At 37.3% G+C, this 144,179-nt stretch overlaps 1 long non-coding RNA gene across 1 annotated transcript; it reads right to left on the reverse strand.

Annotated features, from left to right (window-relative positions):
- Positions 1-40,804: 40,804 nt before the first annotated feature.
- On the reverse strand, positions 40,805-103,849 carry LOC140595139 (uncharacterized). The gene is made up of 5 exons (XR_011996523.1): positions 103,774-103,849; positions 56,795-56,893; positions 45,676-45,764; positions 44,572-44,629; positions 40,805-43,701 (listed from the first exon to the last, which is right to left on the reverse strand). It is a non-coding gene; the product is annotated as an uncharacterized lncRNA (long non-coding RNA).
- Between the last annotated feature and the right edge of the window lie 40,330 nt (positions 103,850-144,179).

Below are 144,179 nucleotides of genomic sequence, written 5' to 3' on the forward strand. Positions count from 1 at the left end.
TGTGAACGGGCTTAATGACCCCATCAAAAGGCGCAGGGTTTCAGACTGGATAAAAAAGCAGGACCCATCTATTTGCTGTCTACAAGAGACTCATTTTAGACAGAAGGACACCTACAACCTGAAAATAAAAGGTTGGAGAACCATTTACCATTCAAATGGTCCTCAAAAGAAAGCAGGGGTTGCCATCCTTATATCAGATAAATTAAAATTTACCCCGAAGACTATAGTGAGAGATGAAGAGGGACACTATCTCATACTCAAAGGATCTATCCAACAAGAGGACTTAACACTCCTCAATATATATGCCCCGAATGTGGGAGCTGCCAAATATTTAAACCAATTAATAACCAAACTCAAGAAATACCTTGATAATAATACACTTATACTTGGTGACTTCAATATAGCTCTTTCTACCCTGGATAGGTCTTCTAAGCACAACATCTCCAAAGAAACGAGAGCTTTAAATGATACACTGGACCAGATGGATTTCACAGATATCTACAGAACTTTACATCCAAACTCAACTGAATACACATTCTTCTCAAGTGCACATGGAACTTTCTCCAGAATAGACCACATACTGGGTCACAAATCGGGTCTGAACCGATACCAAAAGATCGGGATAGTCCCCTGTATATTCTCAGACCATAATGCCTTGAAATTAGAACTTAATCACAACAAGAAGTATGGAAGGACCACAAACACGTGGAGGTTAAGGACCATCCTGCTAAAAGATGGAAAGGTCAACCAGGAAATTAAGGAAGAATTAAAAAGATTCATGGAAACTAATGAGAATGAAGATACAACCGTTCAAAATCTTTGGGATGCAGCAAAAGCAGTCCTGAGGGGGAAATACATTGCAATACAAGCATCCATTCAAAAACTGGAAAGATCTCAAATTCAAAAGCTCACCTTACACATAAAGGAACTAGAGAAAAAGCAACAAATAGACCCCACCCCCAGCAGAAGAAGAGAGTTAATTAAAATTCGAGCAGAACTCAATGATATCGAGACCAAAAGAACTGTGGAACAGATCAACAGAACCAGGAGTTGGTTCTTTGAAAGAATTAATAAGATAGATAAACCATTAGCCAACCTTATTAAAAAGAAGAGAGAGAAGACTCAAATTAATAAAATCATGAATGAGAAAGGGGACATCACTACCAACACCAAGGAAATACAAACGATTTTAAAAACATATTATGAACAGCTGTACGCCAATAAATTAGGAAATCTAGAAGAAATGGACGCATTCCTGGAAAGCCACAAACTACCAAAACTGGAGCAGGAAGAAATAGAAAACCTGAACAGGCCAATAACCAGGGAGGAAATTGAAGCAGTCATCAAAAACCTCCCAAGACACAAGAGTCCAGGGCCAGATGGCTTCCCAGGGGAATTCTATCAAACGTTTAAAGAAGAAATCATACCTATTCTACTAAAGCTGTTTGGAAAGATAGAAAGAGATGGAGTACTTCCAAATTCGTTCTATGAGGCCAGCATCACCTTAATTCCGAAACCAGACAAAGACCCCACCAAAAAGGAGAATTACAGACCAATATCCCTGATGAACATGGATGCAAAAATTCTCAACAAGATACTAGCCAATAGGATCCAACAACACATTAAGAAAATTATTCACCATGACCAAGTAGGATTTATCCCTGGGACACAAGGCTGGTTCAACACTCGTAAAACCATCAATGTGATTCATCATATCAGCAAGAGAAAAACCAAGAACCATATGATACTCTCATTAGATGCAGAGAAAGCATTTGACAAAATACAGCATCCATTTCTGATCAAAACCCTTCAGAGTGTTGGGATAGAGGGAACTTTCCTCGACATCTTAAAAGCCATCTACGAAAAGCCCACAGCAAATATCATTCTCAATGGGGAAGCACTGGGAGCCTTTCCCCTAAGATCAGGAACAAGACAGGGATGTCCACTCTCACCACTGCTGTTCAACATAGTTCTGGAAGTCCTCGCCTCAGCAATCAGACAACAAAAAGACATTAAAGGCATTCAAATTGGCAAAGAAGAAGTCAAACTCTCCCTCTTCGCCGATGACATGATACTCTACATAGAAAACCCAAAAGCCTCCACCCCAAGATTGCTAGAACTCATACAGAAATTTGGTAGCGTGGCAGGATACAAAATCAATGCCCAGAAATCAATGGCATTTCTATACACTAACAATGAGACTGAAGAAAGAGAAATTAAGGAGTCAATCCCATTTACAATTGCACCCAAAAGCATAAGATACCTAGGAATAAACCTAACCAAAGAGGTAAAAGATCTATACCCTAAAAACTATAGAACACTTCTGAAAGAAATTGAGGAAGACACAAAGAGATGGAAAAATATTCCATGCTCATGGATTGGCAGAATTAATATTGTAAAAATGTCAATGTTACCCAGGGCAATTTATACGTTTAATGCAATCCCTATCAAAATACCATGGACTTTCTTCAGAGAGTTAGAACAAATTATTTTAAGATTTGTGTGGAATCAGAAAAGACCCCGAATAGCCAGGGGAATTTTAAAAAAGAAAACCATAGCTGGGGGCATCACAATGCCAGATTTCAGGTTGTACTACAAAGCTGTGGTCATCAAGACAGTGTGGTACTGGCACAAAAACAGACACATAGATCAATGGAACAGAATAGAGAACCCAGAAGTGGACCCTGAAATGTACGGTCATCTAATATTCGATAAAGGAGGAAAGACTATCCATTGGAAGAAAGACAGTCTCTTCAATAAATGGTGCTGGGAAAATTGGACATCCACATGCAGAAGAATGAAACTGGACCACTCTCTTTCACCATACACAAAGATAAACTCAAAATGGATGAGAGATCTAAATGTGAGAAAAGATTCCATCAAAATCCTAGAGGAGAACACAGGCCACACCCTTTTTGAACTCGGCCACAGTAACTTCTTGCAAGATACATCCACAAAGGCAAAAGAAACAAAAGCAAAAATGAACTATTGGGACTTCATCAAGATAAGAAGCTTTTGCACAGCAAAGGATACAGTCAACAAAACTAAAAGACAACCTACAGAATGGGAGAAGATATTTGCAAATGACATATCAGATAAAGGGCTAGTTTCCAAAATCTATAAAGAACTTATTAAACTCAACACCAAAGAAACAAACAATCCAATCATGAAATGGGCAAAAGACATGAAGAGAAATCTCACAGAGGAAGACATGGACATGGCCAACAAGCACATGAGAAAATGCTCTGCATCACTTGCCATCAGGGAAATACAAATCAAAACCACAATGAGATACCACCTCACACCAGTGAGAATGGGGAAAATTAACAAGGCAGGAAACCACAAATGTTGGAGAGGATGCGGAGAAAAGGGAACCCTCTTACACTGTTGGTGGGAATGTGAACTGGTGCAGCCACTCTGGAAAACTGTGTGGAGGTTCCTCAAAGAGTTAAAAATAGACCTGCCCTACGACCCAGCAATTGCACTGTTGGGGATCTACCCCAAAGATTCAGATGCAATGAAACGTCGGGACACCTGCACCCCGATGTTTCTATCAGCAATGGCCACAATAGCCAAACTGTGGAAGGAGCCTCGGTGTCCATCGAAAGATGAATGGATAAAGAAGATGTGGTTTATGTATACAATGGAATATTACTCAGCAATTAGAAACGACAAATACCCACCATTTGCTTCAACGTGGATGGAACTGGAGGGTATTATGCTGAGTGAAATAAGTCAATCGGAGAAGGACAAACAGTGTATGTTCTCATTCATTTGGGGAATATGAATAATAGTGAAAGGGAATATAAAGGAAGGGAAAAGAAATGTTGGGAAATATCAGGAAGGGAGACGGAACATAAAGACTCCTAACTCGGGGAAACGAACTAGGGGTGGTGGAAGGGGAGGAGGGCGGGTGTTGGAGGGGAATGGGTGACGGGCACTGAGGTGGACACTTGACGGGATGAGCACTGGGTGTTTTTCTGTATGTTGGTAAATTGAACACCAATAAAAGTTAATTAAAAAAAAATAAATTATCAAAATGAATTATATTTAATATTGAATTACAAGTGTTAATTTAAGAACCCTGAAAAGTTTATCTCCATTTATTTCTCCATCCTTCATGCTCTTGTATTCATATATATTACTTTACATATAAAATAAATCAAACAAAATCGTGCATATGTTTTTTGCTCTATGCAATTAAAAATTAAAAGAAACTAAGAATATGTATTCATAGATATAGATATAAAAGTAATTAATACTAGTATAGAATTCTAAATTGATAGCATTTTTTTCAGCACTGAATTGAATATTTCATTGGATTTTTTCCTGATATTTTTTTTCTGATAATTATTTTCTCTTGTTTTTTTTCAGGATTGTCCAATTATATTTGGCTTTAAGTCATTTTGACAATGATATAAAAAATAGTATATATGTATAGACACACACACACACTTCCATTTCTCTGTTCACAAGAGGAATTATGAACAAAAGTCTTTAGCACTAAATATTTTCTTTAAAAAAATAAATAAATATTTTCTTTGATTCACAATGATGTATCATAGGCTAGAGATCCCTTTTTTAGCAAAAATTAAGTTTTTGTATGTAAGAACCATTCAAACATATTTTTAGAGTAGCACAATATTTCTAGTTCATGACACTTCCTCATAGTTGTACAATTTCTAAATATTTACCTATTCCTTTAATGGAATGTTGAGATCTAGTATTTTCAAATGGAAAGAGATATGAGGATTTCTGATGAACAAAATGAATAGGCAATTCTTAAAGTAATATGGAGTGTTAAAGAACTCTTGAAAGAGTAGCAATCAGAGATCACCCAATGATGTACTGGTAAAGATTTAAAAAACAATTCTCCAGGAAAAAAAATAGCAAACAAACGAAACAAACCAAAAAATGAAGGAACCTCACTTATAGCATGTGCTAATTTCTGTAGTCTAAATAGTCTCACTGATTTCAAGCTACCAACATGATGTCATTGAACGTGGAATTGGAAAGCGATGCATAGTAGCACAGTATTATAAGATATTTCTAGTAGGTATAGTACTCATAAGTAAACTCGAGCACAGATGATAGTGATATATAGTAAAAATAAGCAGCAAGTGATGAATTTTGATTGTTTATTGTCTTTGTTTTTTAGATTACTTGATTGTAAGCTTATACCTAGCATAATCTAACTTTTCCTACATTTCCTTACTGGCTTGCAAGATTTCTGAAAATTTAACAATTGGTTCTTGCAAGCTGGTATGAGCCAGTTTCAGCTCTCTACTAAAAATATAATAAATGTCATTGCATCTATACCAATTGATGTCATAGTACAGAGAGGTGTTTGCACACCAAAGTTGTTGAAAACAGATGTGAAGTTTTGGGGAACAATTGTGAACATAGTGGGAGTTTTCTCAGAAGTTTTCTGGAATATACTGTAAATGACATATTGATGCTACAAGTTTTAGGCTTAACCAGCCATAGTTTTATTTTTCTTCACTATAACCCTTCAGATCTAATCCCTGTCACTGTTCAGAATATCAGGAAAATGTAATTAATTTGGGGCACTTTGTGTTATTATAACAATTCCATTTTATGTCTTAAAAAAAGAATATATTACTATTAAACTGTGACCTAGTCATTATTTATTTTTTTCCCTTTCTCCCTCTTGTTATTCTTACCCCTATGCCTCTGGCCCCCAACTTTATTTCCAGTATGTGTCTGAGCCAACCTCAGTTACTTGCTGTGGAAATACAGGATGTGATTAGTTTCTTTCCTGGTCTTTTATACTCTCCACACTCCATTTCCCTGGTCTCCTAAGTCTGGAGCAGGAGAAAGAAAGAAGACATGAAAAGATAAAATGACATTTTACTTATATGATGCTATTTGTATTTCCCAGCTGTTGAATAACTTCTGTCAAGCCAACATCCAAATACTAGTAGAGTCTCTTTGATAAGTTTCTAATACTTTTCTTTTTCCCTTTCAAATCACTAGTCCAGAATACACAACTAGCACTTGGTAGCTCCATTTTGTCCTTTTCCATATCATCCTCTCTACCTCATTGCTCCTTTAACAGGTTGAATGTTACATAAACAACTTTTAAAATCAAACTCATGCTCTTCAGCTTCTCTACAAGTTAAAATTCCTGGAACACTTAACAAAATATATAAGAAAGAGAGTCAGGAGGAAAAAAAAAAAGAAAGAGAGAGTCAGGGCTTCTAAAATGCTTTGGTTCCAATTTGTTATTTTTGTCTTCACATGCATATCTATTTGGACAGTGCATTACTGGCTGTCCTTTCAGAGTTAAACATATAATCCTAATGTGTCTGTACAACATCCAACATCTGGTTGGAAAGTAAGAGTCGATCTAGCATGTCTAGAAAACACCAAAGCAACAAGATGTTTTACCAACATTTCAAAAAAATTACTCCTGATTGGAATGCTCTCAACTGAATTAAACAAAATTAATTGAGTTCCTAAAATATGCCATGTACTGAGTGAGGGACTCTCATATGTGAATTAACTTTTACAATAATAGAACTCATAATGTTTCCACCCAATTGGCCATGATTATCCCAGGTTGGCCATAAAAGAAATGAAAGCTGAATGGTAAAATATTTTACCCAAATGTAACTAGTAAACGATAGAATTGGGATTCAAACTCCTGCCACATTTTGAATTCTGGTATTTAGCAAAATAGCCTCCACTTGTCCACAAAGCACACTGTGTTATCTCTAGAATTCTTAGTCAGCCTGGCTGGTAAAGCTTTCCCAATGCAATATGACTACATGTTGCTAGTATTGTCATTTTTTTAAAACATGTGACCATTTAATTTTTGAGTTGCTCATCCATATTGGGGTCTTTCTCATCCTCAAGGGCTCCCTTCATTCTAATTAAGCTTAGACCCAACATGGTTCCAGTTTATTGCATCTTTGTTTTTGGTGTTTGTGGAAAGAACATTTGATGTTACTAGTTTCATTTCCACTCATCTCCCCCATAGCCACAATAAAGGACACATGAAGTGAAGGAGGATGAGTTGTATAACAGGACATTGGCATGGGCCTGATACAGTATTTTTCTAGGGTCTTTAGGTTGTTAAATATAATGGGTAGAATGATGCTCTATGATTATCAGATAAAAAACATATTATTTTTTCCTTATCAAAATGAATCTTTCTCAAGTTTGGCAGGAAATTATAGTTCATTGGGGATCCAAATGCTGTGATTCACAGCAAAACACATAAATGCTGGAGCTTATGCAATGTAGAACATTTGGAGGGAAAGAGCCTATAGTTTTCTATCTATTCTAATCATACAGAAATGGTGTTGTCAAAGCTTATGTAGTCTCCTTGAGGATTAGTGTACAACTTCTATGCTACCCATGGAAACCACTTTCTCCATGCCCCTTGTCCACCACGACTTTCCCTGAAGTTTCCAAGGCCCAGTTTCTAACTGTTCAGTACCCAGGTAGACTTGTGCTACATGATCTGAGTTAATGTCTTCTGTGGAGTCACGGATCTTTTTCATTTGGGGGATATGGCACTCCTATCTCCTTTAAGTTAAGTGAATCAGTGTATATCCATGGCCCAGACATTCTCCTCTCAGATGATACAGTTCACAATGAATTCCAGCATTCACATATTGTACCAAACTCTCTTACTCTATCTTTGGGCCAACAAATCTCACACTCCAGAGAAGAAGGGTTTATTATTCTTATTGGGAAAATGGGGTGAGCTGTTAAATCTCTGACAGCAATAAAAACAAAGTGGAAATGTATTTCTTTATAAATCACACTCCTGCATTTGCAAGGCTTTAAATTTGAAAAAAATAAAAAAGAAAACACATTTCATATTTAGGACAGATTCATGAAAACAGACAGCATTTTTTGAAAACTTACCAGTGCTAAGTATTATTCAGAAATCTTACATATAGTAGCTAGTTGTACAACCAGATTATTTGAAAGAAGAATGTTCTGTACTATATTTCTTTTACCAATGATGAAAGTAAGGCCTATAATTTGAGGCTTCAGGGGAAAATCTTGAGGTTGTATGTGCAGGAGCCAGTCTAGTGCTGGGGTGGCTGGAAATCGGTGTCTGTGAGAACTAATCTCAAGGCTGTGACCATAGGGTTCACCTGGTAGTGAAGTAGATGGGATCCCAGGTCTATGGGACCTAGTGTGAAATCTAGGTCCATGGGGGTGAGCCTGGCACTGGAATGCATTAAAAACCTGTATACATGGTATTTGGCCTAGTAGTGGGTCTGACTGGGAGCCTGGGTTGGTGGGGAGCTTGTCATCACAGAAGCTATCCTGGGCCTGGGGCCCAACTAACACTAAGATGGCTAGTACTCTGGTGGAGCCTCATGCCATGACCAGCCTCCCAGGGCCACTGGAGGTAGCCAGTGCCCTGGTGGGTTACGGGCTTGTGTTTATGAGGGTCTTCTGGAAGCCTGGAACTGAGGAAGTCACTTGGAACCATGGTATCCTCCTGGGACCACTTGAGTTGACAGTCACTGCTGGAGGGCCTGCTGGGAGCTTGGTGCCACAGAAGGTATTTGGGATGATAGAGTTGCCTGGGGCCACTGGAGACAGCAGGAGCTAGGGTAAACTAGGGGCCTGGGTTTGCAGGAGCCACTGGAAGTGTGGTAGCAAGGATGATGCCTGGGGTCCCAGGAGCTGCCTGGCACTACTGGGGCCAGCAAACACTGGGTGTTGGGAGTCTGATTTTGCAGGAGCCTACAGGGAGACAATAGGGCTGCAGGAGTCAGCCTGGTGCTGGACAGGCTGGCTCTGGGATCCATGGTGAAATAAAGGGTTCACGCCACTTTCCTTTTCCCACTAGAAGGGAGTATCTCCCTATACTGGGCTGCCTGGACTTCGAGGAGGGGTGATGGAACTAGTGAGAATCTATCCTTCCTACCTTCCTCTGTGTTTCACTCAAGTGCTATAATCTCTTATTTGGGCTTCTTGGCTTTCCTGAAGGTATTTTCATAGGAAGATAGTTGTTTAAAATGATGTTTCTGGGAAGATAAGTGCTAGAAATTCCTATGCCATAATTTCATCCTTCCATATTTCAAGGGGGAATGGTGGCACCTTCTTTATCTTCCCATGTCTAATGTACTTTGATGGCTCACCTGTAGAGTTATTCAATGAGTATATGTTGAATCCAACACATGTAAATGTCTGTAAATACAAATTCCATTTGTAAAACATTGAGAAGAGCATTACATCTAGCCCAGAGCTGTATAATGTAGGATGTTCATGAACAATCTGGGCATGACTCAGAGAAAAGATAAAACATTGTAAGTAGAATCTATGGATACAAATGAAAAGAACTTAAAGTTATTTATCTTTGTACTCCCAGTGCTTTTCATGTGGCATGATAGATAACAGAAAGTCAGGAAGTCTATGAGTGAACTAGATTTAAGGACATGAAGAAGCTTTTATATAATAAAATATAGACAACAGGGAATATGGATCTTATAAGATTTATATCTTAGAGTAGTTCTAGACCTCTCTTATATAAGAAGTACTCACAAAATGTTGAAAGGAATAAAGATTTTATATTATCTGTCATAAATGAAGATAGAAACAGCAAAAATAAGTGTACTTAATTTGGGCCATAATGAATTGTGAGATAAAGTATGAGAACTCTATATGACGTCCCCTAGAAAACAGGGCAGGTTGCAATCTCTTTCACTTACATGTTTGTTTGCTTCAGCCAAATCAGATTACTTAAACCTCCTCACTTGGGTCATGTGATCTCTGGTCTCTAAACCATTACACATGGGTTCAGGCCATGCCCACCCTTCTAACTTCAGTTAGCCAATGCCAACATTTTCCCCAGTGCTTTGCCAACAGGACCCTATGTAATTTAGAGTGTTTTCTACTGCGGTTATTTGAAATATTATGAAGTTTCATACCATAATTTTTATTATCCTGTACTTTTGTTAGTTTAAAATGTATATTAGTTTGATACACCATTTGTCTGGCTTTGCTTTTGTTGTTTGTACATTTGGTGTCTTATCCAAGAAACCATTGCCAAATCCAATGTCCTAAAACTTTCCCCTGTTTTCTTCTAGGGGTTTTTATAGTTTTAGGTCTTATATTTAGGGTTTTAATCCATTTTTGGTTAATTTTTGTGTATGGTATAAAGTATAGATCCAACTTCATTCTTCTGCATGTAAATATCCAGTTTTCTCAATACCATTTGTTCCAGAGACTGTGCTTTCACCATTGTATACTCTTGTCACGCTGTCGAAAATCTTTTGGCCATATATGTAAGAGTTTACTTATGGATGCTCTATTATGTTCCATTGGTTTATATATCTGTCTTTATGCCAAAACCACACTATCTTGATTACTGTATAATATGTTTTGAAATCAGGAAGTGTGAGGCCTTCAACTTTGTTCTTTTTCAAGATTGTTTGGCTTATTCAGGGTCCCTTGACATTCCATATGAATTTTAGGATAATTTTTTTTCTATTTCTGCAAAGAATGCCATTGAGATTTTGATACATTGAATCTACAGATTACATTGAATCTACGGATAACTTTGGGTAGTATAAATACTTTAACAATGTCAAACTTAAAAATGTCTGTGTCTCAAAGGAAACAATCAATAGAGTGTAAAGCCAACCTATGGAATGAGACAAGATATTTAAAAATCTTATATTTGATAATGAATTAATATCTCAAAAGGTATAAGGACTTTATACAACTCAATAGCAAAAATGAACAAAAAAATCCCACAAAAGCAAAAACAAAAACAAAAAAAGCCTAAAACAAACAAAACCCCATAAAAACAAAAACCAAATAACTCAATTTAAAAAATGAGCAAAAGCCTTAAATAGACAATTCTCCAAAGAAGATATACAAATGACCAAGCATACGAACAGATGCTCAACATTGCTAATCACAAAAGAAATACAAATCAAAACCAAAATGAGATATCACCTTATATCCATTAGGATGGCCACTATGAAAAGAATAGATAATAACAAGTGTTGGCAAGGATGTGAGGAAACTGGCACCCTTTTGCACGGTTAGTGAGAATATGAAGTGGTGTAGCTTTTATGGGAAGCATCATGGAGATTTCTCACAAAATTAAAAATAGACTTGATTAGCATATGATCCAATAATCCTACTTCTGAGTTTGTATTCAAATGAACTAAAAGCAGGATCTCAAAGAGGTCTTTGCATACCCATGTTCACTGCAGCATTTTTCCAAAAGCCAAGAGATAGAAGCAAACCAAAGATTCATTAACAGATGAATATAGAAAGGCAGAAGGTACAGACAGTGCTATGTTATGTTGCTTTAAGAATGAAGGAAATCTTATCATATGTTACAGTCTGGATGGACCTTGAGGACGTTATGCTAAACAAAATAAGCTAGTCATAAGTGAGCAAATGCTCTATGATTTCATACATATTAAGTCTCTAAAATAGTCAGAATCTTAGGAACAGGGCTGTAGGAGAGGAAAAGGAAACTAGTTAATATACCATCTCAGTTTTGCAAGATGTAAAAGTTATAGAGATCTGCTGCACAACAATGTGACTATACGTAACACTACTGAATTGTACTCTTTAAAAAAATGGCTAAGATGATGTATTTAATATTATGTGTCTTTTGCCACACACTCACACACAAATGATTAAACACCTTCCTATGTTCTGGCTAAGAGAATGGTCTTTGTAATTGAGAAGTCAAAGGCCACAGTTCTGGGTTTTGTTATAAACTGTATTTCTCAGGCATTCATTTCAGTGAAAACATGGAGTAGCTTAACACTTGTCCTTATCCCCTGGTATTTTCTGCATATACGATTACATGGGCATTATAACAAGTAGTCAAGGTTCTCTCAAATGAAATGGAATCAAAAATAAATTGAAGCATGCGACAGATGTGTTCAAATGTCTCTAAAATATTTATTGAAATATTAATATTACACTGTCAAATGTACGCAATTTTGTTTCAAATTTAAATATTGTTTTCACACATTGTAAATAGTTTGCAATAGTGAGGCCCTTTCTCATTTACCAAACTTTTCACACATGTTTTCATTAAGTCATCACACCTACCTTATTAGATAGACAAAGAGTATATTACAATCCTTTTTTCAGAGATAAAATACGAGAATTGAAACTCAAAGAGGTAGAATTGAAACTCAAAGTCACATTTGGAAATAGAGCTATTCCCCCATCTATGGTTTTCTGGGTCCCAGTGACACATTTCTTTTCCATTACCCCCATTACCCCATTGATGTCTTTCCTGTCATCTTTTGGGAGGTAGGGATTCAAGAGGTCAATTGAAGAGTAGTCAGTAGGGCTAGCATGCAGGAGCCAGGGAAGGTGGCAAGCTGTGTGGTGAAGTTCAATTGGACTGTCTGAAAATTCTTCTCTTAAGTTACCAAACACACAGCTATTGTTTATTTGAACAACAGTGGAATCTGTGCTCTAAGGTAAGTTTTTCAGCATGATTTACTGAATGTTGGGATTTACTAAAAACCATCTGCCAAGATCAATCTAACATAAATATAAAAATGTATTAAAAATCTAGTTTCATGTGGATAAGCGTGACAAATACCACTGCAATGGGTTCTTGGATGTGAAGGGAATGTGCGTTTCATTGCTTACACAGTCCCTATTCCAGTCCCTTAAAACAAAGCTTTGTGAATCATATAAAAGTACAGTTTGCCCTGGTAGCCACTGGAATTTGCTCACACATTAAAGCTTTCTTTAAAATGCTGAGTGTGGTTCTAAAGGTTCTTGGCATTTGTGTTTCTACCCTCCTAAGACAACACTTCAATTTTTTTCCCCTTTGGCACTATCCTTCTCATTTCTCTGACATATCATTATTTCATCAAATGTATGTACTCAATATGATTCCAATTTTGTTTTGTTTGTTGGGCCAGTGAACCTGGGTAACCCAAGGCACAGGGCCAAACATCTGGTAACAATAAAATCAACACTACAGTAAAAAGTAGAAGAAGATCAAGAATCCTGTAACCATAAGGTAATGTGGAGTACATTTGGGTAGCTATGAAGAGCACATAATAATATGTTTTCTTCTATGATAGTTGCTTTCTCTGAATTGACAGAAATAGGTCAAAGATCCCCAACAGCATACTTCGAATACATTAGGCCAAGAGAAAACTGTACTTGTCCTTTGCATCTGGTCCAGATATTAGTTTTGATTTATCAATTCTTCTGAGATCCTTAGAATCACAGAACCCTAAAAACTGCAAATAAAATATATCCCAGGGATCCCTGGGTGGCGCAGCGGTTTGGCGCCTGCCTTTGGCCCAGGGCGCGATCCTGGAGACCTGGGATGGAATCCCACGTCAGGCTCCCGGTGCATGGAGCCTGCTTCTCCCTCTGCCTATGTCTCTGCCTCTCTCTCTCTCTCTCTCTCTCTCTCTCTGTATGACTACATAAATAAATAATAAAAAAAAAATTAAAAAAAAATAAAATAAAATATATCCCAAAGATCACCAATTTAAAGGAGAAGGGCAGACTGCCTTTATACAGCACATCTTCTTGTGTTCATCAGATTTTGTTTTCACTGTTGGGGTCCTGGGTAGATGTGAAAGAGTTTATGAAAGCTTACTTTCTCTTAGATATTAATTCTAAATGTTGCTTTCCTTCATTTTGGCACACTTTTTTTTTCTAAAACCTAGGGCAGTTTTAAGTAGTGGGTGCCAATATATATTTGGTGAGTGAATAAATAATTATCTATTCTCAGTTTTCTCTCTTTACCCTACTATTGTAAGCCACACTTTTTTTTTTATGTTTGTATAGCCTCTTATTTATAAATCGTGTAATTTCTACATACTATTTGTTAAACACTTTCTGTTTCAGTTCTTATTATATCAGGAGGAGAAACTCACTATTCTTTTCCAGATTGCTTATACAAGTTTCTTATTTGATTACTTTAAGAAATTTTTCCCACCACTTAAGTACTTCAGAGTTCAAGGTTTATACTTAAGTTCACTTTTCCCATTTTCATTTCCATACAAATTATTTTCTTTAGCTTGGAGTAAGCCTTTATGATGAGCACCTGTTGGGTGACCAGAGAAGAATACATTTTCCATTTTGAAACTTATAAACTAAAGCTTATAGTTTTGGTGTCTGCTGTTCTTAAAACATTTCTTAAGAAAGTCAATTCATTTTTCTCTTTCATACTAGGATGGTAATAAGCATAAACAAAACTTCAGAAAAGCCACTTAACAAGTCTTTAATTACATCTTCAGAGAGAAAAAATATTAAGCTTTATATCTGTTAGAGTTCTGTGCTGCCTTCCCATTGACAAGTCTATGATCCAGAAGAAAGATACAAATATTTCTCTTCAAGAAATGCTGGATTGACATATAAGGAAAACAGAAGATTTATATTCTCTTTGCATAAGTCATGCAAAAAATTGGTTTGGCCTGAATTTATGGGCCAAATATTGTCTCCTGTGTTGTCATTCTGCATTGCACATGAACACAGATTTGGCCTCTCTGAACATTGCTGCTTCAAACAGCAACACAGAGGACTACTCAAAAGGAAATTGTTAGCTCATTTCCTAATTAGACACCCTGCGCATTGAAGAACCACACCATTCTCAACTCTCAGGGAAAGAATCAGAAATATAGGGACCTTGAAAAAGATGCCTCATTTTACCATGAATTTTCACTATCTGGATACCTTTGCAGCAATAATAGCTTCCTTACAATTGTTTATGTCTCTGTTAAAAAAAAGGGAGGGGAGGAGGAGGAGCAGGAGGGAAATGACATTTGTTTTCTTTGGCAAACTAGTAAGACCTGAAATCCATGTCCTGCTTCTCATTACTCATTCTTTCTTTAAGTGTCCATTCAACCTTAGGTTTCTGTGGGCTATAAAACTACTATGATAAACCTTCGGATTTTTGTCTTAGTCTCAACTGGAGACAAGATGACTTCTCTCTGAGAGCCATGACCACTTCTTTCCAGAATTAGTCATGACTCAGAGCACTAAGTGAAACAGAATGAGTTTCCCTAGCATGAAGTCACAAATAAATTTTTCTTTTATTATACGGTTTATTTCTTTGTTGATGAGATCTTTTCTGAGCACATATTTTATCTGAAAGGTTGAATTTACATTTTTTTACTACAGGTGTTATCAAGTTCTGGCATCATCCATCACAACTACCAAAGTGTAGGATATTGAATAAGTACTTTTCTATGTATCATTTGGCTAGACACAATGTGAATCAGAGTAATAGTTAAAAAACTAATAATACCAATCAGAGTAATAATTACAGATATAATAATAGTGGCAATGAGGACCACTTAAGAGGATCTGCTACATGCCAGATACTGTGTTTTAGAGATGCCATGGATGTCATGGGTGAGTCCTCAGATCCTACCAATCTTTATTTAGAAATAAGGTGGCAATTTTGTTTTATATCTACCTAAATTTCTGTAAATATAAACCCTTATCCTTCCTGGTTATACCAGGCTCCTCTCCTGGAGCCATGTCTGATATTTCCCCTCGAAATCATGTATTGCTCTGCAACTTTTTCCTTATTTCACTTGTCTCTCCAGTTGATACCTTTAGACTAATTGCTACTAGTTTAAAGAGATCATATTTTGAAAAAATCTTAGGGTGAATGCTTCAAAGCGTAGATGATTCTATTACTATGTAAGTATACATTATATATATATATATGTATATATATATATATACCTATATAGTTCTCTACTTTCATACATATTTAAAACAGACTAATAATTAGTAGAACATTTTGCTATTACAAATAAATATTCTTAAGAAATAAAGACCAAATTCATCCTCACATTTGCTTTTCAACCTCTGCTGCTTCTGTGAGCTGGAGGTAAGCTAATTCCCAGTAATAAGAACCACTTTTTATTTCTATTCCTTGGGGTCCAGATTCAATTTCCTCTTAGTCCCAAATATGGGAGAACTTCCTTTCACAAACTCAGGAACAACTGAGTTCTGTTCCCTGGATGGAGGTAGATGACAGCATCTATTTACTCAAGGTGTATACTCTCTGATAGATATTCACTCATTTGAAATTATGTCATCTATTTATCATCCAACAGATATGATAATTTCCAGTACCAGGCATTGTGCTAGATAGCAGGCACTCCGTGACTACAAACAAGAACAATATGAAACAAGCACAAACATATTCTTTGTACTTATAGATCTTGCAGTTGATTGAGGAAGCCACCATTACACATCTCGAAGAATGGGCAATTTGATCTTAAATATGTGTGAGACCTAAGAGTCTGGTTCCTGGAGCCCTCTGACACTCATTTTCATTTTCATTTTTTTAGGATTTTATTTATTTATTCATGAGAGACACACAGAGAGAGAGAGGCAGAGATACAAGCAGAGGGTGAAGCAGGCTCCATACAAGAAGCCTGACATGGGACTCGAGCCTGGGTCTCCAGGATCACCCTGGGCTGAAGGCAGCGCTAAACCGCTGAGCTACCCAGGCGGCCCTAACATTCATTTTTATATGCTTTTCTCTACCATGAAGGAAAGACCAGTCCTGAGTTTGTCTCTTACCCAAACACAGACACACACCTCCCAAAAGCAAACAAAAACAAGTATTTGATAATAAAGAAAATAAAATTTAGGAAAAAACTGTAACTCTGCCTGGTTCTACTTATATTAATGAACCAGATTATATTCCTGAAGAGAGTATTTAACATTTCACTTTGAAGCACCTGACTGTAGATTACTTTTGCTGCTTGAGGGCTTCCTCAGGAATAAAGAATGTATATTTGCTTCATGTTTTCGTAATTACCTGGCTCATTCTTGTGATTTTTCCATTCCAAAATAGCTGTTGCCAAGGATGACTTCAACTATGGAGAACAATAATTATCATTATTACTCTTCCTATTATTGCTATACTATTACTATAATAATACTAGTTACTATTGTTATTACTAATAATATAATTACGCTTTTTTAAACTTCAAAGAAAATTGAACTTCCACATACCTCTTTTCTAATAGTTTTTCACGAATCCTTAAATAATTACCTTCAATTTAGTTGTCAAACTTATTTTAATATTAAATTACAAATTTACAAACAGTAACTTATCCAAGGTAGCACAATAAAATTGTGATTGTGGAATTGTGATATTGACCCAGAGTTTCTCAAGTTTCGCTTTTTTCCTCTATGCTGTGGGGTGGGTGGGTACTTGTTTTCTTTAGGCGATTGATGACTCTCTTGCCCAATGCAACTTTCATCCAGTACAACTTGCTAGTATGGTGGGAGAGAGATATAGAATAAAGAAATAAACCATCCATGCCAAGGCAAGTGACAGAGGAATGCCTTTATAGTGACATAGAGGAAGAGCTACCAGAAATTTGTATATATTTGATTTTCAGGCTTATTAACCTACAGTGGTTTTAATAGACTACTTAGTAATTCTTAATCTTCATTATGAAAATACTTTTTTATTCATATACCAAATATACAATATTTACCTTATGTAATTTTTCAAATAAGAAATAATCCCGTTCTTACGTGTATACTGTATTGATAGGTCAGGCTCTTTACCATTGCCTCTTGTCTCCTGTAGCTTGGAGATCACACACCTGGACTTAACTTTCCATCCTCCACAACTCCCAATACAAACTCACATAACGCTAAGCTATTATATGTGTATTATCTCATTGAATTCCAGTCTATTACAATTAGAAGAAAATCTGCCATTCACATGTTTTTTACCAGTTACCTGAACCACTGAAAAACATGAAAGGAGCTAACAGATGTGTTCCCTACCAGCCAGATAAGTAGAAACCAAATAACTAAATCTAAAATTTTCACTCTATGGACTAATAGTATAAATCCAGCAAAATGTGGTGCTTCTCTCTCACTGTATGGTTCAGAAGGCTCTATTTAAAATTTAAAAAGTAATTTAAAAAAACTGAAATTTGGGAGAAAATGTGCATAATTCAGCAAAACTTTTAACTGATAGGAAAATTGCAAAACATTTAGTGACTGACTGGATTTCACACTTTTAAAATGGCTTTATATATGTGGGCCAAGCCTCTGTTAAAATTCCTAAAAATACAGCTATCTTTTCCTATTTTATTCCTACCATAAGCAAGAATATTATCAAAGATCCAACTCTCCACCTACCACTCAAAAAATATTTTTTTTCTAATACAATACCTAAAAAATATACAGATGATGATTATACCTTTTACCTTTTTGAGGGAGGCAGGACTATTATAAACCCAACATAAATGAATTTCCTTTCTAAATTCAGTAGAATACTCTTTTGTGTACATCCTGAAAGATGTGCTATTGAAAACTGAATATGGTTCAAAATATTAAAGTGTTCCAATTAAACACTGACTAGACTAACACTTCTAATTTTGTCATTTATGAAAACAATACCATGTCCCAAGTTGGTAAATCAATTTGGAATACCATTCAAAATGCCACAGCATCTGCTCAGCCTAGCCTCCTGGATCTCTCATTTGTGCCTTTCCATTTTTCTTTAATATTCCCTATCTATCCAGCCTGTAATGCTTCCTGTAAGACCTTGTAATTTATCCTTCTAAAACACTTGTTTTTATAAAAATGCTTACTGTAATATCGGCCCTCTTAACAGAGTTTTAAGTGTACAAGTGTACAGTACAGATTTGTTGTCTATAGGCACAGCTTTGTATATCAGTGGAATAGCATGCAGCCTTAAAAATGGAAAGAGGGGCACCTGGGTGGCTCAGTTGGTTAATTGTGTGCCTTTGGCTTGGGTCATGATCCCAGGGTCATGGTATCAAGCCCCATGTCAGGCACCCCGCTCAGCAGGAAGTCTGCTTCTCCTTCTTCCTCTGCCCCTCCCATCTCCACCTTGCTTGTGCTCTCTCTCAAATAAAATATTAAAAAAGAAAGAAAGAAATTTTTAAAAAAAAGAAAGAAAGAAAGAAAGAAAGAAAGAAAGAAAGAAAGAAAGAAAGAAAGAAATCCTGTAACATGACAACATGGATGAATTTAGAGGGTGTTGTGCTATGTAAAAAAAAAAAAACTGTCACAAAAAAAGACAAATACTGTGTGAGTTAACTTATATGACATATCTAGGACAGTTGAACTCCTATAAGTAAAAAATAGAATGTTGTAGCAGGGACTGGGAAGAGCAGGAAATGAGGCATTGCTAGGCTTTTGTAATTTTGACATATTTTAACACCCTTCTCCATATTTTAATCCTTGGCAACCCCTATGGATACAATTTTGTTCTCACTTTTTAGCTACAGTCACTGTAACTCTCTACATGAGGCTTTCTGAAAACCAACCCTGAGTTGGATGATCTATATTGATGGGATCTACTGGCCTGGGCTTCTACAAACAGAAAGAGGAAGGAGGTTATACATAAGGGTTTTTTAATCCTGTCTACATATTTTTTTAAAAAAATATTGTATTTATTTATTGAAAGAGAAAGAGAGCACAAACAGGGTGAGGGGCAGAGGGAGAGAGAAAGAGATAATGTCAAGCAGACTCTACACTGAACACAAAGCCTGACTTGGGGCTTGATCTCAGGACCTTGAGATTATGATCTGAGTTGAAACCAGGAGTCAGGTTCCCAACTGACTAAGCCACATAGAGACCACCATCACCCTTCTTTTATTTTCTGATTCCTTTCCTTCTCAACCACACTCTGCATTCCCATAAAAGGAAGTCAACCTTATTATCTACATACCTTCAGTTTTAGAAACAAGGACTTAGTGGTGCACTTTCTTACTTCTTATTCTAAGATGATGAAAGAGAGACCCAGGCAAGCTGTACGACGTGTGCAGAATAAGACAAACAGCTAGAGCTACAACCAAGGCTTTGCCACAAATTTCTTGATTCCCCATTCTTCTTTTAAGCCATTTCATATTCTCTTTTGGTCCATTGTTCAAGCTGATACAACTGGAAAATATTTTAAATCTTCTATGAAGAGATCTAAATAGTTATGGGAGATTATAGTATCTAAGTTTGCAACTTTTTAATTTCATATAGAAAAGTTGTCTCAGAGAAGTTGTACATATATAATAGGTGAAAGTACTTTGTCAATTGGGCAATGTTCTATAAACTTGTAGGAGCTGGTATTCACACCTTTAGATTCTGCTCCAGTTGTTGCTTTTGTGAAACCAAAACAGAAAAGGCTCAGACATAAACAACCTGGTCCAGTTGAAGAATTTGTAATCCCCCTTTCCTCAAGTATCAGTTAGGGGATTGGCCCATCCCACACCTGTGAAAATTAGTTCAGAACATTTCTCTGGCTACAGGGATGATATAAGTGCAAGACCTGAGAGAAGCTCTCTCTTCTCTGAGATTATACAATTTGTGGATATAAATGTGATATAGATGTGAAACTTCTGCAATTTTACTAACATGAAGGAAATTGGCTGAAATTGAAGCCATGTACATAAGAAGATATAGCCAAGAAAGTCACTGACTGGTGTTGGCATAAACTGTGTTACATTGTGCCCTGCCTTTTCAGATATATGTTCCAATAAAATTCTTTATGATTTTAAGCCAACTGATTTGGAATTTCTGTTTTTTGAAATCCAAAACATTCTAACTTATAGAAAATGGAAAAATTAATTTGGTTTATTGATATTCATTTCTTTCCATTCAAATACCAGACCAGGAGAATCCGGATGGAATGCTTACCTTTTCACCAGGAGGTGATGTGGAATACCAATAAGTCAGGTACTCATCAAATGAAGCCCCTACAAATTTTTTAAATTTTATATTATTTTAGTTTTGAAGATGTATTAATTTATTTTTAAAGAGATAAAGAGAGATATAGAAGGGCAGAGGGAAAGAGAGAATCTCAAGCAGACTCTGCTCAGAGCTCAGAGCCAATCTTGGGGCTTGATCCCAACCCTGAGATCATGGCCTAAACTGAAATTAAGAGTCAGAGGCTCAACTGGCTGAGCCACTCAGGTGCCCTGAGCCCTTACAAATTTTAAACCAGAAATTTTAACTTTTGCCAGAGCTCTTCCTCTCTCTGAAGAGATGGAGATATCACCTTTTGCTATCTGAAATAAACATAGCAGAAAGGCTCTGGCCAAGGAAAACTTAAAAGATCAGTAGACTCTTACTGCTTTTTCCTTCTACCGCAAGGGGACATTGGAATGGAAGTGGGCATTTGTGAGATATGACTGATGGGAAATTGGGTTGGGTATAGTAGAATAGAATTATGTGATTTTTGAAACATGACTTGCAGGTATATTTGTTGCTAGCTGTCCCATATGGGATTGGCTCATATGACACAGATGTTGCAGAACCAGAAGTTGGACTGCTAATAGTTAATCTGTTAGTTAGGTAATGTTACTGTAGATAATGTTTATGTACTAGTATAAACATATGTTAATATGTCCCATGGTGCCTGGCACCAGAAGTAGGTTAGGAATGGGAGAAGAAACCAGGCTTGAAATGTCCTGATCCAGAAACTATCCTGTGGAAAATTCTTTAAATCATCAGGGGTATAAAATTATAGGGAGAGGATTTAGTTAATTATTAACTAATCACACTGAAGCTCTCCATTGTTTCTTCTTTTTCTTTCTTTTTCAGTGTTCATCATAATAAGATTTTTTTTAATATTTTATTTATTTATTCATGACAGACAGAGAGAGAGGCAGAGACAGAGGCAGAGGGAGAAGCAGGCTCCATGCACCAGGAGCCCGATGTGGGATTCGATCCCGGGTCTCCAAGATCACGCCCTGGGCCAAAGGCAGGTGCCAAACTGCTGCGCCACCCAGGGATCCCCATAATAAGATTTTTTAATATGTACAGTACAATCTATAATAAAAGGTGAGAAGAGAATACATTTTGTGAGAGCTTACATAACTGATGCATTCTGAATTTACATTTGAAAAATCAATCTTTCATGCCAGAGGCAAGGCTAAATTATCTTTCTCATTTTCTTTATAGAAATTATTTTACAAAGTTTTTTATTTATGCCAAAGTATTCATAACCACGTAGGCAAAATGTGGAGGAAATTATTATAGAAGGAATTGATCCGTTTGCTTCTAAAAATATTGTTACTTTTCTGGAGTTTGTGATGTTTGGAGAATTTGTTAGCTTGTAAAAATTTTTTAATTTACTGTATTTTCCCCTAGTACAAATAAGCATTTACATTCATATCTAATTTTCTAATTGTAATTATTTTTTTCCTAAAGAGAGTCTTTCAAAGTGTATATGTATCAAATTTCACAAAATGTGTTTGCCCCAAGGTGTACACTGAGAATTCTGGAGCAAAATGATGAATTACTCAATTATACGAGGGGGTTAGAAAGCTCCTATAAAAGTTTTGTTGAGGGGACGCCTGGGTGGCTCAGTGGTTGAGCATCTGCTTTTGGTTCAGGTCATGATCCCAGGGTCCTGGAATTGAGTCCCTCATCAGGCTCCCCACAGGGAGCCTGCTTCTCCCTCTGCCTATGTCTCTTCCTCTCTCTATGTGTCTGTCATGAATGAATAAATAAAATCTTAAGGAAAAAGAAACAAGTTTTGTTGAAGAATGAGTGGAGAAATTGCGACGAAACAGAGGAAAAGAACATTGGGTTGGTAAATTGAACACCAATAAAAATTAATTTATTAAAAAAATAAAAATAAATAAATTAATTAATTTTTAAAAAAGGAAGAGAACATTGATCCTCAGTTCAAGTTATGGAGATGCCTTTGCTGAACACCCTATCTTAAATTTTACCCCACCCCATCCCACCTAATGACTTTTTCTACCATTGCTCTATCTGAATGGAATGTACATTGTTTTCATTTCTGTATCTTCACTAAAATATAAGCTTCATGAAGGCAAGAATTTGTTCCACCTTTTTCATTACTAATCACCCCTACAGCCTAGAACAGTGCCTTTCACATAGCATGTAGTAAGTATTCAATAAATATTTGTTGAATGAATGGATGAATGCCCTAAAGTTCTCTATATCAATGTGAGCTTCTTTGATTCTAGTAATTCATCAGAAGAGAATAGCTTGGCACCCTTCCAAATCTCTAGCTAAGTTTTGTTTCTGTGTGCTCATCTTTCAGAGTTGTATGGCAGCATGGTTTTATTTTCGGCCATCAGATACACGCATACACATACACAACACACACAGGAATTTGGCAGAGTAAAAACCCAGATTTTTATCCTTTTTCAGAAAGGCAAAAAAAATAATGAGTACAATCAGACTAAAATGATACATCTGGCTACCATATTAAAAGGGCAACATCTTGACAACTGTTAATTTAATTGAAAGTTTTGCAGGAATTTTCTCACAAAGCCCATGAATCCTAGAAGTAATGTGATAATCTTTCTAAAAACCTAGAAGTTATCCTGGTACTTCTTGTTTTAGGTTACATCTTTTAATCATGCAATTTGTGTTGGTAGAAGTTATATTTTGTAATCATAAATGGGAAGATCCAAAGGTCTCTTCTCAGTTACAGGCAACCCTCCAAATAGTCACAAGAACTGGACAAAGATTTCCTAATACCAGCTTGACAATTCCACTGAACTTTATCTATCCTAACTCTCTATCACACTATCTTAACATTCCCTTTTTCAGCTAGAGGTGACCATGTTACATATTTATGGTTACTGATATGTAAGACAAAGCCTAATAAGTCTTTATTTTTTAAAAATTGTGTATTCCTAATGTAAAAAGCCAGCACAGCTGGCAGCACTGTTTGTCTTTTCCTGCTGCTACCTTGGGAGTACACCCAATGTCTGGAACTAATGCTGCCATTGTATGACCATGAGGTGAAAAGCAAACAGCTAAGAGTAGGTGTAGCAGAGCACAAATCTGGAAGAAGCCTTAGTCTATGAGAATGTCATGGAATCATTATCCCTATGTTGGATTGCTCATGTCCAGACCATTTATTACGTAAAAAAAGAAATCTATTTTTGTTCAACTTTCTATTAGTTCAGTTTCTCCTACTGGCACTCAGAGTATTCCTGCTGTAGTCATTCATTCTAATGTCTTTACTTTATAAGAGAAGAAAACCAAGTCTCAATGAGAACAAACAATTTGGCCAGAGCCATAGACACAATTCAAGAGCCACTGTCTCTTCCGGGACACTCACATGCATACCTTACGGCCACTGAGTAAGAGGATGGTTTTGCTTCACCTGCCTATTCAGGGCAAGGAAACAATGAAGCAAAATTCTCGTAGTGGGAAATGTCGGAACTGTTGACAATTATAAGGATGAGTGCTAAGCTATAAAAGTATATATTTGATGTATACAATAGTAACCTTTTTGATGCTTTTTTATGTAACATGTTGAAGCCAAATTACTATCATCTGCAATAAAATATTTGTTTATTATTGGGTCAGAACATCCGGATGACAAGTCAAAAATTCCACCATTCATCAAGTTATTCTTTATCCTCATCTCTAATTAGAGATTAGTAACCAGCAATCTGGATACTTTGGCATCATGTAGATTCACTTAAGTTATGCATTGAATTAGGAAGCAGTTGTCTCCTGAATTTGAGCAATGTGCTTTTGGTAGTTCAGATTTTCAATCTTTATTTTCTCTCATGCTTTTTTTTTTTTTTTTTTGGTCTTAATAACGGTTCCCAGAAGATTCTAGATTGACTTTCTATCATCTGTGCTTTGTTTCAGTCTTTGGTTATTAATTTATGCTAAATTGAGTGAAAGTTTTCAATTGCTCATATACCTCCTTACAAAGGAAGTGTTTCTCTCACTTATTAGTGCTAAATCCCAGTTCCAGGCATTGCTTTCCCTTTGTCACATTTCCATGCATATTACTCACAAACAAATAAATCCTCTCTGTAAAGTATTTGGCATCTTTATCTTCCTTCATGAAAATGCAGTTCTGAGATTTCCAATTACACATATGGACCAGATGTGAAACATGACTTAAATGAACAGGGAATTCAGTATGGTTTTGCAATCACGAGACATATATTGTATCCCTCTTATGCTAATGTTTCCTTTATAATTCCCTGTTGTGGGACAGCTGCTGCAAGCGCCTGAGTGGCCCCTCTTGGCATATTCTTTCTCTTCGTGTGCTTTTCCGCTTTCCCCAATCCAAAGAAAAATCAAAAAAATGGAGGGAGAATGGAAATATGACTTTTTGCCTCATCCTACTATGTTAACACAAACATATGGCACATAGGTCACCTCTCCTTTTTCTCTGTGCCCATAGTTGACATATACTGTCAGTCAGGACACCCTTTCTAACTCAAATTTGGCTTGGAATTCTTCTCAACACATTATAATTCAGTCAGCTCAACTACGGGTGCCCAGTCTACCTGCAGTCACTGTACCCTTCTGAGTTTACAAGTTTTCACATTTATGTTTCCATTAGCAGGTGTTCCTATGGACTAAAAATATTAAGTAATTTTTTTATCACAGATAGTCATGAAAAGAAAAAAAAAGTTCTGTGGTGTGTGTGTGTGTCTGTGTATGTGTGTATGATTTCAAACTGGAGGAGATAATAGCTCGATGGGAGAAACAAATTCCAGAACACATCACAAATTTCATCCTGGTTTCTTTAAGTCAAAATGTAATTACCATTTCTCCTACCAGAAATACTATGACAATCTCAAATTTGTCTTATATTCGCCATACCTCTGTGCATTCATTATTTCACACAGTAGGGTAAGGAGCTTCCAGTCATGCAGATCATTGGTGTCACTCTCACCATTAAGATCCTCAGTGAAACTCATCACACTTGTACCTAACATAAAAACTAACAAAATTTACAAAATAGGGCATGATTTGGTCCCTGCATTTATTTTATCCTCACCATCAAATACTTTTTTGCCTTATTCACTTCATTTCACCTACAAGGATCTTCTGTCTCTCAAAGTGCTACACTCATTTCTGCTCAGTGTCTTCTCTTCCATCCACGCATTTATTTAATTTTATTTATTAAGTGCTTCTTTAATATATAAGCAGTCCACTTCCTATTTACCTGGTTGTTTCCTACTTAGATTCATATTGCAGCATGAAAATCACTCCCAGAAGAAGACCTCATCTGACTGTGACAGGAACTTCTATGTGTTCAGTAAAATCTATTCATTCTTCTTTCTGGCCATGGTTCTACAATTCTTGGTCTATTCTTACACCTCTGGGTGGCATGTGACTAGTATCACCTATTGAATGTAAATGGAACTGTGATATGTCATTGCCAGGCCAAAGTGTTAAGAAGTAAGAGTGGGCTAAAAGATCCCAAATTTTCTCGCAGTTAGGGGCTGCCTATATCCATTGGCTTCTGTCTTCATATCACTCTAACTTCTATTTCCCATGGTAAATCTTCTCTGACCCTGATTCTGCTGCCTCATTCTTATAACTGTGATTCCACTGGGCTCATCTGGGCAATCCAGGACAATTTTTCCATTCCAAGGTCTTAATTTGATCATATATGCAAAGTCCCTTTTGCTATATCACATAAGATATTTATAGATTCTGAGACATAGACATCTTTGGGGAGGAGGGAACATTTTTCCATCTACCACATCAAGTGACCAGATACAAACCTATAAAAGGGTTAGAACAAAAGGGTCTCATTAACATTCAAATCTGAGACAAAGAAAAGCTTGAAGATGTGGCTTTTCTACCAAAGCATATTATTTCAGGGAACTTCAAAATAGCCATCATTAAATTTGGAAGAGAATCATAAGGAAAAGGAAGAAAAGATAGCAGATTCAAGAACAAATAAAATAATAAATGAAAAAGATAAAAGAACATAAGTGTGGTTGCTAACACATGACTTTGTCTGTAAACAAATAGAAACTTACTATAAACTCTCATAGGAATTATACTGCCACTGAGAAAGAGCGTAGGGTAAAAATAAACATAAATAAAAAATAAACATTGGAATGTCTCCAAATCAGCTTTCAAGCTCTACACTTGCACCAGTTGGAAATTGACTTTGGAAGTGGTATACTCCTCAATTAGGATGTGATCCCAACACTTTCTCCGATGCCATCATGGAGGATAATGGACAGGTAAGAACCTCCCAGAGGGCATAACCAAGGGCCAGGGAGAACACTGAACATCAGAGTTACTTCCAAAGGGCAGAATGAAGAATGAAGATTAAGTTAAGACTTGAGTTTGCCAAATCCATCTGTAGTAATTCAATTTCTTTTTCAATCAATTGGTTTTGAGTCCAAAAACAGCCTCAGTTCCAAAAACTGGGCAAAGGGCCTCAATTTTTTTATTAGAGCCATTGCCTTTATTCTGATCATCCCTCCCTGTTTTCTTACAATAGTACATGTTGAATAGTAACCTTGTTAGCCACTCATTTATGGTAGAGATGCCATGTTCTATTAACTATCTTTCTAACTCTTCATAGTCAGACATCCCTATCATCCATCTAATAATGTCTACCTGGTTTCTGACAGATAAACAAAACTATCTGGCCTCTATTGTTGTGGGTTCTATCAACTCCCCTGTACTAAAGAACCCAGTTTTAAAACAGCATCACCTTGTCAATCCAGGTTACCATTGAACTTCTAATTTATTTTCGTGCCCCACTTACCAGTGTATTTTTGTTGTAAGAGGTGTGTCCTCTTTGTCTTCCGATGGGACATAGTCCTCTGATGGGTTCTCTAGCTTCACATGGAATATCCACTTCAGCACATCCTCCTCTTTGAGACTATGAATACCATCTTCCCTCATATACCATAGCAATTCTGGCCGTAGTTCTCTCCCTTCCAAGAGTCAACAGGAGACATGTCCTGATATTTTTGCTGTGATGTTAAATTCTACATATCAGGAGTGTGTTCTCAAATTGATAAACTCTCTCTTATTCAGTCTTATGTTCCCATTCTTTGATTAAACATCCTCAGAATCTACTCCTATCATTCTCTCCCAGATCCTGCCCATGTATGCTGCCTGGGTTCTGCAACTCTTTTGATACAGAATCCCCTTCCTCCCTTAACAGGACCAGTACACCCCCTGCTGCCTTACATTGTGACTTAATTTTGATCCTGGCCCAGTATTGAGAATGTATAATTGTTTTCAAATATATGACTTTGGAAAGGCTTTCTTACTTAGAAAGTTTCCTGAAGATTGTTATGTTGTGGGAGAAGACAATCCCTATCTAGCAGTTATAGAGATGTGGAGAATGGAGTGTGTATGTGAATGTATGTGAGAGGGTATGTGAGGGGAGTGGGTGTAGGAGAGACAGAGACAGAGAGAGAGAAAGAGAGAGAATACCTCCATATAAGCATTTCATGTTTTAGGCAACTCATATCCTACCTGAACTACTAGAGAAATAAAGTCAATGGATTCTGATTCTGTTTATTATTATTATTATTATTATTATTATTATTATTATTATTAGTGAGATGTAATCAACAAAGACTGATGGTTGGTAATCCAAAAATTATGATATATTCCAATCTGAATAATTTAAAAAATAAGATTAATGCAATATATTTACACTGTAGTTTGTGTTTGTTTCCACAAGCACGGGTACCTAAACAGACACCCTATTATAAACAGTTTTTTTATTTTTATTTTTTTTAAATTTTTATTTATTTATGATAGTCACAGAGAGAGAGAGAGAGAGAGAGAGAGAGAGAGGCAGAGACATAGGCAGAGGGAGAAGCAGGCTCCATGCACCGGGAACCTGAGGTGGGATTCGATCCCGAATCTCTAGGATCGTGCCCTGGGCCAAAGGCAGGCGCCAAACCACTGCGCCACCCAGGGATCCCTAAACAGTTTTTTTTTTTATTTAATTTAATATTTCAGGGGTGCCTGGGTGGCTCAGTCAGTTAAGTGCTCGACTCTTGATTTCTGCTCAGATCATGATCTCAGGGTTGTGAGATTGAGCCCCGTGTTGGGCTCTGTGCTGGGCACAGAGGCTGCTTAAAATTCTCTCCCTGTCCCTCTGCTCCTCCTCCTCCTCAAAAAAGAGAAAGAATATTTCTTTGTATGTGTTTCTATGTAATATTTCATAATGTGCTTTGAAATTAGTAGAAAAATACTGATAATGTTCCTGTGAAGCCTGAAGACATTCAAGAATAATTTTTGAATAAATATGATCAGAGATAAAAGTTTTCAGGTCTGATTCCAACAGGCAAGTAGACCACACAATAAGCCACAACACAATAAGCAATTGACATGCTGATGCTCTCAGAGGATTAGTTACCTAAACTTCAGTGTGATGGGAGATAGGAAAACTCTCCTCACAAACAAAATTCCCATAGGTTTGTAAAACTTATTATATTTTTTTCTAAATGAAAGCACATATTCATTATCTTGCTTTATATTCCTTCCTTACCCTTCAACACACAAGCCCCATTGTGAGTTTGCCTATTATTTCTTGATTCCAAGACTCTTTATACAGTCTGAGCAATTACAGAATCCTGCATCAAATCGTCATATGTTGTGAATGAGAATTTCAATGAACATGTACTTGGGAAATGAAAGACAGATGGTCTTTCAGCCTGTATCTCCTTTATCTCTTTTGTCAACCCAGAATTGACTTCACATGTCTTCTCCATTTTATTTGTATCAGTATGCTTACATGGATCTCATAAATTTTTTTTCAGTTCACTTGAGTGTTTTCACCAATTCTAATTCTCTGAATGTCTTCTCCATTGAAATCCTCCTCTATTGCTTCCCTCTCTTACTACTATACTTCATTTTTCAATTGGGTCATCTCACATTTATTCTACAGACTTTTCTAAATAAAAAGCCATATTAATGAGGTCTTTCTTTATAATAAGTCAATCTAACAAACTATCCCATATTGCAGTCTTCACTGACATCTGAATCTTTGGCATCTGCCACACAGAAGGCACTGAATAGCTAAGGGAAAACAAAACCAATCCATTCCTTTCATCTATTTTCACTTTCCCAAACCTGGAGAATCCAGAAGGATCTCTGAGGTTGAAGGAGGACAGGAAGAACAAAAGAGTTGAGGGGCAGGAGAAGAAGCACTGACCAGACTCGCTTTTTCCACTGTCCAACTGTGGAAGTGGAAGGTCAATCTGAACTGGAAGATGGAAAAATTCTGAACTTCAGAGTTTCATCTGAAACTGAAGATAAGGTTAGCCAGCTGTGACTGCCTGAGATCCCATTAAAGGCAGAGAGGGGAAACTGACACAGCAGGTGTGAATGCAGTGATTGAAAAAAAAAAAAAAGTATTTTATGAAATTAAAACAGGAAAAAATGCAGAAACCTCAAATGTGCTACTTACTACTGGTATGATATTAGACCAATAAAATATAGCTTCTCTGAGTATGAAGACCTTCATTTTAAAAAATAAGAATAAGGGATCCCTGGGTGGCGCAGCAGTTTGGCGCCTGCCTTTGGCCCAGGGCGTGATCCTGGAGACCCGGGATCGAATCCCACATCGGGCTCCCGGTGCTTGGAGCCTGCTTCTCCCTCCGCCTGTGTCTCTGCCTCTCTCTCTCTCTCTGTGACTATCATAAATAAATAAAAATTAAAAATTTAAAAAAATAAAAAAATAAAAAATAAGAATAAAAGGATCACACTGCATTGTTGTGAGGTTTCAGTAAAGAATAATGCATCAAAACATCTAGCACAATACCTGGAACATGGGAAGCCCTCAATTCATTCTAGTTTACTTCCCTGAGAATTTTCTGATTTTGTATATTTTTTTGAGGTGTCACTGCATATCTAGGACCTCTACTAGACAAGTGTGAGATGAAGTTCTTTCTCTGAATCGTAGAAACCATCAAAGGACCAAAAGGTGATACAAATAAAATAAATAAGCTCAAGATTATCATCAAATTGTGGTTTAAACTGTAGTATAGTTGTTTTGGAAATTCAGAAAAAAAATAAAGCAAAATGGGAAATCATACAACACATTTCCTAGAAAACAAACTAGAGTTCAAGTCAACAAGGAGGCTTGTTTTTCTTCCTTCTGGCTCCTTCCAACTTGAAACACAGCCAGAGCCCTTTCTGAAGATCAGGAAGCTTAGACTGTAGGAGCCAGCAGTAGATGTCATTGTCCTGGTTTGTTATTCAAGACACAGATCTGGGTTGCCCAAATTCTTACAGAACACTACTTCCTGGTACCCTGTTTCAACATTTGCAACAGATTATTTGGAAAACATTGTTGGGGGCAAAGCCACATCTAACAACTCCCATTCCTAGAGCATCAGATTTTAATTTTAATAAAAACAAGACTCTAAGCCTTTGGACATCAATTTATGGCAATGGGAGCTGTAAATAAAGTATAAGACCTAGTTACACTGAGTTTATTAATGTAAAACCACCATGAAATCCATGGTTTCCTTGAAGAACTTAGATTCAGTTTACTTTGGATTAAGAAAATGTTTCATGTCATTGTGTGTAAGAGCTATAAATATGCACATATAAAGAAATAAATTAATAATATAGGAGTATTTGCAAACTTTTTGACTACTAAAGCCCTCAAAAGAGAGCTTTTCTTATTGCTAACCCACAAACCCTCTTCTTAACCCAGAAGATTCAGTCTTGTTTAGACAAGCTCTTACTCTTTTATGATATATGCAGTTCTGAGTAAAAGCAGAGAAGGCTGGACAAAGAGCAAGGCAGTAGATGGAAGGTTAAGTCAATCTATATAACACATAAGGGAATGGGAGAACAGCCAGAGTGGGAGATAGAATAAAAGTTGCTTCTACTGGAAAAAGAAATATTGAGTATAGATATTGTGAGGAGGATCATAAATGAGAGTTTCTTAAGTGTTGTATAAAATAATGGGGAGAAAACAAAAACAAGATGTGAGGAATGTTGCTGAAGTTGTAAATTAGATATGTTTTATTGGAAGCCATTTTATTTTTATCTTTTTAAAAATATTTATTTGTCTGAGAGAGAGAACATGATCATGGGAAGGGGAAGAGGGGGAGAAATCCTTAAGCAGACTCTCCACTTAGCACAGGGCCCAACACAGGGCTCAATCCCAGGACCCTAAGATCATGACCTGAGTAGAAATCAAGAGTCCAATGCTCAACCAACTGAGCCACCCAGGTGCCATGAATTAGATATGTTTTAATATCTCACAAGGAGCATGAGTAGTGCTCGGAATTTCTTTTGGTCATTTTTGGTTTTAGCTTGTAAATTGTGCTTCTCAAAAGCAAAACCATATATATATATATAGACAGGACTATTTGTATCTCTGGATTGTGAGGGATACACTCATAGCCAAATAGACAGAAATTGATTTTAATATTCTTTCCCCATACACAGGCTGCCATTTGTATGCTGATACATGTAGTCTGTAAATGTCAAAGGTCTAAAAGGGTCAAAGCTCATTTGTAAGAATCTTTGTGCACCAGATGAACATGGGATCCAGGCATGCAAATGAGGAAAATAGAATCGTATGTGGTAGGATGAGGGGGGAAAAGAGAAGAAGAGGTAGAGAGAGTATTCATTGAATAAAATATGGTATTACTTGGCAATTTAAACTGTTCAAAAGAACTTGGGACTAGGAGAAACAGCAATTTTCAGAGACACAAGGCTTTTTCTAAAATGCACATCAATCCAAACAGAAAACTCTGGGAAATCATGTGAGTTCTCTTCTCCTTGGTGACTAAGATCTGTTATATATCCCACTTCTTGAGAAGCCCCAACTAGAAGCTGAACTCCATCCAGATACCACACATTATCAGTACTTGCCCCATTGTGTAGATATAATCAATATTTAGTGAATAAATAACCTCCTCTCACAGAAACTACTGCATCCTTCCACCATAACACAGCCTATGAGAAATTAAAATGAACCATTTAAGTCTCTGGCTCCCTAGCCAACTTTAAGCTCCACATGCTCAAGGACAGTATCACATTCATGTTGGGAGTCCCAGTTGGCATAGTAAGCACTCAGTCAATGAATTTTGAACTGAGTTGAACAAGCAAAAAAATAAGCTCTAGCTTGAGTAGAAAGTACAGTGTGTAGAGATAGATATAGACCAACTTCACAGAGTCAGGCAGGAAAAGATTTCCAGATAGATTGAGGTGGACTCAGTCTTGCTGTAAAAACTCACTGTCTAGCAAGGTCTGTTATGAGCAATGTAAAAATTGGGTCCTAACAATGTATGCAATATTGGTTAATCCCATTCTCTGTGCCATAATTTTCATAGGTTTTGTCAGAAGACATTATCGGTTGCACATAAGAAGATTATCTTGAGTCTCTTCTTATAACTTGAAGTTACTTAGAGGTGAGTCTACATTTTGTATAGTGGCACATCAATGTAAGCAAGAGATCATATTTTAGGATAGTTCCTTTGGGAGACTGCGTCTATTCTAATACTGTTATTACTCAACATCTTTTAGGAACTGCTGTCAAAACTTTGAAAAATCATTTTATTTATAGGTGAGCATTATTTTGAAAATAAGCAAAAGTTATCCACACTTCAGTGTTGTGAATGAATGTGTGCTATTAACAAAGTAATGCAGTGTTTCAAAAAGAAAACAAAATGTGTTAATGAAATTACTGGTATTTTGGATTTGCTTAAGATCTGACTGAAATCAGTGCCATTAGAAGTCACAGAAATATCTTTATCAGAGCAATATTGCGAGAATAAGTCAAATGCTTTCTAAAAGGACTACATTGGTTGGGGTGCCTGGGGTCTCAGTGGTTGAGCATCTGCCTTTGGCTCAGGTCGTGATCCCGGGTCTCTGGGTTGGAGTCCCACATCGGGCTCTCCGCAAAGGAGCCTGCTTCTCCTTCTGCCAATTTCTCTGCCTCTCTCTCTGTGTCTCTCATGAATAAATAAATAAAATCTACAAAATTAAAAAAATTAAAATAATAAAATAAAAGGACTATGTTGGAAACCAACAGTCATGTGAGTGCATAAGTTCTGGCATGCTTGTTCAAGAAAAGTCTTGGAGGGATCCCTGGGTGGCGCAGCTGTTTAGCTCCTGCCTTTGGCCCAGGGCGCGATCCTGGAGACCCGGGATCGAATCCCACATCGGGCTCCCGGTGCATGGAGCCTGCTTCTTCCTCTGCCTGTGTCTCTGCCTCTCTCTCTCTCTGTGTGACTATCATAAATAAATAAAAATTAAAAAAAAAAAAAGAAAAGTCTTGGAACTTTAAAATATGAATCCCATATATTTTTCATTTTCCTCTCTGTGCTTTTATAAAGAATGCCAAAGAAACAATAAAAGAGGGAAAAAATAGGAGGAAGTGATGGAGATTGAGACATTCTTTTCCAATACAGAGACACTGACAAGAAGGTTTATGTCAAAGTATTTATAGAATTTAAGAACAACAAATGAAAAGACCTCTTTGAAAAATGATCTCTAAAAAAGAGGGCGTGGGCTGACTTACCAACTTCCTGTATGAACTGCTATCCTATTGGGGTTTCTGAACCCTACTTAAAGTAGTCTGCCTGTTAAGTAATCAGAGATTTATCAAGGCAGCTTAAACCAGAAAAAGAAAGAAATATAGCTCTATCCCTCTCCTGTATACCAATTGACTAAGTTGTTTGGGCCATCAGTGCAATGATATCATTTACTAATGAGAAACCATATTGGGGGCAGGACTTCTAGAGAAGCCCAGGATGTGTCCTGGGTTTTCCCTTTCTAAAGGTATGAATGGTTCTCCCAAACTGAAAAAAAAAAGCTATTTTTTACCATTAAGCAGTCACTGTCTGGTTACAGGTTAGATCTCTGCCCTCTACTGGAAAATATTATTTTTGCACCAGAATGCTCCTTATTTCTGTTTTATGAAAATCATATATTAATATGTCAATCACAAAATAATACATTTCCTTATTTAAACATATTCATATCCTTAATATTTATGAAATTTTATTTTATTCTCATGTTCTATTACTTTAATGTTATTTAAAACATGTATTTAAGTGTTCCTATAGCACAGGACCTCTTTTTCTTCCCTGGTAGTACAAAGGAATGGAGTGAGATGTTTCCGGTCCTCTAGACTTGTGTGTACCTACATGTATACACATGGTAGATACTGTGTACGTAATACAGTAGCCACTTGGCACAGGTGACAACTGAGCGTTTGAAACATGGCATGTCCATATTGAAATGTGCTGAAAGTATAATACACATTGGATTTCCAGAACAAAAAAATACTTTAATTGTTCTTGATTACTTTTGAAATAATATGTTGGGTACATTGTGTTATTAAATTGTATTATTAGATTAATTTACCTATTTCTTTTACTTTTTTGAATGTGGTTACTAGAAAAATTAACATTATATACATGATTCTAATTTTTGGCTCACATTATATTTCAGCTGGCCAGCACTGCTCTAGAAGCTCTAACTTAAAAAAGTGATACAAATACAGAACTGACTAAACATCAATATGGTTTAGATAATAAAAGAATATATTTATATCTGTTAAGCATCTTGAATATATATAGCTCCTCTGAGGGAACTGTTACAGTATTATTGGCATCATTCATTAGTTACTTTTTAGGTAAGCAACCTGAAACCAGAGAAGTTAAGTATCTTGACCAAAGGGGGAAACCCATGATTTGAACCTGTAGAGGTGGGATTTGGATGCTGTGCTTTTCTTCACCACCCCACACAACTCTATATAAAGATTATAGGGGGAACCCTGGGTGGCTTAGGGGTTGGGCATCTGCCTTCAGCCCAGGGCATAAATCTGGAGACCAGAGATCGAGTCCCATGTCGGGTTCCCTGCATGGAGCCTGCTTCTCCCTCTGCCTGTGTCTCTGCCTCTCTCTCTCTCTCTCTCTCTCTCTCTCTCTGTGTGTGTGTCTCTCATGAATAAATAAATAAAAGTTTAAAAAAAGAATATAAATGAGACTATTTTGTTGAGGTATGGCTTCAGAAATGGCTTTCTGGCATAGCTGAAATCTGAGTTGAATTTTTAACAATGAATAGAAGTTAGTCAGGTAACCTTCTTTCCTATGTGAAATAAATCCATAGAAATGGAAATATTATTTGAGGACAGGTATACAAATGATGTCCAGGGGATAAAGGAATAGCAAAATCCTTTATCTCCAAAACATTTGAGCACCCACAGAGGTAATATGAGACGTAAAAAGAAGGAGGAAGAGAAGGAGCAGGGGAGGGAGAGGAGAAGGGAAGAAAGAGGATAAGGTGAAGAAGGATGTAGAGCAGAAAGGAGGAAAAGGAGGAAGAACGAGGTGATGTCATTGTTGCACACAAAGAATTTACATTTGGCCAGAAGTGGGGAAATTCTAAGCTCTTGCAGCTCTGCCCCTTTACATATGTACCACTCAGAAAGTCTATGATTTCTGTGAGTCTCAAAGTTGACCTCTTGTTTCAACCCTTGGGCATTAGTTGGCAATCAGTGTTTCTTGTCTATGGAAAATAAACTTAATGATGAGTGCCTAGAAAGTTTGTATATAGACAAACTTATCCCAAACCAGGACTTAGTGGGATGGTTGCTTAGATCAGTATACAATGCCTTTATGTTTTGGAGATTTTGGAGATTTCCTGCTAATAATAATGACAAAAGAACATAATTTTTAATAATTAAAAAAAAGCAGTTTCTTTCTTTGTGCTAAATCTCATCTTCCAAGATAAATGCTTATGTTCAAGTAAGGGGTGGGGGCACTAAGGAAGGAAGAAGGGGGCACCATTATTAGTTTCCATTTGTGCAAGGATCTGTAGGACCTGGTTCTGTTCATTGCCATGGGGATCTGCTGTGTTTGCAATAAGAGAGCCACAGTCTCTGATCATTACCAGGAAAAGAGAAGTCAAGACAAATTGCCAGGAAAGAGTCTTTAAAAACCCAAATAAGGAGGTGGCGTGGGAAAACACAAACAGAGGACTTTGGATTATGAAATAAAAACAGTGATAAAATGCTCTGTGGGTGAGAATGGGCTTTTAACCCCATCAGGAAAACCTTCCTGGCAGGGATGAGCCTGAGTTAAGATTTGAAAAATGAGGAGGACTCAGCCTGGAGAAGAATTGGTGTCAAAGGACTACCAAGCAATGGAAAAGTATGAGAGATGACTCGTGTAGAATCAGAGCATGGGGCTGAGCAGTCGAGCATTTCTCAAGAGTAGAGAGAAAGGAGTGGGAGACATATGGGAAATGATATGGGCAAGCTCAGTTCCTGGAACATCTTTCAGGCCCTTTTAAATATCTTGTATTTTATCCGTTGGGCCAGGGAAACCACTGAATTGTGTTGGAAAGAGAGTGACACAGTCAAATTTACATAAAAGAAAATTTCTGTTTGGCTCCTTTTCTTTGTTTCTCTACCTACACCTCCATTCCAAACCAGCTCCTCTACTTACCAATGATCTTTCTTTCATCTAGTTAAAGGACCTCTGGTTTGCAAAAATAACCAAGATACTATTATTATTCTTTGTTTATCCCACTATGATGAGATATTTTGGAATTTGCTCGTTCACAAAATCAAAGCCTATCAACCAGTGCTATTCTGTTCATCATTCAGTGTAAACTTTTTGAAGATCTGATTAAAAAATCTTTATTTTTTTAAGATTTTATTTATTTTTTCATGAGAGACACAGAGAGAGAGGCAGAGACATAGGTAGAGGGAAAAGCAGGGATCCTGATGTGGGACTTGATCCCAGGACCCAGGATTACGACTTGAGCCAAAAATCTTTAAATACTTTTGAATGAATTCAGTGAATACTTTCTGAATTTCTTGGGTAACAGCTAATAAGCTAAGTAAGATATAAGCCAAAACTCTTTTTTTCTGTATGTTTTATGACATGGATTCCCTTCTACTCCAAGGAAGAAGAGACCAGGAAATTGTCTTAAGAGCAGTTTCATCTTTCTCTTCCATGTTAATCATAGGGCATCAAATGCAATGTGGATTCAAAAAAATAAGAGACTGAATCAGGATCAAATGTCAAACACATCTACTTGTGATCTTATGTTCATGGGTAAGACAGTTTTCCAAAGCCATCTTCTCCTGGACTGTAGTATTAGAGTAATAATACCAGCTGGCGTTTACTGCATACTTGCTATGTGCCAGCCACTGGCCTAATTTCAGTGTTTTACACTTATCATAATATTTACTTAATCTCTACAGGTTAGTCAATGCTATCTTCATTCATATTTTACAAATGGAAACAATGTGGCACAGAGAGAAAGAAAGACATTCATCAAAATCATGTATCAAAAAGGTAGTGAGGTTAGGATTAGAATCTACCAATCCTGATCCAGAACTCATGCTTTGAAATCACTAGATGGCAAAAAAATAAAAATAAAAATAAAAATAAATAAAAATTTTTAAAAAGGTTTGTTAGAATTACATTTGACAGACAAGTTATGATCTGTGTACATGGAAAACTGTTGTTTCAATTAAGTGGTACTAATGTTCAATTTTATTTTGAAATAAAGTTTATCAGAATGTGTGATGTCTAGCACATAGAAGTTCTCAGGAAAACAAGTTCTCATTCATTCTTCCATAAAAAGCAGCTGCTGTTCCTCTTGTATCCATATCCTCACCATGAGAAAGACCTCCAAATAGCTCTATTTTCCCCTTCCCCTACCCCTAATCTTAAAGAATTAAAAGAAAATGCAAAACTGATGCCAGATGTTCTGTAGCTGTTTCGGTCTGCATGTACCTTGGTTTCCAGCACATCACTTATACTTTGACAGTGTGTCTTCACAGTGTTCATGTGTACCCCATCTGAAGTTGCTTGAGGAGCACAGTGGGATAGGCACAGGATCAAAGCTAACCTCCTGGCCTCATTTTCCAACTGTTAAATTTCCCCTCCCAAGATTCACAGGATTTTCTTGTCTTAATATTCTTGTGGTCAAAGACAGATAGAAGGATGGGATGCCTGGGTGGCTCTGCAGTTGAGAGTTTGCCTTTGGCTCACTATGTGATCCTGGGATTGAGTCCCCGCATCAGGCTCCTTGCAGGGAGACTGTTTTCCCCTCTACCTATGTTTCTGCCTATCTCTGTATCTCTCATGAATAAATAAATAAAATCTTTTAAAAATAAAAAAAATTAAAATGATTAAAAAGACAGATAGAAGGAAAGATGGATGTATTACAGCCATACCCACTCGAAGTCCTGAACTAAGTATCATGCCCGAAACTTGTAAATTCTGGTAGGAAGTTTAAAACTAAAAGTGTTTCAAGCATCCATGATCCTGGCTATATAAATCTAAAACAAACTATTAATTCAAATAAAAGTTGCCATATGCCCCCCTTGCCTGACACAGTATAGACTCAATGTAGCATGGATTCACTATATTTTGGATCACCCACCTATTGGAGAACCTGAAACAGAGAAACAATTTGAGGGTGGAGAAACAGTAGGCTTTTAAGATTCAGGCTAAAGAGCAAAGGAAAATGGTTATAAAAATAATATAAGTCAAAGGAAAATGTCTTATTCAGCTTTGTACTACTGTGTGAAGAACAGCTTCCCTGTAAACAATATTCAAAAGAATCTTCAGCTCCTATACATTTTATCTCAAACAGTTCAACAGTTCTCTAAATTTCATTTTATCCTTTATTCCATCAGTCATGAGTCCCTAGCATTGCGTCAATCTTTTGCTACCAAAACTTTTTATTTTCATATTTTATATTTTTATATTGGTTAGGTCTTTTCCTGGAATATACTGTAAACAAAGGATGGATACTTACTTTCTCCTATTCATTTTGTTCCTAGAACAGTATCCATTACATACAGTTTGCTTGCAAAAAATAATATGCTAACTATCTAGTGAGAATGGTATTATGAATATTAACAATCCTCCATAATCCAGCCCTGATCACATCCCTGTAAAGCCTTCTCTAGTTACACCAATCCCTAAAAACAATAGTGACATGTAAAGTCACCAGGTTATTGTCTAACATATGTTTAGCTCTCATTTAAGTTGATGCTGTGATTATGAACAAGTACCTACATATTCTTTTAAACAACCCTACAAAAAACAATAAGCTGACAGTGTGTGCATTATTATCCTAACCATATACACATTATATACATAACCATATCCATATCCATGTATATATACTTATATAGTATAACCGTTAGCTCTTAAATATATATTTACATATACTAAATATATGTATTCAAAAATTGCTCTGCTTTCCAAATGTTCATTTTTTAAAATCTTTGCACCAAGCCTGTGTTTTAAGTGCATCTTTAAATTTGAGGTATAGAAAGTGAAAAGATGTTAAGTGAATTGTTCCAGTTGACAGAGTTACACGATGGCAAAACTGGGATCTGAACTCTACCTAAGCCCAGACTCTCCTCCACTACACTATAGAGTCACTCACTCTAAGGTTTCTCTAAGCAACTGACCCAGAGTCACACAGCTGTCACAACAGCTAGACTCTGAACCATGCCTACCTGGCTTTTTGATCAACATGAGGCTGTCTTCTCCAATATTTCTATTCTTTGAACTTCAAGGTAGCTGAAAAATTTTAGAGCTCATAAAAGCCTTAGAGTTGATGTAACCTCATTTCCCCATTCAGATCATAGAGGTAAAGCCCACAGAAGAGAAGTTACAGGAAAGAAGAGAGCCAGAGAAAGTCACACATAATTCAGTGAAGAAAATGAGCCCCAAACCCAAATGTCCTCTTTTCATTCACCACATACCATCCATTTTGGGATTTCTTCATAAACTGTTTTGTAAATGCTTTCTGTTTCTAAAACTTGTATCCTTTATAAAACAGCAAGTGAGAGGACAGATCCTACAGAAAAAAGAATGTATAATACTACATGAATTAAAAAGAGATTAATTAATGTGAATTACAGTTATATATCTTTTAACAACACCATGCTAGATATCTCCAGCATACTCACACAGACTTGTGAGACAGCATCCATTTACATACTTGTCTATGCCAGCAGACATCTGTTCTTACAAAATCATCTATTCATTCAACAATTACATGATAAGTTCCTACTATGTACTGAGCATCAGGCTAAACTTTGAATTTATTTAGACCAAAAGAACTGTAGATATCTCAAACTGCAATGCCTTTTACATCCATGTGTTCACAGAAGGGGCCAAATGTTTATTGAATACATGGATGAGTGAGTGAGTGAATGAATGACAAAGCTTCAGAGATTCCCAAGTCCAGGGAGGCAGAAGAAGAGGCATAATCTTTGCTTTTATCCATGGTAGTTTCGCTTATAGTTAGCAAAACAAAGAATCGGGGTAGCAATGGCTTTTAAGAAAAATCAAAAAGCAATTTCAAAAGGTAATCATAATGTTTCTTATCTCAACCAGACTTAGCTGGAGGAGCTCTTTACTCACATGAAAAGCAATTCTCTCATGTAGCTTTTTTCAGTGAATGCCACTCCCCTAATATCTGTATTCTCATGACTGTTTTATTTTCCCCATCCAACACAATTAATAAAAATTCAAATACTAGTTATCATATGCTATCCAGTATGCAGGCCAACACAGTTTCCATGCAATATATCTTTTCCACTCTTTAAAAATAATCCTAGGAGCTAAATATTTTTATGCCCATTTTCCAGACAAGGGAGTTGATGTTCAAACAATTTCAGTAACTTTTTCCAGGTCATGAAATGCAAGTAAATAATATGACCAGGATTTTAAATCCCCATAAGTCTTATTCCGATGTTTGCATTACAGTGTCTCCTGTGCTATATTGCTTCTATATTCCCCCAACACTCCTGCACACACATACATATTGACACCATGACAACCACAAGCAGAAAAAATTACTGGTAAGCTGTTCCTCATACAAACATACCTGATAAGTTGGGTCATTGTCAGTTTCTGCGTTGAGAGTTGTGTGATTTTTTGCTATTGCACGGCTCAGTGGCTCAATGTTTCTTCTTGCCCTGTGCTAGCAGTTTAACTATCTCCATATGTTCAGGAGCTCACAGAAAGGGGATTGAAAACAGCTTGATTAGCATAGTATGGGTGTTGGGTAAACTGCTGTCTTAGTTGAAGATATTTTTCTTCATGTTACACAGCATGAAGTCTCTCCACAATTCATCAGTTAACACCATGGTTCCTTAATGACCAAGCACTAAATCTTGGGTTTCAATCCCTCCGGGAATGTTTGACTTACTGATAGATAATCAAGAAGCATTTATTGAGCACCTGCTTCAGGAAAGCCCCAATAGGGGGTTACAAAGAATTATAAGACTATGCAGTTTTTCCTCAAAAACTGCAATATTATAAGATAAGATAATATTATAAGAATTATAAGACTATGCAGTTTTTCCTCAAAAACTGCAATAATAATAGATAATAATAATAGATACTTAGGGAAAAATTGAAACCTACCAATACAACAATGGAGAGTTAGATTAAATGTCAAGATAATAAAATACTAAGATGTTATTTAAAATTGACAATCAAATGAAAGTCAAAGTCACTAAGTTCAGAAGAATTTCAGATGTGTGCTCATCACTGGACTCAGATAGACAGTAAAGAATTCTTGGAGGAGGGGAGGCTTCATACAGGATAAAGTGTTAATATTGTACTAGGTTTACTAGGTGAAGAGAAAAGGGCAGCACAGAGAATCATCCTAGGTCTAAACCAATAGAATCAACCTGATTATACAATTTTCTTACTTTTTTCAAACAACTCTGAGAAAATAATAAGACTGCTCAATTCTTTTTTTTTAAGTTGAGGTCAAATCTTCAAAGCAATGTCAAGCCAGAAGGAGACTTTATTTTATGCTTCATGCATGCTAAGGTCTTTGTCTTGTTCAAGAGTAAGCCGGAATACTTAATGTTAGACCTCATTAGAAAATAACATAGTTAAGTATGTGCGTTAAGTATTTGAGGATTACCACATAAAGAATAGAAATACAGCTTTCAAAATGGCAAAGAAAAAAAGGAATACAGAGAGTTTTATCAATCTAATGAAATGCAGCTAAGGAGAAAAAGTAAGAACACGGGGTTTATTCTTAAAAATGATAATAGACACAATAATTGAGTTAAAAAAACAAGTTGTAGGGTATTATGAACAGTAGATGTCATTTATGCAGTTGAAAACTCATGAAGGATATTATATTATTACTAAAATGGAGGCATATGTAACAAAATTACTAAAGTTTTACAAAGGATGGGAAAGATACATGTGTTAGCCATATTGGTTATCCCTAACAGAATAAGAGAGTAGGATGGGGAGGGGAAGAGAAAATCCTTCAACTGATTCTCTAATTGTTTTTATCTTTTTGGAAGTTCTAAAGAAAATATGATAAAATCTTAAGATTTGATAAGTAAAGGGAATCAGATTGAGAAGATAGGTACACATGGCTTCAGCTGTGTCTGAATCTATTATTATTTCTTTAAAAGTTCTGAGGCAAGTAGGGCAAAGTATTAAATTTGTTGGTTAGATCTGTAAGCAGTTGTGAAATTATTCTCTGAGTGTTTGGTATATTTTATAATAAGAACTAAAAAATAACATTTTTAAATAAAGAATTTCTTGTTTCATGCAATTAAAATATCCAACATAGATTAGACATAAGGTGTAGGTTGATTCAGATGTTCATGTTGTCATTAGGGCTTTGGCTCTGGTTTTCCAAACTTCTCTTGTTTCTCCCAAATTCATGTATTGACTTCATTCCTGGTTTGGCTTCTAACACGCTAGCAAAACAGTCAGCTTTGGTTCCTTCTTCCACATACTACATTATCCATCCAATGAGTGGTTTTTGTCCCAACATTCTAACAGATATCCAGAAGTCTTTTCTCATTAGAATGTATGCTTCCTCTTCTCCCTCAACTCCAAAGCAATTACTGTGCTCAAGTAAATTATTTCCTCAGTGTGCGTTGTATATCACAGTCTTGGACCTATTAGAACCTCATGATCTGCCTATGGAAAATAAAACCTGTTGAGCAGAGGAGAGGAGAAAAGGCTCATCAGGGAAAGGAATACCAATCAACTAATATCCACTATACATTTAAAAAGAATAACCCCTGATTATTCAATTAGAAAAATATTAGTGAAGTGCCAGGAAGACTTGCAGTCTACAATGCCCTTTTGTTGTTTTAATACTGTGTATTAGCTTTATGGTCAACACTATTTTAAGCAAAAATGAAGAATGCAAATATGTATTGTGTGTATATGTGTGCAAATTATGGGGCTCACCAACCATTTGCATATTAATTCATTACTTAGCATTTTCTGAGCTACCAGCTAGGTGTTAAGTTTTTGGCTTTTATCTAAAATTACTTAAAATATTAAGATGAGGAAAAAATTTACTGTACTTCAATGTCATCTTCTATCCCAAATCAAAACAAGTCTAAGACTTGATAGGCACCATAGCATTATGGTCAAGGGTGCAAACTAGAACAAGACTGCTTGGTTTCAAATCCCAACTCGCATCATTTACCAGCTTTCTGACCTTGAACAAGTTTCTTAACTTGTATTTTCATCATATAGGCATTGCAAGGATGAAATGATCCCACCACGGCACAGCATGTGGAATAGCACCTGGTGTACTGCAAGCACTTAATATTAAATCCTGACCAAAGAGTCTCCTGGCTTCCAGTATGTTGTTGTTAATATAAAGATAAACCCTTTGCACAAATAAATTGACATGGTGCAGAAATGGGAAAAAAAAACCCCACACAACTACCATCATCAGGTATCTGAAGCTTTATATCATATCTAAACACAACCACACATTTAAAATTTTTATAAAAATGAAGAATGTAAAGAGATTCAGAGAAAACTTATTTTTTACATTTTTATTTACCTTTTAAAAAACTGTATGTATTCAGGCTTTCTAGTGGGGAGCCTGGAAATCCAATAAGCTTCAAAAAAAAAAAAAGGTGATAAAAAAAAATCACACATTGTGCCTTTGATGGTCCACAGTCTAAATTTGCATTGATTTCCTTAAAGACCAAGTATAGCAATTTCTGTATCCTTCCCTTATGGATCAGATGAAGACTCAAACAATCTTATCTTTGGAAAGATCTTAGAGATAATGAGTCTTCCCACACAGTGCATGGGGGTTCCCATCTTCCTTAACCTTAATGTTGTCATTAAACTTCCAAAAATAAAGTTGAAAGGAAAGTCATGTCCTTTCTGAACCTCTCTAATCATTTAAAAGTTTCCCTTTGAATTCTTTAGGAGGAAAACTCCAGGCTTTTAGTTATTCTACTTACGAACTAGTTTCTGGAGATTTTGTTATCATGACCACTTTCCTCTTTGATTGGAGATTATGTTTAGGTGGTCCATGACCTAAGTAGTAAGCGTAGACACTGATTTTTAAATAATTTGAATCAATTTCCATCATTTAAACACCAAAAATTTTAGAAGTCTCAAATGAGGTAAGACAGTTTGCCTGCTTGCTTCCATAGCTACAAAATGCTGTGGGAGACTGCTCTCATCAGATTTTAGCATGTCCTTTCCAGATCAACACAATCCCTATATAACAGCCCTATTTCCATAGTCAATCTTTGATATAAACTCCCTTTTTCAGTGTTCATTTCACCTCTAAAATACGGTACCCAGGATTAAGTAAAAGTAAAACACTCAAGATAAATTCGGACCAGTTTATAGGAAAGTTCCCTCCCATTTTCTATACATGATCCTCAGCCAAATAATCTTTTATGACATTTAGAAGTTAAAATTAGCTTAAATCCATACTCTGGTTAAATTACAAAAGCAGAACATCCTTATTACAAAAATTTCAAACAATACCAAAAATAAATAAAGCATAAAATAAAAACCAACCCATCAAAGTCTTCCATAATTATATTTTCCAAAGATAATTATTTTCAAATGTCTGTTGGAATATCCTTCAGGATCAATTTATGTGTCTATGGAGACAGTCACATAAATATATTTATGTTACCTTGCTCTAAAAGATTCAAAATATACTGAATTTTAAATGTAGAAGGCAAATTATTTGACACCATAGGAGAAGTATGACTTGCCAATGATCTGAAAAAGAAGGATAAAGAGAAAAGTTCAAATATTTCAGAGGCGCTGCCTTGGGGACATGTTACTTCCTAATCCCTTTTTCTGATATCCACTCTGTGACTTTCCAACCATCTTTAGGGAAAAACTAAAAGGATATATACAAAAGTGATGTTTTTAGCGTAGGAGCTATCCTACCAGATTCCCTCTCTAACAAAAGCTTGATTTATTCTCTCTACAATATAGCCTTAATGGTTCCAATAGGAAATCCGTAGTGTTCTTTGGCACTCTGAATTTAGGCTATAGATGTGTACTTTAATTTCAATTTCTTTCATCAATGTTTTCTAGTTTTCAGAATACAGTTCTTTCACCTTCTTTGTTAGCTTTATTACTAGGTTTTTTATTATTTTGGGGGCAATTGTAAAGGGAATTTTCTTAATTTCTCTTTCTGCAGCTTCATTATGAGTGTACAGAAATGCAAGGATACGTGTTTAAGACCTTGGTGGTTCATTTTGTAAAATATTTTGTTTTTAAAGGCAAACATTATTTTATATTGATGGTCCATAAATGAAAATAGAAAAGGACTTGATTTTGCCTTAATCTTTAAGAAGCAACTTTATCAGTGAACAAATGAAATATTGTTTTGACTGGCTTATAAACTTAATCTTTATTTAACAAACTTTAAAAATACTTTACTGTCATTCACTCAGGAGCTAATGATACAAAAAACAACTATTTCTGCCTTTAGGAAGCACATACTCTAGTAGGAGAGGAAGAAAAACACACATAATTTTAGTAGAATATAAATTGTATTAAAATATAATTATATAACTGCCTAATAGATGGAAGAAATTAATTTCCATAAACCAAATAATTTCAAAGAAAAAATCTGAATTAATCTTGAAAGAATAAATAGGAGTTTACATGGCAGAAAATGCAATGTCTAGGGGAGGAATGAAGTACAGAGTTACAGATTCTAGGAAAAGAAAAAACATTTTTGTTTATTCAGTAAGAATAATAAGCATATGGTACTATAATGAGACCAAATCATGAAGTCATGAAAGTTGTTGGTGGTCACATGTAAGGGAGATTGATCTTTACTTTTGAGGCAGTAAAGAATATTTGAATATTTGGGGTCTTTGGCTATTGGGAGAATAAATCCCACTTGATCATGGTGAATGATTTTTTAAATGTAAATATATTGTTAGATTCAATTTGCTAATATTTTGTTGAGGATTTTTTCAATTATAGTCATCAAAGATACTGGACTACAGTTCTCTTTTTTTGTAGTGTCTTTATTTGGCTTTAGTATCAGGGTAATGCTGGCCTCATGAATGAATTTGGAAGCTTCCCTTCCTCTTCTATTTTTTGGAATAGTTTGAGAGGAATAACTATTGGCTCTTTTTTTACATGTTTGATAGAATTCATCTGTGAAGGTGTCTGCTTGTTTGTTGGGAGTTTTTTGATTCCTGATTCAATTCCATTGCTGGTAATTGGTTTGTTCAAATTTTCCACTTCTTCCTGACTCAGTTTTAAGAAGTTATATGTTTCTAGGGATTTAACCATTTCTTCCAAGTTGTCCATTTTGTTGGCATAAAATTTTTCACAATATTCTTTTATAACCCTGTGTATTTGCATGGTGTTGGGTGGCACTGGTTATTTCTTTTCTTTCATTTCTGATTTTCTTAGTTGAGTCTTTTTTTTCTTTTCTTTTCTTTCTTTCTTTCTTTCTTTCTTTCTTTCTTTCTTTTTTTGATGAATATGGTTAAAGGCTTATCAATTTTATTGATCTTTTTAAAGAACTAGCTCCTGGTTTCATTGATTGGTTCTATTATTTTTGGGTTTCTATTTCATTTATTTCTGCTCTAATTTTTATTATTCCCTTCCTTCTACTATTGGGTTTTTTTCACTGATGGATTATTTATTTTTATTTTTATTATTATTATTTTTTTATTGGAGTTCAATTTGCCAGCATATAGCATATCACCCAATACTCTTCCCGTCAAGTGCTCCCCTCAGTGCCCATTACCTAGTCACTCCAACCCCCCACCCACCTCCCTTTCCACTACCCCTTGTTCATTTCCCAGAGTTAGGAGTCTCTCATGTTCTGTCATCCTCAATGATATTTTCAATCATTTTCTCTCCTTTCCCCTTTATTCCCTTTCACTATTTTTTATATTCCCCAAATGAATGAGACCATATAATGTTTGTCCTTCTCCGATTGACTTGTTTCACTCAGCATAATACCCTCCAGTTCCATCCACGACGAAACAAACGGTGGGTATTTGTTGTTTCTAAAGGCTGAGGAATATTCCAGTGTATACATAGACCACAGCTTCTTTATCCATTCATTTTCAATGGACACAGAGGTTCCTTCCACAGTTTGGCTATTGTAGACATTGCTGCTGTGAACATTGGGGTGCAGGTGTCCCGGCATTTCCCTGCATCTGTAACTTTGGGGTAAATCCCTAGCAGTGCAAATGCTGGGTCATAGAGCAGTTCTATTTTTAACTATTTGAGGAATGTCCACACAGTTTTCCAGAGTGGCTGTACCAGTTCACATTCCCACCAACAGTGCAAGAGGGTTCCTCTCTCTCCACATCCTCTCCAACATTTGTTGTTTCTTGTCTTGTTAATTTTCCCCATTCTCACTGGTGTGAGGTGGTATCTTGTGGTTTTGATTTGTATTTCCCTGATGGCAAAGGATGTGAAGCATTTTCTCATGTGTTGTTGGCCATGTCTATGTCTTCCTCTGTGAAATTTCTGTTCATGCGTTTTGTCCATTTCATGATTGGATTGTTTGTTTTTTTGCTGTTGAGTTTAATAAGTTCTGTATAGGTCTTGGATACTAGCCCTTTATCTGATACGTCATTTGCAAATATCTTCTCCCATTCTGTAGGTTGTCTTTTAGTTTTGCTGACTGTTTCTTTTGCTGTGCAGAAGCTTTTGATCCTGATGAAGTCCCAATAGTTCATTTTTGCTTTTGTTTCTCTTGCCTTCATAGATGTATTTTGCAAGAAGTTGCTGTGGCCAAGTTCAAAGAGTGATACCTGTGTTCTCCTCTAGGATTTTGATGGACTCTTGTCTCACATTTAGATCTTTCATCCATTTTGAGTTTATCTTTGTGTATGGTGAAAGAGAGTGGTCTAGTTTCATTCTTCTGCATGTGGCTGTCCAATTTTCCCAGGACCATTTATTGAAGAAACTGTCCTTTTTCCAGTGGATAGTCTTTCCTGCTTTGTAGAATATTAGTTGACCATAGGGTTGAGGGGCCATTTCTGGATTCTCTATTCTGTTCCATTGATATATGTGTCTGTTTTTGTGCCAGTACCACACTGTCTTGATGATCACAGCTTTGTAGTACAACCTGAAATTTGGCATTCTGATGCCCCCAGCTCTGGTTTTCTTTTTTCTTTTTTCTTTTTTAATTTTTATTTATTTATGATAGTCACACAGAGAGAGAGAGAGGCAGAGACACAGGCAGAGGGAGAAGCAGGCTCCATGCACTGGGAGCCCGACGTGCGACTGGATCCCGGGTCTCCAGGATCGGCCCTGGGCCAAAGGCAGGCGCCAAACCGCTGCGCCACCCAGGGATCCCCTCTGGTTTTCTTTTTTAATATTCCCCTGGCTATTCGGGGTCTTTTCTGATTACATACAAATATTAAGATCATTTGTTCCAACTCTCTGAAGAAAGTCCATGGTATTTTGATAGGGATTAATGTGTAAATTGCACAATTTACACATGCACTAAATGTGTAAATTGCCCTGGGTAACATTGACATTTTCACAATATTAATTCTTCCAATCCAGGAGCATAGAATGTTTTTCCATCTCTTTGTGTCTTCCTCAATTTATTTCAGAAGTGTTCTGTAGTTTTTAGGGTATAGATCCTTTACCTCTTTGGTTAGGTTTATTCCTAGGTATCTTATGCTTTTGGGTGCAATTATAAATGGGACGGACTCCTTAACTTCTCTTTCTTCAGTCTCATTATTAGTGTAGAGAAATGCTACTGATTTCTGGGCATTGATTTTGTATCCTGCCACACTGCCAAATTGCGGTATGAGTTCTAGCAATCTTGGGGTGGAGGCTTTTGGGTTTTCTATGTAGATTATCATGTCATCTGCAAAGACGGAGAGTTTGACTTCTTCTTTGCCGATTTGAATGCTTTTTATTTCTTTTTGTCATCCGAGTGCTAAGGCTAGGACTTCTAGTACTATGCTAAATAGCAGTGGTGAAAGTGGACATCCCTGTCATGTTCCTGATCTTAGGGGAAAGGCTCGCAGTGTTTCCCCATTGAGAATGATATTTGCTGTGGGCTTTTCATAGATGGCTTTTTGATCTATCACATTGATTGCTTTATGAGTGTTGAACCAGCCTTGCATCCCAGGGATAAATCCCACTTGGTCCTGGTGAATAATCTTCTTAATGTACTGTTGGATCCTATTGGCTAGTATCTTGTTGAGAAGTTTTGCATCTGTGTTCATCAGGGATATTGGTCTATAATTCTCCTTTTTGGTGGGGTCTTTGTCTAGTTTTGGAATTAAGGTGATGCTGGTTTCATAGAACAAATTTGGAAGTACTCCATCTCTTTCTATCTTTCAGAACAGATTTAGTAGAATAGGTATTGTTTCTTCTATAAACGTTTGATAGAATTCCCCTGGGAAGCCATCTGGCCCTGGACTTTGTGTCTTGGGAGGTTTTTGATGACTGATTCAATTTCCTCCCTGTTTATCAGCCTGTTCAGGTTTTCTATTTCTTCCTGCTCCAGTTTTGTTAGTTTGTGGTTTTCCAGAAATGCCTCCATCTCTTCCAGATTGCCTAATTTTTTGGCATATAACTGCTCATAATAAGTTTTTTTAAATATTTATTTATTTATTATTTATGATAGACTTAGAGAGAGAGAGAGGCAGAGACACAGGAGGAGGGAGAAGCAGGCTCCATGCCGAGAGCCCGAGGCGGGACTTGATCCCAAGACTCCAGGATCGTGCCCTGGGCCAAAGGCAGGCGCTAAACCACTGAGACACCCAGGGATCCCCTCATAATAAGTTTTTAAAACCGTTTGTATTTCCTTGATATTGGTGGTGATCTCTTTTTTTTCATTCATGATTTTCTTAGTTTGAGTCTTTTCTCTTTTGTTTTTAGTAAGGCTGTCTAATGGTTTATCTGTCTCATTAATTCTTTCAAAGAATGAACTCCTGGTTTTGTTGATCTGTTCCACAGTTCTTCTGGTCTCTATCTCATTGAGTTCTGCTCGAATCTTTATTAACTCTCTTCTTCTGCTGGGAGTAGGTTTCATTTGCTGTTCTTTCTCCAGTTCTTTGGGTGCTAGGTTAGCTTTTGTATTTTAATTCTTTCCAGTTTTTTGAGGGATGCTTGTATTGCGATGTATTTCCCTCTCAAGACTACTTTTGCTGTATCCCAAAGATTTTGAACTGTTGTATCTTCATTCTCACTAGTTTCCATGATTTTTTTTTAATTCTTCTTCAATTTCCTGGTTGACCCTTTCATCTTAAGGATGCTTTTTAACTTCCACAAGTTTGAATTTCTTCCAAATTTCTTCTTGTGATTTAGTTCTAGTTTCAAAGCATTGTGGTCTGAAAATATGCAGGGGACAATCCCAATCTTTTGGTATCAGTTAAGACCTGATTTGTGATCCAGTATGTGGTCTATTCTGGAGAAAGTTCCATGTGCACTTGAGAAGAATGTGTATTCAGTTGCATTTGGATATAAAGTTCTGTAAATATCTGTGAAATCCATCTGGTCCAGTGTATCATTTAAAGCTCTCGTTTCTTTGGAGATGTTGTGCTAAGAATATCTGTCATTTACAGAAAGCACCATGTTGAAGTCTTCCAGTATTAGTGTATTATTATTTAAGTATATCTTAACTTTGTTTATTAATTGATTGATATATTTGGCAGCTCCTACATTAGTGACATAAATATTCATGATTGTTAGGTCCTCTTGTTGGATAGATCCTTTAAGTATGATATAGTGTCCCTCTTCATCTCTTACTACAGTCTTTGGGATAAAGTTTAATTTATCTGATATAAGGATGGCTACCCCTGCTTTCTTTTGAGGACCATTTGAATGGTAAATGGTTCTCCAACTTTTTATTTTCAGGCTGTAGATGTCCTTAGGTCTCAAATGAGTCTCTTGTAGACAGCAATAGATGGGTCTTGCTTTTATATCCACTCTGAAACCCTGCGCTTTTTGATGGGATCATTAAGCCCTTTCACGTTCAGAGTTACTATTGAAAGATCTGAATTTGGTGTCATCATAATACCTATTCAGTCCCTGTTTTTGTGTATTGTTTCTTTGGACTTCCTCTTTCTTTTACAGAGTCCCCCTTAATATTTCTTGCAGAGCTGGTTTGGTGGTCACATATTCTTTTAGTTTCTGCCTATCTTGGAAGCTCTTTATCTCTCCTTCTATTGTGAATGAGAGCCTTGCTAGATAGAGTATTCTTGGCTGCATGTTCTTCTCATTTAGAACCCTGAATATATCCTGCCACCCCTTCCTGGCCTGCCAGGTCTCTTGGAAAGGTCTACTGTTAATATAATATTTCTCCCCATATAAGTAGGGATCTACTGTCTCTTGCTGCTTTAAGGATCTTTTCTTTATCTTTGGAATTTGCAAGTTTCACTACAAAATATCTGGGTGTTGAATGGTTTTTATTGATTTTAGAGAGGGGATCTATCTCCTGGATCTGAATGCCTGTTTCCCTCCCCAAGTTAGGGAAGTTCTCAGCTAAATACACTCTCTGGTCCTTTGTCCCTTTCGGTGCCCTCTGGAACCCCAATTAAACGTAGATTTTTCCTTCTGAGGCTATCATTTATTTCCCTTAACCTTTCCTCATGATCTTTTAATTGTTTTTCTTTTTTTTCCTCAGCTTCCTTCCTTGCCATCAACTTGTCTTCTATGTCACTCACTCATTCTTCTACCTCATTAACCCTCATTGTTAGGGCCTCCAGTTTGGATTGCATCTCATTTAATTGATTTTTAATTTCGGCCTGATTAGATCTAAATTCTGCAGTCGTGAAGTCTCTTAAATCCTTTATGCTTTTTTCCAGAGCCACCAATAGCTTTATAATTGTGCTTCTGAATTGGCTTTCTGACATCGAATTGTAATCCAAATTCTGTAACTCTGTGGGAGAGAATACTATTTATGATTCTTTCTTTTGTGGTGAGTTCTTCTTTCTAGTCATTTTGCTCAGTGCAGAGTGGCTAAAAACAAGTTGTACTGGAAAAAGAAAGGAGAAAAAAAAGGGGGGAAATAAACAAAGAACAAAAAATAAAAACAAAAACAAAAACAAAACAAAACAAAAACAAGGAGGGGTATCCACTCGTTCTATATACTATAAGTCTCTCAACTTCCCCTGGAGCTTTCCAGCGCTGCTCAGTTAAGAACTTGTTCTTCCCCTGTCCTTCCAGCTGCTCTTCTGGGGGAAGGGCCTGCTGTGCTGATTCTCAGGTGTGTGCACCTGGGGGATCTGCCCCGCCCCCTGCCAGGTGCACGGCTCAGTGGGAGCTGTTTATCCTGTGAGGCCCCTGTTCCCTGACAGCCACTCCATCCCAGGCACAAGGTGACACAGGGAGGAACAACAAGATCATTGAGGGTGGCCAGCTCTCCAGCCCTGGAGTCAGCTCCCGTAGTAACTACCGTAGCTCCCAGTCTGCAGGGGCCTGGATGCTCTGGGGGCAGGGGCGCTGATCTGCACAGCTCGGGTCCGCCGGGGGCAGAAGCGTCATCGCTGACCTGTGTCCTCCCAGCCTCCACCTGTCCCAAGGGGAGCGCCAAATCCTGGGCTGTGTCCCCTGGCCCTGGGTTCCAGGGCCTGCATCTCTGGAATTGTGCTCCCAGGGCTGCACAGCCCCCTCAGCGTGGAACCACCACCTGAGCCACTGCCTGAGCTGCCCCTGGGGCCCCACGGGGCACTCACTCCAGCCCTATAGGGTGCTTAGCCTGCGGTGTGTGGCACGCTCCCCCCAGGGCCCACTTCCTCTGTTAGCAATCCTGAGAACCTGGGGGCTCCACTGCCCCTCCTGGGGTCCTGCCTGAGTTCCCTGCAAGCACCTTTCTGCTGGGGAAGATTGGTAAAGTTCCCGCTTCTCCAGGACTGGGCTTTCCTGTCCTGGAGGCTCTGGCGGGGGCCTTAGCCCAGCTCCTCATGGGGGCCCTTTCCCCACTGGATGCTTTTTTATTTATTTTTTTCCCTCTTCCTACCTTGATAGAGCCCAAGTTCTTCTCATTATACCATTCCAGCTGTTCTCTCTTTAAAACTCAGGCCGAAAAAAAAATAAATAAATAAAATAAAACTCAGGCCGAATTCGTAGGTTTTCAGGATGATTTGAAAGTTATCTAGGTAAGTTGGTGGGGATCCTACTCTTCACCACCTTGCCCCATCCCCCTACTATTGGGTTTTGTTTTATTTTTTCTAGCTCCTTTTGGTGTGGCCATGTTGTAATATCTGAAATTTTTCTTGCTATTTGAGGTAGTCCTGTATTGCTATAAAATTCCCTCTTAGACTAGCTTTTGCTGCACCCAAAGATTTTGGACCATAGTGTTTTTGTTTTCATTTGTCTCTACGTTTTTTTAAAATCTCCTCTTTGATTTCTTGGTTCATCCATTCATTGTTTAGTAGCATGTTATTTAACCTCCATGTATTTGTGTTATTTTTAGAATTTTTCTTGTGGTTGATTTCTAGTTTCAATGTTGTATTTGGAAAAGATGCATGCTATGACTTCAATCTTCTTGAATTTGTTAAGACTTGTTTTGTGGCATAACACATGAACCATTCTGGAGGATTTTCCATGTGCACTTGAAAAGATGTGTGTCCCACTGTTTTAGGATGGGATGTTCTGAATATATCTTAGATCCATCTGATCCAATGTGTTATTCAAAGCCACTGTTTCCTTATTGATTTTCTGTTTGGATGATTTGTCCATTGATATAAGTAAGGTGTTAAAGTCCCCTACTGTTATTGTATTTAAATCTATTACTTTCTTTATGTTTGTTAATAGCTGCTTTATGTATTTGGAGCATAAATATTTACAATTATTACATCTTCTTTTTTTAAAGATTTTATTTATTCATGGGAGACACAGAGAGAGAGAGAGAGGCAGAGACATAGGCAGAGAGAGAAGCAGGCTCCATGCAGGGAGCCTGATGTGGGACTCGATCCCAAGACCCTAGGACCACGCCACCATGCCCTGGGCCGAAGGCAGGCACTGAACCACTGAGCCATCCAGGGATCCCCTTATATCTTCTTGTTAGATAGTTCCCTTTATGATTATATAGTGTCCTTCTTTGTTTCTTGTTACCATCTTTGTTTTAAAGGTTATCTTGTACAATATAACGATTGCTACCCTGGTTTTCTTTTCACTTCCGTTTGCATGATAAATGCTTTCCCATCTCTTCATTTTCAATATCATGTGTCTTTAGGTTTGAAATGAGTCTCTTGTAGGCGGCATATAGATGGATCTTATTTTCTTATCCATTCAGTCATTCTGTCTTTTGACTGGAATGTTTAGTCCATTTATATTCTATGTAACTATTGGTAAGTATGTATTTATTATCACCTTGTTTATTGTTTATGGTTGTTTTAGTAGTTCTTCTTCTGTTCTTTTCTTCTCCTGCTCTCTTCTCTCATGGTTTGCTATATTCTTTAGTGATGTACTTGGATTCCTTTCTCCTTATTTTTGCATATCTATTACCATTTTGATTTGTGGTTACCAATAGGTTTACATATAACATTTTATGCATATAGTAGCCTATATTAAGTTTGAAACCATTCTAAAAGCACTAAATTTTTTACTTCTCTCCCTGCCATGTTTTAGGTATATGGTATCATACTTTACACCCTTTTTATTTTGTGAATCCCTTGACTGAGTTTTATAGATCTACTTAATTTTACTAATTTTTGTGCTTCCTACTTTCTTTACTCCTGCTTATGATCTTTCCTTTCCACTCAAAGTATCCCCTTTAACACTTCTTTTAAGGTTGGTTTAGTGGTGATGAATTTCTTTAACTTTCATTTACTTGGGAAACTCTTTATCTATCTTTCCATTCTAAATTATAGCCTTGTTGGTTATTCTTGGTTACAAGTTTTTTTTGCTTTGTTTTGTTTTGTTTTGTTTCAGCACTTTGAATATATCATGTTACTTTCTTCTGGCCTGTAAAGTTTCTGCTGAAAAATCATCTGATAGCCTTGTGAGGTTTCCATTGGAAGTAACTGTTTTCTTTTTTGCTGCTTTAAAATTCTCTCTTTATTGCTACTTTTTGCCATTTTAATTACTATGTATCTTGGTGTAGACATGCTTGGGTTGATTTTGTTGGGAGCTCAGTGCCTCCTGGATCTGAATTTCTGTTTCCTTAGTGGCTTTTAATGGAAGAGATTTTTTTTTTTTCACTATATACCAAGCCTCTTTTTTTGTGATAAGCCATACCCTTTTAAAATCCTGTCTTCCTATCTTTCTCTCTTTTTTGATTCCATCTCTTTCAATACAGTAGGTGAGGGGCTCCAGATTATGCATCATTCTGATGATTCCCCAATAGCAAGATCACATTTAGTTCCCCAAATTCAAATTCATGATGTTGAGAAAATACAGGAAATTTTTCGTGCAGTTGAATTTCACTTCTCTCACTTAGTTTAGCAAATTATTAATTTAGAGAGATTCAGTTTTCTCATTTGCAAATTAAAAAATATATAGTACTTTAAAATGCTGTTGTGATAAGAGTCACATGGGATTAAAATATATAAAAGACTATGCAAAATAGGTAGTCAGTAAATGATAACACTTAAATAGTAATTTCCACTGTTGCTGCTGCTATTGCCTACAAATTATAATGGATATTTTAGCTGATATCCCTAAAGGCATTGAATTATTACCCTACCTTACTTACCTTGTTGATAAGTTTCCTATGTCTAGAATGCCCTTTCCTATTGCATATATCACTAAAATTTGTCTTATCCTTTAAGGAGCCATCTTTCTAAACTTCTTGTTTTTTGCAAAAGCAATTTCATGACTTCAAGGTGCTTAAACAAGTGTCTTACCCAGGTTTGATTCTCTGTAACACTTTTCTTCTTTAATTATGCCATTCTTTATTATAAGAAATCCTACTGAGCAAGCAGAAGTCTGATATTAAAGTGAACCTGTAAATTAATTTAAATTAAATTAAATTAAATGTGATATGAAGCTGTGGAAGCAGTAGAAAAAAAAATTTACCTTGACAGCAATGCTGAGATGGCATAATTTTTTTTCCCTAAATCTCTGTATTGAAAATTTTGAAAGTTTATGGTAAAAAAAAAAAAATTAAAGGAAGCCTTAGGCTAAGTGTGTGACTATGTAAATACAAGCACCCCTCCCCTTCCAAACTGCAGATAAAAACAGTATGTATTATCATCAATTTAAGATTCTGAGTTAACCAAACACTTAGGCTAAAATCAAGGTTTAGAGACAAATGCAAAACATCTTTGAGCAGTGCAGCAATAATCAATAGGACTTGATAGTAGATTTAAAGATGTGAGAGCTATTAAAGCCAAAACTTAAATAAAGTCCTTTTTTGGCAGAAGACATAAGCAAGGATGACAAGACTGGGCACCCTCCAAGAAGCTCTCATGTGGCTATGAGTGAATCTCCCCTAAGCCTCATCATCACTTCAAGGAGCATAGGCTTTATTTCTAGGGTCAACCCAGGTGAAAAAAAAATCTATTGAAACATTCTCCCCTCACTACAAAGAGGTCTAAAAACTGCATTCAACAAAGTGACATAGGGACGTTGACTCCAGGGAGAAATTTGATAGTGTAATCCCAGATACTGGGGGAATGATGTTCCATACAGAGTTGATTTTTTTCCAAGTGATCCATATGACACTAACATGGAATGAGTCATGAAAAAGTGGACTTGGCTGGAGAACTGGTCAGTGACAATTTAAACTAAACTAATAATTTAAAATGCCCCATCCAAATTCTGATATATGCCACCAACTCTAGTATTAGAATCCTCATTCCCTACCCAGAAACACAATGTCCCTATCTTGTTCAAGGAGCCTCACCTCAACAAGCCTATTTTGTGTTGCATGTTTTCACTTTCCCCTTAGAAAATCAGACTTCTCTATGTCTGTTTCTTTCATGGCACGTAGAGGTGTCTTGTTAGACAATTAGCCAGTTAACAACTTTTGGAAAAAATTTAATTGTTCACAATAATGTATTGAATATGTGAACAGCCAAATAGATTATGTGTATCAGGTATATTGTGCCCCTTAAGTCATGCCTCTAGTTTTGTTAAAATTATTTATATCTCAGCATCATCAAAAAGGATCTGAGGATGCTGTCTATATAGTTCTCATAGAACCATCATATAGTATCACTGTCACATATTGACTTGTCAGCTGCTGATATGAATGACAAATTATGTTCCCTAGGTCTTTCTGGCACTAAGGGAAGTCTTTGGAAGTAATACTTAGGTCAAAAGTCCTCTTAAAATTACTTGTATTCTTCACATAGATATCTCCACAGAAGTTCTCTGTTACACTGAAAAAGTAAAAATAACAAGCACTATAATTTTCTGAGTACTTCCGAACCACTGGGTACTTACTTGAAAAATCTCTAGATCTTGATGATTATGAAAATCACCTCAAAAAGATGATTTTTCCCAAGATCAATTAAATAGAAAGTGGCAGAGCCTGAAGTAAAGTTAGGTTCCACCCAAATCCCAGTGCATGCTCTCTATATAACTCATCCAGGAGATTTTTGCTTTGGTTATACCTCAATAGAGGCACAGTTTTATCAGTAAGTCATCAACAGCCTGAGAAAGGCCTTAAACTGACCATCAGATAGTTCCTGTATTCCCAGCTGTAAATTAAGGTATCTTTTGGAAGACACCTTTGTAAGTCACCTGGGAGTGATTGTAGCTGCATACTGTTGGAACCTAAGGTCGGGCCAGAAATAAATTGTCTCAAGTAGGTGAGGTCCTCGAAATACTCAGGGATTACCTCCAGATGGATAGAGAATTCATTATGAGTAGAAAAAAATTATTTAGAGATGCCTGGGTGGCTCAGATGGTTGTGCATCTTCCTTCAGCTCAGGTCATCATCTTCAGGTCCAGGGATTGAGCCCTGCATCAGGCTCCCTGCTCAGCGGGAAGTCTTCTCCCTCTCCCTCTGCCTCTCCCCCTGTTTGTGCTCTCTCTGTCTCTCTTGAATGAATAAATAAAATCTTTTTTAAAAAAATAAAAAAGATTATTTAGAAAATATTTATGAACAACGTGGTATTATATTGGCATGATATTGAATGAGGCAAGAATGGAGGTAGTGATGTGGGTATCTTATTTATTCAGCCTTTTTTCACTGAAATCCTTTCCTTAATAACAACCATAATGTAAAATCTACTGAATAATTGGTCATACTACAGAAGCACCAAACAAAATGCAAATAAAAATTAATATATGTGACTACAATGGAATATATATCATAGAAACACTGTTGTCTGTGGGTGTCAGGGTGAGGGGTTGTTATCTCTAGTTTTATATTTTTTAAGCTTATGCCTATTACTTTTAGTGTTATGATTGTGCATTTTCCTATTTTACAAAATGTCTTATGGCATTAATTTATTGATAATATTAATGTGATGTGAAACAGGAAAAAATCCTGTAGTAAGAGAAATTCTTAAGCAAACTTTGGTGTTGTGAAATATAAAAAGAAGTTTTATTTCAAGTTATTCTTTTTATTGCTTCATGTTCATACTGTATTACTCATGAACTTTGTTCTATTTTTTTTTTTGTTGTTTATTTATTTTCTTATTTTCCACCAAAGGTGACATGAGAAAGTAGTGAAGAAATCAACCAACCAAAAAAAATTATAAAAAAAGGAAAAAAATTGTAACATTAGTTAGGAAATTAAGTAATTAAAGCCATCCAGTCTAATAAAACACGTTCAAATTAATGACTTTGCTTTATCTCAACCAATTAGAATTAAAGTTACCAAAAATGTTTTTGCCCTCTTCTCCCCTAAGCTTACAAAAAGAACAGAAGATGTCTTTAGCTGTTAATAAAACTGAAGTATCTATAACTGAATTGCAAATTATGATTCAGAAGAATTTTAAAGAGTGAATGGGAAATAAATCAACAGAGCAGATAAAGTGGGAACACAGTAGGATACCAATGAGAAACCACTCAAACCTCAGGGAATAAGGCCATAGGCAGAAGGTAATGGTGAAGAGGGTGGGCCAGAACACGTGGATTGTTTGGAAGTCTGGAAAAGGGTCATTTTCATCTGTACCCTATGCAGATAACTACCCCTTGTCTCTCTGGAGGAGAAAGGATATACCAGTTTCCCCCACTATTCAAAGGTTTGCTTTACACCATTTTGCTTTTACAAAAAACTTATATCAGTACCTGTTTTTGCAAACCAAAGGAATTCCCAAGTGGATTTTTGCTTTTACAAAATGATAATTGCTTCTTTGCTTTTGGCCATTGCAGGCTACTAAAGGTTTCATGGGACACTCTATTTTTGGATACTAGGGGAAAGTATTCTAGAGACATGAAGAAATAAACTCAGAAAAGGGTAAGAGTTAATGTTCCAGATGGAAATCATTTCATGAAAGATAAAGTCAAGGGACACAGTCAGGAAAGGAAGGACTTCAGGTCCCTTATCTTTATCTTATTCACGAGAAGCTCATGTCTTTCTCTTGAGATCCTAAGCTGCCTCACAGAAAAGACCTAAAAATTCTGGAATTTGGGAAAAGTCCTTTGAAAAATGCTAGCCATTCACTAGATTGCCTTCTAAAAAAAAACTCTGCTTATTCCTTGAATTTCTTCTTTCCAAAACTTCAAAAATAACTTTTTGCTTTTTAAAAGCTCAAAGATCATAAAACTTTGGAGGAAAAATTTTTAATATGAACTATAAAGGACAACAAGAAAAAAAACAGAACTCAGATCTATTTTTATATGATAGGTCATATCTCAACAATAGAAAAAGGTGTTCCATCAATCAGAGGGACTCTGATAAAAATTCCTGGAGAAAATATATAATAGACATTTTTTTCAAATTCAGTAGGAAGATTGACAGAAATAGCCAGGAAAACAAGCAGAAAATAGGACAAAAAAAGTAGAGCTAGATAATATAGAAAAAAAATGAATATATTAGAAGACTAATACATGAAGTACTAACATGCAACTAATAAACATCAAAAAAAAAATAAAATGCCTGTAGTATAGTGTGGAGAAAATTAACAAATAAATAACAAAATAAAATATAACTGAAGGTCATGCTTCTCCAAATTGAAGGAGCCCATAAAATTTTAAACAAAATAAAATTTTAAATCCTGGCACAGGCCAGGACAACTGATTGGGGACTTTAAAAATCAAGGGTAAAGAAGAGATTCTGAAAGTTTCCCAAAAGGAAATAACTAAAAAAGGGTCTGGAATTTACATACAAAGAATCATGTATCTGAACAGCATCAAATGAATGATAACAGTAGCTGGAAGGTAATGGATTGAAATTTTCAAAATTCCAACTAAAAAGAAATCTCCACCTAGAATTCTAGGCCTATCCAAACTAGCAACTAAGAGTAAGGATAGAAGAAAAACTATTTTCAGAAGAGTGAAATATCCTTGAATTCTTTCTCAAGAATCTACTCAAAGAAAATGTCTCAACATAATAAGCAAGTAAATCAAGAGACAAACAAACACATGAGCTCTGAGAAACAGGCAACCCCAAATAGATTAAAAGTAAAAGCACTTCCTAGGATACTGGAGGGAATTCCCAGAACAACAGCAGTAGGCACAGATAAAATCAAATCCAGATTGGAACAGATAAAAGGGGCCTCCAGAATAAACCTCTAGGAAAAATGGAACTGGTAAATTACATAGATGGTTTGAACTTTGTGAGAATGTCTATTGAGAGAACATTATAGAGCTTATTTTAGATGTTGGAAGATCTAGCCAAAAGTCCACACAATGAGAAAATTATGCAATAACAAATACAGGAGAAGCTGTTTGGGAAGCTATTCAAGGGGAAATAAAATGTCATCCTAGGTATTACTTGGTTCAGCAGTGAAAAACAAATGTTTATACAATTGTAGTAACAAAAGTATGGAATACAAATCTAACCAATACTTCAAATTACATACATTGATAAAACAATGGGAAAAGAAGGGAGGAAATTAAAACCCCATCTTTTTTAGTAGAATATAAATAGTCAATATTGAAGCTTTCTGAATCAAGAGATAACAATATATAAATATGTATTTGAAATGTGGAATTCAGGGGTTGTGTGGGTGGGTGAGTTGGTTAAGTGTCTGCCTTCAGCTCAGGTCATGTTCCCAGGGTCCTGAGATCGAGCACCACATCGGGGTCCTTGCTGAGTGGGGAATCTGCTTCTATCTTCCCACACTCCTGCTCTCTCTCTCTCTCTCTCTCAAATAAATAAATAAAATCTTTAAAAAAATGTGGAACTAAAAAGAAAGTAATCCGAATGCCCAGATATACATGCTATTCTTCAAGTTGTATATTTTCATGAGACTATTTATTAATACAAGTGGAAAAGGCAAGACTAATATTTATAGTTTAATGTTTTCAAAACAAAACAACAAACTGTATATGATAAATATGTAAAAATTTCTGCAAAGAAAAATTTAGAAAAGAACATACCAGATTATCAACATTATTTCCCAATAAGAAGAAAAGATGGACTCTCACTTTTAACTATTTTTTTATATTTGAATTGAGACTTTTGAGTGACTATGCATTATTTTTGTTGTTAGGATTTTTATTGGGCTTTACAGAAAAAGTTAAGTTGGGGAGAAAAATAACCAGCAGAAGCACCTACTAGTAAAAAGAGAAGATCAGTCCCGTAACACAGAGTATAACACATGAGTTATGTTTGGATTCTGGCAAATGAAAGAGGGAACTTGAAATTGGCCAGCAATTATGCTGGAAGAGACTCAGATGCAGAGACACTGATGTTGTCACCTGTCTCCTTTTAAAGTTCATATATTACTTAATGAGTTTCTCCGTCCTATGGTTGGTGCTAATGAACAAAAGTGAAGGCATGATATCTGTTCTAAGGAATCCAAAGTCAGATTGAGAGAAGTAAACATAAATAAACGAATATAATTCCATGTAATTCCATTCTCTTAGACTGCTTTAGAAGTTGTAAAGATTTTGGATACTGTTAATAGTAATAACCCCCAATGTCTATTAAGCACATTTCAAGAAATACTCTTTTAAGCCCTTTAGTGTAATTATTGTATTTATCACTCATAAGAAATCTGTGAAGTGAAAGCTTTTGTTATTCCATTTTCTGGATAAAGAAGTTGAGGTTTATTGATGCTGAATAACTTGTTCAAGATCAAGACCTAAACTTTAGCAAGCATGTTGACTCTGAAGCCCATGCTCTAGAACACTTCATGCTACCTTAACCATCTTGCTGATTCCAAACATTTTTAAGTGCTCACAACTTTTTGATTAATTCTGTGGCAAACGGGACAAGTATTATTAGGTCCATTTTTTAAAATGAAAAACAGAACAAAGGGTGAGCTTCAGGATAGAAGAAATCACTCAAGCAAGGACCCAAGATGGCATTACAAAAGCAAGACTCCTATCTCAACACTCTTCTCTCTGTTGCCCTAAATCCACCTCCTCATACTCCCCTCCTCCCTCCTTATGCTAAAGAGAAGACCCAACTGTTTATTTTCATTTCTGAGCTAAAAACAAGAATTAGATTCCAAATCTAAGGTTTTCCTACCTGGTTAACATCCTTGGCATAATTGTCTTTGTGACTTCAGTAGATGTAGGTCTGAGGGCTTCTGTAGGAAACCCTGGAAGGGGTCATTTTGAAAGAAAGAATGAATTTAGGATGTGCTAACACATGGCCTGTGCTTTCTGACCCAGCACATGGGAATATGGACAGCCCTAGGCATGTCACAGGGGCAAGAAGGAAAACGTAAATAATGTCACCCAGAATGTAACACGGTTCAGGGGAAGAAATGAGGTCAAGGCATTAAAGGAAAGATGAGATCATTATGTTTTAACAAAGCAAACTGTGGCCAGAGAAAGACAGTAAGGAGAAGTGGACAGAGATCTTGAAGACCAGCGGGGCGGAAACAGAGCTTTCTAATCGAAACCATACTCCCCACTCCGGAAATGAAGGCTCGCCTCTCAGGCAGTTATGCAAGGGTGAGTGAGATTATAGACATAGGAAGTGGACCGAAGCAGCTGGAAATACAGTGAAGGACAGAGGATGGCACGTGGCCCGTAGAAGCACCCTATAGTGGGGGAAACAGGAGACAGCTCAGAAACAAAACAGAAACAAGGCAAAAGGGCACCTGGACCGTCAATGCTAGAAATTCAAAATCCCAATTCTAACCTATAGGAGATGATCAACCTTGGAAGGAAAGGTCAGATCACAAGGGGAGAAGAGGAAGAGGTTAACAGAGAAAATATTTCAGTTTTGCCTCCAACGGTGTTGAACTGACAGTGTGTGGAAATCCACATGTGGGAAGGAGATGGTTCTCAAGTGCTCCTGTGAAACTCAAAACCCTCTTGATGTTCTGCCTGGAAAATTCTGTATTTCCTTGTTTTGACCTACAGCTATGAAAGCTGCCCAAGGATTTTGAGTGGAGGGCCTGAGACTCAGGTTTCCCTAAAAGAACTTTCAAAGAACCTATTGTACTTCCAATGCCTGCCCCTGCTTCCACACCCACACGACCTCCAATACTGTCCCTGTAGCAATGCACATCACCTCCTTGATGAGGAGAAGGAAGAGGAGGTTTGGTGAAAAGTTTTCAGGAAGCTAAGTAAGGCCTCTTTTTAGCAAGCTTATTGATTTGATGAGACAAGCATGAGCTGAAACCATAAAGAAAGATGATACCATTGGTCAAATCACTGTAGGACTAGTGGATAGGAGACTTTTAAAAATGAAAATTATTTAAAAATAAAATATAACCCAGTCACAGCAATGCTCCTAAAGAATAAGTATTTAGTTCTTTGTTTTACTTGCTTTTCCTGTTAAGGTAACAAAGAGCCCAAATGACCATTTTAGATTTGGAGTCTTACCTTTCCCCTAAACACTCTATGGAAAAATCAACTATGTAAATATAACTCTTTCTTTGAAGGGAAAAGTAGGAACAAAAGGGAATTATTAAAATTGTTTGAGAATATCTATTGGTTATTTTGAGACTCTCACAAATTCCTGCTTTTGCACTCATTCCTCTGTTCCTCCATTCCAATCAATTATTAATGGATTAAAAGGCTAAGCACTGTGCCCAGAGTGGGGGATTTGGCAGTAAACAAGCAGATGCAGTCCCTGTCAATGTACATTCAGAGGGGAGACAGACAGACTCACAACAAAGGGCTTAACTGGAGCTTCAGGAAGTGCTAATAGGAAAAGTTGGGGTATCCTGTGAGAGAACGTGTAACAAGACCCATGAGCTAATGGAGAGAAAGAAAAATCCTCCCTAAGGAAGACACATTATATCTGGGACTCAAAAATCAGTATGGACTGGATGAACTTTGAGGACATTATTCTAAGTGAAATAAACCTATCACAAAAGAACAAATACTGTAGAATTCCGATAATAGGAAGTATCTAGAGTAGTCGAATTCATAAAGACTAAGAGTAGGATGGTGGCTGGCAGGGGCTTTGGGGAGAAGAGAATGGGGGATTATTGTTTGCTGGGTACAGAGCTCCAGTTTGGGAAAATGAAAAAATTCTGGAGATGGATGGTGTTGATTGCTTGCATGACAGTGTGAATGCATTTAATGTCACCAAACTGTATGCTTGAATATTATTAAAATGAAAAATTAGGGACACCTGAGGCTCAGAAGTTGAGCATCTGCCTTTGGCTCAGGTCATGGTCCTGGAATCAAGTTCCACATCAGGCTGTCTGAGGGGAGCCAGCTTCTCCTGCCTGTGTCTCTGCCTCTCTCTCTGCCTCTCTCTCTGCCTCTCATGAATAAATAAATAAAATATATAAATAAATAAATAAACAAACAAATAAGCAAATCTTAAAAAATGAATATGAATCGGCTATCTTGAAGGCAGGGTGCAGCTCCTATGCAAGCTTGTGGCTGAAAAAAGCAGATGGAATTTTTATAAAACTAAATGCAGCTGAGAGAGTGCAGAAGGAAGAAGGATGGCTCACAGGTGATGTGGACACTTGTAGGCCTTGGGAAAGATTTTGGACTTTAGCCTAGTATCATCATTAAGTAATGATATTTTAACAAGGGAAATCAAAAGTTCTAACTGTTCTTTTTAAATGCATTTTTGTATGTCTCTGGCACTTATGGTCATAATTTTGGCTCCAATTTCTTTCCTATGTTTGTGATATCACTTTTTTCGGTGGCTTCTTCATTCCTTCTTGTTTATAAGTCTCAGTTCTCGTCAGAGCCATCTAGTGATATGCAGGAGCCACCTGTCCTCACTCTATGTTCAGTGACATCAAGATGGAAGCTTGAAATCAACTATGGTGGAAGTTATTTCCACCATGAAAATCAACAAGCACTAGAAAAAAGGACTTCTTTTAAATTCAAGAGACCAAATTTGCCATCACACCATGAGAGCTATCTTTGGGTCATGTGACTGGGGAAATTGCCTAGTCACAGTTTAGAGGAACAATGACTAAAGAGCGGAAAAATATATGTGTGTGTGCATGCATGTATGTGTGCATGCACATGGGCACATGCATACATGCATACATATATATATGTTTACATCTATATATACACACATATAATCCCACACTCCTATATATTAAAAAATCAAATATATATATTGTATATGTGTATACATCATATATATTTATATACCTGTGTGTATATATACATAATCTCACAATCGTATATATATATATATGCACTTACAGAGAGAAATAGAAAGATAAAAAAACTACTTGTTATTAGAAATGGTGGCTTATTTGATTCCTCTTCATATTTTCAAGTGGCCTCCATAGTACCTAGCATGTAGTAAATATTTAATAAATTTAATTAATAAGGGGAAAGCTCTGTCTTTTAATATACTGCTTTTAGCTCCTAGCCACAACCACTCTTTCCAACACACACACACACGCTCTCTCTCTCTCTCTCTCTCTCTCTCTCTCACAGACCTAAAAAGCCAATCCCAATGCACTCTGGAAGAACTCAAAAACATTGCATACGAGAAAAGTCATCTAGATGCCTGGCAGCAGTCTTAATAGACATTTGAATAATACACAATGCCATTTTAAAATGCTCCACTGATACCTGAGTCCAGGAGCTAGCAGAGTCAGTGTGAAATGGGAGATATTACTGACTCAACTACTAACAAATAACAACCATCATCCACACTGAACCTGCGCAGTATAAGAAACTCCTACTATTAGAATTATTCTTAAGTGATTTGGCAAAATCCTGTTCCTCCTTCCATGTTAATTGGCAATGTTGCTTCTTCTGAGAATTTTCCACAGATCTTCCAGGAGAAAAGTCTGTTCTCTATGCTCAGAGAGCATTCTATTTATAGTACCGTTGTTAACACATTTCCACAACTTGCCTTTAGAAATATTAAGACATTTACTCGCACAAATAAATATATTTGTATATTTCAAGCTCCTTGATTATAGAAATTGTCTTTTATGCCCCATGAGCTCCCCACAAAAAGCTTGAACATGTAAGTTACCATTTACTTTTATGTTTAGCATGTCTCCCCCATTAGATGATTTACTGGAAACATAAACGCATCTTATGTTTGTACCCCAGCATCTAACTGTCTGATATAGAGAAGACACCTGGTAAGTGTTAGTTGAATCAATGAATGGAACTGGCCTCCAGTTTTTGCCACTCCTGAGAATATGAAATTTCAGCGCTCCTGGATCTACCTCTAGCTGAATCATCTTTCGTTTCCATCCTCACACTTCTGATGTAGGAAAGATGTTAGAGTTCAAAGCTGATGGCCAGGAAAGAATTCCTGAGTCCTCTTTGGTGCAAAAAGATCATTTTATTAAAGCACGGGGACAGGACTCATGGGCAGAGGGAGCTGTATTGGCATCATGAGGAGTGGCCCATTATATACTTTCAAGTTGGGAAGGGGTTAAGGAAAGCATAAGCTTCTTGGGCTTTTGGAAACAAGTTTTCCAGGGTCCTGAGGGGGCTGGCTGTTGCTAGGAAAGGTCATTTATTACTGTTTAGTAAAAATGCAGTCTTGAGACTCTTCAGATGTATATTGATGGGTCATATGCTTGGGGGATGATTCCCAATATGCAACTTGGGTGGCTAGAGATAAAGGAAGTTTCCCAAGGAATTTTTATATGTTAGATTTACAGGATCCTGGGGATCGGGCTTACAATTGCCTTTTGCCCTTAGTAATGTGTCAACATCGAGGCAGTTGAGTTCCTAGAGGAATGTCACTCTGCCTGTTTCAAGGACTTGTCAGTGGGCTGTAGGTAGTAAGGAAATGTGATCATTTTTTTTCCTGCCTTTGTTTCCCACATCACTTCTTTCCCTAATTCTAAAATCCAAACATTTTTTGAATCAAAAAAGCAGTCAATAAACTAAATTGTCAGAGATCCAACTACATGTGAAGTAATCAACTCAATTAACTCAGTGTCTTCACCTGCAAAATGCATGTCCAAAGGCCCTGTTCTGCAGACTTCCCTAGATGAGATGATAATCAATGATTTTTGGGAAATGCATGAGAATAGCAGGCCACCTCTTCCTTTAAAAAAAAAGTTTAAGAAGATGTGGTGTATAAATATGTATGTTTATACAATGGAATATTATTCAGCCATCAGAAAGGATGAATACCTACCATTTACATCAATGTGAATGGAACTAGAGGGTATTATACTGAGTGAAATAAGTCAATTGGAGAAAGACAATTATCATATGGTTTCACTCATTTGTGGAATATAAGAAATAGTGCAAGGGGCCATAAGGGAAGGAGGGGAAAGTGAATGGGGAAAAATCAGAGAGGAATACAAACCATAGAGACTCCTAACTCCGGGAAGCAAATAAAGGGTTGCAGAAGAGGAGGAAGGAGGGGGGATAGAGTAACTGGGTGATGGGCATTGAGGAGGGCACATGATGGGATGAACACTGAGTGTTATACTTTATGTTGGCAAATTGAATTTAAATAAAATTCTTAAAAGAAATATAATAATAAACTTCTATAATTACTTAAAAAATAGTTTAAATTTAACAGTTTAAGTTGGATTGGACCCATTAGAATGTGGGGCCAGAACATGTGAAAGAAACACCAAATGCCACTCATTAAGGGATTGTGCTTGGACTAGCTTCATAGGAAACCAACATAGGAAGGCTTCAGAAGGTGAATCTGTTGATCTTTCAATCCTAGTCAGACTCTGAAATTTGTGTTAGCATTTTTGAGTGTCCCAGGGCCGAAGCACCTTACTTCAAAAAGCTTGTAAAATCATAACAGTTTATCACCAAAATGAACTTTATTGATCTTTCTTGATCTCTTTTTATGTACAGGTTATAGGAAATCTCAAAGTCTAAAGGCTATCTTATCTGCTATTTAAGGACTATCTACCACAGTTATCAAAGTAGAGTTCATCTTGTTATTTTTAGTGAATGACAGAACTCTTGAAACCATTAAGGAAGTCTAGCATGTGAAATAGATCAAGCAGAAATGCTGGTTGAATCTCAGTGAGGGGCAGGTTCTCCCTCCTGCTGTCTTGTACAAACCCCGAGTACCTTCTCCATAGCTCACGAAGCTCAACCAATTGCCAAACGCACCTGAAATATGTTCCTCAAACATTACTATGAATTTATTTTCATATCGTGAAAGATGAAGAACTCACTACTTTACAAAGTCACTTATTTCAACATCTTAATACAGTTTCTACTATTTAAGTAAAAAAGACATTTAACACAGTATTGTACTGAAGTCTTGTTCTCTCTAGATTCTGGCCTGTTTTTCAGTCATAATTCTTGGGGTTGCGTAGACTACAGTAGTCTGTGGTAGCTGGTGATTTCTGTTTTAATCTACCTTGCAAGCTTTACGTCCATTTTCTTCTCTGCATTCATGGTCCAGGTTTAGCCAGTTGGATGCATCCGACAACAGTAATTGTTCCAAAGCACAAAGAACTGACTTATTCTGGGCTGATAATTCTCCTCTGAGATTAATATAGATGCTGGCGAAATTATGTTCTGGCTTTCTACTAGGGCTACTGAAATGAAGATGCTAGTAGCCATGTAGCCTGCCACAGGGACAAATCGGTCTGCAGGAGGAAAGAGTGAAGTTGGAAAGCAAGGAAAGTAAAGATGAGAGTCCCATGAAGTACCTGAACTGTAGATTCCATGTTTTAAAAATGTAGATGGAAATACTGTTGACACTTGGACTTCCTTTGAAACTCATGTGTCTCATTTCCCTTCATCTGTGTGGTCCAAACCACATCTCAGCCCCCATGGTATTTGAGATGTCCTTGGCACAAAGGACTTTGTTTTTTGTTTTGTTTTTTAACTTCATGGTGATAACGTGGCTCATTTGACTTGGGTCTAACACAGCAACCTGAGAAAGTCTGTCCACTTGGATGACCACTAGTCATAATGCATCAGAAGGAAATTTTATTAAAAGGAAAGAAAATGTGTATCATTTATTACTTATTCTTCAACAAGAAAACCTCAGCAACTGCAGAACCCTACAACCCCTATAGCCTATACATCCCAGAAGGAGAGTGTCTCAATGTAACTTGTAGATCCTGGATGGAGAAATGTTTTCTATTAGGAAGTCCTATGCCATTTTGCTCCATATAGCTCTACTAGGTAAATCCAGAATTTTCTTATATCTTTTGATTTCTCTAGCTATTTGGAGAATCCTCAACCCTTCCTGAACCCTTAGGATTTTATGAAAGAAATTCTAGGCATTTTTGTTTTGATCTGGATACATATCACAACATCTTAAGTTACAATATGTAACTAGTCCTTTAGGCTAATTCAGCATTTATTTCTGAATTTTAAAATTCCCTCTTAGAAGGCTTCCCACTGCCCAACTTCTTTCCTATCACAAGACTTATAGAGACACAGTAGTCTCATTACAGACTCAATTACAGTGTCCCTACTTTCAACTGAAGGCTGGAGGAATCCCTTTACCAAGGGACCTAAAAATTTGACCAACATCTCCAGTCTATTTTCAGGAAAAAATGGGATAGAAGAATTGAGATAATTGAACTCAGGATAGTATTGTTGACACTTATTCCCAACCCATGAAACCATGTAGCTTCTTTTAGCAATCCTGAATTTCTCATCCTAGAAGCATCTCAGTTTTGGGTGAGTTAGAGGTCTGAGGCTAACATCAACCAGGCTTCATGTACCTTAAGGACAGTGGGAAAGAGAACTGACAATGGTGAGTGGTTTATGTGTGTTATCTGTTGTAGGACAAAATGAAGATAGTGAGATAAAAAGACAGAATGAATGCCGACCCCCAGCTCTAGAATGCTCCATCATTAGGAATTCGAGCAGAGATGGACTGTCCACTGAGGTAGGAGAAAACCTGGAATGTGTCCTCTGAGAACCCAAAGAAGACAGTGTATTTTTAAAAAAAACTTTTTTTAAGGTAGCAGGGAGTATCTATCTATAACAGTTACTTCTGAGATGTCAAGGAGGATGAGAATCAATGTGAAAAAGATTGGGAAGACACACAGTAACTTGATCAGATTATTTTCTGTCCAGTGTAAGGAGGGAAGCTGGATGGGAAAAGGTTAGATGGTGGCATATAAGGAAGCAGACTCTTCAAGAAGAGAGATAAATTCAGAGTGGCAGCTGAAGGCATGTGAGATTAAGAACAGAGTTTTAGTTTATGCATTCTGAGAGGAGGTCATAGAGCATGTTTGTATGCTGCTGAGATAAACCAGCTGAAAGGAGAAATTGATAGTGCTGAATGAAAGGAATAATTATAGGGAATTTCTTGAGGAAATTAGAAGACCAAGGTCCTGGTGGACTTGGTCTCAAACATATTATAATGAGAAGGAAATCAAAGATTTCAGTACAGATGTGGACCAGTTGGCATATTTGTCTACAAGAAAAAGAGGTATAACCCATCTTTTTGCATTTATTTTCTCCCTAAGTTATAAGAAAGAGCATCTGCTAAGTGTTTATGTGGAAGAGTGGAGAATAAGCAATTAACTGGGGCCGTGTGAGGGCAGTAGAGAGAGGAAGAACGTTACAAGTCACCCATAATGGGAGGGAAGCGGTCAAACAAGAGGAACTAATGAAATGCCCATGTGAATAAAGATAATTGATTAGAGCACAGGTACAACTTACTAGGGTGTAAATTGAGTCAGGAAAGGTAAGCAGGGATGTCACTGTTGAGGATTTTGATCATTATCTGTTAAAGCAGTAGGCAGCTATTGAATGTTTTTCAGCACAGGGGTGATATGATCATATGTGCATTTTAGAATGCTCACTCTGCCTACAGGGAAGAAATACACTGGGGTGAGGGTATGGTGAATGTGGGGAGGCCAGTTGGGAATCTCCTGCGGCAGTCCACATGATGTTAGAATGATCAAGAAGAATGATGATAAAATGGAGTGAGATGGGTGGAACTAAGGGAACGCACAATGGTCAAATTGGTAAAACTTGGTTCTGAAAAAATAGTATAGATGGGAGAGATGACTATAAAGATGTCTTCTAAGGTTCTGTTCAGTACAACCGGATGGATAGTATCGTCATTCACAGAAATGGGGATGACTGCCTGGAGCTTAGTTTTAGGAAGAGAAATTTGTAAGTTCCCTGTCTGAGATGCTTGGTTTTTAAAACCATTGATATATTCAAGAATAGGATGTTGACTAGTTGTTGAGATGTATGGATTTGAAGAATAGAGAGGAAATACCAGCTGGAGACATAAAACTGAGGTCTTTTCTTGGAAGAGTACCGATTCTGATGATGAGGATGCAGATTCTGACAACCCTGATAGTATTAGCTGGCACGGAGTGACTATGGTTTGCGAGGCACTGTGCCAAGCATTTCACATGGACTGTCCCGTTTAATACTTGACAAGCTCAACAAGGTAAGGAATTATCAGGTTATCAGCTCCATTTTACAGATGGGGAAATATAGGCAGAAAGAGATTAAGTAAACTGCCCAAATCAAATAGATGGCGCACCTGGAACCAGACTTTGACAGTAACTGTTAGAGGAGTGAGGTTGGACATCCATGGGAGAAATATGGGGATACCTGGTAAAATATCCTTTCTTCACATTAGAAATTCTTCTTAAGCCATGAATCTATGTCCCCAATTCATCTGACCCCAATTCATCAAATTCCTAGTGATGGTGCACAAGTTTGTCTCTTTGGATTTCTGTGTGAGTGTGGTTTGCCATTAATGACCAGTATTTTTAAATGTTTCATAAACACTTGTTTTTATGAGAGAAGCAATAAATGGTCATTGCAGATAAATATCAAAATCAAATGAGCATGGAAAGGATTAAAGAATGGAATTTAAAAGTGTCCATATTCTCACCATCAAAGAAGGGAAAAAAATAATTATTCATATTTTAATGCATTCTTAACATGCATGTTTGCACATATGCATATCCACACATGTCAAAATTAGAACAAAATGTACATATCGATTGTTATCTGTTTTTTAAGTAATACATTGCAAGCATCTTTTAATTATTAACACATGTTACATCACTTAATAAGCAAGTCAAGTATCTGTACCTGTCACCAAAATTCAATTTCCTCCTCTTATATGTTGAGGGGCCTCCCTTTGAGATATTTTCTTATAAGTGGTGATGCAGGTGTGTGTATAATGTATGTGTGTGTGAGGAGGAGCCAGGCAGTGGCTTGTATTTTATGTCAAATTTGTGTTCTACCTACATCTAGAAGCAGTTTCTAGAAACATCAAGTACCTTCGTTTTCTTCTTGATTTTCTCTCTACTCTCACCATTTTCCCTTCCCATAACCTCTGACTTCTTTGTTCCCGGTGTCACTGCTGATGGTTTGTAACGTTGGTGGCAAAGGAAGGAAGGCGTTTATTATTATTTTCCCTAAGGCCTTGCTTTGTTGAGCCTGGGGGATGTGTTGCTTTGTTTTCAGAATTGGGCTTTTTGTATATTTTGTTAAATTCCCCAAAGTCCTCTAGACACCAAGGACTAGAAAATGAAAAATGACTATTATTGTTACCCTCTTTTGCCCAAATCCTGAGCCACCACATGTTTCTGACTTCCCAGACAGACACCGCACGCCTCTTTCACCGGCCATGAGTGGAAGGCCAAGGAGAGCAGTTTATGCCTATTACAACAATCACAGACATGCGCGGGCCTGAAAAAATTGAAATTTGTAAAAGTTACTTTAATTCATACATGCACTCTCCAGTTACTGCAAGATTTGAGCTGTGTTCTGCCCTTAAAACATAAGTATTCAAGAAAAAAAAGAAAAAACATCTAGATCAATTCGGTCGAAATGATTTGTTTCCTAAACAGGAAACACTGACATTTGGAAAAATCCAGTCAGTGAGTTCATTTATTTACTTTTCATGCAAATGTTTGTCATGCAGATCAACTCTGATGATTCTTACTTTATTTGGTTTCCTTTAAAATCTAAAATCAACCCGCGAATGATTTTTAAGTGTCTATTTTATACACTGCTCTGTGGTAGGCACTACGTGAAAGATGGCTTGGTGGAGTGGGAAAAATTAAAACAAAAAATGTTCAGTCAGAAATCCAAAGACCTGCTTTTGCTCCTTAAAAGCTATGGTATGATAGACAAGTCCATTATGTCTCTGATCTCCATTTTCTCACCTCTAGAATAATCTTGCCTTCTAGCAAAATAGTTGTATTGAAGAACTTTATATGCTGTGATGTGCACACACATGACAATGATGACCGAATATTTGTAAAATATTTTCCCTTAACCTCAAGGAACTTACAGACTACCTGAAGGAGTCAGAAATACATAGTCAAGAATTTAATAACACTGTAAGAGTTAAATAATACCAGACAGAGATTCAAGAGATGTTGCAAAACACTGCAGGATTAACTGCCAAAGAGTAGAGCCTTGAGCAGAGAGCAAGAGAGTGAGAGAGCAGTGTAAGCTGGAATCATCAAGGAACAAGAGACCAAACCATGCCAAACCACCATGAGGACTTAGCTAACATTCAGACACTGAGTCTGCAGAAGGTCAAGTTAGCACAAAGATGACAGGAGTATCATGCTTTAAAATCGAATTTTTGGGGGCACCTGGGTGGCTCAGTGGTTGAGCATCTGCCTTTGGCTCAGGTCATGATCCCGGGGTCCTGGGATTGAATCCCACACTGGGCTCCCCACAGGGAGCTTGCTTCTCCTCCTGCCCATGTCTCTGCCTCTCTCTGTGTATCTTTCATGAATAAATAAATAAAATATTTAAAAAATAATAAATAAAATAAAATTTTTAGCATTCTGCTAAACAGCCTTAATACACACACACACAAATGTCATAATTTCAGGCTTTTGAAAGGGAGATAGTGTTAATTGGCAGGAAAAAAAAGACCCAAGAAATCAGAGGAAACCAAGTTCAGATACTGGCTATTCCTTTCTTGCTTTTAAGATTTTTCTTTGGGCTTCTCTTGAAGTCAGGTGAGTACTACCTACCTCATAGGCTATTAAGAGAGTGGCATTTAACTAGGCAGAGATTGAGCTTTATGTGGGCGTGGGTGGGAATCTACCAAGGAGAAGGAACAAGTTGCCCAAAAGCCCTAAAGAGAGAAATAGTTTTGAGTATTGGATGAACAAAGACAAATGTGTCTACAGTTTAATGGGCAGGTAGCTGTACCTGGAGAGATAGGAAAGGACCAGGATAGGCAGGAACCTTGTAAACCCCGCTGAATATTATTATATTATAATATTATATTATTAGATTTGATCCTAATGAGTACTTTTGAAGCCAATAGATTATATATATATATATATATATATATATATATATATATATATGTATTTTTAAAGCAGGTAGGATTACTTCAGCCCCACCTGCTCTGGCCACACACATTCTTCAGTCACACACACTTCCTTCTTCTGTCCCGACAGGATTTGGTATCACAACCAGGAGATGAATCGGGGCTTCTAAACCAAGGAGGAATTATTGCACAAACCATATGCCTCTTTTCTTCTTTTTACTGTTTATTCTCTTCTGACTGCTTGGAGAAAAAAATCTCATATTTAAGAATTAAGTGAAAATTAAAAGCAAATGATAAATAGGGAAAAAATGACATGGGGTGTTTGCTTCTTTTCTTCTGTCAAAGTTCAATGTTAATGAGCTGTGCACAAGCTGAATCAGGAAGAAAATTGAGGTTGCATGCATTAGAACACAGATGGGGGGGGTGGTAAAATGCAAAATATGCAAGAAACCTTCATGCATATTCAGCATGCCATCAGTGTCAAACGGAATTCCTTTTTTGTTTGTTTCATGGGCACAAACTTTGGAGCTACTGCAGACCGCCAAAGCCCCAAAGAGGTGTGAAAGCGTTAATGCTTGGTGAACTGGAGTAGACATCTCCTCTACCCCAGTTCTAGATCATCATTTTGTGCCCTCTTTCTTTCCATCCATCAAGACTTGTCTTAAAAGTCCTGATTTTCTCTTCAAAAATGTCAGCAGGGGAGATGCATGGTGGCTAGGGGTCTGGGGTATGGTTCCAGAAAGAATCTTCCTTTTGCATGTGAATCTTTCTTTTTGCAATTTACTATGTGTGGTGACCTCAAGGCAATTGCTGATATTCTTTGTGCCTTGGTTCCTTTTCTGTGAAATATGAGAATAGTAATAATAGAACTTATTACACACAGTTAATGTGTTACATCAGTTAATATGTATAAAGAGCTTAGAATAATGCCAGGCATGTGGTAAACACTACTGCTATTATTATTACTACTACTATAATTACCATGGCCAAGCGGAACTGCTCTTGAATGTGTGGTAACTGGGACAACCAAATGCATTTGCAAATAAACAAATTTTATAACTGATGAGACTGGAGGCCAGAGTAGTAAGGGATTCTGTCCAAGTTCATTGCAAAAGTAGTGTAAACCCAGGACTCCAAGACCACTGTACTTCCTTCTCCTTTAAAAAAAAAATTAAATCAATGAATTAACAGTGTCTTAGTAGTTTCAGAAGTACGGTGTAGTGATTAATCAGTGGCACCCAACACCCAGTGCTCATTACATGAAGCGCCCTCCTTAATGCCCATCACCCAGTTACCCTATCCCTCCACCCGCCTCCCCCTTTCTTCTCTTAATCAGTCTTTCAGATTGGAAAACTTTGAAATGAGATTCTGTTGATCAGATTTAAAAATTTATAGCTGTTCTTGACTTTAAAGAGATTGCTTAAACTGTGGGATAAACCATGATTATAAACATTTCTGCCCACTTTATATGTACCAGGTGCTTTAAGTGCATTATCTGAAATCTTAACAGGGTGCAAGTTGTTTCATATGATAGAAGTGATTAAAGGAGACTTCACATCAAGGACCATGTTGCTAGAAGTGGAACCAAACCTCTTCTAATTACCTTCACCACAGACAGGAGCCAGCCTACCTTTTGAGCCTTCTAGCTTGGGTCTTGTCACCTCTCTTTGTCTTATTGTAAAGGACTTGAAAAATATCTGCCTTCAATTCTCAGACTTTACTAAAAGGAATAACCTAACAGTTCTAGGATCACATGCACCCAAAGAAGTAAACTGTGGCAGGAGTTAAGAGTCAGGTGTTGTGGGATCTAATATGTGTGTAGCTGTGGCAGGTCATCTGCCTCAATTTTTTTTTTAAGATTTTATTTATTTATTTAAGGGAGAGGAAGAGCACAAGCAGGGGGAATGGCAGAGGGAAAGGGAGAAGCAGGCTCCTTGCTGAGTGGGGAGCCCGACATGGCTTGTGATCCTGAATCACCTGTAGAGCATGACCTGAGCCAAAGGCAGATGCTTAACCGACTGAGCCACCCAGGCGCCCCAGTTTCCTTGCAGGTTTTCTGCACTCTTCACGCTGGGCTCCGACCCACTGAATCAGCCACTTTTCTCTTGCCAAAGTCAGGAGTCTCTCTTGCTACACACTTACTAATCTTTAAGCCATATCTTTTCTCATTCAGGTTAGAAGACATTATTGACAGGATATGTACTGATGTGATATTCAAGTTGGCATCTTTTAAAGAGAAACTTCAGATTAGATATTTGTTCACTAAATATACTAATCTATCCATAAAATGAGAAAACTTTTACTGGGATTATTGATTTTACTTCCTTTATCTTTGCACTGCTTTTTTATTCCAAACTTTGAGTCTTCCTTTTTTTTTTTTCTCATGAAATAGTGTTTCCAAGTTTAAAATTGTGATCACTATGGTAAACAAGAGATAGACAGATGGAAACACGGGGATAGAAGGAAGGGAACAGTCTTTCTCATCATAACCTTAAGTGAGAGGCAAAAATTTGAAAACAAGATATGAGATGAAAAGGGCTGTTAAAATATATCCCTTCTTTCCTTGACTTTGTGTTAACTCTGGAATGACTACTATTATTCACAGGTGCAGGAGTACAGAAATCTAGTGTCTCTTCTTCTTCTTATAAGTTCACAAAGCCCATGATGGAGCTCCACCTTTATTAAAGACTTCATTTTGGGGCACCTGGGTGGTTCAGTCAGTTAAGTGGCTGCCTTTGGCTCAGGTCATGATCCTGGAGTCTCAGGATCAAGCCCTCCCATTGAGCCCCTCATTGAGCCCCGCCCCCCAACATGGGGCTCCTTGTTCAGTAGGGAGCCTACTTCTCCCTCTCCTCCCACCCTGCCCCCACTCATGCTTACTCTCCCTTTCTCTCTCTTATGTGAATAAATAAAATCTTAAAAAAAAAAAAGATTTCATCTAAACCTAAGTATCTCCTAAAGGTCTCACCTCCTAATATTATCACTTTGGGGGTTGGGGCTTCAACATATGAATTTTGGCTGGGAAACAAAACATCAATTCATAACAGTTGGATCATGTGTTTTTTTTAATTTACATTCAGTTTGCCAACATACAGTATAACACCCAGTGCTCATCACATCACGTGCCCTCCTTAATGCCCATCCCCTCATCTCCTCAGCCCCCCACCCCCCACCTCCTCTTCAGCAACCCTGGGTTTGTTTCCCAGAGTTAAAAGTTTCTCATGGGGGCAGCCCGGGTGGCTCAGCAGTTTAGCGCTGCCTTGAGCCCAGGGTGTGATCTGGAGACCTAGGATCGAGTCCCACATCGGGCTCCCTGCATGGAGCCTGCTTCTCCTTCTGCCTGTGTCTCTGCCTCTCTCTCTCTCTCTCTCTCATGAATAAATATTAAAAAAGAAAAAAGAGTTTCTCATGGTTTGTCTTCTTCTCTGATTTTTCACCACTCAGTTTCCTCTTCTTCCCTACGGTCCCCTGCACTATTTCTTATATTCCACATATGAGTGAAACCATATGATGCTTGTCTTTCTCCGATTGACTATTTCATTCAGCATAATACCCTCCAGTTCCATCCATATCAATATAAATATCTGTCAAAGGACAGCGTGGCTCCTTCCACAGTTTGGCTATTGTGGACATTGCTGCTATAAACACTGCGGTGTAGGTGACCCTTTGTTTCACTACATCTGAATTTTTAAGATAAATATTCAGTGGTACAATTGTTGCATCATAGGGTAGCTCTATTTTTAACTTCTTGAGGAACCTCCGTACTGTTTTCCAGAGTGGCTGCACCAGCTTGCATTCCTGCCAACAATTTAAGAGGCTCCCTATTCTCCACATCCTAGTCAACATTTGTTGTTTCCTAACTTGTTAATTTTCCCCATTCTCACTGGTGTAAAGTGGTATCTCATTGTGGTTTTGATTTGCATTTCCCTGAAGGCAAGTGATGTGGAACGTTCTTTCATGTGCTTATTGGCCATGTGTATATCTTCTCTGGTGAAATTTCTGTTTATGTCTTCTGTTCATTCCTTGACTGAATTGTTTGTTTTTTGGGTGTTGAATGTTATGAGTTCTTTATATATCTTGGATACTAGCCCTTTACCTGATATGCTATTTTCAAATATCTTCTCCCATTCTGTAGGTTGCCTTTTAGTTTTGTTGACTGTTTCTTTTGCTATGCAGAAGCTTTTTTTTAATTTTTTTTATTTTATTTTTATTTTTTTTTTATGCTAGAAGCATTATGAAAGGCCATTTAATTCAACTTTTATGTTTACTTAACAGGTGAGTAAATGGAGGCCTGAGGTGAAAAGGTCTTCTAAAAATCACATAGATTGCTAGCATAGAGCAGAACCTAAAATCCGGGTGAAGCTTTTTATTTTGATGAAGTCCCAATAGTTCATTTTTGCTTTTGTTTCATTACTTTTAGAGACCTGTCTTGTAAGAAGTTGTGGCCCGAGGTCAAAAGGGTTCTTGCCTGTGTTCTCTTCTAGGATTTTAATGAATTCCTGTCTCACATTTAGATCTTTCATCCATTTTGAGTTTATCTTTGTGTATGGTGTAAGAGAATGGTCTAGTTTCATTCTTCTGCATGGGCTGTCCAATTTTCCCAACATCATTTATTGAAGAGATTATCTTTTATCTGCTGGTTAGTCTTTCCTGCTTTGTCAAAGATTGGTTGACCATACTGCTGAGGGTCCATTTCTGGGTTCTTTATTCTGTTCCATTGATCTATGTGTCTGTTTTTATGCCAGTACCATGCTGTCTTGATGATCACAGTTTTATAATATAGCTTGAAGTCAGGCATTGCGATGCTCTCAACCTTGGTTTTCTTTTTCAACATTCCTCTGGCTAGTCAGGGTCTTTTTTTGGTTTCATACAAATCTTAGGATTATTTGTTCCAACTCTGTGAAAAATGTCCATGGTATTTTGATAAGGATTGCATTGAATGTGTAGATTGTTCTGGATAGCATAGTCATTTTCATAATATTTATTCTTCCAATCCATGAGCATAGAATATTTTTCCATCTCTTTGTTTCTTTCTCCATTTCTTTCATAAGTGTTCTGGAGTTTTTAGAGTACAGATCCTTTATCTCTTTGGTTAGGTTTATTCCTAGGTATCTTATGGTTTGTGGTGCAATTGTAAATGGGATTGACTCCTTAATTTCTCTTTCTTCAATCTCATTGTTAGTGTATAGAAAAGCAACTGATTACTGTGCATTGATTCTGTATCCTGCCATGTTGCCAAATTGGTATATGAACTGTAGCAATTTTGGGGTGAAGTCTTTCGGGTTTTCCACATACAGTATCATGCCATCTGTGAAGAGTGAGAGTTTGACTTCCTCTTTGCCAATTTGAATGCCTTTTATTTCTTTTTGTTGTCTGATTGCTGAGGCTAAGTCTTCTAGTCCTATCTTTGTTTCGTTTTATTTTGTTTTGTTTATCCGCTCTGCCAAGCTGTCTTTTTATTGTACATTTAGACCACTGACATTTAAAGTAATTATTAAAATGTTAGGGCTTACGTCTCTCCTTTTATTTTTTGTTTTTAAATTTGTTTTCTGTTTCTAATTCTTCTGTTTCTCTTTTATTGACTCCCTGTGGGTTACAAGAACATTATTTAGAATCCCACTTTGATTTATTTAGTATTTTTAAATATATCATTTTATATAGTTTTCTTAGTCATTGCTTTTGGTATTACAATATACATATATACTTTATTACAGTCTACTAGTGTTGAAATTTTACCACTTGCAGTGTAGTGAAAACTTACTTCCATGTTGGTCCTTTTCCTCTCTCCATTGAAGAAATATAACTGTCCTACATTTCCTATGTGCATTGAGTACCATATCACATGTTATCATTCTTGCTTTAACTGTCAAATATGATGTAAAAAACTTATGAGAAGAAAGTTTATTATATTTATCCCTATTTTTATCCACTTCTTTGTTCTATCCTTTTTAAAGTTCCCAGCCTTCCTCAGGCATTATCTTTTTGTTTGGAGAACTACCGTTAGCCATTCTTTATAGTCTGGTCTGTGAACAACAAATTCTCTTAGTCTTCCACCATCTGGGAGTTTTTTCCCTCTTTATACTTAAAGTATGTTCTCACTGAATGTAGGATTCAGTTGACAGCTATCTTTAAGTGTACCACTTCCTTTTCACCACAGTAGTTGCTGATGAAAAAATAAATTTGTGGATTCAAATTAGGGTTCCCCTATAGGAAGAGTCATTTTTCTCTAGCTACTTTCAAGACTTTTCTTTGTCTTTAGTTTTCAGAAGTTTGATTCTGATGAACCTTGGTAAAATTCTTAGAGTCTATTCTATTTGTAGTTAGCTCAGCTCTTTGAATGTGTAGATTTGTGTCATATCAAATTTGGGAAATTTTCAGTCATTATTTCTTGAAATAAATGTTCAGTTCCACATTCCTCCTCCTCTTTCTTCTAAAACACTGATAATACAGATTTCAGATCTTTGCCAGAGGCTTGATTTCTGCTGGTGTTACCTATGGAGATAGAATGTACTTCCTTGGACTTGGTACCACTAGTTTGGGAGTGGAAAGAGGACTGTGGGCCAGTGTGGGTAGAGAGCTCTTCTCCAGGCTGCTGGGTGCTAGGGAGGTTCCTGCTTAGTCCCTGCTGGGGCCATCGCTGGGTGGGGAAGGCATCTCCTAGGCTGTCGTTTAGGGACTGAGATGTCATTTCCTTTGGCCTTCTCTCCAGGCTGGCAAGTGTTGCTAGGGCTCTTGCTTGGTCTGCTGTTGTAAGCGGGGGGGAGGGGTATCTACCTGAGCCACCTCCTTCTAAAGCATTCGAGATGCCAGGCCTGTTCCACCTTCCAGTACCAGGTGGAAAATCAGGAGACATCAGACTACTGAGTTTTTCCTCAAGTCCTGGGGTCTCTAGTAAGCCCACTTTCTTTTTCTATCTTCAGAGTTCTCCTGTGGCTGCCTACTACATCATTTCTAGGTGTTTTTAGTTGTACTGAACAAGCAGGATCAGGGAGAAATGAGTCTATGCCATTTGCTCCCAAACCATAAGTCTCGAAAGATATTTTAGTAATATCATTGTCATTAGTAAAGAAATCTCATTTTATTTTACACTTACTAGCATTTTGTTAGTCATTTGAAATGTACCTTTTCTTGCACTAAACTTCAGAGAATTATCCATCTCCTGGTTTTAAATGGCTCTAATTCAACTTTAAATGGCTCAAAGTTCAGATTTGTTAACCGGTAAGTCCATGTAACATAAGACATATTGATTGTGCACTTTGGAGGTAGGCAAATCTAGGTTGTCAGTTTTCATCAGCTGTAACTATATTATCTGGGGCAAGTCACTTGCCTTCTGTTTTCAGTTTCATCAGCTATAAAGTAGGAACATAACTGCCATTAAAGATTACTGTGTGATTAGTTGAGATAATTATATAGAATGCCTCATGTGGGGTCAGCCATACAGTAAATAAACATTGAAAAAAATACTAATTCTTAGTGCACCTGGGTGGTTCTGTCCATTAAGTGTCCAACTCTTGATTTCGACTCAGGTCATGATCTCAGGGTCCTGATATTGAGCTTTGTATTGGACTCCACACTGGGCATGGCACCTGCTTGAGATTCTCTCTCTTCCTCTTCCTCTGTATCCCTAAGGTGTGCTCTCTCTCTCTTTATCTATCTCAATCTCTCTTTCTCTAAAAGAAAAAGAAATGCTAATTCTTTTTTAGTATTGTATCACCAATATTTTTACATGCCTTTAGTTCTTCATTTTTAATTACAAACATTTCAAGGAGGCGTTTTCTTCTTTAATAATTACCTACTTCACAATATCTGAAATCTTTGTACCATTCAGATAATTGCTTCTCTATATATTAATAATGCCTTGAAGATTTCTTTCCCTGATGGCTGCTCTTTGTATCTGCTATGTCTGGGCTTTTAGACTCATCACAGCTTAAGTAGGAAGTTTATAGCCAATGTGATAAAATTTCCTTATTGAATTTAAAGAAACGAGGACTGCAAACTGAGCAGAGTGTGGATAATATCACTCAGGCCTCAAACATGGGATTTTACTTATAAGCCGTTTTGTTTTCATCACCCATTGTTACGTAGGGGACACACACACACACACACACACACACACACAACTTAATTCAAGTTTGGATCCTTGAATAAAAAATTCTCTGAAAATCTGTGACTACTTCCCCGTGTCTGAGAGGGCACCTTTATTTGTTATAGTATCTTTTTCCCTGAGGGCTCTGTGGTCTGGGAAGGGAAACTAGAGTGCCCCAGATTATACTTAGCATTTTATAATTGCTAGCTGAAACTCAATCCAAGGCTTTCCAGGCACTTGCCTTCCTTAACACATCTGGCAGCACCCTAGCCTTTTTCTCTGGTCTGTCCCTGCAGGAGGAGTGCTTAGATAAATAAACTGAAGCATGCATGTGGTCACCAAAAGATCTCTGTGGAAAGCAGAATCTAACCAAAGCAGCCCCAGGGCCTGCTGAGCCTTTTGTTCACTGCCTCCCAGGGATATAAGCAACCTGGAGGTATATATGGCAAAATCATTGCTGTTCTAGCAGGGTTCACACTTGCCCTGAAAATAACTCATGCCTGGGAACAAACAGCTGAGCAAGCCTAACTATATGCATTTATACAAGGAGAAAAATGTTAGTAAGGTCCTGATATTTTATATGTAGATAAATCAACATTTATTGAGTCTCTGCTTAGTATTTGTGAATTGTGGTATTTCAGATTTTACCAAGATAAGCAAAGTATTTTTATAGGGAGCTTATTGGTTCATAAAATGAAGGGATGGGGGAAAAAGGGATAGGGGAAAAAAAGGAAACTAATATTTATTGGGCATCGACTTTTGTAAAAGGATGTGAACCAACCAGAAATAACCTATTTGTCAAACTAATTTGTGAAATGAAAACCTTGATAAAGGAACTATGGAATTGGAATGCTGGTGTTATAGGGACTAATTTATTTTAATTCTATCTTTGGGGTATAGATGATAGAAAATAATTTATGTGACATAAAGAAGAGATTCCCAATGATTTATGTACCTAGGATGTGATAGGGCTATGTGAGGAGATATTATTTCCATTTCACAGATGACAAAATGAGTCTTAGAGAATTCTATTATCTTCGATATATTCATTATCTCCCACATTTGTTCATTAAAAATTTACTGAATGTTTACCATGTGCTAGATATTAATTCTAGATACTAAGAATTGATCAATGAACACAACTGACAAAATTCCCTGTCCTCTCCTGATGAAGCTTACACTCTACTGAGGAGAGAGAGATAGTAATAAGATAAGTAATATATATAGCCTGTTAAATGGTGAAAAGAAGAAAAAGTAACATGGAATGAGATAGAACACGTGGTGAGGAATGGTTGTGATTTTTTTTTTTAAGATTTCATTTCTTTGATTTCATTTCTTTCTTCATTGTACAGAGAGAGAGGGAGAGGGAGAAGGATACTTCCCGCTGAGCAGAGAGTCTGACATGGGGCTCAATCCCAGGACCCTAGGATCATAACCTGAGCCAAAGGCAAATGCTTAACCAGCTGAGCCATCCAGGCACCACAGCAACGGCTATAATTTTTAAAAGACTGTTTGAGAACTGTTTCACCAAGAAGGCAACATTTGGGTAAAGACCTAAAGTACAGGGGTCCCTGGGTGGCACAGCGGTTTAGCGCCTGCCTTTGGCCCAAGGCGCGATCCTGGAGACCTGGGATCGAATCCCACGTCGGGCTCCCAGTGCATGGAGCCTGCTTCTCCCTCTGCCTGTGTCTCTGCCTCTCTCTCTCTCTCTCTCTCTGTGTGTGACTATCATAAATAAATAAAAATTAAAAAAAAAAAAAAAAGACCTAAAGTACACAAAGAAGTGAGCCACATGGATATCCAAAGAATGATCTGGGTAGAAATGATAGCAGTTGTAAAGCTCCGAGTCGGAAGGGTTCCTGGCATGTTTGGGGGATGCTGTGGAGGCCAGCACAGTTGGAGTAAAGTGAACAAGAGGAAGCATGTGAGGTGATAGGAGAAATAGGGGGGACCTCAGATCATGCAGGTCATTGTGAGCCAGTGTAAGAACTTTGGTTTTAACTCTGAGGGAGATAGGAGGTCGTGCTGTAGTATGTCATGATCTGGTTTGCATTTTGATCGTATCTCTTCGGCTGCTGTGTTAAGAATAGACTGAAAGTCAACAACAAAAGCAGAGAACTCATTAGGAGGCTTATCTTAATACCATAATTCAAGTGGCTAGTGATTATGTCCCAAGTCACATGCGCAATCGTGGCAGAGTTAGCATTCAAACCTAATGTGCCTGATTCTCCACTATGTGATGCTACTTCCTGGTGGCCAAAAGGTCACTATTACTGGATATTGTTGACTTTCTTTCCATGTGTGATCAAACCAGAAAGTTACTTTGAAACTTGTGGTATTTGGGACTTTTTTCTTAGCTTATTTTGTGAAAAAAATGAAAATTCTTAAAAAGTACATTATCATATAATTTAAAATATATGAAATAATTTACTCACATTTTATTCTATAATATGATTGGTTTTGATTGGTCTCATTTTCTCAAGCTTCATTTATTATTACGTATAACCTATAAAGACCTAGAAACGGAACATTTTTGAGCCTGATAAAAACCCCAACTGAGAACCTTTCTAGACTTTGTTAAGTGCTTTTTTTTCTTTTAGCTGATTATGAGCTCAGAAACAAAGGTCCCTCTTCTCTTCCACTTAGGTTCCACTTAACAGTAGGAACCATGGGGCCACCCTCACATTCTCTCTTTGAGAGAAATGAGGAGATAAAGTGTCATTTTCTGAAAATCAATTGTTTGGTAGCAGCTAATTAAATTAATTTATTTCTGCCGAAACATATTCATGGGGGAGATGATTCAGTATAATTTCTCCATCTAGATATGGTTCTGGGGTCTTGCATCATGTTCATTCATCCTATTTCATCTATCCCTAAGACTTTGCCTTAAACGGGAGAAAGACGACAACTGTGAGTTAGATGTCAGAATTTCTAGGGGAGAAAAATGTAATTTGAAGAGTGCATCTTCATATCCCCAGTATATCCTATTTCAGCCATTGAATTGGTCTGCATCAGAGTCGAAGGACAGTCAGAGTGGCACCAAGTCTTCAGTAGGCTGTGGAACCAAGTCTTCAGTAAGCTGTGGAACCAAATACATTCAGGATCCTATTTTATGACCTAGGCTCCTAGGTCCCCAAAACAGGCTGAAAAACATAGCTAAGTAATCTGTCTCTCTGAGACAGTTTGTATTTTTTAAGATTTTATTTATTTATTCATGAGAAACACAGAGAGAGGCAGAGACATAGGCAGAAGGAGAAACAGGCTCCCTACAGGGAGCCTGATATGGGATTCAATCCCAGAACCCCAGGATCATGACCTGAGAAGAAGGCACTCAACCACTAAGCCACCCAGGTGCCCCAAGACACTTTATATTTTTAACAAAGCTGATTGAATCTGGGGAGCATTCAGGCCTAGAAACCTCTGGCCTAAAAGATATGCCCAGGATTATCTTCATGTTGGCCATGGACAGTTGTCTATAAAAAGACTAGGTTAAGATTCAGAAGACCGAGGTTCTAGTTCTGCCACCATCCCCCTTAATCCCTAATGATGTCAAAAATCATTGGAGAAGGGGTGCCTGGGTGGTTCAATCAGTTAAGTGTCTGCCTTCAGCTCAGGTCATAGTCCCAGCATCTTGATTTGGACCCCTTGTTGGGCTCCCTGCTCAGTGGGGAGCCTGCTTCTCCCTCTCCCTCTGCCCCTCCCACTCATGCTCTCTCTCAAATAAATAAATCTTTAAAAAAAAAAGAATAATCATTGGGGAATACTGGATCTTAAATATGGAAAGAAACCAAGACAGCTCCTAAGCATATCACTTTATAGAGGAGCTAATCTAGACCTAAACAGCATGAGTGCCCTAACATCAAATAACAAATTCATCCCAAAGATGAAATTAGGACCGAGTTTTACTGAGACCATAAAATTTCCCACTGTAAAATGGTAATACCTATATGAGCTTTAGTTCCTTTATCTCTTAAAAAAATGGCATAATACCTTCTCTACCTCCTTTACAGATTTGTATATGTAAGAAAACTGAGGTAAAAGCTATTAAAACTTCACTATGGGAAACAGGTAGGTATTATTTACTAGGTGAAGTCATAAGTGGTTAGACTTAGAATTATCAATACAATTATTGTCACCTCCCTCCTGAATGACTAATAATGTGACTGACAGAGGAGGCTGGTTTCATCTCCAGTTGTGAGCAGAGTGTACTGAGCCCTATGGATTTGAATAAGATAAGCTGGTACTTCAAGATCCAACTGGCTGGCACAAGAGTCACTCGGTGTGACAATAAACAGAAAGAAGAAAGACTAATGGCATAATTAAGAAGTGCAAAAATAAGAATTGTGTGAATCGGGGGCGCCTGGGTGGCTCAGTTGGTTAAGCGTCTGCCTCAGATCATGATCCTTGGGTCCTGGGATTGAGCCCAGTGTTAGGCTCCCTGCTCAGTGGGGAGTCTGCTTCTCCCTTTCCTTCTGTGCTCTCTCTCTCTCTCTTTCTCCTCCTCCCTCTTATTCTTCTCTCTGTCAAGTAAATAAATAAAATCTTACAAGAAAAAAATTGTGAATTAGCTCATAACACTCACAGCACTGCTGCCATTTCCAACTCAGTTCAGATAATAGTTCTAACTATTCCACGTTCATCAAGGCACACGTTGGTTTACTTTATTGTCATCACATCTTATGAGGCTGCTTATTTAAGATTAGAAAGTAACTATCAAAACACTGCAAATGGAAAAAATGGAGAAAGAGCCTCAAATTTTGGATAGTCTCAGTCTCTAGACTATTATCATAAAAAATCACATAGGACCGATGTATTTCAGATGTGAAGACCAGGCTAGGAGTTAGATAAGATCTCTCTTATGAGGCCTCTCTACTGCTTTTTCATCCACTGGTTCACCGAACATTTATTAAGCATGTCAACACCGTCCTACTGTATCCAGATACAGCAATACATGTGAGAGCTCAAATCCCTTCTCCCATTCATAGCTGGCAGAAGTATAGACATAGCAATAAAAGACCCTCACTTTAAAAGCAGTTGCTATTTATGAAGGCCCCACTATACAACTGGAACTGTATTAGAAAGTATACATATGTCCTCAAGACAATAGATTTAGGTCCTGTTTTTAGTTTTAATTCATGTTGAGGAAAATGAGAAATAGGCAGTTACCTTGCCTAAGGCCAACAGTTGGTGAATAGTGAATATTGGATTCAAATCAAAACCATTGGACTGAAAAGACCACCACCAGGCCCTAACAAATCTTCATTTGGCACTAGATTAAATTGTTGTATCAAACAGTACACTTGCTAAGATTATTATATGCATCATTTAGTTATCACAAAAACCCTTTGAGGAAAGGTTGCCTTTCTTTGAATTGTAGACTATGACTTCACCCAAAGGGATGGCAAGGATCTGGAATGAGCTCCCCAAGAAAACCATGGAGATCCGTGAGACCTAAATGTTGACATTAGAGAGAAAATAAATGGCGAAGCTTTTCTTCACTATTATGTTAGCACTTTCACTTTCAAAATAATATGGAAAGTAAGCTATTAGAATATTCCACCTCCCATGATTCATTTTGAAGGAACCATGTTTTTCTTAAAATTTAACATAAACAGAATATCTAGTTGATGGCTTAGAAACCTCCGGGTCTCTCACTGAATACGAAAAGCTTTTGAAAATGTTAGATCAATATAGGAAATATAACATTGGTGGGGGAGTCATAGAATCTGCATGGAAGACTTAATCAAAGTCAGTTCTCTTTCCTGGACCTCATTGTTTTCATCTGTAAATTGGTGATTGTTTACTAAATAGCTTTTAATTTTATAAATTCTAGGAAAAGGAGAATCCTTTAAATAGGTGAATCAATAATATCTAATTTTCACAATGAATGAAAGGTTTTCATATCTTCATTTTTATTTGATTCTTGAAACAGCCTGCCATAAGTCAGCTGGGCATAATTATTTGCATTTTATAGGTAAAAAAGCCAGTGGTTCTCACAATGTCACACATCTCAGTAGTGAGGAAGATAGTACTCCAATAATTCAGGTCTTCTTTCTACTATCCAATGGAAAACAAGTCCTTTCCATAAGTAGGTATTGATTGTCAACCTAAGAAAGACATTATATTTTTGCCGTGATGACTATAGAGATGGAGCAGATATATTTGCTGGCCTGAAGAATCTATAGTCTAGTAGAAGCAAGTACACAATTAAATTAGAAAATAGAATGGTAAGCATCGCATGAAACTGAGAGTTTTATGTTGGAAAAACCTGGGAAGTTTTATCAAAGGGAAGGTTTGAATTATGTATTAAAAGTATGGATGAATATCAGCATGTTGAATAAGCAGAGACGGGCATTCAAGAAAGAAGGACCAATGAAGACCAAGCTTAAGAAAATGAGAGGTCCTCAGGTTTATATGAGCAACAGTCTGGCTAAAGTTTATGGTGCCTACAGAACAATGACTTCAATTCTTGAGTTAGAGGAAGTCATCTAAGGAATTTGGATCTATTCCAAGCAGTGACTCTTTGATGATGATTAGGCCAAAAAGCCAGAAGAAGCTTTCTGAGAAATTCTTAGACAGAATGACTCAAATGCACTACCATCCCTGAAATACATCCGCTGTTCCCACCATAAGTGATCTCTGGCCTGTAATTGACTTTAGAAAATTGTTTCAGCCTAAACAGCATGTGTGTGTGTGAGTGTGTGTGTATTGTGCGGATGTTAATCACTAATTTCTACTCTAGGGTAGATTACTTAGTTGAATTAGAAATTTATACCTCATACTTTTGGTCATAAACTCTACCTCGAGGCAGTTACCACAAAGGTGTCAACTTTTTCATCTCTAGTCAAGACCAAAGATTATATTAATGAACTTCATAGATGTTAAAGGAAGTCTTAATTGATGAGCATAATAGATATTAGGAATGAGTATTAGTAATATCCATGGGGTTGAATATATGTGGATTGGCTAGAAATACTATAGAAACATTCTCTTCTTTTGCAGAGGTAAAATGTGAGGAGTCTGTTTACCCAAAATGTTGATTTCTGTAGGAATAGAACCATAAGCTTAATTTCTAAGAAATTCTCTGTCCCTCTTCTGGCTTGGATAATTCATGGGACTCCAGCCAGACATTTTGCTATATCCTCGGGAGACTATGGTCACACTTGCCTCAGGTGACCCTTTTACTCAAGATGCTACTAGCCCTGGGTGCCTTGGTGGCTCAGTGGTTGAGTGTCTGCCTTCGACTCAGGTTGTGATCCCGGAGTCCTGGGATCAATCCTGCCATCAGGCTTCCTATAAGGAGCCTGCTTCTCCCTCTGCCTGTGTCTCTGCCTCTCTCACTGCATCTCTCATGAATAAATAAATAAAATCTTAAAAAAAAAAGATGCTACTAGCCCACCTAAGCCAATGCTGAACTGGGCTTCCATTGACCTGTCACAAGAAGTTCTGGGACTTTCTGCTGTTTGCCAACAGCTGTCAGTATGTGCAGCTAAATTTGTTCCCATACTTGATTGTTTGCATTCTCACAAAGTAGTGAAATCATGAAGAAGAGACCTACAACCTTGAGTATCCCAAAAGACAACTAACCAAGAAAAGAACTCAAGAATTAAGAGAAGCCAAACTGATTTTGGGACATTTGCAACAATAAGCTTCTGAATCTCTGGGACCAAGAAGAGTCATTAGATAAGGCAAATTCTGGCAGACAAACTAAGAGATAAATATTAACCTGCCTTTCTAGGCCCTCGTCCCAGAGATAAATCTTTTTTTTTTTTTTCAGGCTAATCCTGAGAAAGGGGCTCCAAATTGGGCTGAGCTGGGGAAGCAGTAGGTAGTACTTAGAGAGTATTCTTGTGTGCTATGCATGGCTTGAAACTTTTTTATATGTATTAGCTCAGTTAATCTTTAAAATCACCCCATGAGCTTACATTTTCATCTTAACATAATAGACAAAGGAATGGAGTCACAGAGTAGTGAAATGTTTACCTAAGGTCATACTCTGGCAAATGGCAGGGTCAGAATGTACATGCAGGCAGTGTGTCCCTGAGGACCTTCTCTTAATCACCACACCCGACTGTGTTACATGCAGCACAATATTCAGTGCCTAAGAGGCCTGCCTGGTCTCCTGACTTCCTTCTCCAACCAGAGGACCAAGAGATCCAGTGGCTTTCCTGGGAGCCTGAGGTTCTGTAATAATAAGATTTCTTTAATTGTGGACATATTACAGGTTTCAAATTTCACAGCATTTTGTTTCACATTCCTTGGTTTGCAAAAACCCTAGGACAGAGACAAAGAAGGGACTGTTGTCCCCATTACAGAAGGTGAAAATGAGTCTTGGGGAATTTAAATAGGTTGTTCAATGCCACACAACCAGGAAATGATGGGGTAAAGATTAGAACCCCAGTGGGCCTAGGTGGAGGTGGTGACAGACCCCAGAATTACGATTAGATGATGACTCCTTGTACCTGTTTGTTGCCACCTCAAGGTCAGCCTTCCACACACAATTTTCTTTTATGTATATGTTACTTCATAATTATCAGAAGGACTTTTCCATATGCTGACCTGTTTGATGCGGTCTTCACATGCATCTAGCATGTGTGTGTGTGTGTGTGCACAATTATTAGGGGCACGGGGTGTTATCCTTTTCCTGCCCCCAAGAAGACTCCGTCTCTGGGAAAGCAAATGTGTTCTCAAGCCTGCTGAACAAGTGAGTGTGCATCACAGACAGAGAGAGAACTCAAATCTTCCAACTCCAAATCCACCCATAAATTTATATTCACATCCAGACAAATTCAGAGCTGTAATGTGACCATTGGGATTTATAGTTAAATATCTCCTGCATTTTATCTCCCTCCTTCTCTTTCTTCCCTTGGACTACACCCAGCAGTGCTCAAATCACCTAGCCCTGCAGCTTCCTTTATAATCCTATTATTATTCAGAGCCAACAGAGAGAAACCGTTAAGTTCTCTGAAAACAGAAAGCATTTTGTCAAGAAACACATGTTGTGACTCTGCACCAAGGAAACGCAGAAATGATGACGTGGGTGGAGGAATGCTCATGACTGTTTAGCAACTGCCATACACAACTACACAGTCAGCGATTAAAGGCAATGATGGCTTATCCACTGACCTAATGTCACCGTGCATCCCACCATCATTAGCTTTTGAGACATTAACAGGAATTGAAGTCACTGATCTTGGCAGATTGGTTGAAGAGGAAATAGAGCACCAGATGGCAGGATTTCTGTCTTAACTGTTAAGACTAAGGAAAGTCTATTATATTTGAGATCATGGTTTCTTCATCTGGAAAATGGGAATTAAAGTAACTAACTTAGTGAAAGACTGAACCAATCCATGCCAGTTTTGTCTCATAAATCCTGAGCCTTTGTGACTCAATGATAGTGCTGCACGAGCACCTTGGCCTTCGCCTTAGCCTTTTAACTGAGGATGAGGTGATTTATGATGGAATTTGCATAGGCAAACAAATCCCCAGCTGTAAGCTGCCTGCCCCAGAGTTTCATGGTTCACTAAGGATTAAGATTCTTGGAGCTCCTTCTGGGTGGCTAGAGGCTCTGACAGATATACTTTCTCAGTTAGTTTCCTGACTGTGGTAGGTATCCCTTCACTTCGTGGCATGATGAAGTTTGACTCTACCCAGGAGGAGTGAATTAAAGATTGTGGGCTGTGAAGCCTCAGGTTTTGTGGAACTTAATTGCAAGGGGACTTTCTTGGGGGGAAATTACTTTCTTTGCAATGTGGAATAACTAGAGGAGGTTTTACGAATTACCAAAGACAGGACCATAACCAATCTGTTTGGCTTGTAGAGATCCTTGAAGAGTAATGAGCTTTTCTGAAAGGATTTGATGGATCTCAGAAGGACTTGTCAATACCACTTCATAAATGAGAAGGTGGAACTAGATTCATAGAATGACAAAATCACAGGATAGTAAGGGACATGATACTTGAATTCCCTATTTAATAACCTGTTCAAACAGCATGAAGAGTACATTGAAATCTTCAGTGTATGTGGACCTCACTGAAAAGGGAAGTAGACTATTCTCTCCTCAAACAACTTGGCAAGTTTGTATCATTGACACAATTTTTTTTCCTCCTAACATCTATTAGCATCATGTAAAACCAGTTGGATCTCACTATATGACAGACCTCTATAGACCTATATTGGAAGACTCCTATTATGTAATCCCCGTATCTTCTCTTCACTTGATTACTACTTTCAACTGATTTCACTATTCTTCCTATAACATAATTAGGTCTCTTTAAAAAGTAAATATGAATAAATTATACATATAATCCAAACAGATATATAAAAGTTATACACACATAAAATAGGATAAGCAGAAGATAATCACAAATATCTGAGCTCTTAATCTAGTGTGGGTTTTCTTCCTACCTTTGTTCACTTAGGTAGCAACCGATAATCTCCTCAAAGTCATTTCTAGACTCATAGAAGGCTGGAATTGAAAGAGATACTGGAAGGGCACCTGGGTGACTCAGTGGTTAAGCATCTACCTTTCGCTCAGGTCATGATCCTGGAGTCCTGGGATCAAATCCCGCATCACGCTAAACCACAGGGAGCCTGCTTCTCCCTCTGCCTATGTTTCTGCCTCTCTCTCTCTCTCTGTGTCTGTCATGAATAAATATATAAAGTCTTAGAAAAAGAAAAAGAAAGAGATACTGGAAATCATATAAATTGTTTTCCCATCTTTTGTGCATGAGATATTGGGTTTCTAATATCACTCTGAAACTCATGTGGTCTGGCTAATAATCATGTTCCATGGAGGAGCTATGATCTCTACTACTGTCCTTGACTTAACATCAAAAATTATAACATGTGTGCTTCACACACAAACATCAGTGGTCATCTGTAGTTTATGTTCACCCACCTGATTGCACTGATTCTTTATTTTTCTAATTTTTGGAGTCTGTGACTATGTAGCTATGGCACATTATTGCTTGGAGCAAATTAAGAGCAATGGTCATTAGTGGGAAACTTACAATTAAATCAAGGAAGCACATACCTCAGGGCTTGCAAAATAATTTGAAAGTTATCTAGTCAGTTTACTGCTTGAGTCATTTCAACCATATCCTGATCAAGTTAGTGAATCAGATTCCATGTGAATATACCCCATGATTGGAGGAAGTCAGTGCCTTCTGAGAAGTGTGCAGCATTTTTATATGCTCTGGTTATTTAAAAAGGCTATACCAAAAAATGAGGTAAAAATATTTCCCTGAGACTTTTGGTGTGAGGGGATCTAGTTTGCTCCTTGTCATTCATAAACTGTTCTATTACAGCAACTTAACTGCAAAATCAGAACATCATCCTAGGAAATTGGTCCCACACTGTTGCTGGTCAGCTGGGTAAATTATAGGCCGCTGTATGGTCAGCCCTCAGGAGTTATAGTGGCCTGTCACTACTGGCAGAGTGATTTCTGCAGGGGCCACCTCATTATATGGGAAAATGCCCTCAAAGGGCAAGCCTGTTTCTTGTCCTGGCAGACCTGTCACATCCGATGTTAGAGGAAACAGCGGCAAAGAATTGTGGCTGAAAGAATTGTAAATTTTGCCTGTGGAGAGTCACTGAGGGCAATTCTCCTAAAAAGGATTATTTGTCAACTGCAGTAAGACTCTTTGTTATTAGAATTTAATTGATATTTGCTACTGAAGAAGAAAGCTGAAAACAGGATATAAGGCAAGCAATTAAATCTTTTTAATAAAGTGTAGTTAATGAGTTGTCAAATTTGGTAGAGATTATTCCGTCCTTCCCCTTTTTTTCTTCTAAGGATAGGTAGGGCTGTCTTACTATCCTGGGGAAATGTCACACAATCACAAGAGAGGCAAATTAAATCAAATAAGGCCAGGCAGCTTTTGTGCAATCAGAAGAACAAAAATTAGAGCCCGGGGACCCAGGAATTCAGCTCAGATTGTTCAGTAGGTAACTTTGTACCTCTCCTTCTGGGCTTTCATTTATTCATCAAATATGGGTGAGCACCAGATGATCTCTAAGGTCCTCATAAGTCAATGTTTTGCTCATATTCTACACATTTATTTATAACTGTAGATATACGCAGCAGATAGGAACCAAACATCTAATATAGAATCCCAGCATCCCCAGTAATTAGCAATGTGATCCGGGTTAAGTTAATTAACCTCTGTAAGTATTAATGTCCTCCTTCGTAGAAAGGGAAAATATATGCATATCTCCATAGGATTTTGTTAGAATTAAATCGGAGAATAGATTTAAGTGATTTGGAAAAGGGCCTGGAACATGGAAAGTGATGACTAAATATTGACTATTTTTATTAACATTCAGTTTCATGATCCAGCTTTTTAAACTACAATATATCCTAACCACCAGAGGGCACTGCACAGAGAACGGCTGGACTTAAACTGGATGCCCTTACTGGCTGCTTGAAGCAATTGTCTCCCTGCTACCCAGAAATTTCAGCTCGGGTTGTTTGATCTCCATTTGCACCATATGCCAGTCTCAGTGACTGTGAGTGCTGCAGTTTGTTTTTGTCTAGGGTCTTCTACTTCTTGCATTATTGAGGAATCCTTAGGTGATAGAGTGCTCATTTAGAGAGAGTCTAAATTTAGAAGAAGAAAATTGAGTCTTACCACAGGTCAGTCACTACGTTGATCATTGCAATAAATGTCCGTAACGGAAATGAAGACCTAAGCTACCATTCTTATTTTATGATGAGAAAACTAAAACTCATACAGGTTATGCTCTTTGCCTGAAGTCGCACAGCCAAGAAATGATAAAAGCATAATTCAAAGCCAAGGCTGTTCGACCCCAATGATTGTACTCCTTTGGTTTCACCATGCTGCCTCCAAAGCTGTGTCCGCATGAAAGCAGAAGATATGAAAGCACAAGATACCATGGAACAAGCCCAAAATGCCCGTCATCTCCTCTACTACATAATATTGTATTAGAGGAATTAGCTAATGTGGTCAGAGGCTAAATTGCAAATAGAGGCAAAAGGAAAGCTAAACCAATCCTTATTATATATCACAAAATTATAGACCTGGAAAACCTTGAAAAATATAATAGTTATCACGAACAAGACAACTTAGCAAAATGCAGGGTACAAAATTCACCCAAAGAAGTAACTTACATGTATACAAACATAATCAGATGGAGGAAATAATGGAGGAACAGAGTCAATTTTCAATAGCAGAATAAAATAAAATGAAATAGAACACATGCACGAACTTAAAAAGAAGAGTAGAACACCTACACAGAGACACTTAAAGACATAGAAGTAAACTGAATAAATGGGACAACATTCCATATTTTTGGTTAGGATGACTCAATATAATAAAGATGTCAATACTCCTTGTGTTAATTGTTTGATCCCAACGATGATAACATACTCCCTTATTCTCCCTGGAGCAAGACAAATTGATTATAACATTCAGTTGAAAGAATTGAAGAGTAAAAGAAAAAGTGAAATTATCAAGGAAACCCTTTAAAATGAGGGGTAATGGGGGGGAGAGCTGATCTTTGCAGATCATTAAAACATAATATAAAGCCTCTTTGTTCAACAAAAAGTATAATACTGGTACACAAATAAAGAGGGAGACCAATAAAATGGAATGTAAAATCCAGAAAGAATAAAAATGAAGGTGGAAATTTAGTATGTTATAAAGAGGGTATTTCAAAGCAATGAGGAAAAACAAAAAACAAACAAAAAAAAAACTTTTAAAAACCAAACAGACAACTGGTTACCCATAAATACAAACATAAAATTGTATCTATCTTTCATATTATATAACCAAATAAATTAAAAAATGGCTTAGATACTTGAATGCAAAACTAAAAGCTACATAAATACTCAGACAAAATGTGAATGGCTTCCTTTATAATCTGGGAACTAGAAAAAAATGGTCTAGTATGACCAAAATCTGGATTCTCTCAAAGAGAAGTTTGATAAATTTGAGTACATAAGATTTATTTATTTTTAAGATTTTATTTATTTATTTGACAGGGAAAAAGAAAGCACAAGCAGGGGGAGCAGCAGGCAGATGGAAGAGGGAGAAGCAGCTCCCCACAGAGCAGGGAGACTGATGCTGGGCTCAATTCCAGGACCCTGGGACCATGACCTGAGCTAAAGGCAGACACTTAACCAACTGAGCCACCCAGGTGCCCCTGAGTGCGTAAGATTTAAAAGATAACTTTGTATGGAAAAAAAATGAACTTCCAAAGGATTAGATAATTGGTCACACCTTGAGCAACTTCTCCTAGATGTTTGGTCTGTGAGGAAAAGCGTTTGTCAACAGTCTTAGAAGAGAAAAGCCTGCCTGCATTCCTTGATAGTCATAACCTCTTGAGAAAATTCCTATCAGATCAAGGATACTCCAAATAAACTGAAATTTCCTGTCTCCTTTGGTATTTTCTACATACCTGAAGAATCTTTTGAACTTAATAGCTGAGCTTTCCTGACTTCTAAAATTTGGACATGTTTTGGTTGTTATTCCCTAGAGGCTAACATTACCTGTTGATTTATCTTAAACATGACATACTTTCTTCATTTCCAGTCCTGATATGGTGGTTGGCTGGAGATTGTGATGTGTCATTAAAAATGCAGGGAGTTTCATTGGTGATTTTCTTCTCTCCATGTTGCAAGAATTTTTATTCCTTCTTAAAGAGGAAAGAGATACCTCTTTCTAGGTGAAGGCCTATATCCAAAAGAGATAACCCAAGTAAAACTTTGGAAACAGCCCAACGTGAATATAAACATCCTTTGCAGATAGAAATGTCTAGTTCATGTGAAGGTGGTTAAAGCAAATCCTTTTTTTGGCAGACCTATTTCATGCTCATCCTGGGGTACACTGCTTGCAAAATCTTGAGATTCTATTCATGAATCCTTCTCAGTACAGATGATGGAGCCATCCTCCATATCATAAGGAACATAAAACATCATAGAAGGTCATTTTTTCGGAGCCCAAAAAACCAAAAAGAATTTTAAAGTCTGTCAATTGCTTTATTTCCATTTAATATAGAACCATTCTTATTTTTTAAACTTTTTCCCAACACATCTGATGAGGTTTGACATAAAAGAGAGCCTTCCAAAAACAGACTTGGATTCAAATCATAAAAGATTTATTTATGACTCAAGGACTAGGCATATGCCTGCAGGACTGATGATTACTCGTGTGACTAGTTTTATACCTTCCACTTATTACTTTTCACAGTCTCTTTATCTTATCACAAACTATGCTTGTAACTTAGATATTGACTTGGACCTTATAAGAAAGAATTTTGCTCAGCATTATCCAGCTTGATGGACAATTACTCATTTTTTAACAAGATACAACTAAAGTCAGAACCATACATACCATCACTAGAAAACTCTTCCATTTGAAATTAACCCATTCTTTTGACACCATGATTTCACACCCTTCTAATTCATACTTTTCCTCTTTATCTAGAAGCATATTGTATTGGTTTTTTATGGCTGCTATGTCTGAAAAAAAAAAAAAACACTCCACTGATTTAATGCTTAAAGCAACATAAATTTATTATTTCACAGTTCTGTAGATCAGAAGTCCAAGTTTGCTTGCCTGGTCTCCCTGTTCTGGGTTTCACAAAACTGGAACCCAAGTGTCATTCTGCTTCACTCCAGTTAGAAAGCTCTAGGAAGAATCTGTTTCCAAGCTCCTTTACGTTGCCAGCAGAATACAGTTCCTAACAGTTGTGGGACTGAGGCACCATTTTCATGCTCACTGTTAGCTGAGGGAGCACCTTTTGCTCCTAGAAGCCTCCCTTCAGTCTTAGAGGCAATAATGATGCCTTCTCACACATGGAATCTCTCAGATTTTTGCTGCATCCTTTTTACTCAAACCAGAGAAACTTCTCTGCTTTAAAGGGCTCATGTGATTAGATTGTATGCACTGAGATAACCCAGGATACTCTTCCTCCCTTAGGGTCTGTAACTTTGATTGTACCTGCACAGTTCCTTTCACCATGTAAAGCAAGATATTCACAATTTCTGGAGATTAGGGCATGGGCATCTTTGGCCAGTCAGCGTGGGGAAAGTATTATTCTGTCTACCACACATGTCATTTTGGGAAATTCATTCCCATGCTCTAACCCATTTTGTACACTTATCTGTCATGGATTAAAGAGACAAGATTCAACTCATGGGAGGAGCTAGAATTTAAAACATGGTTTAGATTTAGAAAGAGCTAGAAACAAGGCAGAAGTTGAGAGGAGGGAAATTGGGCAGATGCTCTGGACTATGGATTATGGATATGGCCAGTCTGGTACTAGGATTAGGATGCTACACAGGCTCACCTTCACTGATGTTTGGAATTTGAGCCTAAATGACGGAAAAGGATACTAAGGAAAGAGCAACAGGAATGCATCAGATTTTATTTCTAGGGATCGCAACCTATAAATAACCATGTCAATGTAGAGGATATACATGCTTTAGTCCTAATTGATACCTGAACTGGAAGGTAACGGAATTCAAGGTAAATTAAAGGTGAGTGGTAGACATCAGAGAGTCTATCTCTGAGAACACGTGACTAACTGCATAAGTTAGAGAACTTTTGTCGTTTCCACAGTCCTCTTGAGACCAGATCTGACCTCATTATGTTTCCCTGTGAAGTCTTGTTTATTTTAAATAAAATATGTGGTTGATTAATACTAAATTTGTTTTGGGAAGCCCAGGTGGCTCAGTGGTTGAGCGTCTGCCTTCGGCTCAGAGCTTGATCCTCGGATCTGGGATCGAGTCCCATATTGGGCTCCTTGCAGGAAGCCTGCTTCTCCCTCTGCTTGTATCTCTGCCTCTCTCTCTCTCTCTCTCTCTCTCTCTCTCTCATGAATAAATAAATAAAATATTTTTTTAAAATACTAAACTTGTTTGCACTAGTCTGCAACTTACTTTTTTACCTACCACCCATTCTTCTAGAGACGTGCTTCTCCTTAGAGTCATTCTCTTCTTAATTTTTCCTTGAGGAATTAAATCTAGTTATCTAAGGTAGAGAGCACATCAGACTCTAACTTTTCATCCTCACCTAAGGAGCTTTGTACAATGGCCGACACCATGAGTACTAGAGAAACAATAAATGAAAAGCCCTCTGCCTTCCCAAAGGGAAATAGTCAAAATTCTTTCACCGCTAGATCTTCCTACATGGTTAATATTTCAGCCCAGAGTAGCAGTTCCCTTCTTTCATCAGCCTTCTCAGAGGTGCAGATAGCAAAGATTTCTTAAATTTTTTTCATTAGCAGGAAGAAAATCCCAATTAATGTCTCTTAGTCCTCTGTGTGGTGACAGCTATTATGGTTTTCCTGTGCAATGACCATTTCCCCCATTTCTGATAATATCATCTTGATTTTCTTTAAGGAAAAACATAGTCCTACTCTTAGCCTATATTGTTAGGATAGAGCTGATCTTACTCTGACTTCAAAGTATGAGTGTTTGAGGTTTGGCCAATCAGAACCAAAGATTCTTAATTCTCCATTTCAGAAGAAGGGGAACAGGGAAGCCTGTGTGGCACAGTCAGTTAAGCAGCGGACTCTTGGTTTCGGCTCAGGTGGTCATGAGATAGAACCCTGCAAAGGTTTCCATTCTCAGTGTGGATTGTGCTTAAGATTCTCTGTCCCCCTCTCCCTCTGCCCCTCCAGCTTGTGCTCTTTCTCTCTCTAAATAAATATATACAATTAAAAAAAAAAAAACAAGGCATGGGAAACAAAGTAGTTCTCTTTCTATTGGACTTAAGAATTGTGAGGATATGAATTGAAGCATTAGCATGGGGGAAGGAGAGTTCAGGATCTTCTCCACAAGGTAATCACGGCAGAAGATGGACCCAAGTTAAGTTCCAGCCATGTAATTTGAGCTCTTGGATTCAGCCAGCCTGCCTTCAGATTTTCTAGGTTTGTAAGCCAAAAAATTTTCTTTCATCCTTTGATCAGTTTGAATTGAGTTTCTGCCATTTTTAGCTAAAAGCATCCTGACCAACACACAACTACACATCTCATGGTACTATCTCTTATCCAAACTGTAATTAGATCGTTATATCGTTATATTTATATCTGAATGTTCTTCTCTACTGCCTAATTAGAAACATCCTGGGAGCAGTAAGAGGCTTTGTTTGATACATTGCAATAACCTTAGCACCCAGATTTAGTGTCTGACATATAGCCCAACCCTTGCCCCCACTCTGCATATATATTTTAAGAATGGATGGGAAATGATTGACATTTTCTTTGCTTTTTTTTATTTTTAATTGTATTTTCCTAGAGTTTTTGTTTTAATTGCCTCCATTGTTCCTTCCTACTACAGAGGGATTGAAATGGGAATCCAAATATCTCTTGAAGTCAGAAGCAGAGGAAATGACTGCCCCTAGTTACTCATCAACTCCCATTATCTGCCAGCCACATTATTATATTCATTTAGGCAAGGCAACAAAATCTACTTTCAGGAAAAGAAAAGAAAACAAAACAAAACAAAAAATAGTGAAGCTTAAAACATAACATAATCTCAAAAAATTGTCCTAATTCAGTTCAAGTATTGCCTACAAAATACAGACTACAAAATAGCTGGACTTTCCCCATCTTTAAGACATCCAGATGGCCAAGAGACACATGAAAAGATGCTCAACATCTTTAAATCATCTCATAATCAGAGAAATGCAAATAAAAACTATACTGAAATATCACCCCTCACCTGTTAGAATGACTAAAATCAATAACATGAGTAACAAGTGTTGGCAAGGATATGGAAAAAAAGAAACACTCCTGCACCATTGATGGGAATAAAAATTGGTGCAGCCACTATGGAAAACGGTATGGGAGTTCCTCAAAAAGTTAGAAATAGAACTACCCTACAATCTAGTCAGCACACTACTGGGTATTTACCCCAAAAATACAAAAACACTAATTCAAAGGGATACATATAGCCCTACATTTATAGCAGTACTTACAATAGCCAAATATGTATTATATGTATTATATACATATATAAAATGGAATATTACTCAGCCATCAAAAATTAAATCTTGCCATTGCAATTACATGGATGGAGCTAGAGAGTATAATGCTAAGTGAAATAAGCCAGTCAGAGAAAGACAAATACAATATTGTATGATTTCACCCATGTGTAGAATTCAAGAAACAAAACAAATGAGTAAAGGAGAGAGAGAGAGAAACCAAGAAACAGACTCTTAACTCTAGAGGACAAATTGATGGTCCCAGAGGGGAGGTGGGGTGTGTGTGAAACAGGTAATGGGGATTAAGAGTACACTTATCGAGATGAGCACTGAGTCATGTACAGAATTGCTGAATTACTATATTGCACACCTGAAACTAATATGTATATATGCTAACTATGCTGGAACTAAAATTAAAAAAAAAGAAATTTTCCAATGTTTGAGAGAAGAATTTCTCAGACAGGTACTGCTTGAGACCGTTCATGCTTTGGCTCACATGCTGAATGCATTGTCTAATAAATATTCAAATTTCCTCTATACTTTGTTGATGACAGATTTGCTAAATGAATCTCTGGAAAATTACCTTCAAAAAAAGCAGTGTATGCCTTAAGCTCTCCCATAGAAATATTAATGAAATCCCAGGTTCCTGTTACCTCTTTGACCAGCCATCAGGTCCCAGGTATTATTATAAATCAGCCATTCAATAACAACCTGTTTGAGATCCTTTGTGGATGAACTCCCCAAACCACAACTGCTTATAATTGGAATTTTAAATTCTAAAGAAAAAAAGCTCTATTCCCATCATTAACTCATTAATTAAGCCCCAAATTTCTAGAGTCAGCATGTTTTTAATCACCACATTGTATGCCTTTAATCCTGAGGCACAGAACAGTGCCCAGTACTCACATTTTTGCAAGTAGCCTTTTCTTTAACATTGCTTTTAATTTAATATGGGGAAAAAAAAAACAAGTTTGGGGTTATTAACCTCAGGGCTTAAAAAAATACCATAATGGTTTATCAACAAGTTGACAAGTTTTTTATTATAACTAATTTTCACAATCTTCCCCATATTTTGGCCACTGAATTCCAAAGGCCAATGCAATTAGAAATTGAAGTTTTACTTACCAGACTGAAGGAGGAAGGAGACACCCTCTGGAAGCATTGTGCTAGCTCAGACCACCTCACGCCCCCTTCAAAATCTGTCAATGCCCAGCGAATCAGAGCCCTACAACAATGATTCCATGTGAGGAATGGCCAGTTAAAATCACCCCAGTCTTCTGTATCACATACAGAGTTCTCTTGTCTGCCAACATGAATGGTTGCTATCATTACATCAGCCTCCAGTGACTTCAATACATGAATGGCTAGCTTACGGTCCAAGAGTGGATGGGCTTTTCTGTCTTTTTTCAGAGGCATCTGCCAACCAATGGGAACAAGGAGACAAAGCTATCTTTAAGCATTCTGCCCCACGCAATGAATAGGCAATGTCTAAAAAGCTCAAGATGAGACTGTGAGAACATGAAGGACACCCATAGACTTCTGAAAACCTCCTTCCAGTAAGAGAGCTCTTCTCATATATAGGAATGAAAGCAAATTGAACTGAAAGCAGAGCTGTGTCTACTTGACTTTGAAGGAGAAGCTTAATAGAAAGGAGTGGTGGAAACAATTCAAGAAGCTATAAGGGCTCAAGGGTGCCTGTTATTGGTGAATGGCCCAGTTTACTCAAAGCGAGGAGAAAACTCCCGATATCTAGCTTTTTTACTTAGAATATGTGAGCTCCAGTTCTGACTCAAGCACTCTTTTGTTTTGTTTTATTCCATTTTTAGTACTATTCCACTATCAAAACAATGGCAGCTCATTACAGATAATTAGACAAAGAAAAGCATGAAAAAGTGGAAATCCATCTATAATCCCAGTGAACACAGGGAATTACTGTCATCATTTCTGTCACGTTTCTTTCTAGCTTTATACCTATTATTTTGTGTTTATCTAGGTGACATCAGGCTGACAATATTAAAGTCTCTTTATTTGATATCTATTTCTATATCTTGCCTTGTATTATTAGTCTTTCTTTCATAATACTAAAAGCACCAATATAGGCATCATTTCAGTAGTAGAAAAGTAGTACCAATAATTTCTAGAATTCTATAGATGTTTTGTAATTTGCTTAGTCACATCCTTAGTAATGAACATTTTGATCATCTCTAAACATTCTAGATCATACAAAATATGGCAATAAACACCTTCCCATAACTCCAACATAGATATCTCTGTGTCACTCAAAGTGACATCCTTCTAAGGAGTGTCTGCTTTGCTGCCACCTCCATTCGAGACTCATTGCCATAATGAGCCACGGGCTGGTGGAGGAAGGAGGGGGAAGGTGCACGATCCACTTCAGATGTGTTTGATTAGGAGAAAAGATGAATCTACCGATTGACACAAAAAGAGGAGCTCTGTTTCTTAAGCAATGGAAGTATAGTTGACACTAGCTTATAGCCTTTGAAAAAGTATATTGTCATTGAGATGTATATATTAAAAGCTCGTTTGAAATAAAGTCAGATTTATTCCTTTGGATCCAAAGACTGAATACCCTAACATACTCCAAAATATTTAAAATACTTCACATGAAATAATGAGAAGAAGGTATTGGTTTATCTATTGTTTCTATTCATTGGTGCTATATGGGGTCTTTTTTTAATGGAATTTTTATATACCATATTTCAAAGCTAGTTACAGAAAGGACTAGATAGGATTCTACTGGCCCCTAGTAAGTTTTTCCCTCATTCCACCAAGTTCTCCAGTGAATTCAAGTACTACAGCAATTAGCAAGTGGCTAAAGATTCCTTTATATGTTTGTTTTCCCCTTGGGGTAGAAAATGTGCCTTAGAAGGAGTATACTTGGGCAGCCCGGGTGGCTCAGCGGTTTAATGCCGCCTTCGCCCCAGGGCCTGATCCTGGAGACCTGGGATCGAGTCCCATGTCGGGCTCCCTGCATGGAGCCTGCTTCTCCCTCTGCCTGTGTCTCTGCCTCTCTCTCTCTCTCTTCTCTGTCTGTCATGAATAAATAAATAAATAATATTTTTTTAAAAAAAAAAGGAGTACGCTTAAATGACATAGAAAGAGAAGAAAAATACCCGGCTAGTCGCCATGCACAGTGAGTGACCCATTGCCTAAAAATGGAAAGAGTGACCACAAGAATTTAGTTTGAACTAAATTCTACCTTTACTTTCTACCACCACTAAGCCTGAACATGACAGATGTAGGGGAAGCCAACAGAAAGAGGAAATTCTGGTCAGACACACATTGACTCATTTGATAATTTACTTCCTCAGATAATTTTCTTATTCAGTCAGAAGTCTCATAAAAGATAGGTAAAGATGGAGCCAAATCCTTAGTATTAAAAAATTAAGTGGTCAGGCATGGCCCAGAAGTCCATTTGACCAGAGAGAAGGGATCTTATCATGCTTATTAGCCATAGGCTAGGGGAACAGAGCTGTTTGTAGACATTTCTGCTCAAATGACCACATTTTTCTGAATATGCAATGAGGCCAAAGACACTCGTTATCTCCGTCAGAAAGGAGGGTAGGTCCCTAAATTCACATTAAAAATATGAAAGGAGTCACATCTGGAAGACTTGGGCCCCACCCAAGGCTCATACTTACAATCCTTTGACAATCCACCCCTTCTCTGGAGCCCACATGGAAGCTGTCAGAGCAAACCCACAGAGGATTGGTGACGATGGGCTGGACACATCCAGGACTCTTCCAGATATGTCCTATTAATCAATACAAAGCAACTGGAACTCTGATGCAAAGCAGTCTGGAAATGAAAATCAATTTTTTTCAGCCTGTAAGTTACTAAAAAAAGGGGATCACCCCCAAAGATGCTCAGTAGTTGATTAGTGGTTAAAAGAAAGAACAGAGTTCTATTTTTGTTTTCATTTTTGTTTTTAATCCTAAGGGCTATTTTGTTCTGAAGTGGAAAGAGCTCTTGAATATTTGAACCATCTGCACAGAGAGAACTGCCCTACATGTCACCCAGAACTTTCCAGTATTTTAAAAATCCAATGCACCTAGATCCCAAATTGAATAGGGCATAATGTAATCTTTTATGCTTTCTTTCACAAAATTATAAATAAATCAATAATCATGACTTCTAGATGAGCAAAATATGGTGACTTATAATCAAATACAACCACAGTCCTGTGAAACTGGAACTTTTATATGCATACACACTAGTTATGGTGCTACAGTCTAGTTGATAAGATGGTAAGCTGTTCACCTTAATTGCTGTAATTGATGTAAAGAAAATGAACTGAAGTTTTGGTTTTTATTCCTTTTGATGTATTACAATTTCAACATCTACAATAATGGTCCAGCTCTCTCATCATATCATTTAGTTTGAGAATGAAAGACATAAAATATAAAAATCAAAGTTGCAAGACTTCAACTTTGGAATTGGCAAGGCTAAAACAAGAAACCTTCTCTAAGGCACCTACCATGCTGGTGCTTTCCAAGTTGTAATTTTCAGTAAAACATGTAAAAGACTATTTTCACATGAGGCATAGCCTGAGATGGGAAAGGGTACCCCAAAAAAGTTGTCTGTCACTAGAGATGCTAAAGAAGGGAGGAAGGATAGTGTGTCAGGTTCCCTTGTGGGTGGTAATTTCTGCATTGATCAGAAATTGAACCAGATGGACTCCGCCAATAGAAGATGAGCTGATTCTACTCTTTAAACACTATCAGCACAGAAACATAAAGATATTGCATTCACATTGAAAACATTCTAGAATAATTATTTTTAAGCTAAGATCCTTGACTATCTCTCCAGGGTGCAGACCTCCTGCCCTACTATTAACCCTTTCCCTGCAGCCAACATCTCCAATATCAGCAGGTCACCTCCATGTCTAAGATTACTGAGTTCTACCTTATCTCATTCGTACTTTCTTTTGCAATTTACTCATCCCACCAATATTTAGTTGATATCTGTTGCTTTTCCCTGGGAATCCTACCATTTAAAACAGAGGAAGGCCACTGCCTCATGATATGTACCCATTACCTAAGCAGTCTGTAAGCTCTTCCCCTTGGGTTTCCTCAGCTTCTGGAGGACTTGGGACTATCACAAAGCATAAAGGCCTGTTCTGTAGATGAAATTATGATTTTTAGAGGGGACAAGGACAGAGTGTCAAGGGTACAGGTCATCCAGCTGAAGGCAAAATAGTACAGAAGAGGAAGATATAAGACATCAGTATCTTGGGCCCACTGAACAAGTAGCTAGGTAGCTAGGAGTCAGAGCCTGTGGTCAGAGGGAAGAAAAAGATTATCGAGGAGTGAATCATGTTCAAATAAGCTCAACTGTCCAAATAACTCTAACTAGCACAGTCTAGCTCTTGGGTTCCTTGTCTAGGCAGCCCTATTTCACTCCCCATTACCTAGAAACCTTCCAGAATCTTAAACCTATGAGCCTAAGTTTATGTTCAAACCCAACTGCAGATTAATTTCTCCTTTAGAACTTAATACCAACCAATCTTTCCCACCTCTCTGACAATACTTTAAGGTGTTTGACTTAAGATACATAGAACAAAATAGATAGGTCAAATACCCTTGAGACAAATAGTACATGGTTGAATTTTTTCTTAATGTCAGTGAAATATCGGGGCACCTGGGGAGCTCAGTGACTGAGCGTCTGCCTTTGGCTCAGGTGGTGATCCCAGAGTCCTGGGATCAAGTCTTTCATCAGGCTCCTTTCTCCCTCTGCATGTGTCTCTGCTTCTTTCTGTGTCTTTCTTGTGAATAAATAAATAAAGTCTTTTTAAAAAATAATCATATCAGTGAAATATCAAATGATATACTACAAAAGCACACATAGCAGAAAGACATAAAGAGAGCAATCAGACTGGGTCCTGTTTGTAAGGAATCGAGGGTCCTAATTAGACAATCAAAAAGGAAAGAGGAGGTATGAAAGAGGGCAGGCTGGGCACTCAGAAACAAATTTCTCTGATGTAATTTTTGTGATGTTAGGAAAAAATACTTTTACTTTAGACCAGACACATAGAAGTACTCTATGGAATTTCAAATGTTCAGGCACTCTGTAGTTGAACATCTCAGAGGGAATTTGAGAATCTTGTGTTAATAGTAAAGGTCTGAAGGATAAAATAGTGAATAAATAAATGAATAAGCAGGTGAATATTAGAGATCATGTGATCCATAGCTTCGTGTGTGTGTGTGTGTGTGTGTGTGTAAATGCATGTCAAAATCTTGTTTAGAAGTTCCTTAGGCAAAATATCACATTATTAGTGATATTTTAGGATACCTATATAGTGGGTGGCTTTGGCTAGAATAAACATTGAAGATTACAATTCTTGCCTAGTAATTCATATGTCATGAAGTAATGAGTATTTTAGTGGGTAAAAATTTGAATGAGACGTCCTGTGAAACAGTTGTGAGTCAGGAGGGAGTCAAATGTGCAAACATGAGTCACTTTGCTAGAGAGTGAGTCTCACTAACCCATAGGTCCTTACTTCTGCATGTATTCTTATTTCCTCCATTTTGCATTTCTAATGCCACAAGTTTACTGATGTAGAGGAAATATCATTTTTTCTGTGTAAAAAAAAAAGTCAAAAAATGACTCTGACAGTGAATAAGCAAGAAAGATCAAAACTTCTACAGACATAAAGAATAAGTTAAAAAAAAAGATTTAGATAGATTTCCTTGGAAGAAAAGTAGAATTATTATATAAATTAAAGAGAATGATATCAAAGGTGATGGTAGTTAGAATATCTAAGATGTTCACCAAAAGTATTCCAAAAAATACTTTTGTGAAATTATCTTAGCAAATGCTCTATCCGATACAAAAAAAACTTCTTATTCAGTGAGAAATAAAATAACAAAAGGTAAAAAGCTAATTAACTTGGATTCTGAGGCTATTTTAAAGGAAATATGATTTAAAAGGAATAGAATTAACATTTTTATAGTTATATATAATTATTATTTATGTGTATATAATTGTTAACATAAAAACTTTTAATTTTTCTGATATGCTGCACCTTATAGAGAAAATTTTTGCAAAGTTTTTTTGAGTATATAGAAATTTTCAAAGCCTTGACACTTTCTTTTTATGATTGTCATAGCTTTGGATAATGCTACTATTCTCTGAAATGCTGACAAATATGAGGAGAATATCTACCAAGATGATCAGAACAAATTTAGTATGGTTAATTAAGAATATTTTATCCCCATTCACTGTATTTGTTTATTGACCAAACATTAAATACTCGTTTATGTCAGTTACTGAGTTTCTACAGTCCTGTTTCTTTGATGGTCAGAGTTAAGAACAATTCAATATATTTTAACAAAAACGTGTTCACCACCAACAACGTACCAAATACTTTGCTAGGTGCTGGAAATATAGCAATGAATTTTATGTCCCTTTATGGGCAATATTCTAAAAAAAAAATTATCTGGTTGGAATAGTTGGTGTTGATCCACTAAAGAGAAGCTATCCCACAATATTTCCTTTGTGAATCACTATTATCTATTTATCAGTGGTAAAGAATCCTCATTCCACTAAACCTCATCTTCATTGGCAAGCACACTGATAGGCATTCTCTCTTACCACTATGGACACTGGCAACCACAAGTGGAGATTTGGAATGTCTAGGATGACCATCATCATAAGGCTCATGCCTGATAGCTCTGAGGTCATTCAACATTACCATGGAGATAGAGTTGTATTTGTTTCTCTTGAACCACATGCAGAAAGGTATATCATCATTCCAGTTATTTGCTGCCTTTCTTTTAAGAAGATTATGAATCCCCTTCTCTTGCCATGAGACCTATATAGACTCTCCATGGTAGGAACATACTAAACACCCCACTGAGGCAGTCTTGGCCAGTTAACTTTTTGTCCAATAAATGAATTGTGTGTGGTAGCAACTTGTGTGCCATGCAAGCAGAAACAGGAAGAACTGTCATATGATTACCACTGCCCAAATAGGAAGTGCCCCTTCAGCTTGTATCTCAGAATGAATAAGTTTAAAGCAGAGATGCAGCTGACCTACACAGACAATGGGATACGAGACCTAAAACTTAATTGCTAGAATCCACCGAGATTTGGAAATTGTTCCTGTAGCATTGCAAAGTGAAAGCTAACTGATAAACCACATAAATAGACATTTACGTGTTACTAGTAACATGTAATAAAACCAAATTTTAAATTAAAAATAAAATTTTAAAACCAAGTTTTATTAGTTTGTGATTGTCCTCATTCCCTTTTTTGTTTTATTTTATTTTTTTGTTTTTAATTTGTTAATTAACATACAGTGTAATATTAGTTTCAGGTGTACAATATGGTTGATGCAACACTTCCATACACCACCTGGTGCTCATCACAACAAGAGCACTCCTTAATCCCAGTCGCATATTTAACCCAACTCCCCCTCCCACCCTCCCCCCCCTGCCACCCACCTCTTCTCTGGTAGCCATCAGTGTGTTCTCTATAGTTAAGAATTTACTTGGTTTGTCTTTCTCTCTCTCTTTGCCCTTTGTTCATTTGTTTTGTTTCTTAAATTCCACATATGAGTGAAATCATATGGTATTTGTCTTCCTTTGACTGATTTATTTTGCTTAGCATTATACTCTCTAGCTCCATCCATCATCGTTCCTATTTTATTTCACTTTTAGTGAATCCTTTGCTCACTCTGCCATTAATGCTAAGATGCCATCTCTTCCTCTTGAGGCTTCCATCCTAACTCCATCCTTATTCTCCAAATTACATGAAAGCCTGGGCAGCATAGTCTGTTCCGTGCAAAGAGGACCAGCCCTTAAGCAGAGAGAAAACAACATCAACAATTAAAAAAAAAAAAAAACACAAAAAAAAAACTCCAATAAGTTAACTCACGCACATGATCTCTTTACTGTCCCAGGATGTAGCTATTAAGCATTACTTCCATCCGTCTAATGGATGTTTGTCCACAGACGCCATGTTGCAGTTGTTGTCCTAGAACTCTCTCCTGGGTACTCTTTTATTTCATACTCACTTATTCAGCCACAATTTCCTCAAAATGCAATCACATGCTGTGCTGGAAGTAACCTCGCTTCTCCAGCCTTGGGCTTCATGTTGAATTTAGGTCACCAGGACACATAGTCCTTGCTTCATGAGGAGTTTCCTTCACATCATGGTGTCTTTTTAGTAGGGGACCTCTTCTTATCCATCATGAGATATTTCTCAAACATTGAATGACAGAAACTGTTTCAGATTAGTTCTATGACCCAAAAGGAAGTGGCCCTTTTACAGACATTCTGAAGCCCCTATGACATCCTGTCATTCCCTCACATAATTAAAAGTCCACTCTGGAACAATCAGAGGACAAAGAGTGGTATCATCAAGATGAACAATTGTGTGTCTCTGCATGTACAAGGGTGGGTATGGAAGCTACCTTAAATTTTAAAAGTTACTTTCTCATATTGATACATGTCACTCCTGTTCTGTATTCTTGCAAATGTCACTACTGCATGTTCAGCTTTTAGCAGGAAACCTGGCATGTGTTATGTGTTCAACAAATAGTAAAATGAATGGGAGAAATATCAATTACAAAGTAAGTCAATAAGATCAGAAATGGACTAGAATTTTCCCACTCCACAGTTTCCTGATTTTCTATTTCTTCAAGTTTCCCCAACTCTTGAAATGTAGTACCTAAGATCTTTGAGAGGGCATTTCAGAGACAGGGAAACTTAGACCCAGTCTTACAGTATTCATAAGGGCCCTCCAAAAACTTTAATAAAAGATACAACTGGAAGATAAAATATATTAAGAAATCTTTATTCTATTTGTGTGATATTGTCAAGAAACTGAGAATGTCTCTTGCTTTCTCATCTTATAATTTAAAAAAAATTGATTTCTTCATTTACATGTATAATAAAAGAATAAAAAATACCTATTAGCCAGTTTTGTCAGATGACAAAACACTCAAGGTGCTTTAGGGCTTGAAAACACATATGTCTAATTACATCATTAAAATCAGCAGATAATCATAAATTTTCCAAGTCTTTCTGATCTGCAAACAATACTATGAGACAGGATGCATTTCAATTAACATTTTTATTTCTTTGCTCCAAATGCAAAATTGTATGGTATTATATACATGGTAAAAAATATCCTTCAAAAAAATTGAAAATTTTTATAATTGCTTCATTTTATTACATTCCCTGGACTTTATATTTACACTAACAATTTTGACTGAAAGAATGACTAGCCAAAAGTCCTGGATGAACTATAAGAAACAACCGGCCAGCCATGAGCTAAAATATATACATTGTCAAATGTGTAGGATCCCTATTGTTATTCATGTCAAGACCTCTTAGGTGTTGACAAACAATTGTGTTTTATTATTTTTATTAAAGATTTTCTCTCAGAGCTGTAGCATCTAGCTAATGTTTTGGAAGTGAAAAAATTTAGAATCAACATCTGTATCTTAGTGGCTAATTGTGCAACTTTGGGCCAATGACATCAGTTCTCTGGGCTGTGATTTTTCACATTTGTAAAATAACAATAATAATACCTAATTCAAGAGGTTTCTGTGTAAATCAGTAATAATACATGTGTATTATGCACAACACTTTGATTGCAAGATGCAGGAAGTGTAAGACAAGAAACATTTATTTCAGTTAACCAAGCCACAAAAACAAAACAAAACAAACAAAATGCCACAATGGAATCTGTGGATTCAAACCGTTAGATTGTTATTCTGACTTCTACATTTGCCTCTTTTTTTTTTTTTTTTTTTTTATTATTATCATTTATTTATGATAGTCACAGAGAGAGAGAGAGGCAGAGACATAGGCAGAGGGAGAAGCAGGCTCCATGCGCCGGGAGCCCGATGTGGGATTCGATCCCAGGTCTCCAGGATCGCGCCCTGGGCCAAAGGCAGGCGCCCAACCGCTGCGCCACCCAGGGATCCCCGACATTTGCCTCTTTTTACAAGGAACTGTGTTCTTTCAAGCTAACTCTCCTCATGGGGTTAAAAACAAAATTACAGCCAGCTATGAGTTTATATTCTCATAAATTTAATGAATAGAAAAGTTCTTTTCAGCCAACTTCAGTTAGAAAAATCCTGGGGAAGAAAGTTGACTCGTCTCACTTATGTCACATGGTCATTTGGGGACCACTCAGATGTTGTCTGGTGAATGGAATCCATCATATGAGTAGCCCAGTTTTAGTGACATGTCCAGACCTATGATATGAAAAATGTTATCTTCAAACAAAAAGGGGGAAAAAACGGTGTGAGACAGACCAAAATTAAGTAGCAAAATAGCTTGTTCATCATTTAGAGTATCTGGTATAATATCAGCTAACTTCTCAAAAATGATAGCAAATATTCGTGAAATTAACTTACATTTCTAGGATTAACCAATTAGTTAGCTTAATTTTGGTCTTTGGGCCACTCATGTTTGTTCACAATGGTAAGCTGAGAGGGAGCCTCAGTAGGTTCAGTGCAGCATCCATGGCCACTAGGTTAAGAGCTTCCCCTACTGATGGTACATCATCTTTATCTCCAAAGGGCTCCTTCTGTTTGAGATTCCGATGCAGATTTGAAAATGAGACATTTACAAAGGACTCCATTATTGACACTCTCATTCAGAGGCAAAGTGAACTACAATCTGCTGGGAAATGCTGAGGTCATTTTGACACACCCAGCAGTAATGAAAAAAAATCATTCCAGCTTTGTCACTTGCTAGCTGTGTGCCCTTTAATGAAGTTATGAACCTGTCTGCCTCCAAGGGTTACATAGGGATTGTAATAATGCCTAGATGTTCACAGAGTATTTTTGGTCAATTAAGTGAGTTAATGTACGTGCAGGACTTAAAAGAAAACGTTGAGATTGTTATTAATAATAGTACCACCATAGATTTTTTCTGAATAATAAATCTCAATTCCAGTATTTCAGTGCTTCTATGCAAAGACTATCTGATTCTTTGCAGAAAGGCACCATAGTTCATTATTCATCATATTCATGCCTTAAAATAACAGTCAATATCTGGATGAGAAAATCATAAGTTCTGGATGAGAACTTCATAAGTTCTCATAAGTCAATATCTGGATGTTCTCATAAGTCAATATCTGGATGTTCTCTGGAAGTTCTCATAAGTCAATATCTGGATGAGAAAATCATAATTTCTGGATGAGAAAATCATAAGTTCTTTATTGATCTGTGTTCTAAATGTCTATATGATTGAGGCCATTTAGACAAAATGCTCAGTTATTTTGTGTCTGTTTTGTCCAGAAGCTTGGCATGATGTTGACTTTATCAAAGTCGAAAAGAAAAGTACAACTGTTGTTAGTTTTATAATGTTCCTTTTTTGATGATGTGTTTGAAAACACAAACAATAAACTAATAAACCCAATAGAGGTTTGATAGAAGAGATCAATATGATACTGTGCTGTCTTTCTCAGATCCCCCTTTTCATTTGCTGGCATATCCTGATCCCAGCTTCTCTGAGGGTCAACTGCTGATGGCTCTTAAGTTGCCCCCTTCTTCAAAGAATATGCCCCTGTCAGCTGCTCCAGCTAAAGAATTATGCCCATCCCCTGGGGGCAGCTCAATGCCAGGCTGACTGCTGGTGTATCTAAAGGGGGATCCCCTTGCCTTCAGCAGGACAACACAAATAAGTGGCTAAGGATTCATAGACTATCTTCTGTGGATCAAGCTACATTTTATCTGAGATCACTTTCTTGATCAGCACTTTCCCATGTTCTGCTTCATTCTTTTTTTTAAGATTTTATTTATTTATTCATGATAGACATAGAGGGGGGTGGGCAGAGACACAGGCAGAGGGAGAAGCAGGCTCCATGCCGGGAGCCCAACGTGGGACTCGACCCAGGTTTCCAAGATTGCGCCCTGGGCCAAAGGCAGGCACCAAACCACTGATCCACCCAGTGATCCCCATGTTCTGTTTCATTCTTTATGGATTTTTCTGCCAATGCATCTCCTCCACAAGAATTAGGGTCTCAGATTCAACTCCCAGGGAACCTTGCCTAAGACAATATTACAAAAACCTGTACTGTCAAAGGAACCTGCAAGATAATTCAAAGTTACCAACATATCTCTGAGATTTTAGAAATGCAGATTCGTAAGGAAAAAAAAGACCCATGGAATTAATAATATGGAGAGCAACATAGGAGATGATCATGAAACAAGATAATGCCTCAAGCATTAGACATGGCATATCCTGAACTTGATAAATAAGGTTTAGCAGTTGCTGTTTGTTGGCTTCTTTGTTGACTGGTTTGGTAGATCTGCTGCTGGACAAACGTCCTCTACTGTTTTGGGGGGGAGTAACTCATTGTGTGAGGAGTTGGAGATGTACAGTTCTCTATCTCACAATGCCTTTGCAGAAGGCAGGGCATCCTATGTCTGATCCAGAACCCTGGGCTCTGTTAGTTGATCGATACTTAGTCAAGCAGCCTTTTAGTCCTGGACTTTGAAGCTTAAGATAGCTGCTAACAAGTGGATGGCTAGACTTCATTCATGACAGCTAATGTGGTGTCCCGCAGTAGGAGTCAAAGATAGTGCCTAGGAATTCCAGCAGTGTCTAGGAGCAATGGTGACAACAACCATCATGAAAGAATTGACCCTACTGTTTAGATATATGCTCATTTAGTTTCTATCTGTGCACCATATGTAATCCTCCATTTTTTCATTAATTATATGAGCTCCCTATTTCCCTCAAAAAGTCTCTTTCCAAGTAAAAATAGCACAGTTCCTCTCTCTTGCCTAAAATTTTTTAAAAAATCATTGACACAATACCTGACATAGATTTTCACAATGCCAATCTTTTATGTAAGCCAAACTATATGTTTATAAGTATGAAGAAAAATAACAGAATAATATAGATTAAAACAATGAATTGATTATCATAATGGACTGACTAACTTGACCAACTTTTATTCTACTCTCTACTTTTTGCTGCCATGGTTGAAGTGTTCACCCAACAGAGCACCCACAATATACTAGGCACAGACAGAAATGAACAAGAATCATGGGCCTGTGTCATCTATCATAGAGGTTTACGAATGTCAAAAAACTTAGCAATTAAGTAAAACTTTGCTCACAATTTTGGGGAAGTGTTAACGATGCAAATATAGGGCCAAATAATGAAATATAACAGTAGGACTTAACTCAGTCCAGATAAAGGTATGTAGAGATGATCTCTCTGAGTCCCACATAAGCTGTGGCTTGCTGCATAAGGTACACAAAAGGAACGGCAGACTGACCCCTAAGTGGAAAAGAAGTCAGTGCTAGCACAGGAAAGGAACTAAGAAAAAGCCAGCATGGCTGGAGTAGAGTGAGAGGAGGGCGGATGGCATGAAATTGGGGTATGGTGCTAGCCAGGAATTCTCTGGGGCCTTAGACACCACTTTAAGAACTTTTCTTATGTTTGTGCAAGTCAGCTATCCCTTAAAGAACCATATAATCAGGCTACTTTAGTCAGAGTCGTGGCTCGTGATCAAACCAGATGCATATTTGAGTAAACAGTCTTGACCACCAAATAATTGGAGATGAAGAGAAAAAGTGGAATTTGGGCAGGTGTCCGTACTGAATCATCAGGAAAGGGAAGAGCAGCAAGAGAAAATTTAGTCAGAGGGCAGGATCAAGAAACAGAGCTCCTCCCTTAGACCAGCAGGCTGAGAAGAGGTCATGAGGAGGAGAATGCATTTATATGGTAAACTGGACAGGCAAATGCAATCTGCTGGCCAAAATAAGGCCAGAGAATCAGATGAAGGGGACAAGGAAAGGCAGGAGCAAAGCCAGGTCCTTAAGCAGCAAGGAAATAAATCCCAGTAGGGCAAAGCCCCCCTGCAGAGGGAGGTCTGCCTCATGCATGCACTGGGCCTCTTTGGCCCACAATGGTTCACCACAGCCTGAAAGGGTCCATCTCTTCAGGGACTGAGGCTTCCTGGTGGGTGGCTGAGTTGCTTCAGTGCCTAAGTTCATCGTCGTAGCCCTCCTCCTACTTCTTATCTCTGCCTGCCTCATCCCAGTTGATCATCTAAGCCAGGGTTTCCACAGCAGAAAATATCAAACACACACGCACACACGCGCACACACACTGAAAAGCTGAGAAATTAGAAATTGCTGACATATCCCAAGCCATTAACTGCTCTTTCAGAAACTTCTAGAAAATAGGAGCAAAATATTGAAGAAGGCTGAAATTTATGGAAAAACTGAAGTGTCTGAATTCTCTGCTTACTTCCACCGCTTCTTAATTAGATGTGCCAAGTTGGGAAAATAAAAGCCTTCATTATCTTCGTATCAAAGACAGACAGAGCTGTGCAAAGAATAACAAACGTGAGCAAATAAACGAAAGATTCTAGGAAAAAATAAGTGAAATAATGATGTGTTTGGGGGAAATAAGGAAATAGACTTACCGGTGGATTAAAATTAGAAGAAAACAGTGAGAGAACGTAAACACTTAATTTGTGAGAATGGAATTAAGAAAAACAATGATATTAATTGTAAATTGAATGTCAGGGAAAATGTGTTGGCAGCATGGACTAATTGGATTGTCGAAGCTAATCTCCCAAGGGAAGGGGTGGACGTTCATCTTGCATATTAGAGGCGAAATTCTCGCTGGCAGGAGTTAGGGTAAAATGACCTAATAGGTCTTTTCCAGCTCTGATTTCTATCATTTGGCAAGACAAACCAAGTCAGGAGTTACACAATTAAGCATCCCTGCTGAAAAAATAAACACAGAACTATCAAATAATGCAGATACTCCCCACCCCCTCGTCCCCATTAAAAAAAAAAAGAAAAGGCAAAAGAGATGATCACACCACCAATAAAGCCATAGGATCCAGCCCAGAACAATTCTTGACATGGACCAGAGCTAAATAGATGCTTTCATTCCCCTAGTTTTCTTAATCCTCAAATCTGAATGGAGGGGGTGGCAGGTTTTCAGGGGTGCTGGAAGGCAGGGGCTTTGCATAATCTCCCCCTGAAGGTTTGCTCTGTTTGGAAGAGGTTATCCTTTGAAGATGACTGGATAGGATCCAGCAAGTTTTCTTCTGCTCTCACAATCTTTTGCCCACTTTCCTTCACCCCTTCCTCTTGGCTCTACCCATCTCTGGGAAAGTAGGGAAATTACAACAAACTTTAGATCCTTTCTTGGAGAATTGTGAGTGGTGTATTATATCCTAATAGCCGGTTGGCAAATCCAAGCCCTATTCAAAGAAAATCCACTTTGAAAACTGAGTCTGCAGAAATGTGGACATTCCTGGGAAAATACATTTTCTCCTCCTTCTTTTTGCTTTCTTCTTTTAACTGAGGGCTTAAGTTTTCTGGTTTCGTTATTTGATTCAGTGCTTCCGTTATTCTGTTTTTTGGAAATAACCACAGTGTAGACAGAGCCGAATATGTTGTACAGAAATGCCTCTGACTGTTTTGACTGGCACAAGACTGTCCTCTAGGCAAACTGGCAAAATTAGGAGAAAAATAGCTCATCGGTTTGTAGTTTGAGAGCGAGCCGCAGTGAGTACCAACCCCAGTTCTGAGACCTTTCTTCCTCTCATCCTTGCCTTTATAAATGCCTATTTTGGGATTTTATCTCTGAATCATTGAAGTTAGGCAATGAGAAAAACCTGGCATGGAGAAGTCTTTGTGTTTTCTCAAGAGAATGAAACAGCTGCAACCTTTTGGATAAATAATGTTCATTTTCTAGCCATGAATGGACTTTTTTTTAAGTCCATGGAGTCCAGGGTAATTATGTTTTAAAGGCTACCTCTATTTGGTCTGCTTCTGTTATCCTTTTTAGTTCTGCCCAACTCCTCACTGGACTTCAAAGAAGGACACAACTAGATTAAAAACTGCTTCAGGGCACTCACAAACCCAAGGGCAGGTTTTACACAGATTTTGAGAAACCAGTGGAAGTCCAACACATCAAACTTCTAGCTCTTCTTCTAGATCCTTCTTCTGGAGGGTAGGAATATTTTTCACATTTTCTACGATTAATACAAATGACTTAATTTACTCATTTTCACTCAACAAGTATTCTTGAGCAGCTATTATGCACCAGGAAGGCTAGACCTTACAACATTATAGAAATACAACAGTGAAATAAAACAAAAAAAAAAGACATCATGTTTTAGAAAGAGTAATAAAAATAAATTTAATACTGACATTTAAAAATATAAAAGTGGGTTTATCATGAAAGGAAGAAGAAAGAAAGGTAAGGGTGAAGGAAGGAAAGGAGACAGGAAAAATGATTTCTCGAGAAAATGATTTTTCTCATTTACTTCTTACCATAAAAGACCATAAAAATTGGACGTTAAGGTTTTGATTTTTTTATAGAAAACTAAATATGCATTCCTCTGCTTCAACTACTGGCTAATTCACATAAACCAAACATTTTATCTTGAATAATCTCATGGCAATGATTACTTTTAGGTCTCCCCAACAATATCAGACATCCTCCTCAACACATGGTATCTTTTCCTTTAAAAAAAATGAATTAAATGAATAAAGTGTTTGTTATCAATATAAATGAAAGACTGGAATGTAGGAAGTTAGGAAAATCCTAACTACTTTATGGGGTCTCTGCTATTATTATTGCTGATTGTGTTTGATTTCAGTTGATCTCTACTTAATTAATGCATACACTCCAAGGAAGAAAACCTATCCATGTAAAACAGGCATGATGATATTCTTGGAAGTTATATTTTAATGAAAAAAAAATACAGGTTCATTATGAAAGATATTCTCAAACAAGAAAGCTGTTCAGTCTGACAGTCTTCATTTTGTATCATTTTAGAGCCTAAAATAGTAAAGCATATGTATATGGCCTAATGCCTGTGATTACCATTAATAAATTGGGTCACCATGTTTGGGTGCAATATTCTAAATAAATGTAGACACAGCGAATGAAATTAATTTTGAATTATTGATTTTGAACATTTTTTTTTTCATGTCACTCTATAAAAAACAGGCAAGTGAAGAGTAGCAGATCTTAAGAATATTTTGAGTCCAGGGACGCCTGGCTGCTTAGTCAGTAGAGCATGTGGCTCTTGATCTTGGGGTCGTGAGCTTAAGCCTCACGCTGGGTGTACAGTTTACTTAATAAAAAAGTTTTTTTTAAAGAAGACTGTTTTAAGAGTCCAATGTGGCAGAGATACTGTGACAAATTAAGAATATCACCCTTTCGTTGACAACTTCACAGCAATTTGGAGAAAATATTTAAAGCCGGCATATTAATATTTTACGAAGTTCTCAGTTATGTCATTTATTGAACTGTTATATTCAACAGTTCAAGGAATATTTAATAAAGCTCAATTTAATTAGGCCATGCACATATGTAAGTTTTCTCTAAATGCTTTTTTCTAGAAATATATAGCCATTAGAGTTCAACATAAGATAATTTGATAGATGTTACTTTATGAATACCAGTCTAGGAAACAAGCATAAGATGTTCCATTTTTCTCCTTTCTTCTTTTCAAACTATAGTAGGTGAAACGTAAGCTACAAAACATTACAATTTGATTCTATACTGTCAAATAATATGTCTATTTATTAGATATCTCAGAACTCCACTTCATGACTCACTTCTCAAAGTCCTGAAAACTGAAAAGGAATTGAAAAAAAAAAAAAGCATATACTGCATATTTCTAAAGCTCAAAATTCATCCGGCTCATAACATTAAAAGTATTTCCCCATAGGTCTTAGCAAGTGGGTCAGTACTTACTATCTTTAAGAATAACCCACAAATCGTAACTCTTGATGTTTAATTTGAAAAAGAAAATGACAGCATAGCTAGCGATTGACTCGTCAAAATTCTAACCACTCATCTCAAGGTGTTGCTGAGCAAATTACTCTAAGGTATCGTAGCCAAAATCCTCAGTTAGTTAAATTATCTGCTTCTATTTTGCAAAGATCAAAGTAATTAAATAGAATGCACAGAAAGAGATTACCTGAGGGAAAATTTCAAACAGGCCATTCTATCCTTTATCTAACATTTGTACAAAATAAGAGTAAAAATATCTAGGTTTTGTTCACTGTTGGCTAAGAGGGAGTTTAATGACCCTGCAGGAGCCATAGTGCAATATTTTCACCCCACTACACATTTTTAATACAACCCTGGTCACTGTGGCTATGTCTATGTTGGTATCTAATCTACAAGCTGTCTCAGAAGCAAAGCCTGTCCCAAGGATGCCGCCTCGCCATCCCCCTGCTGCTGCCAACTCCACTTTGTCAGCCCTTCTGATCTGGTAACTCTCCTGATGGAGTCTGGGTCTCCATTTTCCAAGGGGAGTTTTCAGTGAACTGTAATCTATCTTTCCATTGGCTAAGTCTGTAAACCTTGGTGGGCTGGGTGAGTCCAAAAAGAAAAGAGGATGTTTTCTTTTTCCACTGTTTAAACCTCTTGTGAGTAATTCCCCACAGCTGTACAGAAACACCCCCTTTCTGAGTGGGGGGGAAGAGGTCTCAGAACAGAACAGCTCTCTCTGTTTATCAAATTAAAACAAATCATGGCAACAGCTCCTTACTTTAACCATAAGGGAGCCTCCGAGCCCCAATTCGTTTTGTAGGGGGCTTAATTGCACTCTGGGGCTTCAGGCTAGACTTATACCAAGTTCTCTTTTAGAGTGAAAAAAGGATGAGGAGAAGAAAACAAGTTTTAAATTGCTGCATGTAAACAAACTGGGATTCTTTTTGCAGCTATTATGGGATTGTTCAACAATTAAATAGCTACAATTATAACCCCAAACAATGTTTGACTGGGCTGGCTGCCTAATCAGTGAAGTTGTATTTTCACAGCAGACTAAGCATATTATTGTTAAAATAAATGTTATTGGAAAAACAGCTCTAGAGAATACATTTCTGCCTACAGAGAATTGGTGGTTATTTTCAGAGATGCCAAGAAATTCAGTGCTTACTGTATAGAGGGTGTAAAATAACACCTGTTGTATTGAGTAGACAACATTTAGGTTTGTTTATAGACAAGCTCTTCCTCTTAGCAGTTTTAAAACATTCACTACATAGAATTTTCTAGTTTTTAGATCCATTTGTTCTTCTAGTCCAATGTAGTTAAAGCGAAGGCTAAGTGATTTTTTATAAGGCCATGCATTAGTATTAGACTGTGAAGTCACAGGTTTCTCTGCATAACCCCATAGAGTCCTTATAGTGACAGTAATTAATTTGTCTTACTTCATATAGATTGTGAGATACTTGAGAGTCTGAGTGTCTACAGCCTGGCACACTGCTAGTCAGGGTGTGTATGTGTGTGTGTGTGTGTGTGTATTTGGAGCAGAAGACATGGCTGGTGGTGAGGGTGAGCACTGTCTTAAGTTTATAATCACTTGTATGAAGTATTAATTAATGACCGGGACAAAACGTAAATGCAGGAGTGCTAATACTGACCTGCATGCTTAAACCTACATATATTTTGGAAGATTCTTCGCTGAGTATTTCTAGTTTCTGGAAGAATACTTCTGCTGAATGGGAGGGAGGGAAGAAGACTTTTAATCATAATTCTCTAAGCCTTCTTTTTCATCCTTTTCAGCAATTTTTTAAATTTTTATTTATTTATGATAGTCACAGAGAGAGAGAGAGAGGCAGAGACACAGGCAGAGGGAGAAGCAGGCTCCATGCACCGGGAGCCCGACGTGGGATTCGACCCCGGGTCTCCAGGATCGCGCCCCGGGCCAAAGGCAGGCGCTAAACCGCTGCGCCACCCAGTGATCCTTTTTTCAGCAATTTTAACCAACCTTAAATCCTTCATCTTTCTACTTCAGTGTTCCTCAAACTTACCTGATCATAAAAATTATCTGCAGTACTTCTTCAAGACACAGCTTCTCTGTCCTCAGGCTGGCCTAAGGAACCAGAATATAATCTCTAGACAAAGGGACCTACTAACAGAACAAAGTTTAAAAATCACTCTTCTAAATAATTTCTGAATACCCAAGGATACCAGGTTTATAATCTAGGGTAATTCCCACTTCTTTCATAGAGTCAACTGGACAATTATAATCCAACAAAGTTTCTGTTCATTCAATTCTTTAATGATATATCTACAACCTACATGCCTGTTTTGACTCTAGACATCTATTTTCTGTATCATGATTTTTTAAGATTATTTATTTATTTATTCATGAGAAACAGAGAGAGAGAGAGAGAGAGAGAGAGAAGCAGAAACACAGGGAGAGGGAGAAGCAGGCTCCCTGGGAGGATCCCAGTGTGGGACTCTATCACAGGACCCTGGGATCACAATCCGAGCCAAAGACAGACGCTCAACTGTTGAGCCACCCAGGTCCCCCTGTATCATGATCTTTTAACAGCATCATAAACTTCTAAAGGAAAAAGACTGGGCCTTATATTTTTTCCACATTTAATCTACATTTATTGAGCACCAGCTATGGTTAGACATGGTTTCTGTACACTATGCTTTGGCAGATAATATTTATGTAAGGGTCTACTACTTTGTATTTCCTACGGAGTCTAGTAAAATGCATCTCATGTTCTAAATACTCAAAACTCAAAACCCACTTGTTGGGCAAATGAATGAATGAAGTCAGACTTGAATGTGTAATACCCCCAAATTATAATCCAAAAAGCTTCACATTTGCCATTATTTCCCAGAATTAAAAATGATTCTGAAAAATGATAACCATGTTGGCAGTTAAAATGTGCCTGCAAGTTTACAGTTGACAAAGACTTTTCATTGCATTATCTCATCTCTTCTTCCCATCAACTGACTGAGATAGAAAGTGTAGATATTATTACAAATATTGTACTTCAACAAGCTCAATTAACCTAGTTAGTCAGAGTCTGACCTTAAAACTGAATTAAAATTCTTGCGGATGGTACGTTGACCCTGAAATGCAAGACTCAACAGCGTACGGCAATCCCAAGATTCTGGTTTGGAAGATAAAACTCAGGAGGAGACAGAGTTCAACACTTATTAAATGAGTTATTATTATAAGCCACTTAACCTCATTGACCCCATTTTCTCATTTAATAAAATAAGGTTGATACCTTCCACTTCATAGGATTATTATAAACACTAAAAGCCCGTTAGAATGTTTTTAGAACTTTTATGTGAGAATTTTGGTTAAGCTCTAAACCAAAATGGATGCCTTCACTTTTGAATATATACTTCTGCCTAATGAACCCCCATAAATTATCAGAGGCAAGACAAGCCAGTGGTCTAACCACAGGCACTGGGATTGCTCTGGCTCTATTTACATCCAGCTCTGCTACTGAGCAGCTGTGTGCCCTGGGAAGTTGTTCAATCCTCCTCCATAGCCTCATCCATTAAATGGATATTAAAAATACCATCTATTGCATAAAATACTTGAAAGAATCAGTAGTAATTACATATGTAAAGACACTGTCTGACACATAGCATTTAACAGATTATTGGGTTTTTTTTTTCTAGTGCACAGATAGACTAGAACTCCTCTAAGGTTAATTTCAAATTAATATTTGTTAAAAATATATTGAGCACCTATTACATGCCAGCTACTGCTCCAGGCAAGGGAAGTTTATTCTTAGGCAAGATTATACTTGGCTCTTTCTCCCTCCCCACCCAGGACCCCCCACTATAGAAATAAGGAGAAAGGGAACTTTCCTATGGGTTTCAGAGGGCACGAGTTTACTCAATGAAGGTAGAGAAAGAGGGAGGTCCTTGTCAGCTGTGGAGTGCTGTGATTAACCTCTGGAAACTCGGAGATCAGCTAGGCCAAGACTCACCCGTGACAGTTCACATAGGTTAGAAGTTCACTTTTCCTTAATTGATCCCAGACTCTCGTTATGGACTGTCTTCGTTGGTGGCGGGCTTGCTAGGCAGGCTGCTCTAGGTGTCACATCAGATAACAATGACTTCATTTTCCCCCTGGGCATGCTCAAGACACTGTACTCACTCAAGCTGTTCCTATTCTTCCTGGAGAAGTTTTTCCTCATTTATCAAATGACAGATCTAATACTGCCACATTTGCCTAACTTGTTTATCTCAGGATGCTGGAGTCAGCAGTTCTGTATTAATTACTGGCCTTTTAAAAAGCAGAAGATCCTATCTGGAAGTCAGAGATCAAAGTGTTATTAAAATGTAGGTAAAAGAAAAAAAAATGTAGGTAAAAGGGGTAGAAAAATATCTCTCCTCTACCTCAAAAGGTTACCATCAGCATCAAGGTAGATTAAAACAAACTAAGTATATTTTCCCAATTAAACTTTCTTATTTTGAGAAAATTATCAAGTCACATGCAGTTGAAACAAATAATTCAGAGAGATCCAAATTACTCTTTACCTGATTTTCTTCATTGGTAACAGCTTGTAAAAATGTAGCACAATACTACAACCAGAAAATTGACCAAATTTATAATAAATTTATAATAAATAAGTAAATTTATAATAAAATCCACCAAATGTATTTAGATTGTATCAGTTTTACCTACACTCACAGGTGTGGGTTCATATGTCTACTGCCACGCTCAAGATACAGAATAATGCTGTTACCATCACCACAAGGATCCCTCATGTTGACCTTTTATAAACACATGCACCTAAGTCCCCCACCCCTACCTCCATCCAGCACTAACCCCTGGCAACCACAGATCTATTCTCTATCTTTACAATGTTGTCATTTAAAGAATATTGTACAAATGCAATCACACAGTAACTTTAAATAGTCTGAAAGTATAAAGAAGTGCCAGCTATTTGTTATTATTATTTGTGGTAATTTTATAAGCAACAATTATATGCTATTCTTTGCACTCATGATATTTCTTAGACAACTATAATTTTCTGTTAACAGTAGGTTTTCTGGTTTATTTGGTGGCCCCATTGAAAGGAAAATTGTATTAAACAGTAGCTGGAGAGGTTGGGTTTTCTGACAGATTTTCCTGTGGGAAAAGACCTTGTTTTGACAAAACATTGCTAGGGAAAAGACTGGAATCTATAAAACAGGGCTGTTCACTCTTTCTAGAAGTTTTTATTATTAGCCTTATAAAAATAACCCAGTGGCTTTTCCCAAAGAGATATACAATTATCTAAAATGTGATATATAATATACCTTGACAGTCTCTGAGATCAAAGTTGATCTTTTAAGAAGACCAGATGCAGCAAAATCTTTTTGCAGTAATTCTGAGCCAGGACTCCCTGAGAAAAAAAACAGATTACAACAATTGTTCTGACAATACAGACAAATTAAACTCATTACACAAATTGTAATTATTACAATAATTATCATAGAATGTTTTTAGCATATACTGAATTCTACTAAGCATATTACATAAAATATTTCATTTAATTTTCACAACATATCTTCATGATTAGTTTCTTTTATCCTATTTTATTGATGAAATTATCAAAGCTTGGAAAGATTAAATACCCCTCTCAAAGCTCCGTATCTTGGCAGAGCTGATATCCAAACCAAGTCTGTCCAGCTACAAAGCACATGCTGTTTTTTGGAAAGGAGGTATTTTACTCTATTTTATTTTTGTTTTTATCTTGCTAATGTTTATTTCAATAAAATTTAAACTAACAGGAAAATTGCAAGAATGGGACAAGAATATACTGCTTGCCTAGGCTGATCAGTTGTTAAAAATGTACTGACTTTGATTTCTGTTGAAATCAATTATTCCAGTAATAGTCTTTTAGACATATTTCCTCAACCCAGGATCTAAAGATTTGGTTTAGATTTTAGTTTTCTCTTGTTCTGGAATAGTTTTCAAAGGCCATGTTCTTCGCCACTGAGGAGTACTACCAGGCACCTGTAGCATGACTTTAATGGTGAACCTTAAAGACATTGTAAGGATATAGTTATTTTTCATCTCTTTCTACCATGACTGAACAAATACTAAATTTCCCTTCTCGCTATGATAGATGGTACAACTGGGCATGGTGTTACTTTCTTTATGCCAGATTTTTCTACTTTGTTGTATATTCAAATAATAAAGTATGAATACAAATTTTATTCTACTCAAGTTTCTAGGAGGCCAGATTTCTTGTAGCTTATATAGTCTTCAAAGAATTTCTAACATACACATTTCAATTTGTCATGGTTCATGCAAAAGCAAAAGGGTCAACAATAAAGAATACCTAGGATTATTAAATATTTTGACTTTGGAATGGAAGGACTTGAGTTGAAATCCCAGACCAGTGTTCCCGTGTTCCCCAGATGTGGTACATTCACCTTCCCAAGGTTTAAGGGAAGGTCCAGTATCCTCATTTGTTAGATGGATACCTGTAGAGATCACAATGGTTTTATATGAATGCAACATCAGTGATAGCCGTCAGCCAAATGTCTGGCACTAGCAATCACTGAGTAAGTATAAAGTACTCAGACATATTCCAGTCAAAACGGTAGGATCTGTTGAAAAACATACCCCATGCCACATTCATATGTATAGCTTCTTTTCCATGAAGAGTTCATTTATTTCTGTGCAGAAAATTAAGTCATAACAATCCTTTTTGGCTTCAATGTCTTTATCAGTTGTCTTACAGCAGTTGCTGACTATAGGGCCACCTGGGTGGCTCAGTTGGTTAAGCATCTGCCTTCAGCTCAGTCCATGATTCTAGCATCCTGGGATTGACCCCTACATCAGGCTTCCTACTCAATGGAGAGCCTGCTTCTCCTTCTCCTCCTCACTTGTGCTCTCTGTTGCTATCTCTGTTACTCTCTCAAATAAATAAATATTTTTTTCTTAAAAAAAAGTTGTTTAATATAAAGTCCACTGATAGATATTACATCAAGCACAAGATTTTTCCTTTCATTTCCATGTTGGATTACCACTAGAATTATGGCTCATCAGGCATTCCAGTTTGTGGTTAGAAAGTTGTCCTTTGGGTTGGCCACAAACTGATTTTCTCATTCTGTGGTTTGCTGCAGTTGATTATGTGCCATATTCACTCCTGTGAAAACTATGTCAGTACTCTGTATTTTATAGTAAATCCCTGAGATCAGTTCCTCCTCACTCTGCTATCTCACTCTCCCAAAGTGATCCTTGGCTTTTACAGAAATAATTGCATTGCCAATTTTTTCCTGTTTGCCATCAAACAATGATTAAGAAATCCATTTGTTTTTGTTTTTATCATAGTTTCATTTATTCCTTCATTTATTTAAAACTTTTATGAGACCCTGTTTCAATCATGGTTCAAAGAGCTTTAGATACTGTGATGGTTAATCTTATGCGCCACCTTGATCGGGCCACACAGTGCCCCAATAGTCAAATATTATTCTGGGTGTTTGGCTGAGTGTGTTTTGGGGGTGAGATTAACATATAAATCTGTAGACAGAGTGAAGCAGATTGCCCCCTATTAATGTGGCTGGGCCTATCCAGTGAGGTGAAGGCCTGAGTAGAATAAAATGACTGACCCTCCCTGAGTAGGAGAGAATTCCTTCTGCCTGACTGCCTTCAAACTGGAGCATTGTTTTTTTCCTACCTTCAGATTTGAATCGAAACATTGGTTAATCCTTAGTCTCAAACTACTGGCATTTGAATTGGAACTACACTATTGATTTTTCTGGCTCTCAGGCCTTCTGATCTAGAATGGACATAATTCTATGATATTATGCTTTCCTGGGTCTTCACCTTGCAGACTCACCCTGCAGATCTTGGAACTCATTAGCCTCCAAGTATGAGCATGTGAGCCAAACCCTTATAATAAATCTCTTTATATATATATACATATATATACATTCTGCTGGTTCTGTTTTTCTAAAGAACTCTGATAGAGATAGTTTAATCTCATTTAATCCTCACACTAAGCTAGTTTTTCTTGGACTTCTTTCAACTTTGAAGACCCTGGTTCTCAGTCACTTTGAAGTACTTGCCCACGATTACTTGCATGATAAATGCCCACTATCTTTGCTGGGAATTGTCTGACTTCGGTGTCCATACCCTTTGCTTACAAGGGAGATAACTCGGCAAAGATTTGTGTAAGCATCTTCATCCCTTAGTACCATGCCGTGTGAACTCTGTACATTCACACACCAGCTCCAAGAAGGGCACAACTTCTGAAAGATATTGAAGGTACTGAAGACTTTATTTCTGCAGCAAAAACTATGACGTCAACCCTGGGCATTAATTTGCTGCCCAGTGAATCACACCACCTCGACATGCTAGGCATTTCAATAAAGCAAACTGCAATTATCACAAAGGTATGGTTGTTTAATGTTTATAATCATTTTAATGGCTTTTGAAAAATACATTGTTTGCATTTTTGTACAGTGTTTAGAATCCCAAATATGTGCTCTATCTATAATTCTATCCTCATTTTCTTTGCCTAGAAAACTACCATTTGTCTTTTCAAACATTTACTACCCAGATCTAGATGCATGCCTACCTCAATTAAGTCTAGGATATGTTTTCTTTAACACACTTATCAGGCAGTTTATCACAATGATTCCAATTGTTTCACTCCCCTCAATTAGATTGTGAACACATTGAGAGTGAAGACTGTATTTTATTCGTTCCTGTTTGCCAGTACTTGGTATAATGCTGGGCACCTAGCAGATACTCGATTTAGGGAATAAAGAAATGTTCTTAGGGCAGACTGGGTGGCTCAGCGGTTTAGCACCGCCTTCAACCCAGCATGTGATTCCAGAGACCTGGGATTGAGTCCTATGTTGGGCTCCCTGCATGAAACCTGCTTCTTCTCTGCCTGTGTCTCTGCCTCTCTCTCTCTCTCTAACTCTTTGTCTCTCATGAATAAATAAAATCTTTAAAAAAATAAATGTTTTTATTCAACAAACAGTTATCAAGGATGTATGTTATTTGAAACACTTTCAGGTTCCAGTAACAGATAAACAGGTAATAAGGGACAACAAACAGGGCAGGCCAGGTGGCTCAGTGGTTTAGCGCCGCCTTCAGCCCAGGGCATGATCCTGGAGAACTGGGATCGAGTCCCATGTCGGGCTCCCTGCATGGAGCCTGCTTCTCCTTCTGCCTGTGTCTCTGCCTCTCTCTCTCTCTGTTTCTCATGAATAAATAAAATCTTTTAAAAAAAGGGACAACAACTAAAAGTTCAGACACATATAATGTCTGAATATACAGGCATAGCAAAATGTGTATGTACTATATAGAAACGTAGAACGTTTTATTGAACTTTATCGATGTAGCAGTTTCATTTGGGGAAGGCTATTTGCTGAATGGCATATATTTAATTAGAAAGTAGTTTAGTCAAGAATAAATATAGCTAAGTTTGCTTTAAGATAGATATAAGTAGCATTCACCACATCTAATAATTTTGCTAGATTTACAAACAACTAACAGATTTTATGGGTTCTATAGGTCCCCTTTGAAACTGTTAAAGACATTCTAAGTACTCTTAGTTATATTTGTTAAATATGCAAGTTATTCTTTCTAAACAAGTTTTAATGTATCAATTTCCCTACATCTATAATATGATAATACACAAGAGGAACTTGAGAGCTCATCCTGAAAATCATTTGGTTTGAGGTCAGAATGTTTAGAGAAAGACATTTCATTGCACTGTAGCTGAGGAAACAAAGGCAGAACTTTGGGACAAAGACTCTCAAACCAGTGGTGACTGAAGGGGAGGGGGAATGAGGGAAAGAGAGCATTTCTGAAAAATGAAAGGAAAGAAAAAGCAAGACAGCTTGCCAGGGAAATGAAAATTAAAAACAGGCAAAGCTGTGTGTGTGTGTGTGTGTGTGTGTGTGTGTGTGTGTGTGTGTGTGTTTAAGAGATTGAGATTTCAGGAAAAGAGAGGAAAGTGCTATAAATCAACAGGCAAGCTTATTTTGTGGGGAGTGAGGAGAAACGTCTTTTAAGTTCTTATAAACTGCTTCAGGAAGGTAAGAAGCTTCCTGTAAACTTTACTTGAATTGCAAACCTTCCTGAAGACTCAGCTGAGAATGAGGACAAATTCAGCAGATATCCAAGAGAGGAAGTGCCGTTTATTAGGACCTTTTATATCATAAACAACTATGTATCTTGACCTTGAAGTTGCCCAAGCATTGCTACTTGCTATTTAAATAACTTAGTGTTTTTATATACCCCAGGAAGTCAAGAATATACCTAGGATGGGAATAAACATATTTGAATACATTTAAAGTGCATTTGGGAGGGGAGGGCATCTTTTTTCTGTCATCACTCACCATCATCTAACAACATCCTATGGAATGTACTCCATAATGAGTCAACTCAACCACCAATTAAGAGATGTATGTTTTACATATTTCTATATAAAGATATATGCAAATATATTTGTATGTTGCATATTTCAGCTCATTTATTCATGTATTCAATATTAGCTTTCTAACATATGCAGACTCATTGCTTGGCCCTTGAGATATTAAGGTAATACGGTATTCCTACCGATGTGAAGATCATCTAGGAAAGAAGATAGGCATATAACTATTTTATGAAATAAAACATTAATGATGGATAAAAATAGAGGAGAGACAAATAGTTATATTTGCAATAGTAAAGACATTTTCCAAGAGATCCCATTTAAGCTGTGTCTTAAAGTGGTACCTGCTATAGATCTTTAAAAATTCCAAGTCTGTAACCTTGTTAGTCAATTCATTCAATCACATGTAAAAGGAAAAGCAACCGAATTATATGACAGTGCATGATAAATTTTCTAGAACTTAAAATCAGCATTACATTTCCCAGTCATAATTACTTTTTCCCCTCTTCTCAAATTGTCCTGCATAGATAAGAGTTTTGTCTAGACTTATGAGTCTAGCTAAAATCTATGTTTCTCAGCCTCTTTTGCAGCTAATGGAAGCTATGGAATGTAGGTGGTTGTGTTGTTTGCAGCTTCCATGTCAGTTGCTTAGAGGATGTTGCTTCCCCGCTACTTCTCCTTTTCTTAGTCTTCCTGTGGGATAAAACCTATAGCAGGGGCCAGTTTTGGCCTGGGTTTTCTTAATGGCTTGTAGAGCAGTGGCTCCACCACCCTGGACATTCACTTCTACACTATTATAAGAGAGAGATAGAAGTTTCTATCTTATTTAAGCCAGTGTTTTGGACCTATTTGTTAAAGCAATATAGCCTATATCCTAATTAATGCAAGCATCTCTTTTCCCCCTTGTCAAAATTCAAAATTGAGTTTAAAAAGCAAAAACACACTGTAAAATAGTTACGGGGAGCAGGGGAGTGTTAAACACACACCCACACTTAAATTGCAGAAAGAACTCATATGTAAAACTGACTTTTAAAGCTTTTCTAAGTAAATGTTCCATTAGCTCATTTCCTTATAATTTATTATAATAGAGAGTGCATTTTATAGTTTTGAAGTCACACAGACCTACATTCAAATGTCAATTCTCACAACATAATGATAATGTTATTTAGTGCCATTTGTGTGTTGGAAACTGGGTTTAATGCTGAGTATTTGATTCCATTTAATCTTCGGAAAAACCTAATGAACTAACTAGTATTCCTATTTTACAGTAAGATAGTGAGCAGCTTAGAGTACCTCAAGAGGTCATGCTAGGTAACATACTTACTGATAGGAGAGATGGGATTATATTCTAGGTCATTCTGGCTTGGAAATCTATATTATACACTGCTTCATCACGTGCTAGCTGAGGGCCCGGCTCAAGTTCCTTATCTATAAAATGCCAATAATATTTAGCTACTTTTGAGGTTGCTGTGAGGATTGGGTAAATCTGCATTTGATGCCCTTTCAGATCCTGACACATAGTGGGTACACATAAGTGTTGGGTGCCATTCTTTCCTTGAAGGTTTCAGAACTCTCAGTGAAGGAACAATATTCTTCTCACCTCCATAACCTTCAGTGTCCTGTAAAATGTTGGTAAAAAAGGGAGGTGTTTCATAAATATGAGGACAAATGAGGAGGATGAGGAAAATAGGTCTAAAAACCAATAAATTTTTTTAAAAAGGTAATAACAGCAAGCATCAATAAGGCCAAAAGCCTTGACATTTACTATATTCTAAGAAATATTGTAATTATTTGACATACATTTCCTCCTTTACTCTTCATGATAGCCCTGAGGTTCATTTTATTATTTTTCCCACTTTACAGATGAGGCCACTGAACTCCAGAGAACTTAAGTAGCTCACTTACAGTCACACAGATGTTAAGCTATAGTTATAGCTTTTACTTGAACTAAGCTTTGTGTTTGCCCAAAACCCATCTCTTACTCTCCTCTCCATGCCAAACAATGGAAATTAAGAAACTAAATGCCAGCCTTAGCTCATAACACATTTATTTGGGCTCCAGGATGCCCCCCAAAAACCCTGTTCGGCACTATTCAGCAGTGAAGGTGGTGGTTTGGAGACTCCAGGCTCTTCCCAGCTTGACCTCTCAGTGTCCGGTAGTAGCCAGGTGGGCTGTAGCTCCGGCTTCTCCCCTCTGGGGAGAGCTCCTGGGTGGCCAGGCAAAGCCTGTGGGCTCGCACAGCTGCCTTCCATGTCATCGTCCAAGCAGCTGGGCACGTGAGCGGCTCCAGCAGCCTGGAGTCAGATTGTGTAAACTGCTGTATGCTCCTGGCAGCTTTGGGACTGGCTAAGTCCCTTCAGGAAATGAAGGGAAAGCTCCAAGAGAGCTTGACAAAGGCTGCTCTGGAGCAGGAAGCAACAGACACTTGACCTCTGTTGAATTGCCAATGCAGTCCCTTTCAAAGGCACATGCTGGGTCTGCTGGGTCTTAAACTTCTATGAATGTACTCTTTTGCCAATCACAATGCTTGTTACACTGTACATGCTCAATGAAATTTTGTTGAGTAAATGGATTGCATGAAAAAGGTGCAATACTGTTTGCTCTCTGTAGGGGCGATTGTTAAATCCAAGATGTGTTTTGGGTCCTTCACAAAGCTCTTTGCAGCCATGACCCTTACTTTCATAGCCCCTCCCACCTGCCTCTTCCTCTTTGCCACACCACTCTCCCTTTTAAATTCCCTTTTAAATCTTCTCCTTACCCTATAAAATTAACCTCTTTTTGATCCATTGTTTCAAGACCATGCTTGAAAACAGCTACCCATTTGATCAGAATGAAATGTAGTTCGTTGTTTTTCAGTGTCCATCTTCCAAAAAAACGTGGATAATTCTTAATAGTAACAGTCTTGCAAACATTTTTTATTTCTGCTTGAGATACTATGACTCTGACCCAACAATTGAAATATACTTTGCCCAAGGTTGATTCTTATGAAATCTTCAATCTATTACTTTTTTTAACCCTACATTTAAGGTTGACTCTTAGGAAAAGAGTCATAGATAATACCCACAGTCTGATGGGGTTTACACATATAAATACATATGTGACTATCATGTAAATGTGTCCACATAGACCTCCAGGTCTTTGGAGTCATACCACATTGAAGTATTGTTTTGTGGGTTTTTTCTACTTCTGAAACATTGCATCATCAGAAATTATGAGTAAATGCAGTCTTAATGGTGGATGACACTTAAAATTCCAGTTTGCATTTTAACTACTCTGCTTAACTCTTAGTTAAACATACATTAAGAATCTTTTCTTCAAAAAAAAAAAAGAATCTTTTCTTCATAATAAAAAGACATATGAAACAGTATACAAGAATCAAGTTCCCAAAAGGATGAAGCTGCAAAGGTATTTTTATCCAAGTTTGTTTACAAGTCCATTTTATTGAAGAGGAAAAATCAGTACTGAACGTGTTAATACATTAAAGGATGACTTTTTCCCCTTTTTGTTTCTAGATATGGATTGTTATTATAAAAGTAGTGCTCTTTGGGGCACCTGGGTGGCTCAGTGGTTGAGCTTCTGCCTTTGGCTCAGATCATAATCCTGGGGTCCTGGGATCGAGTCCCACATTGGGCTCCCCATGGGGAGCCTGCTTCTCCCTCTGCCTATGTCTCTGCCTTTCTCCCTGTGTCTCTCATGAATAAATAAATAAAATCTTAAAATAAAACAAAAATGATGCTGTTCAAAAAATTCTAACATTAAGGTATATATATAAGGTAATAGGTAAAAATTCTACCCACCCTCCATATTTTTCAGTCATAACCACTAACAATTGATATACTGTTCCTTGAGACTAGGTTCTATTTTATTTGAAAAAAAAGACAATTTTTTCTATAAATATTTATTAACTACATTCTATATGCCAGACACTATTGTAGATACTTGAAATATAGAAGTAAAGAGAGTGGACAGGGATCCATCCTCTTATGAAGCTTACTTTTTAAGAGAGAAACCAACAATAAATAAGAACTATAATAAATAGGTAATAAATAGTATATTAGGGGATCCCTGGGTGGCGCAGCGGTTTGGCGCCTGCCTTTGGCCCAGGGCACGATCCTGGAGACCCGGGATCGAATCCCACATCGGGCTCCCGGTGCATGGAGCCTGCTTCTCTCTCTGCCTGTGTCTCTGCCTCTCTCTCTCTCTCTGCGTGACTATCATAAATAAATAAAAATTAAAAAAAAACGATTAAATAGTATATTAGGAAATGCTAAAGGTTATTTAAAAAAAGAATAAATAAAATAGGGAGAATAGTGTAAGAGGACTGAAGATCACTAGAGATGGAGCTGGGAATGTGGTTTGCAATTTTAAACAGGGTGGTTGGAGTTGGCCTCATTGAGAAGACGACACTTGAGAAGACTTAAGGAAGTAAATCAGTCATGTGGATGTCTGGAGGAAGTCACTCCAGGGGTGTGAAACAGCCTGGTACGTTCCAGGACCAGCAAGGAAATGAATAGAGCCCAAGAGGCATGGAGTAAGAAGCAGAGAAGAAGGAGAGGAGTTACGGAGAGGTGAGTCCTAGGAGGTGAGATCACAGAAATCCTTCTACTCCATTGTAAAGAGTTTGATTTTCATTGTGTATGAGGCAGAAGTCCCTGGAGGGTTTGAATAGCACAATAACTACAATATGACTTTCAGTGTAAAGAAATTACTTCACTATATTGAGAACAGACTGCAGGGAGGCACAGATAAGAGCAAGGTGAGCCTATTGGATATGAGATGGTGTCATAATCTGAAAGTAGAACCAAAAAGACATCCTGAAGGATTGGAAGCAGAGTGTGAGTTAAAAAGGAGCAGAATCAAGGAGGACTTCAAAGTTTTAATCTGGGATGTTGGAGGAGTGGTATCCAAACAAAATATACTTTTCTGAAACTTAATTTTTTTTAATTCACAACATATTATGAACATCATTCTGTGTCAAGTTATGTAGACCTACTTCATTTTTCATAATTCCCTGGTAGTCTATTGCATTTTACACTATAATTTATTGAATCAATGTAGATTGCTTTCTGTTTGTTTTTTTCCCTAAGTTGTCTGCTACAGTTCCTAAAGTTTTAAAATTGCTTTTTAAAAATCTGATCTCATTATTTTTTTTGAACTGGTCAACGTAGTGCCCTAAACCTACATTTAAAGACCTAAGAGTGCATCTTTCTGAAACCTAGTCAATTAACAAAATGATATATTCATATGTTTTGCTACTATATGATTTCTTTTAAGCTTTTCATTACTAGAATCATGTGTTCAGTAATTTTACTTTTTATTACAATCTACCCTAATTAGGAGTCTGGAGAGAAGTAGAGAGTGAATTGGAATAATCTTAATTCTGTTTTTGGAGAAGTAAGACCCAGAAAAGGAGCTCATGGTGATTCTTGTCTTATTTATTACATAAATGCATCCTTTGCTTGGCTAAGAGCCATAAGTTTATGCTATTTATCACTTGTTGAAACAACAAAATTCTCATTTATAAATCTTACCATTGGGCAGCCTGGGTGGCTCAGCGGTTTGGGGCCGCCTTCGGCCCTCGGAGTGATCCTGGAGACCTGGGATCGAGTCCTGCATCAGGCTCCCTGCGTGGAGCCTGCTTCTCTGCCTGTGTCTCTGCCTCTGTGTGTGTGTCTGTGTGTCTCACGAATGAATGAATAAAATCTTTTAAAATAAGTAAATAAATTAATTAATTAATCTTACCATTGATAGAAATGGTAGGATTATCCCGTAAATTTGTTTTTTAGTTGATTTTATAATTATTCTAGAAAAATATTTGTCTATCTCACCTAAAAATAATTCTATGTACCTGGGAAAAAAATCTATTTAAATAATTTAATTATTTACTTCCTTAGGACAGAGAGAATAGACTATATAGATGCTTGCAACCCTGGTCCCTTTAGACCCAAAGTCACTATAATGCCAAGTGACTTGACCGGGCTTATTATTAGTAGATGAACAGAAGGACCCTTCTGCAAATATTGAATAACTAAAGGCAGAAGAACAGGCCATACAGGAATTGTTTGTACAAAGCCTACCATACAGCCATAGAGATAAACCCAGGGTTATATATTTGCACTAGAAGACCTCTCAACTTAAAAAAAGAGAAATTATTTTAATTAGAAAAATATTTAATTTTTAATTTAAACTCCAATTTAGATAAATGGAAAAGTTTAGTAGTAGTTGGTAAAAAGAAGCATCCATGAGAAAACTACTAGACTTAAACTTCAAATTTAACTTTTTATATTCTTACTAGAGTGACTGTATATTTTATATATATTTTTACTAGGGTGGCAGTATATTTTATTTTACTTTGTCTAAGTAATTATATATTATACATTTGTTTTAACTTTCTGAGTAAGTGTATATTGTAAATCATGTACTGTATGTACACTAAGATGAGGTATTTTGTTTGAATTTAGAAATATGTAGAATTGTGTGTGAAACTATCTGAAACCCAATCATCTAGTTTAAGGAAGGATTTCCACCTTGACTTTTTTTTTTATCTAAATGCAATTAATTAACATATAGTCAATTACTAGTTTCAGAGGTAGAACAGTGATTCACCAGTTATATATAACACCCAGTGGTCATTATATCATGTGTCTTCCTTAAAGCCTATCACCCAGTTATCCCATCCGCCCACCCACCTCACCTCCCATTTTGACTTTAGATTTAAAAATATAGAACGGTTGTTTATTCCACAATAGGTAAAATGCTTGAAATTGAAAAAAATTAGATATACTCCAAATCTCCTAGCTTCAGTGGGGGACAACCATCTTCGTGGTGATTATGTTTTGAACAATCCTTTTAAAAATGTTGTAGGCCAGAATATGTGGCAAATAGATGATAAGAAAAAAAAAACCTTAAGAGATATACTCAAATGATATATCTGAGCAAATGATATATCTAACAACCTTCAGCATGGGATTACATGTTGCTAAATTTTTCTTCATTTATGTTATACAAAATGTATAACTGGAAGAAACTTATGGCAGAGTCAACTGTCTTTCCTAAAATTTATAATTTGAGTCTACTCAACAAAATCAAAAATTATCCTGTATTACAATGAACGATGTGTTGGAGCACACACACACACTAGATAATTATTTATGAGCCATTCATATTAGGTTACAGGTAAACAGTATATTATATACTGTATCTATACTGTAAAGAGTACGGGCTATGAAGAAGATGGACCTTGATTCCAATTCCATGTACCAACTTTCTTTTCTCCCCCAAGTTTTTATTTAAATTCTAGTTAGTTAACATATAGTGTAATATTGGTTTTGGGAGTCGGATTTAGTGATTCATCACTTACATATAACACACATTGCTCATCACATTCTTAATGCCCATCACCCATTTGGCCCAGCCCCCACTAACCTCCCCATTTTTTTAAAAGATTTTATTTATTTATTTATTTATTTATTTATTTATTTATTCATTCATTCATTCATAGAGACACAGAGAGAGAGAGGGGCAGAGACACAGGCAGAGGGATAAGCATGGTCCACGCAGGGAGCCCGACGTGGGTCTCTATCCTGGGTCTCCAGGATCACGCCCTGGGCTGTAGGCGGCGCTAAACCGCTACGCCACTAGGGCTGCCCCAACCTCCCCATTTATACCAAGTTTCTAACCTCAGGTGATTCCACTTCCCCTCTTGAAGCAAAGGTCCCTCTTTATAAACCAGAGGGAAGATATGTATCATAAGAGCTGTGAGGATGTATTTAAGAGTCTTTGCACAGAGTCCTGTACAAAGGTGCTCCATAGATAGTGGCAGTTTTGGTCAGTGGTTTTATTATTGAAAATCCTAATCATCACCTGAAAATAAAGTTAGGAAATCCATTCTCCCAGCAGATAAATATAATAAAGAGAAAGATTTTGTGGTCCTGGTGGGAACATAGACATTTTAAGAGAAAGATATGATATCATGGAATAAGTAGAATGTGTTTTTTTTTTTTTCAAACAAGCCAGATATAAAGTTTATTAAAGAGAAGTAACTAGAAAAAAGGAAGAGCCTAGGAAATAAGAGAGGATAACTTTTGGCTGTATCTTTGAGTACAGGCTATGTGTACAAAAGAAAATATAAAAGTTACTATTCCAGGAATATGTGATTGTGTACTTAGAAATGCATCAGTAAAATGACTGTAAGTTCTTAATAAATGTAACAGATCTGCACTTAACTATAATAAGGTAGGATTTTAATATGATGATTTATTGAAGTGATAAAGTAACTATTTATCTTCAAAGAAACACTGTGTTGCTATATGTTCCCTTGAGTTAAGTATAAAAGTTTTGTTTGGGCACTGAAAGTATGGTGATAGAGCAAAGGATCACACTTTTTGTGTGTTTCTGGATTATTTCAAATACTGGGATTTTGAAGGAATTTAAAGTTGAAAACCAACAAATAACTCACAATATCTATAAAAGTATTCATTTGTTCACTTGATCACTTTTCAATATACCTCACAACTTGAACAAAATTTGTGCTGATTTCACAGGTGGTACTCTCTCGTATGCTACTGAATCCAAATTATTACATAATCTAATAAAAATGTGATCTACTATTTCATCTTCAGTTTTATATTACCTCTAACAAATATTGTTCTAATGGGATATATTCTTATTTACACCAAAAATAAACACATCAAGATAGAAATTTAGTAGTACAGTCTTGAAGAATTAATTCATGCTCCTGTGGTTAAGGAAGGACCACTATGCTGGGTATTTTTAGGAATGTTTGTTCAAATATTAGATATATTCAAATTAGGAAATGAAACTTGAGAACTGAAGCAATTTCTTTATAATTTAAATCCAACACTGTTCAGTAAAAGGAGACAAAGCTTTTATATACTTTTTAGTTGAAATAATAAACCAAATAAGAAATAGAAATCATCTAAGGTAAAACATAAAGCATATCAATTTTTTTAGCATATCAATTTTTTGCACAGAAACGAGTATGAAGAAATCTTCATTCATTTTTACTGTACTAATATCTGATAACATCGGTTTCATCTTCTTAGTTATATTTGTCTTGAACATGATTGCTACAAGAAATTAGAAAATAAGCCATAAATGAATAAATTCAACTTTTGCTCTCAAATACACCACAGGAAATGAGAAAACTTGGATTGAATACCCAATTCAAAAGAAAACAGATGAAGCATATTTCAGCACCTGTGGGGCTCAGTGAGTTAAACATCTGACTCTTGATTTTTGGCTCAGGTCTTGATCTCAGGGTCGTGAGATTGAGCCCCAGGTCCGGCTCTGTGCTGGGCATGGAACCTACTTAAGATTCTCTTTCCCTCTCCCTCTGTCCCTACCCCACCCTGCCATGTGCAGTGTCTCTCTCCTGCTCACAAAAAAGGAGCAAATTTCAGGCAGAGAAATAGAGCATGTGGATGGTGAGTAGCTTGTGAGCAGCAGAGTTACAAAGCAGTGCTGGTATTAGTCCTACTGAATCCAAAATACAGGTTCAGGCCAGTCTGTGTGCATCACACTCAACGGCTTTCCAAGCCAACCAAACAATATGCTTTCACAGGAGAGGAGAGAAGCTAACATTTACTACGTGTGTGTTGCACACCACGCACCTTCACAGACTTCTCGTAGTTAGTAATGAAATGGACAATGATAGTGGCAATGTAAATGTAGGGCCAAAGACCAGTGCTCAGAAAACACTCAAATTATAAAAATCTGAAACTACTTAAAAGGAATCAGAAGTGAGATCACTTTCCATCTGAAGCTCCCACAGCTTACTCTACTCTTTATATAAGGCTATTAATTTAAAATTTTTCCTGTCCTGGAAATCCAGGTCTTCGACTCCTTGAAGGTTATGGAGAATATACAATTTATTTCACAATATCTGCTTGATTGGTGTTACATTGATTGGTGTTATGTGTGCTCTTTGAGTGGAATTTTTCTTTTTCCATTCAACTATTTGTCCTTGACTCAGAGGCACTTACTTGATTGCTCTGTAGAGGTCATTCAACCATAGTGATCAATTATTTGGCCCAGTATCATGATAGACCCAGAAGGTTCTAGATGACCGCTAATCTTCTCATTTCAGGAAAATCTTTTTGTCAATGGCAGCCTTGTCTTAATATGATTGATTGCCGTTTTTTGAGGTTGTTACTTCTAATTCTATAACATGACTGTGATTCCACACAGAGTAATCATTTGTGTGTTCTAATGCCCATGCATTAATTTTTCCTAATTATTTTCCTTTCATTCAATACTTATGTATATGCATAAAAACAGACTTTTGTCTTCCATTTTAAAGTTCTTAGTTCAGGACGCCCGGGTGGCTCAGCATCTGCCTTTGAACATCTGCCTTTGGCTTATGTCATGATCCTGGGGTCCTGGGATCGAGTCCCACATCAGGCTCTCTGCAGGGAGCCTGCTTCTCCCTCTGCCTATATCTCTGCAGCTCTCAGTGTCTCTCATGAATAAATAAATAAAACCTTTAAAAATAATAATAATAAAGTTCTTAGTTTAAAGTCATGAACTTTACTTACCTACTTAATCTGTTTCTTTTTTTTATTTTTGGATTTTTTTTTATTGGAGTTTGATTTGCCAACATATAGCATAACACCAGTGCTCATCCTATCAAGTGACCTCCTCAGTGACGGTCACCCAGTTACCCCAACCCCTTGGCCACCTCCCCTTCCACTACCCGTTGTTCATTTCCCAGAGTTAGGAGTCTCATGTTCTATCACCGTCTCTGATATTTCCCATTCATTTTCTCTCCTCTCCCCTTTATTCCCTTTCACTATTTTTTTATATTCCCCAAATGAATGAGACCATGTAATGTTTGTCCTTCTCCGACTGACTTACTTCACTCAGCATAATACCCTCCAGTTCCATCCACGTTGAAGCAAATGGTGGGTATTTGTCGTTTCTAATGGCTGAGGAATATTCCATCTTATACATAGACCACAGCTCCTTTATCCATTCATCTTTCGATGGACACCGAGGCTCCTTCCACAGTTTGGCTATTGTGAACATTGCAGCTATAAACATTGGGGTGCAGGTGTCCTGCCATTTCACTGCATCTGTATCTTTGGGATAAATCCCCAGTAGTGCTATTGCTGGGTCGTAGGGCAGGTCTATTTTTAACTCTTTGAGGAACCTCCACACAGTTTTCCAGAGTGGCTGCACCAGTTCACATTCCCACCAACAGTGCAAGAGGGTTCCCCTTTCTCCACCTCCTCTCCAACATTTGTTGATTCCTGTGTTGTTAATTTTCCCCATTCTCACTGGTGTGAGGTGGTATCTCATTGTGGATTTGATTTGTATTTCCCCGATGGCAAGTGATGCGGAGCATTTTCTCATGTGCTTGCTGGCCATGTGTATGTCTCCTTTGGTGAAATTTCTGTTCATGTCTTTGGCCTGTTTCATGATTGGATTGTTCATTTCTTTGCTGTTCTTAATCTGTTTCTTTATATGTAGATGGGAAGCTATATTTCACAGTAATATCTTAGAAAGAACTCTTCATGATGATGAGAACGCCGAATCTTTATCAATTGAAAACCCTCCAGCGGCTTTTCAGGATAAATTCAAGGTTCATATCACTATCTTCAGAAGGGTCTAAGTGACCTGGCCCCTGTTCTGCCTTCATGTCACTGCCCTTCCCCTTCTCTAACGCACTCCCAACCAATGTTCTTCTTTCAGTTATTTCAATGTGTCAAGTCCATTTCTGCTTTAGGTTATTTGTTACGGCAAGAATATTCTTCCCGTGACTCTGATTCTTGTCATTCAGATCTCAGAGAGCTCTTCTTTGACCACTGAGTATGAACTGGTTGTCTACCTCACATCATTACTTCAAGCTTCTGTGTAATAGAATATAAGTTTCACCACTATAGCTCTAGTGTCTAAAATATTCTTACCTCATAACACACACTGGACTGATGGATGCTAAAAGGGGGGGCACCTGGGTGGCTCAGTGGTTGAACATCTGCCTTTGGCTCAGGTCGTGATCCTGGGGCCCTGGATCAAGTCCCACATCAGGCTGCCTGCAGGGAGCCTGATTCTCTCTCTGCCTATGTCTCGGCCTCTCTGTGTCTCTCATGAATAAATAAATAAAATCTATTTTTAAAATGGATGCTAAAGGAATGTATTTACAAGTGAATATGAATTTAATTATAATTTTTCTTGAAACCAAACCAGGTGAATGTAGATAGCAGTTATTTTTTAGATTATTAATTAGAATGAAGAATCTATATATGTACTATTTAACCATGTTGTAACGTGCTGGCTGGAGCCTACACAGAAATTACCTAGACCCATCAATATGTTAAGGAAAATAAGGTAGATTGATAGAGAAACATGTATTTTCTCAAAGGCTAAG

This window comes from Vulpes vulpes, chromosome 13 (assembly GCF_048418805.1).
Source record: "Vulpes vulpes isolate BD-2025 chromosome 13, VulVul3, whole genome shotgun sequence".
Taxonomy (NCBI): domain Eukaryota; kingdom Metazoa; phylum Chordata; class Mammalia; order Carnivora; family Canidae; genus Vulpes; species Vulpes vulpes.